The sequence below is a fragment of the Aotus nancymaae genome, unplaced genomic scaffold (assembly GCF_030222135.1).
Source record: "Aotus nancymaae isolate 86718 unplaced genomic scaffold, 86718_ANA_hifiasm-v0.15.2.pri h1tg000036l, whole genome shotgun sequence".
Taxonomy (NCBI): Eukaryota; Metazoa; Chordata; class Mammalia; order Primates; family Aotidae; genus Aotus; species Aotus nancymaae.
The window spans coordinates 53,350,245-53,494,423 of record NW_026988450.1 but is presented as its reverse complement, the minus strand read 5'-3'; the positions used below and the strand labels follow the sequence as shown (position 1 = coordinate 53,494,423).

Below are 144,179 nucleotides of genomic sequence, written 5' to 3'. Positions count from 1 at the left end.
AGCTAAGCTATCCTGAGGTTGTATATTTTCCTTGAAACTGGAAAGAAAATAATCTACCTAATATAGAATCCATGTATGACTTCAATTTTCCAGAAGTAGCCCAGAGTTGGAGCATCTAGGACACATTGCTGTATTGGTTTTATAATTATCTTTGTGTTAAATAAAAGTCACTTCTAGAAATGCCACATTTTAAGTATTTTGAAATAAAAGGTTTTCCCCGTCTTCATTCCAAAGGACTGTACGAGGCTTGTATTTCTCTCTTCCCTTGAAGACCTCTGCTCTACTCCAGCTCATTGATTCCCAAACATGGGTCAAATTCTGTTCAAGTCTGAACCAATGCATATACTTACCACCCTATCCCTACTTAGAGGAATGGCAAGGAAGGAGCTCACAAGCTCAACTAAGGTTGGCTTGTGTGAAATACTGGGTGAAGACAGTTTGGGGTCCCTCAAGACCAGGTCTGGGTGTTGGAATGGAAACTAGAACTTCCCCCTAAAGATAAACCAGTTGGGAATCAAGACAATAGTCAAGTCCAAGTCCACTGGTAAATGCCAAGTTTTAAGACTGAAGAGACTAGGTCCAAAGACTAATGCAAAGCTGGAGGCAGGAATCAAGGCAGACGTCTCAGAGCTAGAAGGATAGAGCAGGCAGAAAAGGTAACAGGTCATTTCCATCATGTCCCCAAATAACACAAAAAGTCCACATAAAGTCCCTGGTCACACCAGGCCAAGTGGAACCAATACCCCACTGAGTGGTTGCAGCTGAAATTCATGGCCTGGTAAGTACATGGAGATGTACAACATCTTAAAGGCCCTTGAGAATCAACCCGTTTTCTAACAACTCCTGTTCAATTCTCAGGACTGAAAGTTGGCCAAGACAGCCTTTGCCCAGATGCTGGTACCATTTGTGGACAGAACTTTCTTATGCTGTTTGACTGGTTAGTACCATCTATTTGTGGATTGATGTCTCAATATCCATATCTATAAAATGAGAATTACAATAGTACCTAATCTATAAATTAGTGATGGTTAGAAGAATTAATATATGAAATAAGATAATGTACAAATGCCTGGCACTTAGAAAACACTAAAAAATTGTTGACTGGTGATGAAGGGGGACAAAAGAATATACGTGTTTTTATTGCCACTGAACTGTACACTTAAAAATGGTAAAGATGCTAAATTTTTAAAAACATTTGTTGCTGCTGCCACCAGTGTTGCTGTTTGTCAGTGCTGCTATAGGTAATAATTTCTTACGAACAATCAATTATTTTGACACCTTTTCCCTTTATGCCGGATTTTATTTTTTTGAGATAGGGTCTTATTCTCTCACCTAGGCTGGAGTGCAGTGGCATTATCATGGCTCACTGCAGCCTTGACCTCCCAGGCTCAAGCAATCCTCCTACCTCAGCCTCCTGAATAGCTGAGACCACAGGCATATGCTACCATGCTCAACAAATTTGTTTGTAGAGATGGGATCTCACTATGTTGCCTGGGCTGGTCTCAAACATGGGCTCAAGCAGTCCTCCTGCTTCAGCCTCCCAAATTGCTGGGATTATAGGAATGAGCCACCATGTAGCATGCTGTATGCTGAATCTCTTGATATTGACTTCTTGCCTAGATCATGACACATGTTGTTGGCTGTTTGTTTCCCTCTAGGTGCTATGTTCCAGGCAGAATTCCCCTCTGAAAATTAGTCTGTCTGATACCACCACCTACCACTTACTGATAGTGTTACATATCCCACCAGGTAACAGGTCATTTCCATCATGTCCCAAATAACACAAATTTTTTTTCTCCCTTACCAGATATTCTTGAAGACTTAACTCAAATTCTTTCTTCTTCAAAAAGCTTTACATAACCGGAAGGGTTCTCCCAGCTCTCTGGAGTGCCTACTATATGTAATCTGAACAATTAATCTACCAATTAATCATTTACTGCTTCATAAAATCTTTTCTTTAAGTCCCTCAAATTGTTATTTAAATCATGTATTATTATTTAACTTATCATACATCCGTCTTGTGTACCCAGTAAGATAGTACCCACCTTAATGATAGCAACTGTTTTATTCATCTTTGTATGCCCCATGGCTAAGCACCATGCTTTTCACAGAGCTCAACAAATATATGTGATTTGATTTGAAATGCTTAGTTAGAATACCATAAAAGACTACGCATTTCACATTCAGAGGAAGTCATTAAGATTTAAAGAGGCCATTAAGGACTAATCCAATAACCTAGAAGAGAGTAAATTGCTTACTTTCAGGCAGATGTGCTAACATTCTAGAACACTAAGGTTCTATTAAAGCAATTTACTAAGAGTAGATTATCAAATGGATCCAGGTAGCTCAAAAAGGTTAATACCTGCTACTTCCTACTAAGAGGTAAGCTATGTCTCCTTTGCCTGCTCTGAGCAATACCAACCAAAACCACCTATTGTTTATAATATACAGAGAATATATTTAAACAGAGTAATTGTTTGGACTGAACTTATGTAGCTGAAGAAAGCAGTTCCATAAACTGTTAAGATTACAGTGCACTGTTGGTACTCAGATGCTACTGATTTGCTCTAATATTGACACCACTCTTCTCTTCTTCCTACCCCATATTCTAAAATGCTCATCTGTAACATGAAAAGAAAATGGAAGAAGAATTAATTCGGTTGCATTCACTGTTTTTTGTTTGTTTGTTTTTGGAGACGGAGTCTCACTCTGTCACCCAGGCTGGAGTGTAGTGGCACAATCTCAGCTCACTGCAACCTCTACCTCCCGAGTTCAAGCAATTCTCATGCCTCAGCCTCTCAAGTAGCTGGGATTATGGGCATGTGCCACCATGCCTGGCTAATTTTTGTATTTTTAGTAGAGACAGCATTTCGCCATGTTGGCCAGGCTGGTTTCAAACTCCTGACCTCAGGTGATCCAGCCACCTTGGCTTCCCAAGTTCTGGGATTACAGGCATGAGCCACCAGGCCCCGGCATATTCACTGTTAATCGTTGCAGGAACTGCACTCAATAGTAGGGATACAAAGGGATTTAAAACTTGAAAACATGATACCAGTTTCATGGAACTGCCATTCTAGTTAGCAGTAAAGTGGTGGAAACAGGAGTGAGATAGGAAACACATAAACAATCATGAAACAACGTGGTGCATACTATAATAGTAATATCTGGAAAGTGTTCTCCTGAGGAGTGGGGAGTCCTAACAGCTTTGGGGGAGGAGTAAGAGAAGCAGATGTTGAGCTGTGCCCTAAGGGGGCATCAGAGGTTCTCCAAGGGAGACAAGAGGAGAAAAGACAAACACAGGGAGATACATGAACAAAAAAATGGTTTGGCAAAAACTGATCTTAGAGGTATTTTGTTCAAGCCCTGAATGTTATAGACCAAAGAAAACCAAAAATAAGATGAAGGGATGATAGGTGACACATAGGCACAACTGGAAATGAGAAAACAAACGTTGAGCCTGCATCTGTCTGACCAATGTCAAATATGGTGCTTAATCTGCTTTGATAAATTGCATATTTAATGTAAGTTCAATGAAAAAGGAGGCTTGGTAAGTAAATCCTGCTCAATTAGAAGTTCATTTTTACATTCATTCATTCACACATTCAACAGTACTTATTGGCATCAACTAGGTGCCAGATATTCTATTAAGAGTTAGGAAACTAAGAAGGATGAGTAACCAAGACAGACGTAAGCCATAATCTCATGGAACTAACAACTTAGTAGAGGATGTGAATAAATAAGCCGGCAGTTAGAGATGAGTGTAAGGATTGTGGCAGGGAAGTACAGAGTGCCATGGGAGCATACTTGGGAGAAGCTTTACTGGGTAAAGAAGCATCACTCTGTAGGCTAAAACCTGAGGAATAAGAAGGATTTAGCAAAGTGTTCCATGAAGGGATAACAGCACGTGTAAAGGCACAAAGGAAGAAAGATCCAAAAATAAGAGAGTGCATTATGCATAAGAACTCAAATTTCAGTGTGAGTGGTGGTCTTCCCCCCCATGTTATCCCTTAGCCAGCTCCTACTTATCATTTAAATTGCAAAGGGCATGTATGTAATTGCCTCCCTTTCCTAACACTCTAAAAATCTGGTTCCTTTCATGTTCTTGCAGTGAAATGCAATTACTGATTTATTATCTGGCTTCCCCACCAAACTGTAAGCTCTTTGAGGGCAAGTATGTATGATGTCCTTGATCCTAATCTCTTGAACCTGTAAATGTTACCTTGTCAGGGAAAAGGGTTCTTTGTAGATGTGATTCAATTAAGGATCATGAGATGCAGATTATCCTGGATTATCCAGATGGGCCCTAAATACAATTACAAGCATCCTTCTAAGAGAGAAGCAGGTGGAGACCTGACTGCAGGCAGAAGAAAAGAAAGCCACAAGACCACAGAGGTAGACATTGGAATGATGCAGCCGCAAGCCAGAGAATACCAGGAACCACCAGGAGGTGAAAGAGGCAAGGAACAGATTTTCCCCTAGAGACTCCAGAGGGAGCAAAGCCCTGCCAAACCTTGATTTCAGCCCAGCAATACTGATTTCTTTTTTTTTGAATTGGAGTCTTGCTCTGTCACCCAGGCTGAAGTGCAGTGATGTGATCTTGATTTGCTGCAAACTCTGCCTCCCAGGTTCAAGAGATTTTTGTGCCTCAGCCTCCTGAATAGCTAGGATTACAGGCACGTGTCACCACACCCTGATAATTTTTGTATTTTTAGTAGAGACAGGGTTTTGCCATGTTGCCCAGGCTGGTCTCAAATTCCTTACCTCAAATGATTCACCCACCTCGGCCTCCCAAAGTACTGAGATTAGAAGGTGTGAGCCACCATGCCTGGCCCCAGTGATACTGATTTTGGATTTTTGAACCCTAAAACTTCTGTTGTTTTAGGCCACCAAGTTTAAGATAATTTATTACAGCAGCCACAGAAAACCAGCACAAACACTGATATACATCTTTTCCCATAACAATTGTTTTGGTGTTTTAGTGTTCCTTTAGACAGATTCCTAAAAGTGGAATTGTGAATCAAAATCCAAGACCCTTATTTTAGGTATAATGAAGATTACTAAATAAGCTTCATAAAACAATTTCTATAAACACCAATAATGTAAGAGTGTATCTGTTCACCACACCCTCTTCATCACTAAATATTTTCATTAATTTGAATGTATGCTATGTTGATATGCAAAAATAGTTTTTCAATATTGTTTTAATTTACATTTCTTTGGTTGCTAATGAAAATAAATATTTTCCCACGCTTGCTTATCAGTTTTATTTCTTTTGTACATGTGCAAAGTTTATTTTTTTAAGAGAGATTTATATGTATTTCTCCTAGAGCAAAGATATCACATTTTTGTTTCTTAAATTTGCTTAAAACACTTTATCTTACTCTATTGTTTGCCAGTTTATTTAGGTTGGATTTAGGTTTCTGTCTTTAAAGGGGATATGCAAAACTTTCATCTACACAAATAAGACAAAGAGCTGATCTTTTCCTTGGTGCTTCTTTTGTTTCTAAACTTAGAAAGCCCCCTACTCCTCGTCTAGAAGAAAGCTATAAAGAGTAAATTCTATTTTCTTTTAGATTATTTATGGCTTGACTTTATATTTAACCCCTTTTCTATCTGAAATGTACTTTTGTTGTGCACAGTGCGAGTTGAAGAACTAAATTGATTGTTTTCCTAATGCAACAATGCCAATTGTTGCACCATTTATTGAATAATCAATTTTTTCTCCACTGCTTTATAACACTTGTTGTATTATGTATGAAATTCTCATATAAAATGGTATCTGTTTCTATATATCATGTTTCTCTAATCCAATTGCCTATGATAATGTAAGTATTATATAGTTTTCAATACTGCATTTTAAAATTTGTTTCAAATGTGGTAGGCTTGCCTCATCACCATTTATATTATTTTTTTGAAGTGTCTCTTTGTGTTTTTAATATTTCGGTAAGTTTGCAAAAGTTGTTTAAAAACTTTATATTCTTTTATAACAAATTTATCTACAGTTTTCTCCACAACAGAAGGTACAGTGACTGATCCATGATAAGCACTTATAAATTGTAGTGATTACTGGCAAATAATAATGTTTAAAAACATATTTTTTGTCTACTCAATTTCTGAGCTACATAATTTTTCATTTTACCAATTATGAAACAATCAAGTCCAGGAATTTTAGCCAATCTTCTTTTTTGTTGTTGTTTTTCACCTTTCACTGTAGGTTCAAAGGGTACATATGCAGGTTTGTTACAAAGGTATATTCCATAATATCAAGGTTTGGAGTATGAATGAATCTGTCTCCCAGGTAGTGAGGACAGTACATAATAGTTCGTTTTTGAACCCTTCTCCCACTGCTTCCTAACTGAGACTACAGGTGCAAGCCACCGCACCTGGCTAATTTTTGTATTTTTAGCAGAGACAGGGTTTCACTATGTTGGCCAGGCTGTTCTCAAACTCCTGACCTCAGGTGATCTGCACACCTGAGCCTCCCAAGTTTCTGAAATCACAGGCATGAGCCACTGCACCCAGTTAGCTTCCATTTATAAGTGAGAACATGCAATATTTGGTTTTCTGTTTCCGCGTTGGTGTGCTTAGGATAATGGCCTCCGGCTGCATCCATGTTGCTGCAAAGGACAAGATTTTATTCTTTTTTATGCTGCATAGTATAACCCCATTAAAAGATGGGCAACAGACATGAACAGACACTTCTCAAAAGAAGACATACAAGCAGCCAACTGTAAAATGATTCTAGGTTTCTTACTATCCTCCCCTCATTATAAATAACAGATTTCTCTCCTTTATATGTTGTAAATAATTTTATAAAGCAATGTAACATTGCCAGTTTATTCTTTCATACCCTCATCATTTCTTGCTTTTATCGTGGCCAATACTATTAGTCAATTCATGTAGTTCCTGGTTCTGTCAACATTTTTCACATGTTTATATGAAAAGATGCTCATTATCACTAATCATCAGAGAAATGCAAATCAAAACCACAATGAGATACCATCTCACAACAGTCATGATGGCCTTTGTTTAAAAAAGCCCAAAATGACCAGGCGCGGTGGCTCACGCCTGTAATCCTAGCACTTTGGGAGGCCAAGGCAGGTGGATCATGAGGTCAAGAGATCGAGACCATCCTGGCCAACACGATGAAACCCCGTCTCTACTAAAAACACACAAAAAAAAATTAGCCAAGTGTGGTGGCACGCGCCTGTGGTCCCAGCTACTGGGGAGGCTGAGGCAGAAGAATTGCTTGAACCTAGAAGGCGGAGGTTGCAGTGAGCCAAGATTGCGCCGCTGCACTCCAGCCTGGCGACAGAGCAAGACACCGTCTCAAAAAAAAAAAAAAAAAAAAAAAAGTCCAAAACATCTAAAAGCAACAGATGTTGGTGAAGCTGTAGATAAAGGGAAACACTTATACAGTGGTCATGAAAATGTAAATTAGACCAGCCACTGTACATTGCAGTTTGGAGAGTTCCCAAAGAGCTAAGAGTTGAACTACCATTCAATCTAGCAATCCCATTACTGGATATGTACCCAAAGAAAAATAAGTCATTCTACCAAAAGACAGACGAACCCATTTGTTTATCACAGCACTATTCACAGTAGCAGAGACACGGAATCAAACCAGGTGCCCATCAGTTCTGAAATGGATAAAGAAAACATGGTGCATATACACCAGGAATGGTACACAGCCAGTCTTCTTTTGGTGAATAAAAGCTTTGCTAAAATTCCACCCCACAAACACACATGCACACACACACACACACACACACACACACACATTTCTGAGTGGTATCTGTTTTAAAAGTCTTTAAATATATGATTAAGAGATGATTATTCTCATAGAAAGCTGAATAGACGTAGTCTTTTACAGGACTCTTCTTCAAGTCTTTAAAACCACTGAGCTATACTTGACTCATGAACCCTAAAACCACATGTGCACTTCAGTAAAAACTAGGTCAATAGTGAAATTTGACTAGTGTGAGAAACATCACTTCCTCATATTATTAGACATCTTGCTGTAGCTTTCAAAATACAACTGCACAACAATGCTTATTAGAATTCATTGATCTACTTGCCTCCTTTTTATCCCTTGCCACTCATGAACAAAGCTAATACTTAGGAATCACCTGTTTATTCTGTTAAATGTTATTTATTCTACATCTATTTGTCTTCTATGAGCTAAGCACTGGGAACACAAAAATTAATGATACTGACTCTGCCATTAAGCAGCTTATATATTGCAAGGAAAGTAGACAAATAAACAACAGCAATGGAACCCTGAGATAATGACTCACTTCCTTCAAATGGGGTTAGCAAAGTTTTTATCTTCAGAGTAAGGCAGAGTAGAAACCACAGGAATTCCTCCCCCCAACCCTGTTTTACCTACTTTAAAATAGCAACTGGTATCTCTTATAATGACGATGCAATGAAATGAAAATTGCAACAATATACTACGAGATGTTAACAGAGATGATATTTAAACTGCACCCTAAGAATAAGTAGGAGTTTTTTTAATATGGAAAAAAGATGGAGGGCATTTTAGGAAAAGGAAACATGAGGATGTGATAAAACATAAAATGTCTGGGACAAAAAACTACCTCAGCATAACAAAAGTGTAAAATTTCAGTTGTACACAAATGTAGAAAAGGTAAGATACAGAGCAGAGAATCAAGTCTTGAAAAATAAATTGGAGATAGAGGATAACACTTAAATGCATTTGGTCTCTGTGTTATTGTCAATGAGAGTCCTATCAGGTTCTAAAGAAATGGAGTAAGACAATTCATCAACTGAGTCCTTTGTGGCTCTCTTTGCTACCACTTAGCTAAAACTATACTTGTCAAGGTCAAACACAGTCTCCATGTTGCAAATTAATGTTTTTAAAACAAAGTTAATGGCTACATAGAAAGCTGATTGAAGAGGATTAAGACTTGTGGCAGTAGTACAAGTTGGAAGATTGCTGCCACCACTAAAGCGAGAAATGATGAGGGTATAAAAGAAGAAATTGGCAATGTTATATTGCTTTACTGAATTATTTACAACATAGACAGGGAGAACTCTGATTTGTAATAAGTGGAGCATAGTGAGAAATCAAGGATCATTTTCTAGTTCCTATTTTGGTCAATTGCATGAAAAAGATGAGCAATTTGAGGAATCACATAATAATTTCCATGGTAGACTGTGCTGAATTTGAGTTGATTCTGGGTCATTCAGGCAGGGGGTTCAAGGTAGAAGTGTGTGTCTGATACTCACATGTAAGAGTAAAGGCTAGAGATATGTATTTCAATATCCTCTGAATTTACTCATATTAGTCTTTCATTCTTCTTCTGTTTTCATGGACATTTATATTTTAATCTGTATGTTCAAAGGGATAATCACTCTACTTGATTTGTTATCGCCATCCAATATTATTAGTCACTTTACTTAAGTCATTCATAAAATGTTAACTAGTACTGAATCTGAATTTAGTGAAAAAGTTGAGACCTGGCTGTCGTCAGAGAAGAGATCTATGTGAAAACCACAAGGTCATTATAAGCTCCTAGGAATATTGCTACAATGGTAAAATCATGTGTTTATATATTTGTGAGTTAGCTGTCATAGTGATCTGTGAAAACACAAATGAATTCTAAAATAAGTGTTACAGTGTTTATCAACCTACTCCAATATGGCTTCCATATTCCATGGAAACTGTTTTTGTTAAGTTCATCAACAATCTTTGTGTTGAAAATTCAGTGGGTACTTTTCTGCCCTCATCTTAAGCAACATCTTTCCACATAGAAAGGGACTTCTTTTTCTTGACATACTCTTCTAACATGGCTTTAGCTTGGTTTCCTCCTGTCTCACTGACTATTTCTTTTCAGTCACCATTACTATCTCCTTCCCCAATACTTGACCTCTAAATATCTCAGAGCTTCTTTTCTCTTTTTTTGTTTACTTTTCCCCAAGCCATTCCTGTGCCTTCAAATACTTTCTAATTTTTATAACATCCATATTTATATTTAAAAGATTTAGGAGCCAGACATATATATATCCAACTGCTTATTTGATATCTCCATTTGGATGTTTCATAGATATCTCAGATTTAACAAATCCAACACAGATCTTTTGCTTCTTCTTCATCTGCACCTCCCAAAATTGTTCTTTTTCTGGTGTTCCCAATCATGGTAAGAGACATTCAGTTTCACAAGCCAGAACATACAAGTCAACCCTGATTCTTTCCTTACCCACATTCACACTCCTTCTGCCTTCAGTCCATCACTCAGCTCTACCTCCAAAATCTACTTAGAATACCCTCCACTGTCTCTGTCTCCTCTGCCACTACCCCAGTTTGAGCCACCATCATCTCTCACCTGGACTATTCCATTCAATATCTGATGATCTCTCTGCTTCTTATATGTCCCTCTCCAAGCTATTCTTCATCCAGCAGTCAAGTACTCTTTTAAAAGTATATGTAGATTTATATAACTTCCTATGTAAGAGAAAAAAAACATTTACTTCCCAGAGCATTTGGAATATAACCCAAACTCTGCAAGGCCCCACAAAACCTGACTCCAAACTTTTCTCTTAGCCTATTCAACCCCGTGCTCCCTGGGCTGCAGCCACACTGGCCTTTCTATAGTGTGTCTTCCTAGACCCACTATAGGGTCTTCCTAGACCCTGCCAGACTTCCTTGTTCCCTTTTCTAAGAAAACTCTTTCCTTATTTTTTGCATAGTTGCTTCCTCATCTTCTCTTTGGATAGTAAATATTCCTTAGAGAAATATCTCCTGGTCACCTTATCCAAAGAAGCCTGACCCCTTACACATACCTCATTCTCTACCACAGAACCATCTTTATTTGTTTTATAGCAGTTTACAACACAAATTGTAATCATTGTGTTTATATTTTAGGATACTTATTCATTCTCTATCACCTCCACTGGCATGCAAGCTCCACAAGGACACAGCCACGTCTGGTGGTCCATTGCTATGTTTCCAGGGCCTGACGCGTGGTGGCACTAAATAAAATGCTGGGAGGAAGGAAGAAAAGAACGCAATGCAGGTAGGAAGGGAGAGAAAGAGGGAGAGAGGCAGGAAAGAAAGGAGAGACAGGCTGTAGTAAACAGAAACTAAAGGTTTGATTTTCAGGGAAATTTCAGAGGATATTACATAAGGAGAGTAGCTTCAGTTTTTGTAGTTCTTAAACACCGTGTCAGAAGAACTTCTGTAAGCAGATATTTGGGATTTGCCTTGTGACATCAACATTCACACAATCGAGAGAATTAAAGCTGATAATTAAGGCTGGCAATCAGGGTTTTTCAGCTCTTATGGATTTAATAACTCTTAATTTGCAAATGCTTGTACCAGAAAGACTGCATCTTCAAAAAATTCAAAAACATGAAAACACAACTAGTAAACAAGCACCCATGTTTCATTAAATATCAGAGGAAGAATGAAAACCTGAAGTAAACATTTAAATGATTCCATCTATGTTAATAAAACATAAGGAATAGTGTTTGAAGGATGCTTTGGCGCATGCTTGGCAGAACCGCAGTTATGCCAAATGTCACCTTCTTCCACCAAGTTTCAAAGGAAGAAGTATCTTTCTTCTTCTAAGCTAACCTCTCCATCTGGGTTCCTGAATCCACTTCCTCCCATATCCTCAAGTACTTTGCTTCAAATTTTATTTCCTCTTTCTCCTGTGTTTCAACATCTTACCCTCTCCATAGGTCCCTTCTCAAAAGCCTAAACAAGCTCAGCTTCCCATTTCAAAATACACGCTCATTGGCTTTTAACTCTCCACTAGCTATCTCCATCTCTTCTCAGCAAGCTCCTCCAAAGACTAGTCTTTCTTCCATTATTCCTCTTCAGCGAACTACCATCAAGATTCTGCTCTTACTACTCTTGTGATACTGCTTTTACAAATGTTAAATTTGACATCCTAATCCACCAGTCTTTTTAAATTCAAAATCTTGGTTTCTCTGCATCAACTGACCATACTGTTATCTCTCTGCTTGGAATAATTCTTCCTTAGGTTAACAGAGAATGACTCTCTTCAGTCCTATGCTACTAATATTGCCACTCTTTCTATTTGCCAGATCCGTCCTTCCCTGGTCCTTTAATGTTGGTAATTGCCAGGGATATTGTCTTTATTTATTTACAATATTAACATTCTCCTATGTGATCTTATCCATTCCTATATCTTCAATTCACACCTACATATCAGTATCACTCAAATTCGTGCTTCTAGGTCAGACCTCTCCTGTAATCTAGAAGTACCTATCTTACTGCCTGGATTAATCACAGACGTGTCAAACCCATCTCCAATATCTACTCTATATTTGCTCCTCTTGTGAACTTTCCTCATCTGAGTGAATGGCCTGTTAATAGTCTACCCAGTTATCCCAGCTGAGAATCTGGGTATCATTTTAGACTCCTCTCTGTTCTTCATTCCAACTCACAATCAAGTCCTATTAACTCTGCCTTTTCAAAATCATTTTTCCAATTGATATCCTTGTTTTCAACCTTGTGGCTATTGCCTCGTTCAATTTCATAGAAATCATACTCTCAAGCTCTCTCTGTCTCCAGTCTAACATTCTTTTTATCTATCCACCATATTGTCAGAATTTTTTTTTTCAAGTTGCAGTTTTTTTCTCTACGCCCCATTTCTTATACTTTTCTATCTGTTTATCCACAATCTTTGGCCTGGAGTGTCTTAATCCTTGTTTACTCACAGAGCATTTACCCACTTTACAGATACATTTCAAGAATAACTTCCTCTGTGGAGATTTCTTAACCCTCCCAATCCCATAAAATCGATGAGTCATCCTTTTATTCCATGGCATTCAGTACTGACATATGCCATGCCACCCTAAACAGTGTATTGCACCTACAGATAATTCTCCTATATTCTAAGTTCCCTTTGCTCTATTTTAGGGTTTCTTGATGTCAGGAACTGAAACTTACTTATCTTTCTCCTCCCAGCACAAACATAGTGTGCAACACATAATTGACGATAACGTCAGCTTGCTGAATGAGTGAATAGCCCTTCCATTGTCAAAAGAATAAAAACACTATCATGAAAGACAGTCCTCTTGTCTAAAAATGATAATAGAGCACATTAAAAATTCACTACATCAACATTCATCTCCACCTCAAAATCTGGTCTGCCTTCAAACTGAAATCCTAACTACAACAATAATGAAATATTAAATGTTCATTGAATGACATTTTCCAACACATACAGAAAGCATGAGTTTTCATGATTGCCTGGAGATTTCTTACAATATAGTAAGACCTTTCCATTACCCTCAACTCCTCTGCTCCTGCACCCCATTGAAGCAGTGTGCCTCTGCAGACTTCTGAATGTTCCTTCAAGCTACAGTTACACACCTGTGGATCCTGAGCCCTCTCTATGCTGCTGATGCACAAGACTGCAGAGGTCAAAGAATAGGAGCTGCATTATTTTACATCAACACTTTGTACTTCAAATGATGTCCTTGGTCTGGAGCGAAGCCCATGCTGGGCTTCTACTGAAGATATTATCAAACACTCCTGACCTTGCCTTACTTAACTTTCTCTTCCTTCCTGAATTATCTGACTACCTGGATCTGACCCATTTTTTTAATCCAACCTTTAGTTCTTTCTCATCATTTGTTCCTGGAGGACATGAACCACATCCTAGAAGCAATGGACATAATCCCTAGTAAGAGGAAATTCACTAAAATTTGGTGGTAATAATAACAGAGCCGGAACTGGGGTCCTCAGTATCAGAGGTCAGAGATCAAGATTTATAAGGAGTTATTTGTTGATGTAGTCCAGTCTCAGATCTGGTTCCTTGAAATAAAAGATTATCTGATCCAAAAAGGTATATGCTGGGTAGAGTTTCAGAAGTAGAGATGGGAGAGTAGATCTATCAGAATCAGAGGCAAAATATACCAAGATTTGGCCTAGCCCCCAAGAACAGGCAGTGGTGGAGTCACAACAGTAACCCAGCTGTTAGACTCCAAAACCCTGTGCTTATGGCCCAAGTACCCTGAACCTTCAAGAGTGTCAGTAAACCCTGTCTCTACTAAAAGTACAAAAATTAGCTGGGTGTACAGATGTGTGGCACACATCTGTAGTCCCAGTTACTCAGGAGGCTGAGGCAGGAGAACCGCTTGAACCCTGGAGGTAGAGGTTGTAGTGAGCTGAGATCATGTCACTGCATTCCAGCCTGGCAACAGAGCAAGACGCCATCAAAAAAAAAAAAAAAGAGTGTCAGTAATGATTAGAGTTAAGGTGCGTTAAACACCTGGCTGAGTGCCTGACACATAGGATGTGGTTACTGTTCATGCTACTATTATTATCTTACACTTCACCCTGCAAAGTCATCAGCTTCTTTTTTCTTTCCTGATATAGTTTCATTGGTTCAACATTTCACCATTTGAAGAAGCTTTGTGTACTCTTCAAACCCAACAACTCCATTATGCTCACCTTCCTCAAGAATTTTTTTAAAGATATTGGTTGATTACTGTTATGACTTTCCTAGGGAATTTCTTCCACTGTGAGTATTTCTCTGTGCAGATAATTACTTGGTGTACTTACCCTTTCTCTAATATGCTTAAATAATAGGACTGTGATTTCAAAATATGGCCCTTTTTCTACAGTGACTCAATTTCGATTTGTTTCGATGACAAGCTCCTACAGTCTCTTTAGGTATACCGCCTCAGTTTCCTTATGCAGCTTGTTTTCCTCCACTTGACCTTTAACTCTGAGAATTTCAATACACTCTGAAGAGTTGGGGTATAATTATATCTCATTGGAGGTCTTAAATGTTATTATTTCTTCAATCACTAAATATCCAGAACGGACCGATTCCAACCTTTCCTACTAACATGTGGATGCAGTAGTAGCTAAGCTTTGTTTCCTGTACATGTACAACAAAAATCCTATCACTCATAAAGTATATGTTATTAGTGTATGCAAAAAAGAGGTGCATTTATAGGAGGAATAATCTTACTAAAAATTAATGTCCTGGAGTAAGAAGCACATAAGGTAACAAAACATCTTTTGTGTAAGGATAACATTATTTAGTTTTGTTTTTGAGACAGGGTGTCACTCTGTCGCTCAGGCTGGAAAACAGTGATGCTGTCATGGCTCACTGTAGCCTCAATCTCCTGGGCTCAGGCAATCCTCCTGCCTCAGTTTCCCAAGTAGCTACAACTACAGATATGTGCCACCATGCCCAGCTAATTTCTTAATTTTTTATATAGACAGTCTCTCTCTATGGTGCCCAGGATGGTCTCAAACTCCTTGCCTCAAGTGATCCTCCTTCCTGAGCCCCCAAGGTGTTGGAATTACAAGTGTGACCCACCTTGCCTGGCTGACAGAACTTTAAAAGATATTTTTAAACTTACCTGGCTGACAGAACTTTAAAAGATATTTTTAAACACATCACTTAAAAGATATATTTAAAGACACCAATTTTGGGAAAGATCAACAGGAGAAATTTTGTTCATTTTTGTAGTGTTTGTTTTTGAGTTCTAAATAGTTGACTCCATGTAGAAATTGAAGGATCAGAGATTTTTCAATATACTCCAGGCGGGGCCAAGATGGCAGACTTGAAGCAGCTAATGTGCACCACTCTCATGGAGAGGAAAGGAAAGGGCTGGTGATCACTGACCCTGCAGGTCAATCATTTAAAAAACCACATGTATCCATCAAGGCAGCTGGAGAACATGGGGAGCCGAGAGGAATGAAGCTGGGCAATAGTCAGTCTGGGCTCAGTATGGAGCCAGGAGAACTTCTCCAACAAGGGAAAGAATGAGTGAGTGATAGCACCTGGGGAGATTCATTCTTTCTACAGGAACCTGTGCAAGACTGGGAATCGAAGAATTTTTGGTCCCCCATGCACTATCCTACTATGCTTCTAGACTGAGGTAGAGAGCCACCCGAACATTCTGCAGGAAAAACTCTCAAGTCAAAGGGAACCTCTATAAGCCTTGGGTCCCTTAGCAGACCAGCACTGCCACCATAGCCCCAATAGAGGTTTTAGTTACAGTATCTGGGAACAGTAAGGTGCTCCACACCCCCTTGCTGGATGGGGCTTGGTGCCAGTTCTGGCCCAGGAGTCCCACCTCGGCCCAAATTCAGCCGGCCCCTCCACTCACTCCTACAACTGGTACAGACAAGGCCTGCTAGAGCTTCTGGCCCAGAGGTATTGCTTCTGTGGCAATTCAGCCAGTGGGCGTAGCCTCCTGTTATCCCAAGAAGCATCTGGATGTCAGGGCAGGCATCCCCACCAACCCTTACCACTGGTAGCCAGGAAAGTCATGCCTGCTAGAGCAGGGGTCCCCACCCTTGGGCCACTGACCAGTACCAGTTCATGGCCTGTTAGGAACCAGGCCATGCAGCAGGAGGTGAGCAGTGAGCAAGTGAGCAAAGCTTCATCTGTATTTACAGCCACTCCCCATTACTCACATTATTGCCTGAGCTCTACCTCCTGTCAGATCAGTAGCAGCATTAGATTCTCATGGGAGCACAAATCCCATTGTGAACTGCACATGTGAGGGATCTAGGCTGTGCACTCCATATAAGAATCAAATGTCTGATGATCTGTCACTGTCTCCCATCATCCCCAGATCGGAGCATCTAGTTGCAGGAAAACAAGCTTGGGGCACCCCCTGGTTCTAAATTATGGTGATTTTTATAATTATTATATATTATAATGTAATAATAATAGAAATAAAGTGCACAATAAATGTAATGTGCTTTAATCATCCTGTAACCATCCCCTGCCCTCCCCACTCCAATCCATGGAAAACTCACCTTCCTTGAAACTGGTCCCTGGTGCCAAAAAGGCTGGGGACTGCTATGCTAGAGCTTCCAGATCACTGGTCCTACTTTTGCCTGAATTTGCTGAGGGGCATATCCTCCTGTAACCCTGGAAACGCCCAGGTGGCAGGGTGGGCAATTGCACCTTCCTGCCTTTCATACCAGATGGGCCACACCCAGAGAGCCTCCATCCAGTGGTCCTGCTTCCACCTGAATTCTGCAGACAGGTGCAATCCCAAGTTTCCCCAGGAAGCACAAGAACAGCAGAATAGGGCCAACCTAGCAAGAATACAGCTTGTCTGCCAACTACAGCCCTGCCTAAAGAAGCCCCATGGACCCAACACCCAACAAAAGAAATGCAGGCATGGAGATAGTAATCAGGGGAGACTCCTCCAAGACCCAAGAACAGACTAGAATCAAAGTCAATCAACTGAATTCACCCTATACAATAATCAGCCAAAGGCATCAAAGAAGAAAAAAGCAAAAAAAAAAAAAATCCAAAGAACAGAAATTTCAAAGATTGAAGGAACCCCACATAAATAAGACAGAGCTAGCACAAGAACTCTGGCAACTCAAAAAGCCAGAATGCCTTCTCTCCTTCAAATGACTGTACTAGCTCTTCTGAAAAGTTCTTAACCAGGCTGAAATAGCTGAAATGACAGAAATAGAATTCAGAATATGGACAGAAACAAAGATCATTGAGATTCAGGAGACTATTGAAACTCCATCCAAGGAAGCCAAGAATCACAATGAAACAATACAAGAGTTAATAGATGAAATAGCCATTATAAAAAACCAAACTGATCTGATAGAGCTGAAATACACACTACAAAAATTGTGTAATGTAAATACAAGTATTAACAGTAGAATAGACCAAACTGAGGAAAAAATATCAGAGCTCAAAGATCAGCTCTCTGAAATAAGTCACACAAAAATAAAGAAAAAAGAATTAACAAAACCTCCAAGAAATATGGGATTATGTAAAGAGACAAAATCTATGACTCTTTGGCATCCATAGAAGAAACAGGGAGAAAGCAAGCAACTTGGAAAATGCATATCAGGATATTGTCCATGAGAACTTCCCCAACTTCACTAGAGAGGCCAACATTCAAATCCAGGAAATGCAGAGAATCCCTGTGAGATATTACACAAAAAGACCATCCCCAAGATACATAATCATCAGACTATCAAAGGTTAAAATGAAAGACAAAAATGTTAAAGACAGCTAGAGAGAAGGGGCAGGTCACCTACAAAGAGAACCCTGTCAGGCTAACAGCAGTTTTTCAATAGAAACCCTACAAGCCAGAATAGATTTAGAGTCTGTATTCAGCATTCTTAAAGAAAAAGTTTTTAAACAAGAATTTAACATCCAGCCAAACTAAGATTTATAAGTGAAGGAGAAATAAGATCCTTTTCAGACAAACAAATACGGAGGGAATTTATTGCCACCAGACCTGCCTTACAAGAAGTCCTGACAAGAGTGATAAATATGAAAGGAAAGACCATTATCAGCCACTACAAAAAACACACGTAAGTATACAGATAAGTGACACTATAAGGAACCACATAAACAAGCCTGCATGATAACCAGCTAGCAACATGATGAAAGGATCAAATCTGAACATATCAATACTAACCTTGAATGCAAACAGGCTAAATATCCAATTGAAAGACACAGAGTGGTGAGCTGGATAAAGAACCAAGACCCAATGGTATGCTATCTTCATGAGGTTCATCTCACATGCAGTGACATCCATAGGCTCGAAATAAAGGGATGGAGAAAAATCTACCAAGCAAATAGAAAACAGAAAAAAGCAGGCATTGCAATCCTAATTCCAGACAAAATGAACTTTAAACCAATAAAGATCGTAAAGGACAAGAAAGAGCATGGTAAAGGGTTCAATTCAACAAGAAGATCTAACTGTCCTAACCATATACACACCCAACACAGGAGCACCTAGATTCATATAGCAAGTTCTTAGAGACCTACAAAGACACTTAGGTTGCCACATAATAATAGTGGGAGATTTCAATATCCCACTGACAGTATTAGACAGATTATTGAGACAGAAAATTAACAAAGATATTCAGGACCTGAACTCAGCACTTGATCAAATGGACTTAATAGATATCTACAGAAACTCCTCACCCCAAAACAACAGAATATATATTCTTTTCATCACTACATTGCAATACTCCAAAATTGACCATATAATTCAACATTTAAAAAATACTCAGAAAATCCCCCCAAAAAACCAAAACCATACCAACCACACTCTTGGACCACAGCACAATAAAAATAGAAATCAAGACTAAGAAAATCACTCAAAACCATACAATTGCATGAAAAATAAGTGGCCTGCTCCTGAATGACTTTTGGATAACAATAAAATTAAGGCAGAAATAAAGAAATTATTTGAACAAAGATACAACATACCAGGATCTCTGGGATTCATCTAAGGCAATAATAGGGAAGTTTATAGCACCAAATGTCCATATCCAAAAGTTAGACCTCAAATTAACAACCTAACATCACAACTAAAGTAACTAGAGAACTGAGAGCAAACCAATCCCAAAACCAGCAGAAGACAAGAGATAACCAAAATCGGAGTCGAACTAAATGAAATTGAGGCATGAAAAGCAATTCAAAAAAATCAATAAATCCAAGAGTTGGTTCTTTGAAAATATTAATAAGATAGATGGACTGCTAACTAGGAGTTAGCAGGAGAAAAAAGAGAAGATGCAAATAAACAGAATTAGAAATTATAAAGGGGACATTACCACTGATCTCACAGAAATTTAAAAAAGAACCCATCAGAGACTATTTATGAACACCTCTATGCACACAAACTAGAAAATTTAGAAGAAATAGATAAATTTCTGGATGCATACACCCTCCCAAGACTGAACTAGGAAGAAATTGAATCCCTGAACAGACCAATAGTGAGTTCCAAAAGTGAGTCCATATTAAAAAGCCTACCAATGAAAAAAGGGCTCAGGCAGACAACTTCAAAGCCTAATTCTACCAGATAGATAAGGAAGAGCTGGTGTCATTTCTACTAAAACTACTCCAAAAAATTGAGGTGGAATGACTCCTCCCCAACTCAACTCTTTGAAGCCAGTATCATCTTGATACCAAAACCTGGCAGAGACACAACAACAACAACAAAATTTCAGGCCAATATCTTTGATGAACATAGATGCGAAAATCCTCAACAAAATACTAGCAAACCAAATCCAGCAGTACATCAAAAAGCTAATCCACCATAATCAAGTAGGCTTTATCCCTGGGATGCAAAGTTGGTTCAACATACACAAATCAATAAATGTAATTCATCACATAAATGAAACTAAAAAACCACATGACAATCTCAATAGATGTGAAAAGGCTTTCAATAAAATTCAACATTCCTTCATGTAAAACATCTTCAGTAAACTAGGTACTAAAGAAACATATTTCAAAATAATAAGACCCATCTATGACAAACCCAGAGCCAACATCATAATCAATGGGCAAAAGCTGGAAGCATTCCCCTTTAAAACTAGCACAAGACAAGGATGTCCTTTCTCAACACTCCTATTCAACACAGTATTGGACATCCTGGCCAGAGCAATCAGGCAAGAAGAAGAAAAAAAAAAAAAAAGAAAAGAAAAGAATCCCATTCACAATTGCCACAAAAGGAATAAAATACCCAGGAATACAGCTAACCAGGAAGGTGAAAGATCTCTACAGCAAGAACTACAAAACACTACTCAAAGAAATCAGAAATGGTACTTGTAACAAATGATAAAACATTTCATTTTCATGGATAGGAAGAATCAATATTGTTAAAATGGCCATACTGCATGTCCAAAGCAATTTACAAATTCAATACTTTTCCTATCAAACTACCAATGACATTATTCACAGAATTAGAAAAAAAAACTATTTTAAAATTTATATGGAACCAAAAAATTACCCAAATAGCCAAGGCAATCCTAAGCAAAAAGAACAAAGCTGGAGGCATCATGTTACCCAACTTCAAACTATAGTATAGGGCCACAGTAATCAAAATCGCATGATACAGGTACAAAAACAGACATATAGACCAACTGAACATAATAAAGAGCCCATAAATAAGCCCACACACCCACAACCATCTGATCTTTGACAAAAAAAATTAATGAAAACAAGCAATGGAGAAAGGATTCCCCATTCAATAAATGGTACTGGGATAACTGGGTAACTATATGCGGAAGATTGACACTGGTCTCCTACCTTATACCACATACAAAAATCAAAATAGACTAAATACCTAAATGTAAAACCTAAAACTATAAAAACCCTGAAAGATAACCTAGGAAATGCCATTCTGAACATAAGCCTTGGCAAAAATTCCATAATGAATATACCAATCAAATGCAACAAAAGTAAAAACCGATAAATGCAGTCTAATTAAACTAAAGAGCTTCCGCACAGCAAAGGTTACTATCAACAGAGTAAACAGACAATATACAGAGTGAGAAAATATTTGCAATATATACATCTGATGGATTAGACTTAAACATAAGACCTAACACTGTAAAAACTCCAGAAGAAAACCTAGGCAAAACCATTCAGGACATAAGCATAGGCAAGGACTTCATGACTAAAACACCAAAAGTATTGGCAACAAGCCAAAATAGACAAATGGGACCTAATTAAACTCCAGAGCTTCTGTACAGCAAAAGAACAATCATTAGAGTGAACCAGCAACCAACAGAATGGGAAAAACTTTTGCAATCTACCCATCTGACAAAGGGCTAATATCCAGAATCTACAAAGAACTAAAACAGATTTACAAGAAAAAAAAAATCCAAAAGTGGGTGAAGAATATGAACAGACACTTTTCAAAAGAAGACATCTATGAGGACAACAAACATATGAAAAAATGCTTATCATCACTGATTATTAGAGAAATGCAAATCAAAACCACATTGAGATACCATCTCACACCAGTTAGAATGGTGATCATTAAAAAATCTGGAGACAGCAGATGCTGGAGAGGATGTGGAGAAATAGGAACACTTTTACACTGTTGGTGGGAGTGTAAACTAGTTCAACCATTGTGGAAGACAGTATGGCATTTCCTCAAGGACCTAGAAACAGAAATTCCATTTGACATGCAATCCCATTACTGGGAATATATCCAAAGGATTATAAATCACTCTCTTATAAAGACATGCGCACGTATGTTCACAGCAGCACTGTTTACAACAGCAAAGACCTGGAACCAACCCAAATGCCCATCGACGATAGACTGGACAAGGAAAATGTGGCACATATACACCATGCAATACTATGCAGCCATTAAAAAAATGATGAGTTTGTGTCCTTTGTAGGGACATGGATGAATCTGGAAACCATCATTCTCAGCAAACTGACACAAGAACAGAAAATCAAATACCGTATGTTCTCACTCATAGGCGAGTGATGAACAATGAGAACACATGGACACAGGGAGGGGAGCATCACACACTGGGGTCTCTTGGGGAGGGCCAAGGGAGGGACAGTGGGGGGTGGGGAGGTCGGGGAGGGATAACATGGGGAGAAATGCCAGATGTAGGCGATGGGGGAATGGAGGCAGCAAACCACATTGCCATGTGTGTACCTATGCAACAATCCTGCATGATCTGCACATGTACCCCAAAACCTAAAGTACAATTTAAAAATATATATATATATATACACAAACACACACATCTGACAAAGATCTAATATCCAATCTATATAAGGAACTTAAACAAATTTACATGATAAAAAACAAAAAAACATCATTAAAGAGTAGTCAAAGGGCCAAGTGCAGTGGCTCATGACTAATTCCAGCACTTTAGGAGGCTGGAGGCTGAGGCAGACAGATCACCTGAGATCAGGAGTTCAAGACTAGCCTGGGCAACATGGTGAAACCCCAACTCTACAAAAAATACAAAAATTAGCTAGGCACAATGGCATGAACCTGTAGTCTCAGCTACTTGGGAGGCTGAGGCAGAAGAATCTCTTGAGCCAGGGAGGCAGAGGTTACAGCGAGCCTTGATTATACCACTGCGCTCCAGCCTGTATGATAGAACCAGACTCTGTCTTAAAAAAAATAATGAGCAAGGAGTGTGAACAGACATATTTAGAGAAAGATATATAAGCAGCCAACAAGCATATTTAAAAATGCTCAACATCACTAATCATTAAAGAAATGCAAATAAAAACCACAATGAAATATCATCTCATACCAGTCAGATGGCTATTACTAAAGTCAAAAAATAATAGATGATGGTGAAGTTGCAAAGAAAAGGGAATGCTTATACACTGCTGGTGGGAGTGTAAATTAGTTCAGCTATGTGGAAAGCAATATGGCAATTCCTCAAATAACTTAAAACAGAAATACCATTCAACCCAGCAATCCCATTATTGGGTATATACTTAAAGGAATATAAATTATTCTACCATAAAGACACATACATGTTTATGTTCATTATGGCACTATTCACAATAGCAAAGACATAGAATCAATCTAAAGCCCATCAACGGTAGACTGGATAAAGAAAATGTGGTACATATATACCACAAATACTATGCAGCCGTAAAGAAAGAACAAGATCATGTCCTTTGCAGCAACATGGATGGAGATGGAGGCCATTATCCTAAGCAAACTAACACAGGAACAGAAAATCAAATGCCACATATATTTATTGATAGGTCAGAACATATGGATGTTAGGAGGGGGATAACAGGCACTGGAGCCTACTTGAGGGTGGAAGGTGGGAGGAGGCAGAGGATCAGAAAAAATACTTACTGAGTACCATGCTTATTACTCATTTCACAAAATTGTCTGTACACCAGACCTCCATGACATACAGTTACCAAGGCCGGGTAATTTAAAAAGGAATGAGGTTTAATGGACTCACAGTTCCACATGGCTGGGGTGGCATCAAAATCATGGAGGAAGGCAAAGGAAGAGCAAAGACATGTCTTACATGGCAGCAGGCAAGAGACTGTGTGCAGAGGAACTGCCCTTTATAAAATTATCAGATCTCATGAGGCTTATTCACTATCCTGTGGACAGCATGGGAAAAAACCACCCCCATGATTCAATTACCTACCATCAGGCCCCTTACACAACCTGTGGGAATTATGGGAGCTACAATTCAATATAAAATTAAGGTGAGGACACAGCCAAAACACATCATTCTGCCCCTGGCTCCTCTCAAATCTCATGTCCTTACATTTCAAAACCATGCCTTCCCAACAGTCCCCAAAATTCTTACCTCATTTCGGCATTAACTCAAAAGTTCACAGTCCAAAGTCTCATCTGAGACAAGGCAAGTCCCTTCTGCCTATAAGCCTGTAAAATTAAAAGCAAGTTGGTTACTTCCTAGATACAATGGGGGTACAGGCATTGGGTAAATAAACCCATTCCAAATGGGAGAAATTGGCCAAAATGAAGGGGCTACAGGCCCCATGCAAGTTCAAAATCCAGTGGGCCAATCAAATCTTAAAGCTCTAAAATGATCTCCTTTGACTCCATGTCTCATATCCAGGTCATGCTGATGCAGCAAGTGGGTTCCCATGGTCTTGGGCAGCCCTGCCCCTGTGACTTTGCAGGGCATAGCCCCCATTCAGGCTGCTTTCACAGGCTGGCACTGAGCGTCTATGGCTTTTCTAGGCACATGGTACAAGCTGTTGATGGATCTACCATTCTGGGATCTGGAGGACAGTGGCCATCTCCTCATAGCTCCGCTAAGTGGTGCCCCAATGGGAACTCTGTGTGGGGCTCTAATCTCTGATTTCCCTTCTGCCCTAGCATAGGTTCTCCATGAGGGCTCTACACCTGCAGCAAACCTGGAAAATCCAGGCATTTCTATACATCCTCTTAAATCTAGGGAAAGCTTCCCATACCTCAATTCTTGTCTTCTGTGCATCTGCAGGACTAACACCATGTGGAAGCTGCCAAGGCTTGGGGCTTACACCCTCTGAAGACATGGCCTGAACTGTCCCTTGGCCCTTTTTGCCACAGCTGGAGGCTGTGCCCAACACAGGGCACCAAGTCCTAAGACTGCACACGTGGGTGGGGGGCCTGGACCTAGCACAGGAAACCACTGCCTCTCCTAGGCCTCTGAGCCTGTGATGAGAGGGGCTGCCGTGAAGGTCCCTGACATGCCCTGGAGACATTTTCCCCATTGTCTTGGTGATTAACTTTCTGCTCCTCATTATTTATACAAATTTCTGCAGCTGGCTTGAATTTCTCCCCAGCAGATGGGGTTTTCTTTTCTATCACATCATCAGACTGCAAATTTTGCAAACTTTTATGCTCTGCTTCCTCTTGAACACTTTGCTACTTAGAGATTCCTTTTGCCAGATACCCCAAATCATCTCTCTCTAGTTCAAGACTCCACAGATCTCTAGGACAGGGGCAAAATGCTGCCAGTCTCTTTGCATAGCAAGAGTGTCCTTTACTCCAGTTCCCAACAAGTTCCTCATCTCTATCTGAGAACACCTCAGCCTGGACTTTATTGTCCGTATCACCATCAGCATTTTGGTCAGTCATTCAACAAGTCTCTAGGAAGTCTCAAACTTTCCCACATCTTCCAATCATCTTTTGAGCCCTCCAAACTGTTCCAACCTCTGCTGTTACCCAGTTCCAAAGTCACTTCCATATTTTGGGGTATATCTTTACAGTAGTGCCCCATTCTCTGCAGTACCAATTTATTGAATTAGTCCATTTTCATACAGCTATGAACAAATATCTGAGACTGGGTAATTTATAAAGAAAAAGAGGTTTAATTGACTCACAGTTCCCATGACTGGGGAGGCCTTACAATCATGGTGAAAGGTGAAGGAAGAGTAAACAAACATCTTACATGGCAGCAGGCAAGAGGCCATGGGCAGTGAAACTGCCCTTTATAAAACCATTAGATCTCATGAGAGTTATTCACTCTCACAAGAACAGCATGGGAAACACCTGCCCTCATTATTCAATTACCTCTGACCAGGTCCCTCCCATAACATGTGGGGATTATAGGAGCTATAATTCAAGACGAGATTTGGGTGAAGACAGAGCCAAACCGTATCACCCTAAAAATGTATTTTTTTAAGCTTTTATTTGAGGTCCAGAAGCACATATGACAAAACCTGCACATGTGCTTCTGGACCTCAAATAAAAGTTAAAAAAATACACTCCATGTCACATAGAGTGATTCAGCAATGATATAAATTTAGTAACACAGATTCCTTCAGATGGGTAATTGCATTATTTCACATTTTACTGTTTATAATAAAGTGTTTTAAAATTAAAATCTGACTTTCTACACAAGTATAAATTTCTGTGTTATTATTGTTCCTTTGTCTCAAATTTTGTTGTCCCATAGGACATGTGATTGAATGAGTGCAGAGTTTGCTAGTCTGGAAAGTTTGGCAAGTTTGCTATGGCTACTAGTGATCATAGCAAATTACTCAGATAATCAGAACTGAGAACAAGTTCTGCCTTATATGAAAATTCATTTACTGCTGATACTAACTGTTGGTAATAAATAATTACATTCACTCCTAAAAAAAAAAAAAAAGGAGTGAGGAGGAACTTGAAGTTTAAAATTGATTCTTTCAGGGTCTTAAGTTTGTGTTACAAACTTCACAGCACTATACTGATGAAGCCATGATTGCTTGCATTTCAAATGTTGAAAGAAGTGACCAAAGTGATTTGTCTATTAAAAATGGTGAAAAGGAAAAGAAAGATGTAGAGTTAAATGGCTCCCCTTAATGCAGAGAGTTAAAAATATCTTTACAATTGCTAGTTACATCTCTTTCCAAAGAGTAATCTAATTTCTGATTTCTGCATGCTTGGTTGGGCTGTCTTTTATTGCTTTTTCTCAATGGCCCACAGTTATTCTTCATGGTGTGAAAGGGTTATTTAGTGTTTTTAATGTGTTTCCTCTGCATCTCTTACTTCCATTCATTTAATTTAAGTTTTACATACAGGAAATGCTTAGAGTTCTCATTATACAGCTCTTTTATCTTTCAATAGCCACTAAAAACTCTACTTTTTAAAAAATAATTTTATACTACTCTTGTTAAGCCACTAAATTTGGAACCAGAAGAGCAATGAGACTCAATTTTGCCACTTACCAGCTTTGTAAATATGAGCCAATCATTGATCTCTCTGAATCTGTCTCTTCTTCTGTAAAATGGGAATCATAATGACATCTCCTTTATTTACTCAACTCCACCAGAAACTAGTTATCTGATTTGCACATTATCTTTTTTCTTTTTTCTTTTTTTTTTTTTTTGAGCTTCATGAACTGTTTTATTGACTTTTATGGTTTTTTTTTTTAAATTATACTTTAAGTTCTGGAGTACATGTGCAGAATGTACAGGTTTGTTACATAGATATACACGTTGGTATGTTACTTATTCTTCCTGTGCTTCCATTTCTTCTTTTACAAAGGAAAGAAAACAATAGTCCCTATCTTGTAAGGCTATTTAAGGATTAAAAGAGATAATATATGTCAAATGTGTAAAACAGGTACATATTAAGTGTTCAAAAAATGTCAGCACTTGTTATTGCTTAAAAGATAAAATGAGCTAGTGTATGCAGCATGACATAGTGGAAAGAACAAAGGCTTCAGAGTCTAACAGATGGGTTCAAATCATTCCCTGCCATTTATTAGTTGTGACATCTTACATAAGTTACTCCACCTCTCAAGCTTTGGTTACCTCAATTGTCATAATTATGAATATTAACAATATTCATATGCATAAAGAGAAGAGTGAGTATTTAAGAAATGGTGGTTATTATGAGTATTATGCAAAAGTAACTTTTGTTAAAAAAAAAATCACTGCTCAAATAATAATTATAAGAGAGTAATAATCAAAGAAGCTCCTATCTCCAGCCTGAACAGGAGAAGCAAGAAGAAAGCATACTCTAAAGAAACAGGAAACAACAAAAACAACAGTGAAATAGAACAAATACATGACCATAGCAAAATCCTTTACTGATGAATTTGTCAGAAATTTCACAAAATGAAGAGAGAAGGTCATTGGATTCATAGCTATACACTTCTGCTTGGAAGGTTTGCCAAATAGCAACTTCTGCTTGGTAGGTTTGTCAAATAGCAACTGTGTAATAGGAAATACACATATTTCTTTCTAAGAAAACCAGACTTAGTCCATGGGTGGTCTTCACCATAATCATAACAAAAATATTCACATATCTGGAGCTAAAAATGGATAATGTATAGGTAGCATAATGTAACACTAAAAATCGGGATGGTAACTTCTTGTTGGACTAATTTGATATGCTAGGCTAGCATATCATAGATTATATAATGACATAGTTAGTCCTATTTGCTGTAGTGAAGTTGGTAGAATATTAACATTTCTAGGGTCTTGTGCCTAGAAATGGCACATGAATCAGTCCATGAATGATATTCATGGTGATACGGGAAGACAGTTCACAATTATTATCAATGTTGCTATTATTAAGCCAAATGCCCAGTACTCATTATCACATGATATTCTTATAATTTAAAAACAGAGAGTAGGAAAAATACACAAATATATGTTGAATAAAAAGCATAGAGAATACCAATGTTCTAACACATGTGATAAATATATCATGTAGTGTTTTATATGTGTTATGAGGAAAAACGAGGCAAAGCATTATAACAATTAAGCAAGTATATTCAACATATATGGCTAGAATGTCAATGATCTGAGCTATCGTGCCCTAACTTGCTCTAACAACTGAAGACCGTGTTACACCTATCTGGTTACTTTGGTTCCTGATTCAGAAGCCAATCTAATTCTTATGTAACAGGACAATAAAACTCTCTAGTTAAGTAGCAAATTGATAAAACATTAAGTCAGACTATATATGGAATACAATAACCCTTTGTTCCCCATTACTGCTTCTATACCATTCTTCTTCTCTCCTCCTTTCCATTTCCCCTTAAGTTCTATTCTTCTTTCTTCACTTAATAACACTGTGATGGTTAATTTTATGTATCAACTTGGCTGGGCCATGGTACCTAGATATTTTGTCAAATACTAGTCTAGATGTTGCTGTGAAAGCATTTTTTAGATGAGATTAACATTTAAATCAGTAGACTTTGAGTAAAGCGAATCAGCCTCCATAATGTAGGTGAGCCTAATACAATCAGTGGAAGGCATTAAGAGCAAAAACTGAAGTTCCCCCAGGTAGAGAGAATTTTGCCTCTAGACTACGTTTGGATTTGAGCTTCAATACCAATTCTTCCCTAAGTCTCCAGCCTGCCAGCTTGGCCTGCAGATTTCAGACTCGTTGGCCCCCACAATTGCATGAGACAATTCATTAAAAATATTTTTTTCTCTCTCTCTCCTATCTTTTTCTTACTAGGAAGACAATGCTAGGAGATGAAGTTAAAGTGGTAACTGGAGTCATAGAAGGAAGGTGCACCTCAAGGGGTGGTTTGTACAACTTGAAAGGACTTTAGTTTCTCTCAGAGAGAGTTAGGAAGTCCTTGGACATTTTTGAATAGGCTGACATGACTTGACATGTTTACAAAAATTCAGTCTGGCTGTTGGTTGAGAATAAATCACTACTCACAATCATTTAATTTTTCTGTACCCAATTTATAAAACCAGTAAGTGAGAATTGGAGATCCTTTTAGGTTACAATCAACTTTTAAGAAGTCATAAAAATACAAATGGAAAGGGTATTTTTTAAATCCATGGTTTACTTAAATGCTTTTTTTTTTTTTTTTTTTTTTGAGACGGAGTTTCGCTCTTGTTACCCAGGCTGAAGTGCAATAGCGCGATCTCGGCTCACCCTCCTGAGTAGCTGGGATTACAGGCACGCACCACCATGCCCAGCTAATTTTTTGTATTTTTAGTAGAGACAGGGTTTCACCATATTGACCAGGATGGTCTCAATCTCTTGACCTCGTGATCCACCCGCCTCGGCCTCCCAAAGTGCTGGGATTACAGGCGTGAGCCACCGCGCCCAGCCTCAAATGCTTTTTAATTGATGGCAAACAACAAATCAGTTGCTTAACTTGATACCATTTTAAAAATAAATGCTTGGTATAATTAATGATGATCTAAGCTACTGATCAAAGTGCCCTTCAAATTATCAAATGTTCCTATTTGCCATGGCCTCACTGTTATTTTCACGTTCTTACTAAAACTTGGCTTAAATAACTCCTGAAAGGAAAAATGACAGAGATTCAGTAGATGCAAGATTTATTGTGACTCAAATTTAGATGAAACTAATCAAGTCTTGGCATGGGAAACTGAAGTACAATGTATTGAGATGTGTTGTTTTCCTGGTAACACTTAAAAAAGAAATCCAAATGCTTCTGACCTAACCAGACCAAGCTATTATACTTGAGGTGTTGAAGATTTTTCTGCATTTGACTGACTTTCAGTGTGAAAATGGGCCATATGCATGAGCCAGGGTTTTCCAGAGAAACAGAACCAAAAGGATAGATAAATAGATGATAAATATATAGCTAGATAGAGATTGATTTTAAGAAATTGCCTCATGTGATTGTAAAGATTGTCAAGTCTGAAATCTGTAGGACAGAGCAGCAGGCTGAAATTTCAGGCAAGAGTTGAAGTTGCAGTCTTAAGTCCAAATTCCACAAGGTAGCAGGATGGAGACTCATGGAGAGTTTCTATGTTGCCGTATTGAGAAGAATTCCTTTTTCAGGAAATCTCCATCTTTGTTCTTAAGCCCTTTACCCGATTGGAAGAGGCCCATTCATATCATGGAGGGTAATCTGCTTTACTTAGTCTACTGATTTAAATGCTAATTATGTATTTTTAACAAAATCCTTACAGTAACATCTAAACCAGTCTCTGACCAAACAACTGGGTACCACATATAACATTAACTATCTCACCATGTTAACCTTCAGTCCAAAGCTCCTTCACAGGGTAGGGTCTAAGCAAATGCTGAATTGAATAACATTAATTTTCAAAGAACACAAATTATTCCACTTATCTGAAATCTTGTATAGTATTCTAATTACATTTTCATTTTTCTTCACTTTTCTCTTTTTGCTGGAAATAAAAGCAAGATGCACTATTCAAATTTCTGTTATTAAATTCATGCATGAGAACAAATAATATTATTACTGAGTAATTAAAGAACAAGTTTTCTTCTATTTCTTTATTCCTATGTGGCTAATACAAGTTATATTTGAGAATTGCTACAGTAAAATCCCTAGATTAGGTTTATCTATTGAGTTAGACTGAATGTTTGTATCATCTCCCCACCCATGATTAATATGTTAAATCCCAATGCCCAGGTAATGGTATTCGGAGGTGGGGCCTGTGGGAGGTAATTAGGTCTTGAGAGAAGAGCCCTCATAGATGGGATTACTGTCCTTATAAAAGAGACCCCAGAGACCTCCTTCACTTTCTCCCACCATGTGAAGTTACAGCAAAAAGACTGCTGTCTGTGAACAAAGAAGCAATCCCTCACCAGATACTGAATCTGCCAGCATCTTAATCTTGGGCTTCACAGCCTTCGAAATACATTGTTTACTATCTACTTAGTCTACAGTCTTTTTATAGCAAATTGAATTGACTAAGACATCTATTAAATGTGAAAAGTAACCTGATAATGCACAGAAATTGCTTTAAACTGAGTCTGGGATGTTCTAAGTGTCTAAATGTATTTTCATGGGATTTGAAACCCTATTCTCACAGCTGGAACCACTGAATTTCCACATCCTAGAGTTTCTTAGAAAAATCCTTCTCTTAAGAAGAATGTAGGGGCTTCTACCCTAGCACTTGGAACACACCATTTTTCTACTTTGTTTCTATGAGCTCTGACCCTGTGCCCCAGTATTAGAAATATCTCTTGCTCTAAGGCTGTAATACTCACCTTGAACATCCAGTCTAATGATGCTGATTATCTATTTTTAACCTAACTGGCATCCCAGTCTTTCTGGGATTGAAGCCTCGTCTTGCTCTTGTTAGACTTCCCTTCTTTCTAGGGGCAGGGCATCTGCCTCTAGATTGAAGATGAATAACTAAGGTCCCAGCTATCTGCTCAGGGTTCATACCTACCTAGATGTACATGTGCTAACAGACTGCCTCCTAGTAACAGCTATGTGCTATCTATTTGTTGGAATACTCCTGCCATCTCAGCCCTTCATATGCCATGCTCTTTCCTTTTTTTTTGGAGACAGAATATTGCTCTGTCGCCCAACCTCTGCCTCTCGGGTCTAAGTGATTCTCCTGAATCAGCCTCCCAAGTAGCTAGGACTACAGGCACCTGCCACCATGCCTGGCTAACATTTGGTATTTTTAGTAGAGACAGAGTTTGGCCACGTTGCCCAGGCTCGTCTTGAACTCCTGGGCTCAGGCAATTCACCTGCCTTGGCATCTCAAAGTATTAGGATTGCAGGCATGAGCCACTGTGCCCGTCTTTGTGCCATGCTTTTTCCAGGAGTTTGGGATTCCTTTCTGAAAACCAGAATGTCTTTCCTCCCCCACCTCTACCCAAGGTCTACTTCTAGGTCCCCATTTCCCCAAGAATGCCTGTCCCTCAACAGAATTCACAGGGTATTATTACCCTTTTAAAAATGGGCCTGGGTTTTCTCACTTGTAAAATTAGAAGATTGGACTAAAAATGACCCTTTCAGTTCTGACAGTCTTAGGATTCTATAAATGCCTCTTCTGCTTAATGGTCCTTGACAACACCTCAGAGAAAATACAATCACACCCAGGTCCTGAGTAGATTATATCTATTCCTACATTTCTGTGGCTAGCTCTCTTTTCTGATAATAAATTTCTCATCATTCGTTTGGAGTAATGCTTCTATTTCTTAGAGAGTACTTTTCCTTAAATACCATAGTCATTATCAGTTCACCCTATCTATTCTAGTGAGACTATTAAGGGACATACTAAAGATTTTCCTTTGCATTTCTTACACGACACAAATTTAATTTAAACAGAAAGCATTGCTAATCCACTGCTTCCTGCCGGTGAGGAGCATGAGACTGAGCATTCTGGCCAGGATAAGCTCGCTGGTCCACACATGCCTCTGATAATGGGGCTTTGATGGTTGGGATATCTTTGAGTTTGTACACTTCCTCCTCTCTTTTGGCAAAAGAATATTTTTACACAGTGCATTTGTTAGAAACCTTGTTCCCCAAGGCTTAAATGTAAATTAAGGATTAAGAGCATAAATAATTTACATGCGATACAAACATATCCATGAAACCATAAGAGATTTTAAAGGATACACTGAACAAAAGTTAATATAATTTTACATTGCATATCAGAATAGGCAAATCCTTGTCATTTACCTTTACAAGTGAAGTTCGTGACAATGAAAGTTTTCACTTGCTGAGCTATTATTTTTTTCCAATCAGAGCACTTCAGCAGAGACTGTTTTAGGAAACATGGTGTCTATACTTACTGCACACATAAAATGAATCTTGAAAATGATTAACGAGATTGTTTTTCCTTTCTAAACAACTGAATTAAATTAGAAGCATGATCAAACTACTTGGCTGTACAGAAGTCAGTTATTAATACTGTTTAAAAAAGGTAATAGGGAACAGCTGATTTAGTAGACACAGATATATTTGGCCTCTGTAGAGCTGAACTTGTCCGTCCCATACCACATTTGAAGTTATTCCAACAGTGCCAAGCAAAATAGTGACAGAGTAATTGACATTAAACAAGATAAAGGATACATGTTCTTTGGCTATTATGTTAGCAACTGAGTACATTGAAATACTATCAGCCAAAAATATAATTTCCAAAAAGAACATTACTGATATAATAAATGTTTGTGACCTTTAAGTCTTCTAAAGGTTTAGTATGGCTCTAGGAGAAATAATTAGGCATTTTTGCACTGACTTGTCTTCTATCTCAGGGAAGGATTGCTGTGCAGTAAGGGGTCACCTTAGAAGGGAATTGAGGAAACATCCCTGACCACGAATCTCTCCCCAACCTACTGAAATTACACTCTGACACTTCCATTAACGACCCGTTAAATTATAAATACTCTAGAAGAGTAGCCATATGTAGCTTCAAGGTGGATTTGTTTATAAAGTTTTTGTTTGTTTGTTTTATGTTTTTTGCCAGGAATCATTTCGGATGGAAGGAGAGAGTGAGAAAGCTTCAATATATTGGGAGCCTGAAGTTGAAGGAAAAGAATGTAAGCAAGGCTGGGGAGAATAGAGGGGAAATGAAAAAGGAAACATTGGGTGGTGAAGACAAACTTTACATACTTCAATGTTGTATTCAGGGTCCATGCCGAATTTAGAAATCCTCAAGTTTAACTTCAAAATGGATAATGCTGTAATCTAACAGGCTGAGGGGGGGAAAAAAAAAAGACAAAATTCTTGATGAAATCAGAAAAAAAAAATAAAGATCACCAAGAATTCAGCTGTAATCTATATCAAAGGCCAAAGAGATTTCTGTGGAGGCCTCCAATAAGAATATTAGACTTTCTTGTAGACAATTTTGTTAGTTCCTCTTCACATCTTGACCTTTTATTACTTAAGTTCTCTTTGGCACAGACACACTTTACCTTTCCTCTTTTAGTAAACTTTTCTTTGCTTGGTGTCTGTGATACCAGACTTTTCTTCATATCTTTCCACCCACTGGCCATACCTTCTCTCTCTCCTCTTATTGTCAGTTCCTTTTCCTGTACCACCTCTGCCCTCTGCAATACTGATGTTTTCCATATTCTCTAAGGGAAACTTCGTCCTCTCCAGAAGCAATCTTACCAATGCCAGTCATTTTCTGCCTTCAGCCCATTTTTCTCCTCTAAAATACACAGTATACCCAACAGCCTATTGAATTTCCTTACCTGAATGTGATGGTTCTAAGTTACACTCATTATTTTCCCTGTCCTCTTCTCCCCACTTCACTCCATCTAGTTGCTCAAACTAGAAATGTGGGAGTCTTAAATTCTATCTGCTACACAACCATTGACTGTGTTCTCTACTCCCCATAGTACTGCTCCTGGGCACTCCTCAGTTCATCTCATCTCCTCGGTGCTGTCTGTAGCCTCCTCCTGACTGCTCTCCACCTTTCCTTTTCCTCCCATGCTGGTCTCCGTCAAAATGGAGCCTGACTCCTCTGCTCAAAATTCTTTCAAGGCTCTCCACAGCCTGCATCATACAAAATAAAACTACACTTATCTGCATGTCACTTATAATCCTTAGTGATGTAATTCCTGATTATAGTTTGATTTCTTCACCTTCCCCCACCCCTACTGAATCAGCAATACCAAACTACTTTATATTCCTAGAACACACCCTGTTCTCCTCACCTATCTCTATTTGATGTCCCTCTGCCTTCAATGCTTTTCCATTACCCCTCGCAAATCTCCTTCTTTACTGGCAGTCTTCTACTCATTCTTCCTTTCTGAAATCAGGTGTTTTTCCTCTGTGAAAACTTCTCTAATTCTCCCCTATGGCTCTGATGTATGTTATATGTTTGTATCTCTACTGCTGCCATGTTTGTTCACTGAACAGTCCCAGTACCTGGAACAATGACTGGCACATAGTAGGTGCTCAATAAATACTTATTGAATGAATTTTGTTTATATTTACTGATATATCTGTCTCCCCCACTAGATTATAAGCTCTGTTGTATCTACAAAGAGTAGCCTGACAGAGTAGAACCTCCACAGTTTGGTGATTGAGTCAGGTAATGTGAACATCTACATTGTCTACAATCTTGAGCATATTTCAAGTATTCAAAAATATAGAGTGGATTATGAATAAAATCTCGGTAACATTCTAGCTAATTTTTAGAGAATTGGTTTTATTTTGCTGAACTCTCAACTTTAGCAAATACATACTGACAGATAGAAGACAATGTTGATAATAGCAAATGATGAATAATAAAGATAATTTACTTTGGAGTTTCAAAGTTGGAAAGTGCTCTTTACAGTTATCATTTTCATATGTTTGTGACTGATGGCCAGAAATTCATAATGCATTGAACACATTTTGAATTCACATTGCAAAGGTCTGGCATCTGGGTTCCCTTCTCTGCTCCCTGATCCTGACTTCACGCTGGGCATTAATTTCATCACCTCTTAGACTAATTCTAAGGAACAGTTTAACTTGATAGACAACAGAATTGGAATCTGTTTGCACATCTGAAGCAAAGTGTTAGCTCACATCTTTCTGAAGAATGTTTTGAAAATACTTTTTTCTAAGGGTTTCTGCTGAGTTACAGAAAAAAATCCTGTTTATTTTAATAGTCAATAAAATAAGTAGAATCCAACTCACAGGTCATATAAGGCCAGCTGAGGCTATAAAAAGCCTACAACCTAGTATAGAGGAAATATTAAACATTGACAATAAAATAATAGAAAACTATGGCTTCAATACCAGATTCATGTTTTGAAAAAACCTCATTAAGCAATATCTTGAATATCAGCACATGAAAATATGTGAGTTTCATCCTGCAGTGTATTCATTGGCTATTCCTAAGACTAGGCATCAAAGATTCACTCCCTTTGTGCCTAGGCTCCAAACCTAGCAGTTTTCACTGCAGGCCACTTTGACACTAATGTCTAGACAAGTATCTGTTCTCCCTCTCTCTGTTTCTGTCTCTCTCTCTCTCCCTCTTCAATGCATTACCCCTGCCTAATAGCTTTGTTTCTCATTTTCCCCAATAATCTATTTAATTCCTGAGATTCTTTATTCATTCACTGAATAAATGTTTACTGAACATCTATTTGGTGACAGGCCCTCTTCCAGGTGCTTCCAGTGAACAAAACACAAAAGTCCCTGTCTATCTGGAGCTTTCTCTCCTTCTCACATTCCTTATTTCTCTTCCTCAATGAAGACAGGAGAATCTGAATATTCTGATTCTACTGCCCACATCTGCAAATGCACCAGTCAAAAAGATATAGATGGGATAAGTGAATTCAGAGTACTTCTCTCATCTTCAGAGAGAGGTCCATGTCTCAATTCTTAACACTATTTTTTCAGTTATAAGGAATGCCCACAACGTGCCTTGCCAGCAGGAGGAGCCTGTACCAGGAGGAGGCTGTAGGGAAATTGGTTAACTATTCTAATGAGTGTGGCCAATTTTGTAAGAACAGACTTCTTGAAAGACATCATCCACTAAACAGGAAGATGGGATGGGAGTGGGGAAGAGTAAGTGTGCATGGTAGGCAGTCTGGGTGACTGCTTCTGACTGCCTGAGGCAATGAAAAAGAGCAAAATGTCCAAAGGAGCCTGGTGCCTATATATCCTGGTCTCTGGAGTGCTGAAGATTAGAACTGCTGAGAATCTATCCCAGAAGGAACATAGGTGGCACAGCTACTCTGGGGCTTGCCCTTTCTTCCCCACTCACAGGCCAGCTAAAGTAACCTCCAAATAACAGGTTCATTGCCATTAATTGCTTTAAGTTAAGCAATTTAAAAACTGTTCATTGCCACTAATTGCCTTTAAGTTATGCATTTAAAAACTGAAAGTATTTTATGAAGTTATGTATATATGAGTGTTTATAAATTGGAGTTACCATCTGATGCGTGTCTGTACCTAAACAGAGCTACTAATTACATAGAAAAAAACATTGTAGTGGCTGGAGTTAAGTGCATTGGTGACCAGCCAATATAATGTTCTAAAGTACTTAACTTTTTTCACTTAATTCACTTCATTGAGTACAGGAATAAAATTTTTATATTGAAATGCTTTTGACACAATTTCTTTCATGTCTTGTGCTGTGCGAGTGAGGCAGTGGACTCTGAGGCTTAGACTATTCTTTTCCATCACAGCTGGTATGTATTCAAAATGCAAACCTGCCTGGGTATTTCCAAGGAGAATATTCTTTTCATGATGAAGCTGGAGTAATCTATTCTTTGGTAGAAATGACCTGTGTTTTCATGGCTTGATAACTGAGCAGTTTCATATGATTTGATGTATTCTTTGAGATCAGAAAAAATCTGTCATAGATCTTTTCTGAAGATTAAGGCAATAAGCAACCTAGGGTTCTCTGATCTTCAAAGGAAACTATAAATACTGACTCCAAGGTCAACGAAAAAAATTACTACAAGTAGCAAAAAGTCAGACTTCTGGTTCATCTAATTTATAATCACTTGCTACTTTCAAAAATTCAAGGAAATAAAACTTTAAAATATAAATCTAAAAGAGGCTTATGTCTATTTAGCTTAAACAGAATTCAAGTTAATATGGTTGTTTCTGGGAAACAGGAGAATAACTATACAGATTTTATTTTAAATTGTATGATATGAGAGAATAGGATCATTTTGCTTATGTCATTTATATGTTGAATAACAGTAGCTGCTATTTACTGAGTACCTCCTAGGTGCCTGGAAGTGTATTAAGTGCTTTACATACAACTTGGTAAAATGATTAAGAGAGCATGCTCTAGAGTAGAACTGCCTGAATCTAAATGCTATCCATTTACTATGATCTTGAGAAAATTACTGAATATCTCTGTGCCTGTTTGTTCTTTTGAAAAATGGGGATAATCATACTATCAAAATCATAGGAGTGTTTGAGGACTGAATGCATAGCATACCATAGGAATTCAATATATTTTAGCAATTATTATCTCAAGGTATGTAGATGATCAAAGAAGATCCCATTTTTTCCCCATTTTATAGGAGGGAATATGAGGTACAAGAAGTTAGGCTCTTTACTAAGGTTGAACATGTAGATCAAACCCAGCATGGTTAAACTCTTGAGGTTTATATCTTGTATTAGTCCATTTTTGCATTGCTATAAGATTGGGTAATTTATAAAGGAAAGAGGTTTAATTGACCTACAGTCCCACAGGCTGTACAGGAAGCATGGCAGGGGAGGCCTCAGGAAACTAACAATCATGGCAGAAGGCAAAGGGGAAGCAGACACATCCTATATGACTGGAGCAGGAAGAAGAGAGTGAAAGGGGAGACACTACACACTTTTAAACAACCAGATCTCATGAGAACGCACTTACTATACTGCAATGAAAGCAAGGGGAAAATTCACCCTAATGATCCAATAATCTCCCTCCAGGCCTCTCCTCCAATACTGGGGATTACAAGTGGACATGAGGTTTGGGTGGGGTCATGAATCCAAACCATATAAGCCTTTATCCACTACAGGATACTATGCAGTTGACCCTTGAATAACACAGATTTGAAGTGCTTGCATCCTCCACTTATTATGTGACTTTGTTTTCAACCAAACATGGATCAAATATAGATGGTGCAAAACCCACATATAGGAGGGCTGCTGTTATATGGAGGGGTTCTGGTTCCATAGAGTCCACTGGACTTAAGTATACATAGATTTTGGTATATGGAAGAGAGAGGTGTCCTGGAACCAATCTCTCACATATACCAAAGGAGAACTATATTTGCCAAATATACTGGGGAACTTCAAATCTTTTCTGGATTTAAGAAGAATACAAACAAATAAGTTATATATGCCTGAAATTAGCAATATTTCCCCATAAAGAGCCATTGAGTTGCCATTACAGCTGCCAAATTTATTTCTGATGGGCTCATGGGGAGATATGGAATGAGATTTCATCCTACCTACACTTCTAGCTCATGTCCTCCATCAATCATGAGAACTTAAATACAAAGTTATGTGCATTTTGAAACTTAGCACTTAAATGACAACAAAAAAGCTCAGAGTATCTCTTTATATATTCCAATATCTGTAGTTAATGCTCCCTTTACTTCTTTTTTCTTTGTGGGTGCAATTGTTTTATATGTCTACAAGAGATAGATGTTATTGCCACTATAAGTTATTGCATGCTCTGTGGTCTGGTTTTACAATTAAGTTGAGTTTATGAGGGTAAAACTAAATCTATTTGAATTGGGGTTAATTTAGAGCCAGGATTACATCTTTGACTACTTGGTACAATGCTGGGTATGCTGTCACAGCCCAGAATATTTAACCACAATAAATGTGCTAGTGAACTGATATAGAAGTTACCTAGATTGATGGATCTCATTTGCTAGCCTGTATTATTCAGCTCCAATGGAAATTACAATTCACTTGTAAAGGGATCTCATTTATTTAACTTCAATCTTAAAAAACTGTCTTTCTTTTAGTTACTTATATGGTTTTTTTCAAGTTTATTTTTCTTTTAAAAACACAATATTCCTTTGAGGGGAAGTTAAAAGATTTAACTTTCTCTGGCAGCATGCCAAATAGAAAACCCACTATCATCAATTTTCTTTCCAATAAAAGATGATTCTTGGAGTGGGAGTGATAATGCTCCCCAGTCTAACCTCAGTGTTGATGAGATTCTCAAATGCTACTAAATGAAGCAGCATCTACACTGAGATGGAACAAATTTTAATTGGTGACAAGTAAACATTAGACCATTATATGTGATGATAACCAAACAAGGAAAAAAGAGAAGTTTAAAATCAAACAAAAGGATTGATTATTTAAGGGGATGTTTCATATAGTGGAAAATTGTAGCCCTCTTCAAAATATGTCAAGGGAAAAAGAAGCAGTCCCTGTACTACTCCACTCCCAACTGCAAGTACGTGAGGAGCTCCAAAACGACTTGGAAAAGGATTAAGCGGCAGCTCAAATGGTTGCCTCATTCAGTTTTTCTCAAACTTTAAAGAAAATGATTGAGACAATCCTTTAAGCATCTGCTGAAAACGATGTCTTCTCTCTATAACAGTACATGAAGACAAAATCTTCATATAATTTCAGAAGGCTTAAGAGATTCTTTGAAGCCTATCTGTGGATCCAGAGGACTCAGAGTAAGAATGATATTGGTCTCAGGGGCATGATTTATGCTTTAAATCATGTAGATCAGAACACTGGCCAAGCAAAACTGCAATGCAATTGTTACCAATATTAACCATTGCTAGCTATAGTTTTCTGGATTTCAAAGTGCTTTCTCACAGATAAACAATTTGGTGTTATCAGTCCAGATGGCCAGCTAGGTAGATTAAGTGACAAAAAGAGAAGTAACATTGAGTACCTATTCTGTGCTTTGATACTTATCAATATCTGATATCTAACTAGAATTTTTTTCAATAAACAAAAATGTTCCCTCATAAAATTTAAATACTCTTCATTGGTGAACATTGAATACTTATTAGATCCCTTCTAATAAAAAACAGAATACTTAGGTTTTGAAGGCCTTAAGACAGACACCTAGATCTACATACAGTTCTCAAAGTTTTTCTGGTAGTAGGGGGGTTATTGGGGGTGTCACTGACTATTTCAGGAAAGTACATGAAGTCCTCCCTTTGCCAATTTATATATTTGTGTGAGTCTAGATTTTCTTCATATACTTCAACCAAAACAACATATTGCAACAGATTGGATGCAGAAGCAGATATAAGAATCCAGCTGTCTTCTATTAAACCAGTCATTAGGGAGATTTATAAAAGTGGAAAACAATGCCACTCTTACTAATTTTTTTGTGTTTGTTTTAGAAAGCAGAATTACGTAAATTTGTAATGCATTTTTTAATTTTAAATGGATTTACTTTTTTTCTAATTTCTAAATGGTAAATATCAACAGATATGACCCACATAAACAAAAGTTCTTTGGTGTCCTCACCAAATTTTAAGTGTTATAGGGGTCCAGATACCCAAAAGTTTGATAACCTGGCAAGTATGAGAAGACATATTTGGGTGGATGAGCAAGTATAGGGGTGGGAGGGGTGTAACAGGGACTGATGAGGGCACTGTGTGTTTTCATGCTGGGGATAGAGTTCCTTGAATGGTACTAAAAGTGGACAGGGGAGGACGTAGTCCAGTCTAATTCTTCACTTTGCTTGTGGCCTGTTCTTAACACAGCTGTCATGGCAGCGCAATTTATAGAAAGAGATCTTAAGAAACAAGAAAGTGGAGTTTATAATCCTAAAACTAGGATTTGTTTAGTGAAAAACACTGAAGTTGCTTTTTTTCAACGAGAATGGAAAACATTTTTGGAGTGCTGGTCGCTTTTTTTTTTTTTTTTGCCAGATAATATAAGATTTGTTAATTATTAAATTTCTGTAATATTTATTAATACATTTTTTCTCGTATCTGTTGGAATACCATTTCCTGACTTTAAAAAAACAATTAAAAGGGGGTAAATCGGTAGGAGATAGAGGGAAAGCCTAAAAGTATTCCCCAGAAAGTATATCTTAAATTTTAACATTTACTTACTGGGCACTAAGCACTGTGCTAGCGTTTGCTGTGGTATAGGGGAAACACTCTTGACTTTGGAATAAGAAAAACTGTTTCAGACAACTCACCTGCCATGAGTAATTTAAGCTCTCCGACTTTTTTCTATGAAACGTGGGTAATATTTATCTCACAAAGATGTTTGGGATTAAAAAGGGATAAGCTATGTCAACAGGACAGCATAGTGTATTGTAGGTCTTCAATGAATAGCATGGAGAGTGCTTGCAAAGGGCAACCATAAATCCAATAGAAATAAGACGTTGTAGACAAACACTTTAAAAACACACGACGGAAGGTCTGAGGTGCCAGCGTCACTACAGACGTATTTAGAAAAGTGTTCTGGGGATCTAAGTAAAGGAGGAGTCGAATTTGTCGGGAGTGGGGGAAGAGCTTTAGGGAAACTGGAGAGTGATGGGCAAACTCTCCTGTCATTAATCTACCCGCAAAGTCGGCTCCAGCCCTGCGGAGCATCCTGGCCCTGCTGCACCCTTGACCCCGCGAGAGATGTCAAACGGCCTCCCAGAGCTTCCACGCCAGACTGCAGGGACTCTGCACACGCTCTGCCCGACTCATCCCGGGGACCTTGAGCGTGCGAATCCACACGGCCCCTGGACCGACCAGCTGCCGGGTCGGCCGCACTAACTTGCGCCCACCTCCACTCGGAACTCCGCGCCGACCGCAAGTGCAGACATTGGGGTACGCGATTGAGGAAGGAACTCTCAAGTTCTCAGCTTCCGACCATCCACGCCTCCCCCAACACGGAGCCACTTTCAACTTCCCAACTCGTACCCACCCCACTCGCTGGGCCGGCGCCCAGGCCCGGAACTGCTACCGAGCTCCTCCATAGGCCCCCGCGCTCCAGCCCCGGGGCATCCAGCGGCCGGCGTTCGCGCGCTCGCTCATCGATTGGCGCTGCCTTGCTCCTTGGGCTCCAGTCGCGGGGAAATCGGCCCGAGACTTGGAAAGTCCAGCCAAGCGCGGGGCGGGAACCGAGGCAGGCGGACCAGGGGATTGCCGATCGCACGGATGAGCGCGCGCTCCGTCTGGCGAGTGGCGGCGCCAGCTACCCCGAGCAGTGCGAGGCCGGAGTCCCGCGTCCGCCAACCCCTCGCCTGGCGCCGGCGCGGGAGCTCCTTGCTCTTGTCCCCAGGAGAGCCGCCCCGCGTGGGGTTCTCACACAGCCCGGGGTGGGAGCGGGCGAGCGTGCGGCTGAGGGAGGGCCGGAGGGAGGAGGGAGGAGGGAGGGAGCGCGCGCAAGCGGCTGCGGCGGCAGCGGCAGCGGCAGCGGCAGCGGCAGCGGCAGCAGCGGCGGCCCCTCCCCTCCCCCTCCCGCCGCCGCGGAGAGCGCAGGGAGCAGACGGGGGCTCGGCGGCAGCGGCGGCGGCGGCGGCAGCGGCGTCTAGCCCCAGCTCCTCCTTCCTCCTCCTCCATCTCCTCTCTCCCTCCATCTGCCGTGGTTATGGCCCGTCGCTGGAGCACAAAAGAGTCTCCGCGGTGGAGGTCTGCGTTGCTCTTGCTTTTCCTCGCTGGGGTGTACGGTAAGTGTCCGCGTCCCTGCACCCGGCTGACCGAACAAAGCTGGGGCGACCCGGGCCCCGAGGCCTCCAGGACTGGGGTTCCCTTGGGGAATCCGGCGGAGACCCTGGCTACCGGCGGGACAAAGACCGGCGAGGAGGTGTAGGTGGCAGAACGGTTGTCCCCACACGGAGATGCTTTCCTCCACTCGCCCACCTCCAGACCCTCGGGTGGTGGAGAGGGGCTGGGGGTCCCGGCCAGGAGGGCCCCGCGGAGCCAGTGGGTGGCGGGTGGACTTCCCGACCTGGGCTCGAGGCCCCCCGCGGCCAGCTGCTCAAGGACCAGTAGCCCGGCACAATCCACACAAAGATGTAAGACTGTGAGAAAGCGGAGGAGGTCGCCCCCGCCGCTGCCGGGACGGTCTTGCCACCCCCACTCCCCTTCTGGGGTTAGGAAGTTCTCTCACGAGTGAGATTCCCCCCCGCACCAGCCCTGCCCTACCTGACTCCCTGAAAAGGCTCCCCGCTGCCTTTTCCCCACCCCTCCACCTCGGGGGCCAGGGCTCTGCTGTATCCGAGCGTGCTCGATCCTGTTGGTTTCCCGGGAGCAGCACGCGGGAGAAGGCCAGAAAATAGTTTCCAGCCCCACCTCAGTCTCTCCCTCTTAGGGCGTACACAAGTGCCCTGACTTCCAGTTCAATTGTCATTTCATCCATCATCGTCCGCCGCTGTGGTTACTGTTACTTTATACCAGTCGAGGGATCCGGTTAGAGGTAACTCCTTTCGGGTTAAGAGAAGGCTGAAGACTCTGTGTGAGGACAGCTTTATATTTCGTTGGGATCAAAGCAAGAGCTGAATGGAATTAATTGCGAAGAACATTTATCTCTTAAGATAATTGAGTTCCACTTCTGACTTCACCATTCTTAGTTCATCAGTTAAATACATCGAATAGGTGTTTCAGAGAGCTCAGTTTTTACCTTTCCTTTTTGGAGTGTTGCTTTGATTTCTTCAGAAAAAGAGAATTAGAAGTTATCATTGCTTTGGTAAATTTTACGTATAAAAAGTCTAAATCATTTGCCACAAACACTGATTTAACTAGTAGAATGGTGGTGGTGGTGAGGTTTGGTCAACAGGCAATTTGTCGGCAAATATTATCTCTTTTGAACGCATTTATCTACGGAATTGAATGTGATGGTGGCTTTCAAAACCTGGCAAGTGACACTAAATGAAGAATTAATGAGCATAATAGGGCATTTACCAACAGCCAAGAAATAGTGGTCTTTTTGGTACAATTCAGGATGTATTTCTCCCGTACCTGGTTAGTATTATTTTTGTTTGTTTTGGGGAAGAGAGTGGTTTGGTCCATTTTTGATGGGGCAATTGCCAAAGGTGTGCTTGTGTGGGACCAAAAACCCAGGGCATTACTTTTGATTGTTAGCCTCATCAACTGCCTGTGATCCCTGCTTGCCTGATCACTTGTGGGTTTGGGTCTACACCAGAGATCAATAAGCTTTTATGTTGTTTCTTCTGGCCTGAAGGTGGGTATAGTTCTGCTCTAGGTTTGGTGTAATGGCTCAGGAGAGAGAAGAAATTGAGAGGTATCTTTAATTTAGGGTGATTAGGATTGTCCAGCTTTGTCCTCTACTACAATAAGAATTGAATTTCTGTGATGTTTGATCAGAATAGATAAATAAATGGTCTCTTCTTTCACTAAAACCTGTGTCATCAGTGTTTGAACCACAAGTCTTTTGCCTTGAGGGATAAGAGTCTGTGAACCCCTTAATTTGTCTTGGTGCATTCTTCAGTACTTGTACACAAAGTGACTTTCTGGTAGGTGCTTATCAAAGTTTTATCTTTTTGGAATTTGTGTTCAGTGAAGAATTGTTAGTAAGCTTGAAGAATTGTTAGTAAGCAAAGACTGAAACTCGTTTTTCCAACAGTGTGTGCTCAGATTATAAAACCAGCAGGTGATTATGCCAAAGGTTGATGTCTCAAGCCACAGCAAGTTTCAAAGCGTAAGAAAAAAGGAGGTTGTGAACCAGGCAAAACATTAAACTATATCACAAGAGATTAAAGGGAACCCTTCACCTTGCAACTGGGAAATCCTCTTTACAGCTGCATGTTTTTTGTCCTCTTTTGTCTCTAACCGTATGTGGGTTTATAATAGTGAAAAAGGGCTATAACAATAGTATGGGGGGATGTGGTTCTGTAATAATAGTGGGATTTGGGTAACTTAGAGTATATAGTAGTTGTAATGGGTAGTGGATGCATCCTGAGAAATAGTCATCGCCTTGAGCCTCTTAGAACAGATACTAGCTGTAATTTATGAAACTGTCCCCTATACAGTAAAAAGTGTGTGTGTTTTAAATGACTTCAAAAATAATTAGCTATATTAATGACACTGAATATTCAGAATCACTGTTAACAAAGAAAAGCAGATTGATTGGCCAAGATTTAGAGAATTCCAATGTTAGTTCTTCAGAGTGACTTTTCAAAACAAGATGACGCTAAGGTATGCTTCGAATTTTTGAAACATTTCATATACTTAAAAAAATTTTTTTGTTGTTTGTTTTGGTACTACTCACCAGATGATTTAGTGGGCTCTGATGTGTGACTGTTATACTTCCAGATTAACTTTTCTGAATGCCAGAGTGTTACCTGAAACTCTAAATTGTAATCTAGAATACAGTTAATGTTTTTTAGAAGTAGTTGTTCAAGGACCAGTAATTATCTTTCAAGGGGCTACTGTGTCTTAACTGCATTAAATGTGCCTAAGAGTTAGGAGAAGAGAGTAAAGGTTGACCTCTTCCACCCTGGGAAGTTTGAAGGAATAAAAACATCAGTGGTGGCAACCACAGGCTTTGCTGCTCGTTGTCCTAGGCTTACTATAAGAAAACAAAGTGCTTTGTCATTTTTCACATAGGGATGTCTGGCTTCTACAAATTTATGGGAGTTTCCAAAACCTCTGTCTCCTAGTCAATAGAAGCTGTCAGTCTTGCTCACCTCCTAAACCACGATTTGGTAACTCTGATGGTTACATTGCTTTATCCTTTCTATTTGTTTGTCTCCCAGATTAGTGTTTCCTAACTTTTACTCAAACCCACCTTTAAAATACACATTGCTCAGGGTACTATGTACATAGAGAAAAAATTTAATGAAATACGTACGTAACCTCATTACCTGTGCACTAAGATGTTTTCTATTCCTCCTCTTTCTCACCCTTCCCTTCATCGTTTGCTGGTCTGGACTCATTAATTTTGGATAATAAATTGCAGTCCCTAGCTTGAAAAACACTACCCAAGATGAAGCCTTAAAATGTAATATAGAATCCGGGTGTAGTGGCTCACGCCTGTAATCCCAGCACTTGGGGAGGCTGAGGCGGGTGGATCACCTGAGGTCAGGAGTTTGAGACCAGCCTGGCCAACATGGTGAAACCCTGTCTCTACTAAAAATATGAAAATTAGCTGAGCGTGGTGGCGCATGCCTGTAATCCTAGCTACTTGGGAGGCTGAGGCGGGAGAATTGCTTGAACATGGGACGCGGAGGTTGCAGTGAGCTGAGATTACACCATTGCACTCCAGCCTGGGCAATAAGAGCAAAACTCTGTCTCAAAAAAAAAGTAATTTAGAATGTTTGTTGTTGTGTTTGTATATTATTTTACAATAACCTTGAAGAGTTGCAAATGGTTGTTTTTGTTTGCTTGCTGCCAGAGCATTTGGTAGCAGTAAGAACTGTTCCTGGCATGTACTGATTGACTTGTGATAAAATTCATTCTTAAACTGGTTTTCAGCTTATTAGTCAAGAGTCCTACTGTGCACAGTACTATTCTAGATGTTGTGGTAGCATAAAATGGTCTTTTTACTCTTGCATACATCTAATGGATGAAGCGTTTCCCATGAATTTTATGGAAATAGCGCTTAATAACTAGTTTAAGGGTAGACAAGAAATAGCGCTTAATAACTAGTTTAAGGGTAGACAAGAAATTCCAATTTTAGAAAGGTTATAGGAGTAACTCGAACATGAGGGAAAAATCTAAACCAGATACCAATTACTTCTTAAAAAGTCAAGCTTGATTACATAAAATATGTTGAATAAAATTGAACTAATTGCTTAACATAAACCCTTCCTTGAGTTCAGAATCTAAATTACATCCATATCCTTGGGAGAATATGAAGGTAGGCAGCACATTCCACAAATTCTAGGTGGTTATCAGGCAGAAAGTATTAAACAAGCACTGTTAGCTGTATTCCACATAGAATATGGAGGAGATTTGAAGGATGTGTGGTAAATGATTTATAAGGTTCCTGGAAAGTAAAATTTCTTTTGAAGAACATAAAAGGGATGTTAGCCTGAAAAGTGAGCAGCAGTTAAAACGTTAAGATTTACTTTTGTAGTTAGAAAATTTAAAGCTTATTAAAATATTAAGGGATCAAGAGGGCCTTTTGTGTTTCTGATATGAGATGTTAGTTTTGTTTTTTTTTTTCACATTTTACCAGTGATACTAGAATTTAAGGGGTGAAAGATAAGTAAAAATATACATGAAATATAAGTGAGAATTATATAGATTTAGGTAAATAGAGAATATTTTTATTTCAAAAGTTTAGAATAGATATTAATCCTGTTCTTGCTGCAAGTTTTTATAAGTAAAGGAAGGTTGTTCTAAATTTAGGAATTGAAGTTGATGATCTCTAATTTCTAAGGTTACCTTTTCTGTTTTTCTTCTGTTCTCCTTATCATCACTCCTTCTCCCTTTTTAAGAGAGTTAAATAATAGATGTACGTTATTTATTGCCATTTTCTAAAATTTAGGATTAGATCCTGTAAATACAAATTATCTATGTATCTATTTAAATACATGTCATCAGAGTCCTTCTTTTTAAGTATATATAAATATATAGTTTTAATACTGTATTAGCTTAGGGAATTCTCACTAAGTTACAGAAGGGAAGGAAGGAAACTAACATTTATTAAATCATGTTTAATAGCATTTATTTAGTTACAAGTACTTAATACTTACATTGAAAAATTCGTGATTAGTCTTTATTTATTGCCAGTTAATCTTTAGTAGGTCTTATTGACAGTCCTATCAGATATATACTCTTTCTTTTGTTTTATGGAAGAGAAAATCGAAGCTCGGAGATATTGTGGCTTAACTGAAGTCAAACAACTATGAAGTAGTAGAGTCAGGATTGCAGCCTAACCCTGGCTGTCTCTTCACTCAGTTCATTTAGCAAATATTTATTGAGCCCTTGCTTATGTCTGGCATTGTATTAGATACAGCCTGATGCGCATGGTTTCTGCTCTCATGGAGCTTATAGTCTAATGAATAAATTGTAATAAGTGCTCTCACAGAAACAAACAGCAGAGATAATAGTGAGTAACAGGCACAGAGTAATTAGGGGAAGACTTTTTGATGAAGGGACATTCGTGAGACCTAGAGGATAGCTAACTATGTTATGGTTGGATAAGAGAGCTTTGCATATGGAAACAATGCATGAAAAGCCCAGGATCAAGTAAGAGTTGGTATGTACAGGTAAATTAATAAAATCACTGTAACTGGAACATAATGGTTATAAGGGAGAGCAACAGGGTAAGATTAGAGTGATACTTAGAAACTCTGGGCTTTAGAATCCGTGATAAAGTATTTGGGTTTTATTTTAAGTACAACTGTTCAAGGGGTTTAAGTGACATAATGTGATTTATATTTTGAAGCAGTCACTTTTGTTACTGTGTTGAGTATTGTTGTGAAGTGGGAAACCATAGAGATGGGATGATCAGTTAAGAGATTTTGGCTGTAAACCAGGTGAGAGATAACAGGAGCTTGGACCAAGGGAGTAGTAGTGGAAATAAAGGAGTGTGAATTGCCCTTTTGATAGAGAAAAAGGGATTTTTCCTCTCTTGAACTAAGAGGGAAAGAAGAAAATATTGATGCAAGTGTATTTAGGTCTGTAGGTTTTGGGTTGGGAAGGTGGACATTACATCTGATTGTTCTTGTTTTCTCAAAGTAATATGACAAGAGATCATCAATGAAGAGTAGGAATGAGAAGTTGAGGGTGATTTTTGTTCCCTCAATTCAATAGAACAGTTTGGACCTTTAGCAAGTTAGATTTCTGTTATTTAATGTAGACTAGAGAAGACTACAAACACTATGCAAGAAGACATACTGTGAATAGTTATACAACAGATGACAGGAAGAGATGGGCTTAAATTACAAGGGGAGGAACTTTAAGAAGGGCTCTGTGGAGAACTCAGTTCTGAGGGCAGTCATTTTGTCAGTGAAATAAGTATAGAACATAACTTTTTACAGTGTTTTAAGTGTATTTTAGGCAAGAAGCAAAGGGTGGGGCAAAAGCTGGATTTCCATTACTTTTTTGCTCAAGTTAAATGCTTTTTACTAAGTTATCGATAGAGTTTGCTTTAGAAATCAGATTGTCTATAAAAGAATCAAGAATGTATTGAAAGATTGGTGAATTTCAGAAGAGATTTGGAAAAATCAAGCTTTTATCTTTTTTGGGTGGGGGGGTGATTGTATAGCTTTTTTACAAAAAATGTAACTTTAGTAGGTCCCAAAACTTCAAAGTAAATAAAACTGACAGAACAGTTTTCTAATTTTCCTCTTAAATATTTAATAACTCATTGACCTGCTGGTATGTTTGGTGAAGATGTGAAATTGTTTTTTGCTCATGTTTTGTCATTGAATGAGACTAACTTGATCTCTACCTTTAATTCACTTATATTTCAGTTTTTATTTATTTATTTATTTATTTATTTATTTATTTATTTATTTAGGCAGAGTTTCGCTCTTATTACCCAGGCTGGAGTGCAATGGCGCGATCTCGGCTCACCGCAACCTCCGCCTCCTGGGTTCAGGCAATTCTCCTGCCTCAGCCTCCTGAGTAGCTGGGATTACAGGCACGCGCCATCATGCCCAGCTAATTTTTTGTATTTTTAGTAGAGACGGGGTTTCACCCTGTTGACCAGGATGGTCTCGATCTTTTGACCTCGTGATCCACCCGCCTTGGCCTCCCAAAGTGCTGAGATTACAGGCGTGAGCCACCGCGCCCGGCATTTCAGTTTTTAAAGAAATTAAAATGGTACTAATCTTTTAATATTAGGATTAAATGGAGCACAATAGGATATTTAGTAGTTGGAATTTACCTTTTCAAATATAAGGAAGAGAGTAAACCTTTCATAATCTGACTTAATTTCATTAATAGTTAAGGCATCTTTTATGTATATTGGAGAAAACATAAGAATAATCTTTGTATCTGATATATTTTGAAGTAGAATTGTTTCTTGAAATTATTGCCTGTAAAAGTTTTGCTAAGAGAATACAGAATACTTATACAAAAAATGCCACAATTAATCCTCAAAATTACTATTTGAGGTAGGTATTATTAGAAGAAACTGAAGCTTTGAGAATAGTAGTTTTGCCTAAGGTTCATGTCTCTCTACTGCTGTGCTCTTTGTGTAGAGGCCCCTTTCTTTTTTTTTTGATCTATATTATTGTAACAGCCCCCAACTAGTCTTGGCTCTAGTCTTGTCCTGATTCAGTCATACCACACCTAGCATTAGCCAGAGTGAGTACACATCTGATCATGATGTAACTTTCTTGGTTAAAACCCAACAGTAGTTCCCTATTTTTAAAATATAAATTTAACTCACTAGAACTTTGATGATCTGGCTAGTTTCTTTTTTTTTAAGTTCAGAGGTACATGTGCAGGTTTGTTATATTAGTAAACTTGTGTCATGGGGGTTTGTTGTATAGATTATTTCATCACCTAGGTATTCAGCCTAGTACCCAGTAGTTATTTTTTCTGATCCTCTTCTTCATCTCATCCTCCACCTTCTGATAGGCCCCAGTTTGTGTTGTTCCCCTCCCTCTCTCATTCCCCTCTCATCATTTAGCTCCCACTTACAAGTGAGAACATGCAGTATTTGGTTTTCTGTTCCTGCATTTGTTTGCTAAGGATAATGGCCTCCAGCTCCATCCATGTTCCTATAAAGGACATGATCTTGTTCTTTTTTATGGCTACATAGTATTCCATGATACATATGCACCACATTTTCTTTATCCAGACTGTCATTGATGGGCATTTAGGTTGATTCCATGTCTTTGCTATTGTGACTAGTGCTGCAGTATACATAATGTGCATCTTTATAATAGAGCAATTTATATTCCTTTGGGTATATTCCCACTAATGGGTTTGCTGGGTCAATGATATATCTGTTTTTAGGTCTTTGAGGAATCGCCACATTGTCTGCCACAATGGTTGAACTAATTTACACTTCTGCCAACAGTGTACAAGCCTTCCTTTTTCACCACAGCATTGTCAGCATCTGTTTTTTTTTTTTTTTTTTTTTTTTGACTTTTTAATAATTAGCTATTCTGACTGGTGTGAGATGGTATCTCATTGTGATTTTGATTTGCATTTCTCTAATGATTGGTGATGTTGAGCTGTTTTTCATATGATTGTTGGCTGTATGTATGTCTTTTTTTAAAAGCATTCATGTCCTTTGCCCACTTTTTATTGTTTTTTTTTTTTTTTCTTGTAAATTTAAGTCCTTTATAGATGCTGGGTGTGAGATTAGTTCTTTATAGATGCTGGATAGTTTGCAAATTATACATAATTGTCAGATGCATAGTTTGCAAAAATTTTCTCCCTTCTGTAAGTTGCCTATTCACTCTGTTGACAGTTTCTTTTGCTGGAGAGAAGCTCTTCAGTTTAATTAGATTTCATTTGTCAGTTTTTGCATTTGTTGCAATTGCTTTTGGCATCTTTGTCCTGAGATCTTTGCCTCTTTCTGTGTCTAGAATGGTATTGCCTAGCTTGTCTTCCAGGATTTTTATAGTTTTGGGTTTTACATTTAAGTTTTCAATCCATCTTGAGTTAATTTTTGCCTATGGTGTAATGAAGGGGTCCAGTTTCAATTCTCTGAATATGGCTAGCCAGTTACCCAGCACCGTTTATTGAATAGGGAATCCTTTTCCCATGGCTCGTTTTTGTCGTTTGTTGAAGATCAGATAGTTGTAGGTGTGCCACCTTATTTCTAGGTTCTCAATTGTGTTCCATTGGTCTATGTGTCTGTTTTTGTATTACTACCATGCAGTTTTGGTTACTATAGACCTGTAATATAGCATGATGCCTCCAGCTTTGTTCTGTTCATTTAGGATTATCTTGGCTATTTGGGCTCTTTTTTGGTTCCATGTGAATTTTAAAATAGTTTCTTCTAGTTCTGTGAAGAATGTCAGTGGTAGTTTAATAGGAATAGCATTGAATCTGTAAATTGCTTTGGGCAGTATGGCCAATCTAACAATATTGATTCTTCCTGTCCATGAACATGGAATGTTTTTCTATTTGTTTGTGTCATCTCTTGATTTTTTTGAAGCATGACTTTGTAGTTCTCCTTCTAGAGATCTTTCACCTCCCTGGTTAGCTATATTTCTGGGTATTTTATTCTTTTTGTGGCAGTTGTGAATGGAATTGCATTCTTGATTTGGCTTTCAGCTTGACTCTTTTTGGTGTATAGGAATGTTAGTGATATTTGCACATTGATTTTGTATCCTGTGACTTTGCTGAAGTTGCTTATCAGCTTAAGGAGCTTTTGGCTGAGACTATAGGGTTTTCTAGATATAGGATCATGTCATTTACAAACAGGAATAATTTGATATCCTGTCGTCTTATTTGGATGCCCTGTATTTCTTTCTTTTGCTTGATTGTCCTAACTGGGACTTCCAATGCTATGTTGAATATCAGCGGTGAGAAGGCATCCTTGTCTTATGTTGGTTTTCAAGGGGAATACTTCCAGCTTTTCCCCATTCATTATGATGTTGGTTGTGGGTTTGTCATAGATAGCTCTTACTATCTTCAGGTATATTTCTTAATACCTAGTTTACTGAGAGTTTTTAATATGAAGGGGTGTTGACTTTTATCAAAAGCCCTTTCTGCATCTGTCGAGATAATCATGTGGTTTTTGTCTTTAGCTCTCTTTATGCGGTGAATCACATTTATTGATTTGCATATGTTGAATCAGTACATCCCAGGGATGATAAAGCCTACTTGATCACGGTGGGTAAGCTTTTTGATGTGCTTTTGGATTCAGTTTGCCAGTATTTCGTTGAGGGTTTTTCCATCAGTGTTCATCAAGAATATTGGCCTGAAGTTTTCTTTTGTTGCCAAGAAGTTTTTTTGTTTTTTTGTTTTTGTTGTTTGATGATGCTGCCTCATAGAATGAGTTAGGAGGGAGCTTCTTCTCAATTTTTGTACAGTTACAGCAGGAACAGTACCAACCCTTCTTTGTACATCTGGTAGAATTCAGCTGTGAATCCATCTGGACTTTTTTTGGTTGGTAGGCTATTTATTACTGACTTAATTTCAGAGTTTGTTATTGGCCTGTTCAGGGATTCAGTTTTTTTCCTGGTTTAGTCTTGGGGGGGTATATGTGTCTAGCAATTTATCCATTTATTCTAGTTTTTCTAGTTTATGTGCATACAGGTGTTTGTAAAATTCTCTGATGATTGTATTTCTGTGGGGTCAGTGGTGGTATCCCCTTTGTTGTTTCTGATTGTGCTTATTTGAATTTTCTCTCTTTTCTTCTTCATTAGTCTAGCTAGTGGTCTATTTTATTTTTTTTTTCAGAAAACCAGCTCCTGGATTTGTTGATCTTTTGAATGATTTTTGCATCTCAGTCTCCTTCAGTTCATCTCTGATTTTGGTTATTTCTTGTCTTTACTATCTTTGGGATTTGTTTGCTCTTGGTTCTCTAGTTCTTTTAGTTATGATGTTAAGTTGTTCATTTGAGAACTTTCTAACTTTCTGATGTGGATATTTAGTGCTATAAATTTCCCTTTTAATACCGCCTTAGCTGTATCTCAGAGATTCTGGTACGTTATATCTTTGTTCTCATTGGTTTCCAAGAACATCTTGATTTCTTCCTGAATTTTATTATTTACTCAGAAGTCATTCAGGAGCAGATTATTCCATTTTCATGTAACTGTATGGTTTTGAGTGAGTTTCTTAGTCTTGATTCCTAATTTGATTGTGCTGTGGTTCAAGAGATGGTTTTTTATGATTTCAATTCTTTTATATTTGCTGAGGAGTGTTTTGCTTCTGATTATGTAATCAACTTTAGAGTACGTGCCATCTGGCAATGAGAAGAATGTATATTCTGTTCTTTTGAGGTGGAGCGTTCTGTAGATATCTGTCAGGTCTATTTGATCTAGTCTGAATTCAGGTCTTGAATATCTATGTTAATTTTCTGTCTCAATCTGATACTGTCAGTGAGGTGTTAAAGTCTCCCTCTATTATTATGTGGGAGTCTAAGTCTCTTTGAATGTCTCTAAGAACTTGCTTTATGAATCTGGGTGCTCCTGTGTTGAGTGCCTATATATTTAAAATAAATCTTGTTGTATTGAACCCTTTACCATTATGTAATGTTCTTCTTTGTCTTTTTTTATCTGACTTGATTTAAAGTTGGTTTGTCTGAAACTAGGATTGCAACCCCTGCTTTTTTCTCTTTTCCATTTTCTTGGTAGATTTTTCTATATCTCTTTGTTTTAAACCTATGGGTGTCATTGGATGCGAGATGAGTCTTTTGAAGATAGCATACCAATGGGTCTTGTGTCCTTATCCAGCTTTCCATTCTGTGTCCTTTACTTTGGGCGTTTATCCCATTTCCATTGAAGCTTAGTATTGATATGTATGGATTTGATCCTTCCATCATGATGTTTCCTGGTTATTTTGCAGACTTGTTTATGCTGTTGCTTTATAGTGTCGTTGGTCTTTGTACTCCAGTGTGTTTTTGTAGTGGCTGCTAATGGTCTTTGCTTCCCATGTTTAGTGCTTCATTCAGGAGCTTTTACACAGCAGGTCCGGTGGTAATGAATTCCTTCAGCATTTGCTTGTTTGAAAACGATCTTTTTTCTCTTTTGCTTATGAAACATTGGCAAGATAGGAAATTCTTGGTTGGAATTTCTTTAAGAATTTTGAAGACTGGCCCCCAATCTCTTCTGGCTTATAGAATTCCTACTGAGAGGTGTGCTGTTAATCTGATGTGCTTCCCTTTGTAGGTGACCTGCCTTTTCTCTCTAGCTACCTTTAACACTTTTTCTTTCATTTTGACCTTGGAGAATCTGATGATTATGTGTCTTGGGGATGATCTTGTGAAATGTATTACTTGGGTTCTCTGCATTTTCTGAATTTGAATGTTGGTCTCTCCAGCTAGGTTGGGGAAGTTCTCATGGACGATATCCTGAAATATGTTTTCCAAGTTGGTTCTATTTTCCCCATCTCTTTCAGAGACACCAATGAGTTGTAGATTTGATCGCTTTATATAATCCCTTATTTCTCAGCGGTTTTGTTTGTTCCTCTTCATTCTTTTCTGACTGTTTTGTTTCAGAAAGCCAGTCTTCAAGCTCTGAGATTCTTTCCTCTGCTTGGTCTGTTCTACTATTAATGTAATTGCATTATGAAATTCTTAAACTGTGTTTTTCAGCTCTTTCAGTTGGTTACATTCTTTTCGGTAGTGGCTGTTTTGTCTGTCAGCTCCTGAATTGTTTTGTCATGATTTTTAGCTTCTTTGAGTTGGGTTTCAACGTACTCCTATAGTCCAGTTGATCTTTGTTACTATTCATATTCTGCTTTCTATTTCTGTCATTCAGGCATCTTAGCTCAGTTCAGAACCCTTGCTGGAGAGGTAATGCAGTAATTTGGAGGGAAAATGGCACTCTGGCTTTTTGAGTTTTCAGGGTTCTTGTATTGATTCTTACTCATCTTGTGGGCCTATCTACCCTTAATCTTTGAGGTTGCTGATCTCTGGATTTTTCCCCCCTTTTATCCTATTTGATAACTTTGTTGGTGATGTAAGGTGGATTCAGCTGACTGGCTTCATTTCTGGAAGATTTTAGGGGGCCAGTGCTCAGCTTCCAACTCCTGGACTGCATGCTCTAACTCTGGGGGGCTTGAATAGGGCCCCAACTTTGTTCTCTGGCTCTTCAAGATTAGAAATCCATTGCGCGGGATTGGGGGGACCAACTTGCAGCAGTTACGGCAGTGTGTTAGTGGAGCCAGGGTGCCTGCCTCCCTGTGGGTGTTCACCACAGTGGTGGAGGCAACACAGCTAGACAGGGTGTCAGGGGCTCCCTACTGGTGACTGTGCGCTAATCACACTGGAGGTACTGTTGGCTTGTGGGCAGGGCACTGGCAGATCTGGATTCCTTCTCTGTGCTCTGCAAGCAGGAATGATCACTAAGGGCAGGGGATCTGGCTATTTTTTATCTTTCTGCCTCATCTTGGTCACTCCCCTTCACCCCTGCTCTTCTCCCTCTCCCACACCATGTTCCTGCAATACTTGTGACTTCCAGTCTTTATTTACGTTAATTTTTTTTTTTTTTTGAGATGGTGTTTCACTCTTGTTGCCCAGACTGGAGTGCAATGGTGCAATCTCAGCTCACTGCGACCTCTGCCTCCTGTGTTCAAGCAATTCTCCTGCCTCAGCCTCCCAAGTAACTGGGATTACAGGCATGTGCCACCATCCCTGGCTGATTTTGTATTTTTTAATAGAAACAGGGTTTCTCCATGTTGGTCAGGTTGGTCTTGAACTTCCAACTTCAGGTGATCCACCTGCTTTGGCCTCCCAAAATGCTAGGATTACAGGTGAGCCACCATGCCTGGCCGACTCCCAGCCTTTATATACACTGTTCCTTCTTCCTGCCTTATTTCTTCCTCCACTACTTTGTTCACTAGGCTAACTCCTGCTGTCCTTCAACTTTCCTCCCACTGCTACCTCCTTTGGGGAATCTTCCTAGTTCCTCAAAACTAAGTGTCCTTCTTAGAAGCATCTCAGATATATAATGTCAGCCTCAAGTGTAAATTATATATGTAGTTTTGAATTTTCTATTAACCACATTTTTAAAAAAGTAACAGGTGAAATTAATGTTAATATTCTAAAATGAATATATCTAAAATACTATCATTTCAACATGTAATCATTAGAAAGTAATTATTAATGAGAAACTCTGCGTTATGTTTTTTATGCTCAGTCTTCGAAATCTAGTGTAAATTTTATACTTAGAGCCCATCTCAATTCGACTAACCACATTTCCACATTGGAAAACAGTGTCTATTAAAGCTGTATGTAAACATGTCCTGTGGCCCAGCAATTCTGCCCTTAGATATGAACCCAACAGGCACATAATGTCTGCCAAAAGACGTGTACAAGAATATTCATAATGTCCTTATTTGTTATAGTCCCAGACTAAAAACAACCCCTGTCTCTATCAGCAATAGAACAGGTGAATAAATTATGGTATATTAGCATAAGGAAATTCTGTTTTGCAGCAGTTTCCAAACTTTCGGATCTCAGGACTCCACAATTATTGAGGACTTGAAAAAATGGTTTTAATGTAGGAGCTATATATGCTTTTAAGAATATTAGGAATTAAAATTGAGAAATTATTAAAATATTAATCCATTTAAAATGACAATAAGAAACCTATTACATATTACCATAAATAACATAGTAAATAAAAATATGTAAAATGACAATTATATTTTCCAACACAAAAAAAAATTTTGTGAGAATAGTGACATTGTTTTCCATTTTTGCAATTACCATAGGGTTAAAGTTACATGTAAAACATATTTAGTATAATGCCAGACAATACTTGTTGAATAAATGAATTTATTTATCTATATGTGGAATAAATTACATTTATGTGATTCCTAATGTTGAATCATTTTTGCATTCATTTATAGGCCATATCAACTTACTAATGATATATTTTAATCTGCTAGAATACATTTACTGATATTTTTACACTTTGCATTTATAACATCAGTATAGAGAGAGATCCAAGATGGCTGATGACTAGCAGCTCGGGCACGTACCTCCCAGTGAAAGCGCAGAGAACGAGAGGACGCCACACTTTCAGACGAATATTTGTTGCTCACGGACGAGGAGATTCCCAGTGGAGGAGCCCCATGGGTCGCCAGGGTGACTCTTGTGGCCTGCGTGGCGGTTTTGCTGGCGCCTTAGCGCTCCAGTTCTTGGTGCAGAGTCCGGAGATTCCCGGGCAGAAAAGCACCATCAATCTTAACACCGCTATTTTGGCCGGCGCAGTGGATTGCTCAGATTTCGGCGCTGGGAATCAACAAGTTGGACGTCAGCTCAGAGACCTAGTTAGAAAGTCGGTAATTACAAAGACAACAGACGGATAAATATATAATGAAGGGAAGAAACCAGCGTAAAAAGGCAGAGAATACTCAAAATCAGAATGCCTCTCGCTCTACAGGGGATCGCAATTCCTCATCAGTAACGGAACAAGGCTTAATAGATTACGAGTGTGTTCCAGTAACAGAAGCAGGTTTCAAAATGTGGGTGATAAGAAACTTCTGTGAATTAAAAGAACTTATTCTAACCCAATGCAAAGAAACTAAGAACCTTGAAAAAAGGTTTGACGAAATGTTAACGAGAATGGACAATTTAGAGAAGAATATAAGTGATTGATGGAGCTGAAAAACACAACACGAGAACTTTGCGAAGCATGCACAAGTTTAAACAGTCGAATTGATCAAGCAGAAGAGAAAGGATATCAGAAGTTGAGGACCAGCTCAGTGAAATGAAACAAGAAGACAAGAATGGAGAAAAAATGATGAAAAGGAATGAGCAAAGTCTCCAGGAAATATGGGACTATGTGAAAAGAGCTAATTTACGTTTGATAGGTGTACCTGAATGTGACGAAGAGAATGAATCCAAGTTGGAAAATACTCTTCAGGATATCATTCAGGAAAACTTTCCCAACCTGGCAAGGCAGGGTAATATTCAACTCCAGGTAATACAGAGAACACCGCAAAGATATTCTTCAAGAAGACCAACCCCAAGGCACATAATTGCTAGATTTACTAGGGTTGAAATGAAGGAGAAAATACTAAGGGCAGCCAGAGAGAAAGGTCAGGTTACCCATAAAGGGAAACCTATCAGACTTACAACAGATCTCTCAGCAGAAACCCTACAAGCCAGAAAAGAGTGGGGACCAATATTTAACATCCTTAAAGAAAAGAACTTTCAACCCAGAATTTCCTATCCAGCCAAACTAAGCTTTATAATGGAAGGAAAAATTAAATTTTTGCGAACAAACAAGTACTTAGAGACTTCACCACCACCAGGCCTGCTTTACAAGAGCTTCTGAAAGAAGCACTATACATATAAATGAACACCCAATATCAGCCTTTCCAAAAATATATCAATAAGCAAAGAGCATTAACACAATGAAAAATTTACACTAACTAATGGGCAAAACAGCCAGCTAGCATCAAATGCCAATATTAAACCTATATATATATATTCTAATTGGATAAAAAGCCAAAACCCATCGGTATGCTGCATCCAGACCCATCTCACATGCAATGATACACAAAGACTCAAAACAAAGAGAAGGAGGAAGATTTATCAACCATTCAGAGAGTAAAAATAAACAAATAAACAAAAAGCAGGAGATGCAATTCTCGCCTCTGATAAAGTAGACTTTAAAGCAACAAAGAGCAAAAGAGGCAAAGAAGGACATTATATAATGGCAAAAGGATCAATGTAACAAGAAGAGCTAACGATTTTATAGATCAACGAGACAGAAAATTAACAAGGACATTCAGGACTTGAACTCACACCCGGAACAAGTAAACTTAATAAACATTTACAGAACTCTCCACTTCAAATACACAAAACATACATTACCACCTCACACCTATTCCAAAAGTGACTACATAATTGGAAGTAAATCACTCCTCAGTAATCGCATAGCATTTCATAGGTTTAAATGAAATATTGGTTGGCTGCTTGTTTGTTATTTTCTTCCCTTATTCCTTCCTGTCTACATCAAGTATAATTATTGGTGTTAAAGAGGTTTTCAATACCCATTACTAAACTGCATTCTAGCCTGGGCAAGAAAGCAATACTCCCATTCTCTCTCTCTCTCTCTCTTCCTTTTTCTTACTCTTCATTTTTTTTCTTTCTTTCTTTCTTTCAAAAAAAAAAAAAAAATAACATCAGTATATTGTCAGTCTCAGCTTTCTTCTACCCTCTACCCCTTTTATTTTTTTCCCTTGTGTAACCTAACCTCCCCCTCCTTCTGCTTGATTTTCATATCTGCTAATCTTTATTTTAGATGAACTTATAATCTTTTTTTGTTAATTTTAGTGTTTAGGAGCAATATAAGAGATTTTAGTGTTCCAGTTATTATTTTGCCTTTTAAGATTAGAAAAGGAGAAGTAAGTGATTGTTTATGGACTGTATAGGTACTGTAATAAGAAAGCAAAAATTAGCATTTTGTACTAATAAATGCTGAGGGGAGAAATGTTTTCATTCCTAGTGTGTTTAAACTTTATTTCACTAAGCAAGATAATACAGATGAGCCTATAAGAAGTAGATCCCTTCTTATGCATGGGCCTTGGGATTTAATAAGCCAGTAAGAGACCTCAGTGGAGATGGACCAGTTCCCTGAGAAGTGAAACTCACATCTGAAGGCAGGAGCTGTGTGGGAGGTAAAATGGAGATGCTAAATGAGAATTGAGCTCAAGTCAGGGGATAGGACTCCTGTATTCTGTCAGTTGATTACATCCAGTTTGTGTGGATGACACTTTTAAGACCAAACTAATTTGCTCAGAAAATAGCAGACATGAAGTTAACTGAAATATAGCTCCAGTGCTATCTAAACTATGACCTAGTAGTGTTACTAACTTGATTACTTGTATATAAAAGTATTTGCCCAGGTACAAAGGGTGAGAGATTAAGGAGAACCTACAACTATCGGTGCTGCTGGCATAGATCACTACACCAAGGTTAGGAGCCATACGAAAAATACAAAGGGGTATTAAGAAATTGCATAAATTACATTTGTGTACGATTCAACTTCACATTATTTTTTTCTGTCATGTAAGAATAAGAGTCTGAGTGTTTGATTTGATTGTTTGTATGTGGGTGGGTTAAAGAGAATTAGAATACATGATTTATCTCTGCTTTTTATTTATTTTATTTTATTTATTCATTTATTCCCTAATTTGATTGCTTGTATGTGGGTGGGAGAGAATTAGAATCAGAATACATGATTTATCTCTGCTTTTTATGTGTTTTGTTATTTTATTTATTCGTTTATTCCTTGATCTAAATAGGGGGCTAGCTACAAAAAATAGAAATTATGTTTTTTAAAGGTTTATTAGAACTCTACTCTCAAAGCATATGTGCATAATGCCTTTGGGGAAATAACTCTTTAATTTTCAATTCTGTCATCCTTGAGTCAGTTTTGCTAATTTATATTAACTTATATTTTCCTAGAACATTATTGTACCTGTATTTCCATATTTGCTTTAAAGTTCTAAATAATATTATTTTAAAAATATTTTCTACTCTGTGATTATATCATCATAGTCATTCCTAATACCCGTCTGTCTCTCTTGTCTGTCATTCTTTTTATGAGCAGACTTATCAAAGGTTTCTTTATTTTAGGTGTTCTTCTCAAAGAACCAGCTCTTGGTTTTATGCTATACTGCTTTCCTTGTTTTCTATTTTATTAATTTCCTTTCACTATTTATTTTCTTGATTTTTTTGTTAGCTGACTGTTTATTTTTAAATTCCATTTTAAACGTTATGCCGTAAAATGAACTCTCTTTTCTTCTGATGCAAAGTTATATGACTATTAACACATGTCCACATTCATGTAGCTGCCACTAAAATCAGGATGTAGAACAGTCCATCACCTCAGAAAACTCCCACCTGCTCTTCCTTTATAGTCCTCACCCATAATCAATGATAGCCACTAAGATGTTCCTAACCATAGTTTTGTCTTTTTAAGAATGTCATATAAATGGAATTGTCAAACACATAATCATTTGAGACTGACTGCTTTTACTCAGCATAATATCTTGGAGATTCATCCACATTGTTACAACAATCAATAGTTTATTCTTGGCATTGTATGGATATACCATGGTTTATCAGTTCACCTATTGAAGGACATTTCCATTGTTTTCCATTTTTGGTTATTATAAATAAAGCTTCTACAAATAGCCAGTACAGCTTTTTGTGTGGACATAGTTTTTTTATTTCTCCAGGGCAACAGTCCCCAACCTTTTTGACTCCAGGGACCAGTTTTGTGGAAGACAGTTTTTCTGCAGACCTGGTGGGGAGGGAGGATGGTTTTGGATGAAATTGTTCCACTTCAGATCATCAGGCATTAGATTCTCATAAGGAACACCCAACCTAGATCCCTTGCATGTACAGTTTACAGTAGAGTTTGCGGTCTGCCACTGATCTGACAGGAGGTGGACCTCAGGTGGTTCATTAGTCTGTTTTCACACTGCTGTAAAGAACTGCCTGAGACCAGCTCATTTATAAATGAAAGAAGTTTAGTTGACTCACAGTTCAGCATGGCTGGGAAGGCCTCAGGAAACTTAGAATCATGGTGGAAGGTAAAAGGGAAGCAAGGCACCTTCTTCACAAGGTGACAGGAGGAAGAATGAACACAGGAGGAACTACTAAACAATTATAAACCATCGGATTTTATGAGAACTCACTATCATGAGAACAGCATGGGGGAAACCATGCCCATGATTCAGTTACCTCCACCTGATCTCTCCCTTGACACATGGGGCTTATAAAGATTATGGGGATTATAATTCAAGATGAGATTTTGGGTGGGAGACATGGCCAGACCTTATCAGGTGGTAATGCTTGTTCACCCACCACTTACCTCCTGCTGTGCTTGCCCAGTTCCTAACAGGCCATGGACCATTACTGGTGTGCAGCCCATGGGTTGGGGACCCCTGCTTTAGGGTAAATACTTACGAGAAGAATTGCTGGGTCTTAAGTTAGACATACACGCTTAACTTTATAATAAACTACCAAACTGTTTTCCAAAGTGACTATATCAGTTTCCATTCTGACTAGCAGTGTGAGAGCGTTTCATTTGCTCTGCATCTTTGTCAGTACTTGGTATTGTTAATATTTTTATTTTTGTTATTCTAGAAGGGAAATAGTGGTAGTTTGTCTGGTTTGCATTTGTATTTTTTTAATGGCTAATGATATTGAACATCTTGTCATATACTTTTTTGCCATCTTGTGTTAAATGTTCAAGTTTGTTACTCATTTTTAATTGGGTTGGTGGTTTTTTTGCTGTTGAGTTTTGGGAGTTCTTGTATATATATTTTTTCATATATGACCTAGTAGTGTTACTAACTTGATTACTTGTATATAAAAGTATTTGCCCAGGTACAAAGGGTGAGAGATTAAGGAGAACCTTAGTCTGTAGCTTGTCTTTTTTATTCTCTAGACAGTGGCATTGGCAAAGGAAAAGTTTATAAATTTGATGTTCAATTTGTCAGTTTTTTTATTTTACAGTTGTTTTTTGTGTCATTTCTTTTTTTTTTTTTTTTTGAGGCGGAGTTTCGCTCGTTACCCAGGCTGGAGTGCAATGGCGCGATCATGGCTCACCGCAACCTCCGCCTCCTGGGTTCAGGCAATTCTCCTGCCTCAGCCTCCTGAGTAGCTGGGATTACAGGCACGCGCCACCATGCCCAGCTAATTTTTTGTATTAGTAGAGACGGGGTTTCACCATGTTGACCAGGACGGTCTCGATCTCTTGACCTCGTGATCCACCCGTCTCGGCCTCCCAAAGTGTTTTGTGTCATTTCTAAAAGCTCTTTACCTAATCCCAGATCACAAAGGTTTTCTTCTGTTTTTTTTTCTCCTAAAATTTTAGAGTTTTATGTTACAATTTAGATCTAAAATTCATTATAATTTATCTTCTAAAAGGTATGAGGTTTAAAAAAGAGGGTCAGTTTTTGCATATGGATAACCACCAGTTGTTCCAATACCATTTGTTGAAAAGAGTATTCTTTTCTGTTGAACTGCCTTTGCAGGTTTATCAAAGATCAAGTGGTCATAATTTGCATGAGTCTATTTCTGGATTATAATCTGTTCCATTGTTCTGTGTATCATTTTGTTATTGTCACACTGTTTTAATTACTATAGCTTTATCATCAGTCTTAAAATTGGGTAGTGCATGCAGTCCTTTCAGTTTTATTTTTTGTAAAAATTATTCTAATTTCTCTTCCATATACATTTTAGAATCAGCTTGTCTTTATGTACAAAATATCCTGCAGGGATTTTGATTGATATTGTTAAATTTATAGATCACTTTAGGAAGAATTGACATCTTTGCTATGAGTTTTCTAATCCATGAATGCAGAGTTGCTCTGTAATTTAGGTTTTGTAAATTTGATTTTTTCTATTAGTGTTTTGTAGTTGTCAACACATAGATCCTTTGTGTGTTTTGTTATAGTCATACATATTTCATTTGAGGGGAGCTATAGAAAATAATACTGCTTTTAAATTTTGATTTTTAATTTTTTTTAATGTATATGAAATATGATTGATTTTTGTGTTGACCTTGTATCTAAACTCATTTATTAGTTCTAGGAGTATTTGTGTAGATTTCTGTCAAATTTTCTACATAATTATGTCATCTGTGAATATGGACTGTATTATTTTTGTCTTTCCCAACTATGCATCTTTTGTTTATTTTCTTGCCTTATTGTATTGGCTAAGACTTTCAGTTGTAGAGTAGGAGTGGTGAAAGTGCTTGCCTTGTTTTCCATCATGGGGGGAAAGTATTTCAGATTCCACCATTAAGTATATTAGCTGTAAGATTTTTGTAGATGCCTTTTTACCAAGTTGCAGATGTTCTTTTGTATTCCTAGTTTGCTAAGAGTTTTAATAAGAATGGATGTTGTATTTTGAAAAATCCCTTTTCTGTATCTACTCATGTCATTATGTGATATTTCTTTTTTGACTGTTAGTATAATGGATTACACTGATTGATTTTTTTCAAATATATAACTAGCCTTTCATTCTGAGGATAAACCACTTGTTTGTAGTAGATATATATATTTTTTTTAAAAAAAAACAATTTTATATGATGAACTTCAACCTTTTAAAGTGTACAATTCAGTTTTTAGCATGTTCACAGAGCTACGCAACTGTCACCACTATCTAATTCCAAAATATTTGCGTTGGCCCAAAAGGAAACTGTACCTATTAACAATTACTACCCCTTCTTTCTACCCTCTAGCCCCTGGAAACAACAAATCAACTTTCTATCACTGTGGACTCACCTTTTCTGGGCATTCGTATAAATGAAATCATATGCTATTTGGTCTTTTTGTGTTTGACTTCTTTCACCTAGCATAATATTTTCATGGTTTATTCATGTCCTAGCATGACTTTGTAACATGGCTCAGTACTTTATTCCTTTTTCTGGCTAAATAATATTCCGTTGTATGGATATTCCACTTTGTGTATCTGTTCATTAGTTGACATTTGGATAATTTGCACTTTGAGACTATTATGAACAATGCTCTGATTATTTGTGTGCAAATTTTTGTGTGAACACATAGTTTCAGTTCTCTTGGGTATATACAGGGGTGTAGAATTACTAACTCATAAAGTAATTCTATGTTTACCTTTTTGAGGAACTCCAAACTCTTTTCCAAAGGGCAGCACTATTTTATATTCCCACTAGCAGTGTGTGAGAGTTCCAGTCTGTCCACATGATTGCCAACACTTTATTGTCTGTCTTTTTTATTACAGCTGTTTTAATCAGTGTAAAGTGGTATGTCAGAATTGTTTTTATTTTTATTTCCCTGATAAGTAATGATGTTGAGGTTCTTCTCATATGTTTATTGGCCTTTTGTGTTTATACTCTGAAGAAATATCTATTCAAATCCTTTGCCATTTCTTAACTGGTTAGAGTATCTGTATTTGTTGTTGAGTTGTAAGAGTTCTTTAAACATTGTGGTTATTAACCCCGTTATCTGATATATGATTTTCAGGTATTTTATCCTGTTTTGTAGTTTGTCCTTTTACTTTCTTAATGGTATTCTTGGAGGCACAAGTGTTTTAAATTTTGAGAGAGTCCAGTTTACCTAGTTTTTGTTACTTACGCTTTTGATATTATGTCTAAGAAGCCATTTGCTATCCCAAGGTCATAGGGGTTTACTTTGGTGTGTTTTTTTCCCTCTAGGAGTTTTATAATTTAGCTCTTATATTTAGGTTTCTGATCTGTATTTTGACCTGTTTTTTGTATATGATATGAGGTAGGGGTCAAATTCTTTCTTTTGCACATGGCTTCCTTTGTTCCAGCATTATTTGTTGAAAAGACTAGTCTTTCTCCCATTTAATCTTCTTGGCACCCTTGTTGAAAACCAACTGGCTGAAATTATGAGAGTTTACCTCTCAGATCTATATTTTATTGACCTATGTTGTCTATCCTTTGCCAGTAACACACTGCCTTCGTTAGTGTTGCTCTGTAGTAAGTTTTGAAGTCAGAAAGTATGAGCATTCTAATTTGTTTTCATTTTTCAAGATTGTTTCAGCTATTCTCTTGAATTTTCATATGAATTTTAAAATTAGTTTATCAATTTCTAGCTCAAGGGAAGGCAGCTGGGATTTTGATAGAGATTGCATGGAATCCTTAAAACATAGTTTTAAAGAATTTCTGTTTTACCAATCTTAGTCCTTCTGATTGATGAACATGGGATATGTCTTCATGTAGATTTTAATCTCTTTCAGAATAATGTTTTGTAGTTTCAGAGTGTACATTTTGCACTTCTTTAACAAAAGAAGTGCAAAATGTTTATTAGCCTTTTGTGTTTATACTTTGAAGAAATATTTATTCAAATCCTTTGCCCATTTCTTAATTGGTTAGAGTATCTGTCTTTATTGTTGAGTTGTAATAGTTCTTTAAACATTGTGGTTATTAACCCCGTTATCTGATATATGATTTTCAAGTATTTTATCCTGTTTTGTAGTTTGTCCTTTTACTTTCTTAATGGTATTCTTTGAGGCACAATTGTTCTTTAGAAAAAGAAGTACAAAACTTACACTCTGAAACTGTTATTCCTTTTCATGCTATTGTAAGTGGAATTTTTTTTTTTCAGTTTTCAGATTGTCATTGTTATGCATAGGAATGTACATTTTCTTGTATCCTGTGACCTTCTTGAACTTACTGGCTGTAATAAGTTTTTGTTTCTGTGAATACCTTATGGTTTTTCAGAGACAAAATTGTATCATATGCAAATAGAGGTGGTTTTACTTCTTCCCTTCTGATTTGGTTTGGCTGTGTCTCCACTAAATCTCAACTTGAATCTCCCAGAATTCCTCTGTGTTTTGGGAGGGACCTGGGGGATGTAATTGAATCATGGGGGCCGGTCTTTCCTGTGCTGTTCTCATGATAGTGAATAAGTCTCCCTACACCTGAGAATATGATAAACTTCTGATGTGTTTATCAGGGGTTTCCGCTTTTGCTTCTTCCTCATTTTTTCTTGCCACCACCATATAAGAAGTGCCTTTCACCTCCCGCCATGATTATGAGGTCTCCCCAGCCTTGTGGAACTAAGTCCAATTAAGCCTCTTTTTCTTCCCAGTCTCAGGTATGTCTTTATCAAAATCATGAAAATAGACTAATATACCTTCCAATCTAAATGGCTTTTTTTTCCTTGCCTAATTGTTCTGAGCAAAACCACTAGTACAGTGTTGAATAGAAGTCACAAGAGTGGATAGAACTCCTTGTTTTTATTTGTAATTGCCTTTAATTTTCCTGCTCTCATACTGCTGTTTTTTTGTCCTGTCATTTTTCCTTTCTTTTTTTTTTAAATAAAATGACATTTATTATGGATTTTGTAATCAGCATATAATTATATATTTAAATATTACTTTACATACATAAGATCACAGCCAAGGAGGTTAACCATAATTTTACATTTTGTCACCAGCCACTTGTGCTATTTTATATTTGAAAATACTTCAAACAGTGATCTATAACTTTGTTTAGACAATAATAATTAAGGGCCTTTTCTTCTTTGGGACAATAAAAAAATTAAGTGATGTATTGAAGATAGTACTAAAGAAACTCCACTTTTTGATTATGGCCTCTGTATTGAAGATCTGTAGGAATTTTTCTAATTGTCAAATCTTCCCACATCTTCTTTGTTCAAAGAAACAATATCTTTGAAATAATATGTATGAATGCTTTACAAATCAAAAATTGATTCACAAGACTATATTACTATAATCATTGATTTTAGCAAATCTCCTAAATATTTTGTATATCACTTTTCTTGATTATAATATGTCAGTAATATGGATACACTCTTAGTATAAAACAGAATATTTAATGAAATCAGTTTCCCATCAACCCACCAAAGTCATTTAGTAATTATATTGGCCATTTCCACTGATTGGTGGGACACTCTTCCCTTAATGGCTCCCAGGGTTTTCACTGCATTTTTCTCACCAGACTTAGTTAATTTTTAGTCTGAGGAATCACCTCTTCTACTTGACCACCTTGAGGTTGGTATTCTCATTTTTTAACATCTGATTCTGCTTTAACCATAGCCAGCTTCTCATTTACAGTCTGTTCTGTATACTTTCTGTGTTCTGCATTTTCAGGGATTTGGTCAAGACCATCAAGAATCTTTGTGTACAATATTCTCACCCTCTCTTACGGACTCTTGAGTACAGCCAATCCCACGAGGCCCGTGGTCTTCAGCAGACGCACCATGACAGTGCCAACGAGTCAGTGACCTGCCATTTTTCTTAAAGTCTTTAATCAGGCTGAATTTTATTTCGCTGTGTTTCTCTCTCTCTCTCTCTCTCTCTCTCTCTCTCTCTCTCTCTCTGCCTCTCTCTCCCTCTCTCTCTCTCTGCCTCTCTCTCCCTCTGTCTTTCCCTTCTTCCCCCCACAACCAAGTATGGGCTGTATATATTCTTACGGGTACACAGCTAAAACTGTTTTTTTATTTTGCCCTCACACTTTAGTAGTGGTTTGGCTGGATGTGGAATTCCAGGCTCCAATATTTAGTTCCAGAATTCTGTGTATGTTATTTTATCATCTTGTAACTTTTAGGTTACCGTTTTGGTTCTCATACCAGAGTTGTCCTTTTAGAAGCTTGTAATTTCCTTTTTCTATTTGGAGTTTACAGTTTTCACAAGTATGTATTTGTTGTGTATCGTCAGTCCTTGTTAATGTTTGCTATCTGGCAGACCATTTTATCTGAACATACTGATACTCTTCTAAAATACTTCTATGTGTGTATGTCTAGTTGTGTGAATATATGCACATATGTGTATTTATTATGGGTATGTGTGCACATATATATGTCGACACCTGTATATGTGTTTTAAATTCCTTTTGTCCTATAAGTTTCCTTCATTTAGAACTTCTATTAAGTGAATATTATATTATACTTAATAGAAGCACCTAGCTCTTTTTTATCTCTTAGGTTTTTATATTCTTATCTTTTTATTCTATATTTTAAAGACTCTTCAGTTTAGTCTTCTAAATTATAATTTGTCTGTAATACGTCTATGAATAATTGTGTTTGTTTTGTTTTTGTTTTTGTTTTTTAACGGAGTCTTGCTCTGTCACCTAGACTGGAGTGCAGTAGCACGATCTCAGCTCACTGAAACCTCTGCCTCCCAGGTTCAAGTGATTCTTCTGTCTCAGCCTCCAGAGTAGTTGGGACTACAGGCCTGCGCCACCATGCTCCTTAATTTTTGGATTTTTTTGGTAGAGACAGAGTTTCACCATGTTGGCAAGGCTAGTCTCAAACTCTTGTCTTCAAGTGATCTGCCCACCTTGGCTTCCCAGAGTACTGGGATTGAAGGTGTGAGCTACCGCCCCCAGCCTGATTTTTCTTTTTTTTAATAACGATAGTTTCATTTTTTTTTTTTTCAGTTAGCTATGCAGAGCTGATTTGTGTCTTTCTCGTCTCCTCTGAGAATTCTCTCCCTGTCTTGTCCCCTACTCTCATCCCTATACCTGAGAATATAAGAACTGTAGGTGCTTTCCTCAGAAAATAATCCCCCTATACACATTCAGAGAAGATTTTTTCCATAATGTTGTGTGATTCTAGATGTCTAAAAGCTCATATATGACCTCTAGATCCTTGCTATTCAAAGTGCTGTTGTAGAACCAGCTACATTGGTCCTGTCTGGTATCTGGTTAGAAATTCAGAATCTCAGGCCCTATGCCAGATACCAAATTGGAATCTTCATTTTAACAAGATCCCCTGTGATTTATTTTACATTTAAGTTTGAGAAGCTCTGCTGTAAGAGGTTAGAAACCTCTGTGGTGTATGAGATATATATTGATTCTTTTCCTGTTGTGTTACCTTTTACATATCTGTAGTGTCGTCTGTAGCGCTTTTTTAAAAATCATGACTTAATTACCAAAATTGTAAAGTAGAAATATTTTGAAGTAGTTACAATACAGTATAGTATTTGAATAGCAAGCTATGCTATATGAAGTAGCAGGAGGCAAGCAGGGACTGATATATACACTCATTCTTATAACAACAGCAAACACTTACATAGTAGTTACTATGAGCCAGGCAGCATTCTAATCACTGTCTTTTTGTTTATGTGTATGTGTTTGTATCTATGTGTCTTAGCCCATTTGGAGTGCTGTGACAAAATAACGTAGACTGTGTGGCTTATAAAGAACTGAAATTTCTCACAGTTCTGGTGGTTGGGAAGTCCAGCATCAAGGCACTGGCAGATTTGGTGTCTGGTGAGGGCTCATTTTCTGATTCATAGACAGTGTCTTCTTGCTGTGGGATTCTCACATGGTGAAAGAGGCTAGATAGTTCTCTGGGGTCTCTTTTATAAGGACACTAATCCTATTCTTGAGGGCAGAGCTCTTATGACCTAATCACCTCATGAGGTACAAAGACTCCACCTCCTAATATGGTAACCTTAGGGGTTAGGATTTCAACCATGTGAATTTGGGGAGGGATACAAATATTCAGACTCTGTGAATGTATGTATGTATATGTATTTATTTACACAAATTCATTTGCTTATCATTTGTTATGATAAAGTCAGAGAAATACAAATAAATACCACCTGTTAATTTAGTAAATACATAAAAATCTATTTTATCAAATGTTCAATAAAGGCATAAAATAAAAATGTGATTAGTGTTTAATGAAATAAGCAAATCATTTGTTATGACAAGCAAATGAATCTGTGTAAATAAATACATATACATGCATCCGCTTAGATACTGTTTCCATTTTACAAATAAGGAAGTTGAGGAACAGAAAGGTTAAGTATCTTAGCCAAGGCCACGTAATTAGTAGATGGAAGAGCTAGGATTTGAACCAAGATAGCATAGCTTAGAATCTGTGCTCTTAACCATTGCACTATACTGCTCTTTTGTAGTTGTACTTAGAGATCTCCCTAAACAAAATGCAGCTCAAAAGCAAGCTGATTAATTCCTGATACATTTACCTTTTAAAATTCATTACTAGAACTCATCTGCTTGTGATGCTGATAGATGAGCCAGACATGCCAGATCATTATAATTCTTTCTGAATTAATTTTGGTTTGCTATTAATTGAGATTTCTAAATGGCAAGAAGCTAGCTTATTGGATTTTACACTACCTACCCTCAAGGTTTGATGCAAGGTTATTAAATAAATTATGCAAATACTTTCTATATTAAATGTTAATTTTCTTCTCCAGTAGATGGACAAAAGATAATTTATAGAAACAGTAATTGAATGGCTAATAAAATTAAAAGAAAGACTAACTTCAAAAGCTAGTCACAGAAATACAAATAAATACCACTTATTAATTTAGCAAATATATAAAAATCCAAGTATTTTATCAAATGTTCAATAAAGGCATAAAATAAAAATGTGATTAGTGTTTAATGAAATGAGCATTCATACTTGATAAGTAGAAATGTTCATCTTTGCTGATGGGGTTTATTGGTATTATTTGACATATCATGGCCTTCTTTTCCTTATCATTTTTTTCATAATTTTCTAATGTTGAACATTAAATTGTTTGCAGTTTTGTTCACATAATGTTGTAATTAATGTGTTTTTATCTTTGAATTTTTATTATTTATTATTTATAAAAGTAGAATTACTAAGTCCAAGGTTGGAGTGTTTTCCAAGCTCTCATGAAAAATGATACCTAATTTGTACAGAATGCTTACCATATGCAATCATTAATCTAAATGCTTTACATAATATATGAACTTATTTAATCTTTACATTAAAATATAAGATGGACCCTGTTTTGACTCTTGTTTTACAGGAAATTAAGCCACAGTGGAATTAAAATAATTTTCTTAAAGTCACACAGTTCAAGCCAGGATTTGTTTTCCAGAAAGATCATACTATGTTAAGCTTCTGCCAGTAGAATTTGAGATTGTATACCCTCTTATGCCCTCCCCAATAAAATGTTGTGGTAATAGTGCAATAGCAGTGAACACAATTAGAACCTCTGAATTATGGCTTCTAAATACCATTCCTCACTGAAAGGGTCAAAGGGTCATTGGATGACTGGCTGATTTCCATTCTAGGGCAGAAAATACGAGAGAAACCAGGGATGTTCTGTTGTATCAGGAAGCAAGGAAGCTACCAAAGACTAGTACTTCCAGCCAAAAGGACACAGTGGCCAATTAAAAGGGGGCTCCCAGTGACCAAATACGAGAGAACTTGAGCATCATAAAAGAATATAATGAAAGCAGTTGATTGAAATGCACAGAATTTATAAAAACTCCTTGGTTCATAACAATGGATGTGTAATAAGGAATACACACACACACACACACACACACACACACACACACTACAACAACAGTGAATTACTGGATACAGTAAAAACATAGGCACTAACTCCATACTCTGATAACGAGCAATTATGAAGAAAGAATTAAACCTTTATCCTTTTTCTGTATGAACACTGTTATAGGGTAAGCAAATAACATTATTTGTTGAGGTTAAGTTCTTTGCAGAATTTTAGTTAATGAATGTGGAAGTAATGAAGGATTAGAATATCATTTTGCCAATCCTAATGAAATAATTTATTCAAGCTATGATCATCAGTGGATGAAAGCATTAGACATAAGATCACGCAAGAACTTCTCAGTGGAACAATAAGTCAGCCCTGCCTGGACCTATGCTTAATCTCAGTCTTATGAAAAGTAGGGTAAGCAGATAGTGTATGTCTTCTGCTGTCATACATATGAAACATACAGCATAAGCTCTGAAGTTTTCCAGCCAAAAATGTTGAGCCTGTGTCAAATTAAGATCAAGTCTCTGTAGCAGAGTTTGGCAAAATACAGTCTTTAAGTCAAATCCAACCTAGTGGCTGTTTTTAAATATCATTGTTTTCTTTTGTTTTTTAAACACAGCCACTCTGATTCATTTACATATTGTCTGTAGCTGCTTTTATGCTGCAGTGACAGAGTTGGGTAGTTGCAACAGAAACTGTATGACCCACAAAGCCTGAAATATTTACCTTTTTACAGAAAAGGCCTGTTGATCCTTGAGCTAGGTGAGCCAAGTTAAGTTACACCAAAAAGAAGCAACACCACAGAATATGGGCCTTTTACAGGACAGCTGATCTGGCGTCTTTAACAAGTCAGTGCTATGAAAAATGAGGGAGTATCACTAAGCTAAGAGAGACTTATGCACACTAACCAGATGAAATCTTGAGACACGGTTTGGATCCTGCTTCAAATAAGCAAACAAAAAACAGGAGACAATAAGAAAATCTGCCTCCTAGGTTGCTTTATACAACAGCTCCCAACCTCTCTTTTAAATACTCTAATTCCTTGGTTTCTTTGTCAATGTAAGCACACTTTTGTGTGCTATTTCCACTATATATAATACGCATGATTGACAGAGGGACATCCATCAAAGCTGGGTCTATATCTTCTGGTCTTGGTGGTAGAAGAGCCTCGTATTTAATACTTGATTCTGTTCTTCAGTAAGTATGAGATTTAGTCCTGAAAGTTAATTGTTGAGTCTGAACTTCCAGGACCTTAAAAGGGAAATATCAGTTACTTCTGGAATTGTTGCAAAATTAAAGGATACATATGTTCTGTAAATAATGAAATTATTAACCCAAATGAGACCCATATATATTTTGGAAGGTATAGTGAGAGAATTGATGCATAATCTTTATAATAAGACAGACCTAAGTTTGGATATTAGTTCTATGTCTTAGTCATGTCATTGAGCAAGTTATTTACTATTTCTGAAGTTTAGTTTCTTCATTTCTAAACTGGAGACAGTATCTATCTCAAATATTTGTTCTAATAGCTAAGTAAATTAAAATTTGGGTGCTAGTTAAATATTTTTTCTTTTTTTATTTGGGGAAATATACCTGTATAGTATAGGTAGATATATTTACATTGGATAACTTGAAAAAAGTTTTTTGAATATCAAATGGTATAATTAATAAGAATTATGCAGAACTTGGTTGGGCGCAGTGGCTCATGCCTATAATCCCAGCACTTTAGACCAAGGCAGGCAGATCACGAGGTCAAGAGATCCTGGCCAACATGGTGAAACCCCATCTCTACTAAAAATACAAAAATTAGCTGGGCATGGTGGTGCGCTTCTGTAGTCTCAGCTACTTGAGAGGTTGAGGCAGGAGAATTGCTTGAACTCAGGGGGCAGAGGTTGCAATGAGCCAAGATTGCACCACTGCACTCCAGCCTGGCAACAGTAAGACTCCATCTCAAAAAAAAAAAAGAATTATGCAGAACTTACATGAAGAAAATTCCTCTAACATAAAGAGGATACTAAATGAAGACATATCCTCTGTTTTTTGGATAGACACATGCAATATTGTTAAGAGGTCCTTTCTCTCTATTTTTATTTTTTTAGTTAAGTTTTATTTCAGTGGGTTTTTGGGAGCAGGTAGTGTTTGGTTACATGAATAAGTTATTTAGTGGTGATTTCTGAGATTTTGGTGCACCCGTCCCAAGCAGTATATGCTGTTCCCAGTTACCCAATGTGCAGTCTTTTATCGCTCACACCCCTCACCCTTTTCCATGAGTCCCCAAAGTCTGTTGTATCATAATTATGCCTTTGAGTCCTCATAGTTTAACTCCCACTTACGAATGAGAACATAAAATGTTTTATTTTCCATTCCTGAGTTACCTCACATAGAATAATGGTCTCCAGTTCCATCTAGGAATGCCATTATTTTGTTCTTTTTTATGGATGAGTAGTATTCCATGGTATATGTATACTGCATTTTCTTTATCCACTTGTTGATTGATGGGCCTTTGGGCTAGATACCCAGTAGTGGGATTGTTGGATCAAATGATAGATCTACTTTTAGTTCTTTAAAAGTACTGTTTTCCATAGTGGTTGTACTAGTTTACATTCCCATTAGCAGTTAAAAGTGTTCTCTTTTAAACATATTCCATGCCAATATCTGTTATTTTTTTATTTCTTGATTATGGCCATTCTTGGCAGGAGTAAGGTGGTATTGCATTGTGATTTTGAATTGCATTTCCTGATCATTAGTGATGTTGAACGTTTTTTTCATGTTTGTTGGCCATTTGTATATCTTTTGAGAATTATCTATTCATGTCCTTAGCACACTTTTTGATAGGATTTTTTTTTTTTTTTTTTCTTGCTGATTTGAGTTCCTTGTAGATTCTGGATATTTGTCCTTTGTTGTATGCATAGTTTGGGAAGATTTTGTCCCACTCTGTGGGTTGTCTGTTTACTCTGCTGATTATTTCTTTTGCTGTGCAGAAGCTTTTTAGTTTAATTAAGTCCCATCTATTTATCTTTGTTTTAGTGGCATTTGCTTTTGGGTTCTTTGCTATGAAGTCTTTGCCTAAGCCAGTGTCTAGAAGGGTTTTTCGAATGTTATCTTCTAGAATTTTTATGGTTTCAGGTTTAAGTCTTTGATCCATCTTGAGTTGATTTTTGCATAAAGTAAAAGATGAGGATCTAGTTTCATTCTTCTACATGTGACCTGGCAATTATCCCAGCACCATTTGTTGAATAGGGTGTCCTTTCCCAACTTTATGTTTTTGTTTGCTTTATCAAAGATCAGTTGACTGTAAGTATTGGGCTTTATTTCTGGGTTCTCTATTGTGTTCCATTGGTCAATGTGCCTTTTTTTTTTTTTTTTGAGATGGAGTCTTGCTCTGTCATACAGGCTGGAACGCAGTGGCACCATCTCAACTCACTGCAACTTCTTCCTCTCGGGTTCAAGCAGTTTTCCTGCCTCAGCCCTGAGTAGCTGGAACTACAGGTGCACACCGCCATGCCTGGCTAATTTTTGTATATTTAGTTGAGACAGGGTTTCACCACGTCATCCAGGCTTGTCTTGGAACTCCTCACCTCAAGTAATTCTCCTGCCTTGGCCTCCCAAAGTGCTGGGATTACAGGTGTGAACCTGTGCTAGGCCTACATGCCTATTTTTATACTGTTACCATGCTGTTTGGTGACTGTATCCTTATAGTGTAGTTTGAAGTCAGGTCATGTGATTTGTTTTTTTTTAGTCTTGCTTTGGCTATGTGGTCTCTTTTTTGGTTTCATATGAATTTTAGTATTGTTTTTTTCTAGTTCTGTGAAAAATGATGGTGGTATTTTGACGGGAATTGCATTGAATTTATAGACTGCTTTTGGCAGTATGGTCATTATCACAGTGTTGATTCTACCTATCCATGAGCATGGGATGTATTTCCCTTTGTTTGTGTGATCTGTGATTTCTTTCAGCAGCGTTTTGTAGTTTTCCTTGTAGAGGTCTTTCACCTCCTTGGTTAGGTGTATTCCTAAGTTGTTTTTGTTGTTGTTTCTTTGTTTTTTTTTTTCAGCTATTGCAAAAGGATTGGGTTATTGATTTAATGATCAGCTTGATAACTGTTGGTGTATAGCAGTGCTACTGATTCGTGTAGATTAATTTTGTATCCTGAAACATTCCTAAATTCATTTATCAGTTCTAGGAACTTTTGGGATGAATTTTTAGGGTTTTCTGGGTTTAGGATCATGCCATTGGCAAACATTGACAGTTTGACTTCCTCTTTACAACTTGGATGCCTGTTATTTCTCTCTTGTCTGATTGCTCTGGCTAGGACTTCCAGTACTATGTTGAATAGAAGTGGTGAACCTGGGCATTATTGAATAGAAGTAGTGAAAGTGGACAGTCTTGTTCCTGTTCTCAGGGGGAATGCTTTCAACTGTCCCCGTTCAGTGTAATGTTGGCTATGGGTTTGTCATAGATGGCTTTTATTGCCTTAATGTATGTACCTTCTCTGCTGATTTCACTGAGGGTTTTAATCATAAAGGGATGCTGGATTTTGTCAAATGCTTTTTTCTGTGTCTATTGAGATGATTATGGGATTTTTGTTTTTAAATTTTGTTTATGTGGTGTATCACATTTATTGACTTGTGTATTTTAAACCATTTCTGCATTACTGATAGCAAACCCACTTGATCATGGTGGTTTATCTTTTTGATATGCTATCAGATTTGGTTAGCTAGTATTTTGTTGAGGGTTTTTGCTATGGTGATCAGGGATATTGGTCTGTAGTTTTCTTTGTTATGTCCTTCCCTGCTTTTGTTGTTAGGGTACTGCTGGCTTCATAGAACGATGTAGGGAAGATTCTTTTTTTCTGTATCTTTGGAATAGTGTCAATAGGATTGGTACCAATTCTTTGAATGTGTGATAGAATTCAGCCACGAATCCATCTGGTACTGGACTTTTTTTTGTTGACAGTTTTTTAATTATTTCAACCTCACTGCTGTTGGTCTGTTCAGAGTTTCTGTTTCCTCCTATTTTTCAGGAATTTATTCATCTCCTCTAGGTTTTCTAGTTTGTGTGCGTAAAGGTGTTCATAATAGCCTTGAATGATCTTTTGTATTGCTGTGGTATTAGTTGTAATGTCTCCCATTTAATTTCTAATTAAGCTTATTTGGATCTTCTCTCTTCTTTTCTTGCTTAATCTCGCTATTGGTCTGTCAATTTTATTTATCTTTTTAAAGAACCAGCTTTTTGTTTTATTTATCTTTTGTATTGTTTTTGTTTGCTTCAAATTCATTTAGTCCTGCTCTGATCTTTGTTATTTCTTCTACTGGGTTTGGTTTGTTCTTGTTTCTCTAGTTTCTTGAGGTGTGACCTTAAATTGTCTACTTGTCCTCTTTCAGACTTTTTTATTTCATTTAATGCTGTGAATTTTCCTCTTAGCAGTGTGTTTGCTGTATCCCAGAGGTTTTGATAGGTTGTATCACTATTATTGTTCAGTTCAAATAATTTTTTAATTTCCATCTTGATTTCATTGTTGACTCAATCATTCAGGAGCAGGTCATTTAATTCCATCTATTTGCATGGTTTTGAGCATTCCTTTTAGAGTTGATTTCCAATTTTATTCCACTGTGATCTGAAGGAGTACTTGATATAATTTCTGTTTTCTTAAATTTATTGAGACTTGTTTTGTGGTTTGTCATTTGGTCTGTCTTGGAGAATGTTTTATGTGCTAATGAATAGAATGTATATTCTACAATTGTTGGGTGGAATGTTCTGTAAATATGTATTAAGTCCATTTGTTTTAGGTATAGTTGAAGTCCATTGTTTCTTTGTTGACTTTTTTTTTTATTTTGTTCTCAAAAACTTTTATTTTGAGATAAATATAATTTCACATGCAGTTTTAAGAAATAATACAGAGAGATCCTGTATGCCTGTTACCTGGTTTCTCCCAATGATAGACTCTTGTAAAATGCAATACATTATCACATCTAGGATATTGACATTAATAAAGTCAAGATACAGAACATTTCCATCACCAGAAGAATCCCTTATGTTTTGATTTTATAACCACACCTGCTATCCTCCACTTTCACCCATTTACAATCCCTGAAAGCCACTAATCTGTTCTCCATTTCTGCATTTTTGTTTTTTCAATAATGATATATAAATAGAATCACACATTATGTAGCTTTTGGGGATTTTTTTTTTCTCAGCATAATTCTCTCAAGATTCATCTAAGCTATTGGATGAATCAGTAGTTGAGGCCAGGCACGGTGGCTCTCACCTGTAATCCCGGCACTTTGGGAGGCTGAGGTGGACAGATCACCTGAGGTCAGGAGTTCGAGACCAGCCTGGCCAACATGGTGAAACCCAATCTCTACTAAAAATACGAAAATTAGCAGGGCATGGTGATAAGCACCTGTAATCCCAGCAAGTTGGGAGGCTGAGGCAGGAGAGTTACTTGAACCCGGGGGGGAAGAGATTGCAGTGAGCCGAGATCGTGCCACTGCACTCCAGCCTGGGCAACAAGAGTTAAACTCTGTCTTAAAAAAAAGAAAAAAGTTGGTTTCTTTTTATTGCTGAGTGGTATTCCATGGTCTGTATGTACTACAGTTTGTTTAACCTTCAGCAATTGAAGGACATCTAGGTTAACCCTGTTTTTGGCTGTTACAAATAAAGCTGTTATATATATTCACATACAGGTTTTCGTGTGAATATAAGTCTTAATCTCTCTGGAATAAATGTTCACGAGATTTATTAGTGGGTTGTATGGTAGTCAGATACTTAGTTTTTAAGAAACTGCCAAACTGATTCCCAGAGTGGCTGTACCACTTTACATTCCTACTGGCAATATGTGAGCAATATGCAGTTTCTCTGCATTCTTGTCAGCAATTGATGTTGTCACTATTTCTTATTTTAGCCATTCTGACAGGTGAATAGTGATATCTCACTGTGGTTTTATTTTTTTTATTTTTATTTATTTATTTTTTTTATTGTATTTTAGGTTTTGGGGTACATGTGAAGAACATGCAAGATTGTTGCATAGGTACACTTGTGGCAGTGTGATTTGCTGCCTTCCTCCCCTTCACCTATATCTGGCATTTCTCCCCATGCTATCTCTCCCCAACTCCCCACCCCCTGCTGTCCCTCCTCTGTTTCTCCCCAACAGACCCCAGTGTGTAGTGCTCCCCTCCCTGTGTCCATGTGTTCTCATTGTTCAACACCCGCCTATGAGTGAGAACATGCGGTGTTTGATTTTGTGTTCTTGTGTCAGTTTGCTGAGAATGATGGTTTCCAGGTTCATCCATGTCCCTACAAAGGATGCGAACTCATCGTTTTTGATGGCTGCATAATATTCCATGGTGTATATGTGCCACATTTTCCATGTCCAGTCTATCATCGATGGGCATTTGGGTTGGTTCCAGGTCTTTGCTATTGTAAACTGTGCTGCAATGAACATTCATGTGCATGTGTCCTTATAGTAGAACGATTTATAATCCTTTGGATATATACCCAGTAATGGGATTGCTGGGTCAAATGGAATTTCTATTTCTAGGTCCTTGAGGAATCACCACACTGTCTTCCACAATGGTTGAACTAATTTACACTCCCACCAACAGTGTAGAAGTGTTCCTCTTTCTCCACATTCTCTCCAGCATCTGTTGTCTCCAGATTTTTTAATGATCACTATTCTAACTGGCGTGAGATGGTATCTCAATGTAGTTTTGATTTGCATTTCTCTAATGACCAGTGATAATGAGCAATTTTTCATGTTTGTTGGCCTCATGTATGTCTTCTTTTGTAAAGTGTCTGTTCATATCCTTCGCCCACTTTTGAATGGGCTTGTTTGTTTTTTTCTTGTAAATCTGTTTTAGTTCTTTGTAAATTCTGGATATCAGCTCTTTGTCAGATGGGTAAAGTGCAAAAATTTTTTCCCATTGTGTTGGTTGCCGATTCACTCTAATGACTGTTTCTTTTGCCGTGCAGAAGCTGTGGAGTTTGATTAGGTCCCATTTGTCTATTTTGGCTTTTGTTACCAATGCTTTTGGTGTTTTGGTCATGAAGTCCTTGCCTACGCCTGTGTCCTGAATGGTTTTGCCTAGATTTTCTTCTAGAGTTTTTATGGTGTTAGGTCTTATATTTAAGTCTTTAATCCATCTGGAGTTAATTTTAGTGTAAGGTGTCAGGAAGGGGTCCAGTTTCTGCTTTCTGCACATGGCTAGCCAGTTTTCCCAACACCACTTATTAAACAGGGAATCCTTTCCCCATTGCTTGTTTTTGTCAGGTTTGTCAAAGATCGGATGGTTGTAGATATGTTGTGTTGCCTCCTCTTGTTGACTTTCTTGACCCTATCTAGTGCTGTCAGTAGAGTGTTGAAGTCCCCCACCAATATTGCATTGCTATCTATCTCATTTCTTAGGTCTAGTAGTAATTGTTTTATAAGTTTGAGAACTCCAGTGTTAGGTGCATATGTATTAAAGATTGTGATCTTTTCCTTTGGACTAGTTCTTTTATCATTATATTAAGTCCCTCTTTGTCTTTTTTTTTTATTCTATGTCTTTGATATTTCTTTCCTTTCTTACTGCATTAAATATAAGCTTCAAAAAGACAGAGCACAGAGTAGTGCCTGGTTCATATTAGATAGACAATGAATATTTGCTGAACGTATAAATAAATGAATTGACTTGTAAACTGGTTTTCCTACTTTTGGTCTCACAACTCTTTGATCCTTTTTGGACTACTCTCATGAATCCTCTATCATTCTTTGCAATGCTACCAGAGATCTTTTTTAAAGGCACATCTGACATTAATCTTCAGCTTATAAAATGTAACTAGTTCAAGTCCTTTTATGAGTCTAAGGCTCACCATAATTGGGCTCTTCTATCTCTCCATCCCTTCAATTTTGCTATTCCTTTCCTGCCTTTACCTTGTACTTATATATTCTGGATTCAGCATTACTAAAATATATATAGTTTGTAAAATTTTGCCATTGTTGAACATGATGTCCCCTTTGCATGGAAAAGTCTAGTGCACTGCCACTGGTTACTCCCTAATTCCTTCAACTCAGTTCAGGAAATACATTTCTGTCTACCTCAGGATAAGTTAGGGGTCCTCCTTGATGCTTCCATAGTACATTGTATTAGTACATATTGTATTACAAGCATATTACTACCACAATCCTTATCATATTTTGAGGTTAATTAATTTTTAAAAATAATTTCAACTTTTAGATACTTGAGGGTGTATATGCAGGTTTATTACATGTGTAGACTGTGTGATGCTGAGATTCGGGGTATGGATCCTATCACCCAGATAGTGAGCATAGCACCCAATAGGTAGTTTTTAAACCTATATCCCTCTCCCTTCTACCTCTAATAGTCCCCAGTGTCTACTGTTCCCATCTTTATATCCATGAGTACCAATGTTTGTCTCCCACTCGGATGTGAGAATATGCAGTATTTGGTTTTCTGTTCCTGTGCTAATTCACTTAGGATTATGGCCTCCAGATGCACTCTCTTTGCCGCGAAAGACATGATTTTGTTCTTTTTTATGACTGTGTAGTATTCCATATACATATGTAGTACATTCCAACCAGGAGAGTTGGAAAGAACTGAGAACTTAATATATAAGGAAGAGACTGAAATGAATTCCAGGTTTCTACTTGGACAACTGGGAAATGCTGGTGTCCTTCACCAAGGTAAGGAATATAAGAGGAAGAGGATACTGAGGGTAATAAGAGTTTAGTGACACACTTAACTGAGTTTGAGATACCTAGGATATTAAGGCTAAACTGTACAATAGAAAGTTAAAAAACGATATTTAGTGTAGAAATTGAACTAACAGCTCCTTCATAAGGTGATTGTGGACATCAAATGTACAGAAACATGGAAATTCCTTAGACCATCATTTGGTACACAGTACATACTTAGGTTAGCTGCCATTATTATTATTTCAAGATTGTGGGCTTTGAGCTAGACAAATCTGCCTAAATAGTGGCAGCACCACTTGCCAGTTGTGTGACCTTGAACAAGTCTCTTAGCTTCTTTGAGTCTGTTTTTGTGCATGTAAAACTAGAATAATATCTGTTTCAGAGGGGTGCTATAAAAATTAGCAATGATGTATGAAAAGTACTGACTACAGTGACTGGCACAATGTAAGTGCCCAGTGACTACTGGGAGTCAAATAAAAAGTTGCAGCTTAGGAGAAAGTTCAGATTAGGTGTTAAAATTTGGGACCTATCAACATGGAGTACTTGAACCTTTAAACGTGTATGCTGAGAAGAGATTTTCTAGAAAGGGAGAGGATAATATGCCAAAAGATCCCTGAATAGTTGGAAAGAAAGGTGATTTCGTAAGAATAGCGGTTGAGGAAGTTGGTTGGAAGCTTGAAGCGAATAATGAAGGGCTTGATAGAGCTTTCAATGGCATTAGAGGTAGAGCTAAGTAATTATTTAAAGGTTATATAACAGCATTGATTATCCAGATGAATTGAAACCATGAATTTACAGTGATACTGTTCTTCATAGTTAAATGATTTTCTCCAACTAAAAAAAAGGTAGATTCAGAGTTGATGTTTTTGAGGATAAAGTGTTTTCTAAGTAGGTCATTGATATCCTTTTCCACATGAGCTTCAGAAATGTGCTAGGGATAAAAGCTAGATTGAGGAGGGCTCTGGAGCAAATGATAGGAAATGAAGCTTCATTAATCAGTATAGATTCTTCTTTCAAAAACTTTGACTGAGAAAGACCAAAATAGGAAAATGTAAGGAGGGAGGTGAACTGGCAAGAAAGTGGTGGTTTTGCTTTTGTTTTTTAACGGGCAGGAATTACTTGAATATGTATTTAAGAGGAAACAAAGGAACCAAAAGAGAGGAAAGGTCTGAAGGTGAAGCAAAGAGATGGGCTAATGAATGACTCCAGGATCCAGAGAGATCTTAGACCTAGTATGTCCTTGGTACCCATTATAAAGCCTCTGATAAACGTGAGAACCACCTTTATTATGTTTTTAATTTTTAATTTTTGAGACAGAGTTTTGCTCTTCTTGCCTAGGCTGGAATGGCATGATCTTGGCTCACCACAACCTCCACCTTCCGGGTTCAAGTGATTCTCCTGCCTCAGCCTCCCAAGTAGGTGGGATTACAGGCATGCATTTTTAGTAGAGACGGGGTTTCTCCATGTTGGTCAGGCTGGTCTTGAACTCCCGACCTCAGGTGATCCATCCACCTCTGCCTCCCAAAGTGCTGGGATTACAGGCAGGAGGCACCAGGCCTGGCTGAGAACCACCTTCATTATCAGGGAAATACCATGCATAACTTCATGTTCTCTGATCATAAATAGTGCTAGAAGTAGAAACAAACTACTTGCTTTCTCATCGTTTATACATAATAAAGATAGAGAAAAAGACAATACTAGGGTGTTTGATGTAAAAAAAGAAAACAGAGTTAAGGTCAAGAAAAATTTAGATCTACAAATACTATTGACTGATTTTAACAATTTAGTAATTTCTTTTAATGTTGTTACAAGTATACTTTAAAAACAAACTGTTAGATTTTGCTTTCTTTATAATTCTACTTTTAAAGGCTTTTCTTTCTTCAGTATAATACATTAAAATTATTTGTTTTTATTACAAAAATCAACACCATTTTTATTTGTTTGCATTAGTCTTTGCGTAGACTACATAGTGCTATTAGTGATGTCACCAAGAATAGAAACATTGTGTCTACATATTCATCTTCTCATCATTGAGTCTTATATATATAAGAACATTTTTTAAAGTTACCTGTTGCTGTAGAAGAGGGAAGTTTATATTAAATGATAGTTCTTGTACTGTTTTGTCAATAATATTAAGAAAAAAGACATCACCTGTAATCATGTTTTTGTTATAATGTTATAAGGAAAAGTTTGAACTTTATTATGTTGTCTTTTTTCAGAAGTTAGCATTCCAGTGCATATTCAGTACACATTAATTACAGAAGTAATATATGCTTTTAAAATCCAAACATTATAGAAATGTATCAGCAACAAGAGTTAATTATCTCTGCTCTTCCTTCTCCCTATCTTGGGAGTGGGTAAACAGTGCTAGCAGTTAAAAACATATATATGTACACATATATATATATGTGTTTATGTAAATGCTTTTAAATATGCTACATGTTAAGCTTTACAGCTTGTTACTAAACAGTGAGCAATTAGCTTGTAGATTATGTTATAACATTTCTGCAAAGTAAATAAGTGGCCTGCTTTACTCATATTATGATTTAAGCGCAGTACCCAAATTGTTAAATCCAGTACATGGTTAGCACAGTATAGGAGAAGAGTATATTGGACTAATAAAGGTAGTTTTTTCTTTCTTTCTTGTTTCTCAATGAGCAAAATCTTTTTTGCCCATTGGGAAGAAGCATTTTTACCATTAGAAGGTAGAAAAAAACTACCTTTATTAGTCCAATTTACTCTTCTCCTGTACTGTACTAACCATGTACTGGATTTATCAGTTTGGGTACTGTGCTTGAATCATAATATGAGTAAAGCAGGCCACTTAGTTACTTTGCAGAAATGTTATAATCTACAAGCTAATTACCCACTGTTTAGTAATAAGCTATAAAACTTAATAAATATGCGGCATATTTATTAGCATAAATATGCTTAAAATAGCATAAATGCTATTTTTTATTTATATAAAAAATGCTAATGATAATCTGATCATATATAAATATATGTAATATATAAATACGTATGTTTATGTATACACATACTTATTTATCTGCCACATATTTTTCTACATGTGTAACTTGGCTGTTTTGTGTACTTTCTGTTTTTTAATTTTAAAAAATTGGTCTCACAGAGTAACAACAGGGGTCACAAGTTTAAGTGCTGACAAAGACCAGGAAGGTAACAAGTGAATGAAGAGGGTCTGTGATCAGTCTCAGAATGACAAGGGAAGGTAGTGGGCATTGGGCACCTGAAAATGGCATGTTTCTTCTACAAGAAGTCAGCCACAGATTCAGCTCAGTAGGTGTGTATGCAGAAATATATGTACACAGAATTAAAATTTTTTCAAAAGAAGCCCCAAAATTCAGTATTTTCAAGGTAAAAACTCTCCATTTTTAATGTTGGAATTGGGTAAATCTCAATTTGAGTCTTTCTCTATCACATACTAGCTATAGAATTATATGAGTTAATTATATGAAAAAACCTGAGTCAGTTTTCTCATCGATAACATGGGGATGATGGAATCTATTCTTACAACTTTAGAAGGAAGATTTAATAATACATCATAAATTCATACAATTTGTAATGCTTATTAAATGTTGACTGTGATTAGTGGTTGTCCAGGTTTAAAGGTGTGGGAAGGGGATTTATTACAAGGGAACATCAGAGAGCTTTTCTGGGTGATGGAAATGCTCTGTATCTTGATTCTAGTATTGGTTGCATGACTGGACATATTTGTTAGCATTTAACAAAACGCTTGAAGTTGATGGATTTTTGCATATATGTTATACCTCAACAAAGCTGTTTTTATAAAGATAACTGCCTTCTTTTTTCTATGTACTCCACTTATATCAACTATTAATAAAAAAGAGTTGATACCAAAGGTTTCTAACATTTTTATCACTAGTCTCTTACTGTCCCCTCTGAGCCCCAATCACAAGCCCCACAGTGTGAAAGATTTTGCCTGCTGGGAAACAAGAAAGAAAGAAAAAACTACCTTTATTAGTCCAGTATGCTCTTCTCCTATACTGTGCTAACCATGTACTGCATTTATCAATTTGGGTACTGTGCTTGATACATAATATGATTAAAGCAGGCCACTTAGTTACTTTGTAGAAATGTTATAATGTAATCTACAAGCTAATTACCCACTGTTTAGTAATAAGCTATAAAGCTTAATAAACCAAGAAGAAAAATTTGAAGCAGAAGTAATACACAGGCATATCTCAGAGATATGATTTGGTTCCAGACCTCCACAATAAAGTGAGACACGTGAATTTTTAGGTTTCCCAGTGCATATAAAAGTTATGTTTATACTATACTGTAGTCTGTTAAGTATGCAATGACATATCTAAAAAAACATATATACCTTAATTTAAAAATATTTTATTGCTTAAAAAATGCTAATGATCATCTGAACCTTTAGCAAGTCATAATCCTGCTGGCGAAAGGTCTTGCATATCAGTATTGATGGCTGCTGACTCTCAGGGTAGTGGTTGTTGAAGGTTGCAGTAGCTGTAGCAATTTCTTAAAATAAGACAGGAATGAAGTTTTCCACATCAATGGACTCTTCCTTTCATGAAAGCTTTCTCTGTAGCGTGTGATGCTGTTTGATAGCCTTTTGCCCACAGTAGAACATCTTTCAAATATAGGGGTCAGTGCTTTCAAACCCTGCAGCTGCTTTATCAACTAAGTTTATGTAATATTCTAAATCTTTTGTTGTCATTTCAACAGTGTTCACAGCTTTTTCCCTAGGAATAAACTATCTGAAGAAACTACTTTCTTTGCTGATCCCTAAAAAGCAACTCCTCATCCATTAGAGGTTTCTCATGAGATTGCACCAATTCAGTCACATATTCAGGCTCTACTTCTAATTCTAGTTCTGTTGCAACTTCCATCATGTCTGCAGTTTCTTCCTCCACTAAAGCCTTGAACACCTCAAAGGTCATACATCAGGATTGGAATCAACTCCATCCAGGCTCTTGTTTGGTCACAGTTCATTGACCTCCAATGAATCATGAATGTTCTTAATGACATCTAGAATGGTGAATCCTTTCCAGAGGTTTCAATTTACTTTGCCTGATCCATCAGAGGACTTACCATGGCAGCTTTAGGCTTGTGAGTCCTTTGGGCTTGAAAGTCGAAATTACTCCTGATTCATGAGCAACAGAGTGGATGTTGTGTTAACAGTCATGGAAATATGTGGATTTCTTGTACATCTCCATCAGCGCTATTGGGTGACCAGGTGAATTGTCAATGAGCAGTAATTTGAAAGGAGTCTTTTTTTTTTCCTGAGCAGTGAGTCTCAAGAGATGGCTTAAAATATTCAGTAAACAATAATGTAAACAGATGTGCTGTCACCCAGGCTTTGCTCAAGCAGAGTAGATTTAGCTTAATTCCTAAGGGCCCTAGGATTTTTGGAATGGTAAATAATCATTAGCTTCAATTTAAAGTCACAAGCTGGATTAGCCTATAACAGGAGAGTCATTTTGTCCTTTGAAGCTTTGAAGCCAGACATTGACATCTTCTGTTTAGCTATAAAAGTCCTAGATAACATCTTCTTCCAATGGAAGTCTGTTTCGTCTACATCGACAATCTATTGCCACTTGTAGCCACCTTCATTAGTGATCTTAGCTAGATCTTCTAGATAACTTGCAGCAGCATCTCCATCAGTACTTGCTGCTTCACCTTGCACTTTTATGTTACATAGAGTACTTCTGTCCTTAAACCTCATGAACCAACCTCTGGTAGATTTCAATTTTTCTTTTGAAGCTTCCTCACCTCTCTCAGCCTTCATAGAATTAGAGTGTTCGTGGTGCCTTGCTCTGCGTTTGGCTTTCACTTAAGGGAATATTGTGGCTGGTTTGATCTTTCCGGACCATCAAAATATTCTCCATATCAGCAGTAAGGTTGTTTTGCTTTCTTATCATTTGTGTTTTCACTGGAGTAGCACTTTAAGTTTCCTTGAGAAACTTTTTCTTTTGCATACACAACTTGATTAACTGTTTGATGCAAGAGGCCTAGCTAAAAGCTAGGCCTTCCTTACTAAGCTTAATCATTTGTAGCTTTTTTTTCTTTTCTTTTCTTTTTTTTTTTTTTCTGAGATAGAGTGTCAGTTTGTCACCCAGACTTGAGTGCAATGACGAGATCTCGGGTCACTGCAACCTCTGCCTCCCAGGTTCAGGTGATTCTATAGCCTCAGCCTCCTGGTAGCTGGGATTACAGGCATGCACCACCATGCCCAGCTGATTTTTGTATTTTTAGTAGAGATGAGGTTTCACTATGTTGGCCAGGCTGATCTTGAACTCCTGCCCACCTTGGCCTCCCAAAGTGCTGGGATTACAGGTGTGAGCCACCGGATGTGGTCCATTTATAGCTTTTGATTTAAAGTGAGACGTGTGTGAGTGCTCCGTTCACTTGAACACTTCGAGATCATTATAAGGTTATTAATTGGTCTAATTTCAATATTGTGTGTCGGGGAAGAGGGAGGCCCGAGAAGAGGGAGAGAGATGGAGAAACAGCTTGTTGATAGAACAATCAGAACACATACAACATTCATTAGTTTACCCTCTTTTATAGGCATGGTTCATAGCACCTCAAAGCAATTATAATTGTAACATCAGAGATCTCTGATCATAGATCACCATGACAAATATTTTAATAAGAAGTTTTAAATATTGTAAGAATTGCCAAACTGTGACACGGAGACCTAAAATGAGCACATTATCTTGGAAAAATGGTACTGACAGACTTGCTCCATATAGTGATGCCACAAACCTCCAATTTGTAAACAAAACAAACAACGCTGTATCTGCAAGGTATCATAAAGCAAAGAGCAATAAAAAGAGGTATGCTTGTAGTTAAGTATATAAGTATATAAAAGTTCACTTCCTTAAATGAGAATAAAATACCTGAGTAACCGCACTCAGTATGTTTGTGCATGCTTTAGGGTGTGTGTGTGTGTGTGTGTGTGTGTGTATATTTGTGTGTATTCTTTGAACACACTCATATATGTATCTTTCACAAACTTTTCCTAACTTCAGTGTACTTCTGCCACTCTTGAGATTGCAAGATAAACTCTTCTACCACTTCCTCCTCCTCCTTCTCCTCCTCCTCTGCCTACTCACCATGAAAACAGTAATTCACTTCCACTTAATGAATAGCAAATACATTTTCTATTCCTTGTGATTTTCTTAATGACATGTTCTTTTCTCTAGCTAACTTTATTATAAGAATACAGTCTGTAATACGTATAACATAAAATATGTGTTAATCAACTGTTTATGTTATTGGTAAGGCCTTCAGTCAGCAGTAGGCTACTAGAAATTACGTTTTGGGGGAATCAAAAGTTATATGCAGATTTATGACTGTGCAGAGGGGTTAGCACCCCCAACCCCTGTGTTGTTCAGGGGTCAACTGTATAATTATAAACTATGACCAAAGCACAAGCATCGAAAGAAGAAATAGGTAAATTAACTGTCCTGAAAATTAAAAACTTGTGCTTCAAAGGACACCATCAAGAAAGTGAAAAGTCAGCTTATAGAATGGGAGAAAATATTTGCAAATTATGTATCTAACCAAGGGGTCAATATTTACAATGTGTAAAGAACTCTTACAACTCAGCAATAACAAAAAGACAATCCAGCCAGTTAAGAAATGAGCAAAGGATTTGAATGGACATTTCTCCAAAGAATATGCGTAAATGGCCAATAAGCATATGAAAAGAGCCACATTATTACTCATTAGGGAAGTACAGATCAAAACCATGATGTGTCACTTCACACCCATAGGATGGCTAAAATGAAAAAGATAGACAATAACAAATGTTGGCAAGGATGTGGAGAAATGGACCTTACATGTTGCTGATGGGAATGTAAAATGGTATTGCCATTTGGAATACAGTTTGTCAGTTCCTTAGAAAAGAAAATATAGGGATACCATATGACCCACCTGTTCTACTTTCTATATATACTAAAGAGAAATGTCTGTATAAAAACTTGTATACAAATATTCATAGCAATGCTAGTCACAAAAAAATAGAAACTACCTAAATGTCACCTAATGAATATGTAAACAAAATGTGATATATTCAGATAATGGAATATTATTCAGTCAAAAAAAGGAATGAAGTACTGAGTCATGCTACAACAAGGATGAATCATGAAAACATAAGGCTAGGTGAAGGAAGCCAGACATGAAAGACCACTTATTGTATGATTCCATTTATTTGAAATGACCAGAATAGGCAAATCCATAGAGACAGAAAAACCAGATTACCTATTGCTAGGGGATGGGTGAGGGACACTAAAGGGGGAATAACTGCTGATACAAGCTTTTTGAGGGGGTGGTTAAAATGTTAGGCATTAGATGGTGGTGGTGATGGTTGTACAACTTCCTGAACATACTAAAAACCACCAGTTGTGCACTTTAAAAAAGATGAATTTTGTGATATAAAATATCTTTCAATAAAGCTGTTACTGTAAGAAGTACAGGTGTGTAAATTTTTTTTCCTGGAGTTCTGAATTATTTCAAACTTTTATATTCATTCTTGTGAGCCACAGTGATAGGTAGGAACCTTTGAACTTGGTAGTCCTAAAACTGCTTTTTCCAATTTATATTGTGAGCTCTTTTATCAGTAGCTTAAGCTAGTTTTAGAGTAGAGAAGATGATTTTCATCTGTATGAACACTCACTGAGATGCTCAGCAGTAGGAGGCATAAAGATCTCTGCGTGTTCTTTAAGAGATCTGATTTATTCTCTGAATACTAGGAGCTTGTGTTTGTTTAGCATTTGTACTTTAAACAGTATAGTAGTTCATTGTCATTATATCCTTATTTTTAAGACATTTCAAACATAAAATCTTACTAACATAATACTACAGGAAGTCTAAAGATATAAAAATACTGAACTCCCAAATGTCCATTGAGAATGTGGTTTAAAAATTATAATGTATCTTTTCATTAAAAGTAATGTTATAAATAATCATTACTATTATTTTATTAAGTGGCAAATAGGTTCAAGGCTAGTTCATATAAATATATAATGGATGGCGTCACAATTTAAAAAGTTATAGAAATAATACTTTGAAGATACCAGTAATTAAATCAATCAGGAAAATATCTTATTTCTCAGTGATTTCTTAACCTTTTTTACAAAATTAAACATCTCATTATAGGTATTTGTTATACATTATGGAACCTTTCTTTAGAAGAATATACTGACTTCTTCATACACTTGAAAGGGATTTCCCATGTAGCCCTACATGGGGAAAGTGGGTATATAAGTCTTTTTGGAGTACTGTAACAAAATACCACAGACAGGGTGGCTTAAACAGCAGAAATTTATTTTCTCACGGTTCTGGATGCTAGAAGTCTGAGATTTACGTGTTAACAGGGTTGGTTTCTGGTATGGCCTCTTTTCCTGGCATGCAATGTCCTCCTTACTGTGTCCTCACATGGCCTCTTCTCTTACCATGTCCTCACATAATATGTGTAGACAGAGAGATCTCTGGTGGCTCTTCTTTTTATAAGAGGAACCAGCCTTCTTGAATTAGGGCCCCCACCCTTACCTATTCTCAAAATTTACTGAGAATGTTCTCATTCAATGAGAAAGTTCTAGATGTTAGGCCTGCCGATATGTAACACAGGCAAAATGAGGCCTCCACTATTAAGCCTGCCTTTTTGGTAAACTATATCACAGTTTCACCTTACAGGTAGTAAAAGACAAATATGTATTTGTGTGGCTTTAATTTTTGTATATATATCTTCACAAGTAAAAAGTGATGATCAGGCTGCAGCATATCAGATTTGAGGATTCTAGGACCTGGGCTTTGAGACCTCCACCCTCATTTTTTTCTTATCTTCTCACATAACTTGACATGAATTATCTATAAGATTCCTTACAATGCTGTCTTACCATGAAACTAAATAAGAAATTTAAAACTATAATTGGAAATATTTATTTTGCATAATTTGCACATGTGATACTAAATTAAGATACTGAGGGGAGTAAAACAATGCTTATAATGCTAACCCTGATCTGAAGACACCTACATGTTTTAAAATTTATAAGTCATTTGCACAAATCTCAGATCCAGAATATTTTGTGTTGTATAGTATGCTATCAAAGGGTTTTTTTGTTTTTAAAAATTTCATATGGATAATTTCAGTTATTTGTGAAGATAGATACAGTAATGAACCCTTATGTACCCAGTACGTAGGCCCCGACAACAGTTATTAACCCAGAGCCAATCTGCCTCCTTACTAGCCTATTAAATTCTTCTACATATTTTGAAGAAATCCCAGACATCATTTCATCCACTAATATTTTAGAATGTGTCTCCAAAAGAACAAGTATGCTTTCTTTTTAAATCAATATAAGTGCCATGCCATTGTTTCAGGAATGATTATTAATTTTTCCCCAATTTTATAAAACCAGTTTGGTTCATGTTTACAGTTGTCTCATGAATGTCTTAAGTGTTTGTTTATAAATCAGAATCTAAATGAGGTCCACACTTTGTAATTATTCAATACTTCCTTTAAGCCTTTTTCAGTCTATAGACTTCCTTTACAACTTTCTTTTTTTTAAAAAAAATTTGCAATTTATTTTTTGAAACAATTTAGAGTTTTTTATGCTGGAGTTTGTTGAGTGTTCCTCTATAATATGATTTAAAATGGTCCTCTGTCCTTTGCCTTTTCATAAACTTGTAAATGGATTTAGAGCTATAAAGCCTAATACAGTAGCGATCAGCCACAGGAGCTATTTTAAATTTAAGGTTAAATTAAATTTAAACCTTTAAAACAAAATAAAAATTTAGTAGCTAAGGTACACAAGGCTCATTTTAAATGATTAATAGTTACATGTGGCTAATGGCTACCATATTGGGCAGTGCCTTGATAGAACAGTTCCATCGTGTGGGAAGTTCTGTTAGACCGTGCTGCTTTAGATAGAGGCTTGCTCAAATTCAGTTTTCTCCATTAAGAGGCCCATGATGTCTGATGCCTCATCGTCCTTTTTTTTTGTTTTTTTTTCTGATGTTAGCAGTTATTGATAGTTAATGCCTGAATCCATTCATTCGTTAAGTTACTTCTGGTTGGGGTGATCTCCAGAAGCTTTATGGCTGAGTTAACATTTAATTGAGCTTTGAAATTTCTCTAAAAATTTGATCAGTGAAGATATAGAGAGAAGAGGATTTTTGTGGTTGTGGGTTGTGGTGGTTGTGTTTGTGTTTGTTTTTTAAACAGGGCAGAAGACTAATATGTTTGGTACACAAGGAGTATGGGAAATTAAAATTGAGATGTATGTTTGGAGCCTATATTATGTAGATCCTGAGTGCAAGGATAAGGCACTGGATTTTATTTGAAGGGAAAAATGCTATAGTAGTTATTTGTTGGTTGCCTACCACCCAGTTATCCTTTTTCTCTTTTTAACAATGCCCTTATAGGCTTCAGAAAATAATTCAGCACCTCACTCCTTGGCCTATGCTAGTCATCATATTCCATTTTGTTTTCCTTGACAGGGGTGGGTATGTGACCCAGGCTGTTCTAAATAGAATGAATATCAAGGCTTTTGGTAGCAAGTGATGGGATACAAATACTCTCTCTTCCCCTGGGAGTGGTTCCTTGAGGTGCTGCAGTTATTTTGTCAGGCTGATGAAGAAGCCAGCACACAGACTGAAGAAATAACACACAGTTAGATCAGGCAACCACTGATCTCTCTGTCACTGTAGATTAGTGTTTCCTGTTTTAGAACTTTATGTAATAGAATCATACAGAATGAATTCTTTTGTGTTTCTTTTTACTCCGTATGCTTTTGGAATATCCTTTTGTCTTTTTGATATGCTTTCATTAACCTTACCTAGGTGTGGAATTGTTAGGTCATATAAGTATACATTCATCTTGAAGAACTGTTTTCCAAAGTGGTTGTACTATTTTATATTCCCACTGGCAATTTTTGAGAGTTCCAGTTGAAGCTTGTTTTAAAGCTTTCCTAGGACAATTACAGAGTAGCTTTTACTTGGCAGTTACATTAGCCCTACTCTTAAGGTGTGGGTGGACTTCCTGGTCTTGTAATACCCTTGTGTTTATCAAGGTCTCTCCACTTTGGAGTTCTCTCTTGCTGGTCAGACTTTAGCATCTTGCAGATTTGTGGGATGGTAGTGTTTATTTAAGCTTTCATTAGTAGTTCTTTGCCTATTCTTCATATGGTGTCACCTTACACATGTGCAGCTTAATATTCAGCCTAAGACTAGGACTGTGATGAAAATTTTGAAGTGTGTGTGTGTGTGTGTGTGTGTGTGTGTGTGTGTGTATGTTTCATTGTTGTGGTTGTTTTAAAAAACATACTGGTTCTCTTAATGTTTCTGTTGCCTGAGCCCCTCTAAGCTCTCATCTCTGTCTCCTTGACTTAGCAAGATCTCCCTGCTTTGCTTGGGTTCTCCCTCAATATGCCAGAGTCCAGGAAGTCTCCAGGCAGAAAGGGCAGTAATAGGGCTCACCTCTATTTGTTTCACTTTTTTCAGGGATCACAGTCTTACACTGCCTGTTGTCCAGTGTCTGAATTTTTTTAAACATATTTTTCTCCGTTTTTTTAATTGTTCACAGCAGAATTGCTGATCTGTTACTAGTTCCTCTTTTGTGACCAGCAGCAGTTTTATAAGTTTTTTTTCTTTTAATCTTTTTTTGTTGCAGCTGAAAATGGGGTTTTCTGCTGTGATTCCAAATGGCTATCGTTTGTATTTATGAAGAAGGCTTTTGATTTCTGTATGCTTATTTCATATCCTACGCCTTTACTAAATTTTCCTGTTCTGATTATTTTTCTATTGACTGTCTTGGGTTTTCCAAGTAGATCTAAAATCCTATCTGCACATAGACACAGTTTTACTTTTTTTTTTTTTTTTTTAAAAAGCAATTCTTGTCTAATTGGACTAATATTAGTAACTATAGTGGCCACTCCTATCCACATCCCTATTTTTTAGTAGAAAAGCCTCTTAGCTTTCCGCATGAATAGGAAGCTTGCTAATTATATTTTGTTTTATGTTGTTTGCTTCTGTTCTGTTTGTTTTCATTTATTTTATCAACAGATTATCAACTCTTTGGGAACAGGAACTCTGCATGCCTCTTACTTATATGGAATAAGTATTCCCTGCTATTTTTTATGTTCTATGCTAGTCACTGGGGTTGCAAAACAAAACCCTGCTGTGTTGCATCAGAATACACCCCCCCTCCACCCCAAGATTATAATCTAATAAGGAATATAGGCATTACACAGATAAAACATATATGATAAATTTTCAAAAAGTGACAGTGTTGGATACTAAAGGAATCTATAACAGAATGACCTAACCTAGTATGGGAGAATCAAGAGATACCTCCCTAAAGAAATAATGTTTAGTGAAAATCCAAGGGCAAGAAAGACAGTTGATAGTTTTCAAAAAGGCATCCATTATTACTGCAAAGAAGAGATAGAATGGGAAAGTGGATCATAACAGCTAAAGCTTTAGAAGTAGTTAGGAAGAATCAGACTGTGGAGAGCTTGGCAAGCCCTATTAGGATTATGAACTTTTTCCTTAAGTACAATAAAATAGGAACCATCTTTGCTTTTTTGGTTTATGTCTGTATATATGTGTTTATGTTTGATAACTACTCTCACTGAGCAGTAGAAAACAAATTGTAGTATGCTGAGCATTTTCGTTTCTTGTAGCTGCCAGTCATTTAACTTTTAAACCAATGTTTTTCTTACAAATTGGAATGCTGTAGCAGGTAGATTTTAATTCTGAGAGCTAAGCACTATTTTTTTTATAAGAAATATATTCATGTCTGAATCCTTAAAAAAAAAAAGTAAGGAACACAGACTTTAATGTCATGGGAATTAGTATTGAACCTAAATTATTTTTAAGAAGTGAGGAATACAGACTTTTTAATGACTGTATTTGAATGTTCAATCCATCCAATTACAAGCTCTTTGAAAAAAAATTACCAAACTGCTAGAAGCTTTGGTTTTTCTCATTTGTAAAATGAGCTGTTGTTTTAAGGATTAGCTGGGTGAACACTTGTAAGGCACTTAGGATTTGGCTGGTACATATATATCAAATCTTAGGTGTATTTATTAGCTATTCTTTAAGAACTTTAGTTCTTAAATTAAAAAGACAGCAATATATAAAAGAAGACAGAAAGATGATAAAGCAACAGGGATTCAGAGACAATAAATTTAGACATTCTCTTATGATAATATCCCCATTATATAAGTGAGCAAACTGAATCTTAGACGTCATTTAAAGTTCATGACTATATAAATATTAGAACTGGGTTTTATTACCTAAGTCTGAATCTAGAACTCAAACTCCCTATCACTGTTGTATAGTTTCTTTCCTAAAACAGCATCTATTTTAGTTTGATTCTCTCTCGTATTGCAGTCAAAACTACAGGAAGCAATAAGTGGGGATGATTGATTACTTATTGGTATTTAATTAGTGAGACCAAAATATTGTCATAACAAACTATTTTCTGATTTAGATGATAATGAAGCTTTTTCTTACTTGAAAAATCTTTGTTAGGGGTTATCTACTTAACTGGTTTATTAAATAATTAATTGCTAATGTGTAGTTAAGTAATGTTTTATCAGACTATTTTTTTTTCAGCATTTGCTACCTTTAAATGGTGACTTCTGAAAAAATATCTGAAATGGCTACATTTGAACACTGTAGTCATAGTAAGGTTGATGGTGGGTGTTCATATTCATACATACGAAATTTTCTTTTCTTGGGGATTGGGAGAGGGACATTAGGGAGAATATAATTTGCTTTGTTATTGGTAAAGCAATTTTCTTTGGGCTATCTGCTGGTAACCTAGAAATAATTGAAGGTGACATCTTCGTAAAAATATTTTTTAGAATGGCAGTACACATAAATTAAGTAACCCACTTCTTCAAGTGATGTTCAGAAGCAGAAACATTACTTTGATATTAACAGAAATTATCAATTTTTTTTTTACCTTCTAAATAGGATTGTTTTTAAGTTAGAGTAAATGTATGGGAAATTAATTAGCAGTATCATGTTTTCTGTTTTAAAGTGTTACCAGTTTTTAAAATCATTGATACTTTAATGAAATTTTAATACTTCATAATTAGCATGGTATTTATCAGATTTCTGTTTATCCAGAATGACGGGAATGAGCTATATTATGTTCACCTGTTTCTCTTCTTTTTGTAATATAAATAACATTTTTAAAGAAATCTGTGCCTGTTTGTAACATATTTGGTCAATGCTCAAGTATACAATACAAATCTTCCTCTCTAATTCCAGTTCCAGAGATTTTCCTCCACAGTTTGTGTATACCCTTAGGCTCATCAGTGTTTATATAAATGCATAGACATATGTAGGACATGTTTAACATCTACATATTATAAACTATACAGACATAATTTTAAAGTTAAAATTAAATCATACTTTACTGTTCATCTGAAACATTTTTAATTTGTGTATCTATCCAAGTTAGTACATATAAAATTATTTCAGTTTATTGAATATTTTATGATAAGGCTATATCAGTTTATCCATGTGCATATTGATAATAGTTTTAGATTTTTTTTTTTTTACTATTATAAAGAATTTCACTAAGCCCTGTAAGGTAGGTATTATCTCCATTTTAAAAGATGAAATTGAGAGACAGAGACATTAGGTAACTTGCCCTAAATTGCACACCAAGTAAGTAATGGAGCTGGTTTTAGGATCCTGGCAATCTAGCTCAGAATTCACAGTCTTCAGTATTACATTATGCTGCTTTTTTGCCTTCTCACTATTTTTCCTCTGTTACCAAACTGGAAAAAAGATTTCATGTTTAAAATATATCTAAACTGGGTGTGGTAGTACACTCCTGTAGTCCCAGCTGCCCAGGAGGCTAAGATGGGAGGATTGCTTGAGCCCAGGAGTTCTAGTCCAGCCTGGGCAACATAGTCAGACCCTGTCTCTTTTTAAAAAAAATAAAATCTGATATTAAAACTCTCCTGAGCATAATATGCAGTCTTACAGATATTGGAAACTTTAGTATCACAGATTACATAGCTATAATTTGTAGCTGTATATAATATAGAAGTAGAAGATTTAAGCCAAAACCTTGCCAGTGCTTCTCAAACTTTAATTTTCATATAGATCACTGAGTGTGCAGAAGGATCTTGTTAAAATGCAAATTCAGATTCCGATATCTGGAATGAGCCTGAGTCTGCATTTCTAACACACTCCCACAGTGGCCAGTACTGCTAGTCTACTTGTGAGTGGCAAGGATTTAGGTAGCTTATAATGACCTTTGGCAAACCTTGTTAGGTGTTTTATTGAATCGGTTTCATGTTTTGTTTCTGCTGCCTGTTTTTATAAGTTGTGTTTGTTAAAGAAATGGGTACAGTATTTCTAGTCATTTCAATTTTATATGTATGGCCTTTAACAATAAATAAGAAAAAGAAGTCCCTTTTGTGGTATCAGTGCACAGTACTTAGAATAAATGTAATCATTTATTTGTTACTTAATATGGCCTTCCCACCTATCTCATCATTTCCACTGTTTCTTAATTGAGGGAAACATAACGTATCTTTTCATTTTGAAGAGTATAGTTTTAGTGGAACCAAAAATATTGTTTTATCACTATTATTTTTTCTTACAGTAATAATATACTTTACACAGTTACAAAAAGCAACACTTGTTCAATGCTACATGCTAGGCACTGTGTCAAGTGCTTAATGGGCATGATTTCATTTTAATCATCGGGTCATCCCTCATTTATTCATCTCTCAGCTATTTGTGCGCCTCCTCTGTACCAGGAACTGTGCCTACAAGGGGGAGCCAAATAAACACAGATTCTGTTCTCCTACAGCCTAGTGCATTGGGATGGGGGATGCTATACAATATTCAAGCAATCATACAAGTGTGATAGTTGTAAACAAAAAGTTATTAATTACAGTATTTGCTGTTTTCTCCATTCTCAATCATGAAAGAAAATTCTGCTTTTGCCTTCTATGCTTTTTCCAACTAGCTTCCTTCCCCACCTGACTCCAAGGAGAACTCTTTCTCTCTCTGCTCAGTTTCTGAGCTGTTGTGATGCCAGATCCAACTAATGGGTAGATAGAGAAACCTTTAGAACTAATGATGTATAAAATACAAAATTTTAAGACAAATACCTGAAGAGACATTGTTTACACCAATTTGAGGGAATAAAGGTTTTTTGAAGATTTAGAAGACCATGCAAGACTTTTTTCTTTTTTAAGTACCAACATGTATGGCCCTGACAGGAATTACACCGGCCTGTGGCTGATTTGGACATGCTTTTAGGGGAATGCTATTTTTAACAAGCTGTGTTCTCTTTTTTCTTGTAGTAGTACTGACTTCCCTTTGGATTATTAATTGATAAAATATTCTTACTGGTGTTGATCAGATCTATCTATTTGACCTTGATATATAACACTACATTGTTGAGATTTCCAAAATATTTGTTTTCCTTATTATTATGATTTTGAGATTCTTAATATTGTTTTGAAGATTATTATAAGAAACTTTAACTTCAGTTTCTCAATATTAAACATAGCTCCCTGTAGTTGTTTCTCTTAAAGGGAGGATCTGAAAAAATTTTATAAATTTTATCTTGGATATTAGTTTATTCATTATGTTTAATTTTAGGAAATGGTGCTCTTGCAGAACATTCTGAAAATGTGCATATTTCAGGAGTGTCAACTGGTAAGTCATTTTTTGTAATGTTTAAATTTCACGCATGACTTATATGGTAAATATTGAAAGCCACCTGGTATCTTACGAAGTGATATTTGGCTATAAAAATTATTACCGCTTTTTGCAGCATGTAATAAGGAATGAAGTAACTGGAACATGGAGAAATTCTCATAAGATAAAACTGATACTTGCATGCCCATGGATTGATTATACTTTTCCAAACGGACTGCATAATTATTTTTTCATACAAACATTGAACCTAGAGAAAAGTTAGCTCAAGTTGAATTAGTATTTTCTTTCCATACAAAGTTATGTGAAATGAAATTTATTGAAATGTGATTTTGAATGCTCTCCCTAGGATTAGAGCCTTAGAAATTAAGCTTTTTGCTTGATTTTTAGATTATAGTACTATTCTACATGAAACTATTGTATTTAAGTGTACAGTTTATTTGCTATTAAAAGCACCTCAATATACTGGTGTTCATAAAGTTCAGAAATTCATCGTTGAGGCAAATTTATTTTTTCCACTCATCTAGGCTTATGTAACTTATAATTACTTTATAACTTTATAATTACTTAAAGACTTATAACTACTAAAATTTTTATTCTTAGGTGAGTTCCACAGCTCTGTTACCGTTTTTGCTATGTCAACCACAGTTACTAGGAGAACTAAAATAATTATTTTTGCATATATTGAAATAGATTTTCTTACTGTTCATTTATTATTTCCCTATATTGATAAGTTTTGTGTGGTTAAAAACTGTACTTAATGTATTTATCAACCCGTTGATTGACTTCTTTGTGTCATTTTGTAATTCGATTGGTTCTTTTTCCTCACATGAAGCAAAACCAAAGGTTTGCTCTTTTGTTTTATATCTGACTTTGTATTCAGAAGATTAATAGATTTAACAAATACTCTAAAGGTTAGTATGCACTAGTCAAACACATAAACAAGCCTAGTTTCTTGAAAATGTAAAGCAAATGTTTCAGTGCCTGAATTAGTTTTTTTCACAGTTTATTTCATTTTTTAAAAATATGTTCTCAATGGTATATAATTATATATATCAAATAGCAATAAGGTTATTTTAAAGATGACCTTCTCCCTTTTTCTTTGCATTTCAAATATTGAGAATTATAATTACTTTTCCAAGTTGTAACTATAAAGTATGTTTGTTTGCAATCATTTTAATTTATACAAGCAAATGGTTACTGTTTAATTCAGTAGTTTTCAAAAGTTTTGGTCTCAGGACACGTTATAAACTTTTAAAAGCTACTGAGGCCTGTTTTAGTCTAATTTGTGCTGCTACAACAAAATACCACTGTGGATGGCTTAAATAACAGACATCAATTTTCTCACAGTTTCGGAAGTCCAAGATCAAAGTGCTGGCAGGGTTGGTCCCTGGTGAGACCTCTTTCCTGGCCTATAGATGTCCACCTTCTCACTGTGTCTTCACATGGCCGTTTTTCTATGAGTGCTCAGAGAAAGCAAGAAGAGGCTTCTTGTACCTCTTCTTACAAGAACATCAGTCCTATTGTATTAGGGCTCCATCCTTATGACCTCATTTAACCTCATTTACCTCCTTAAAGGCTGTATCTCCAAATACAGTCACATTGGGAGTTGAGACTTCCACATACAGGCTTTGAGGGGGCACACAATTCAGTCTATAACAAGGACTTCAAAGAGTTTTTGTTTATATGGACTACAGCAACCTATATTTACTATATTTGAAATTAACACTGAGAATTTGTTTTAAAACTCATTAGTTCAATTAAAAATAACAGTAACCTATTGAATGTTATCATCAATATGTAATATAGTTTTATGAAAAATATATTTTTTATAAAACATCAATAAGAACAGCATCGTTTTATAATTTTGTAAAGTAATGATTGGCTTAAAAGAAGATAGATTCTCATATCTGTTTCTGCATTCGGTCTTTTGCAACATCATGCTCCGTTTGACATACTTGAAGACAGACCAGCCTCACAGTGATGTGTAATTGGAAAAGAGAGGAATATTTTAATAGCCTTTTTCAGATAATTGTGAATATTCTTCTGTGATACTATACCAAAATTCAAAAAGAGGTAGTTTTTTTAAGGTTAGTTGCATTGTGGAGTCTGAAACCATATCATTGAGCTTTTTGTGCTCTGTTACATTAAAATCTAAGTGGGTCTTTCGTACCCTTTGAATCCATTTTCTTACCATGTGTGATTTTATAATGTACATTGATCACTTGCAAATGCAGATTTGCTGAGTTACGCCGATTAATACAGAATATTGAGAAGTTATGAAAATTTGGAAATTTGGACAGATCCAGTACTATGTTCTGAACTTTGTGTCAACTCATCAAGAGTTAGATAATACTTATTTTTAGATGTAGCTTGTGATTAGACTACTATGGTCTTCTTGAGCATTAATAATACCTATAAGTAAATTCCTGTTTGAAAAAAGAAAGCAATAAAGATGTTTTACATTTTTAAATCTTTTTTTTCCTTCTAAATTTCAGATACATATTTAGAAATATGTATTAGTTTGCTGGGGCTACCATAACAAAATGTCCCAGACTGGGTAATTTAAACGACATAAATTTATTTTCTCACCATTTTGCAGGCTAGAATTCTGATATCCAGGTGTCAGCAGGGTTGGTTTCTTCTGAGTTCTTTCTCTTTGGCTTATAGATGGGTGTCTTCTTACTGTCTTTACATAGTCTTCCCTTTGTGTGTGTTGTCCTGATCTCCTCTTCTTATAAGGTCACCAGTCATAGTGGATTAGGTCCACATGCACTACCTCATTTTAACTTAATTACCTCTTTAAAGTCTCTCTCTCCAAACTCAGTTACATTCTGATGTACTAGGGTTAGACTAAAATACAAGCTTTGGGGGCAACACAGTTCAGCCCATAACAAAATGTATGTTTTAATTACATATATTTATACCTCAATAAAATACTCTATTTCAGAAATGAGTAAAACCATATTCATGGCTTATTTTTTCTGAAGTCTCATCTTACGAAATCTTTCTAACATAGAATGAATAATAATACATGAAATCTATTCCACTTATATCATTTAAAAAATAAATGGATGCTATCTCCAAAGATATGTCTGGGTACAGTGCTGTGATCTCAGTTCACTACAACCTCTGCCTCCCAGGTTCAAGCAATTCTTCTGCCCCAGCCTCCCAAATAGCTGGGACTACAGGTGTGCACCACCACGCCTGGCTAATTTTTGTATTTTTAATAGAGACATGGTTTTACCATGTTGGCCAGGCTGGTCTTGAACTCCTGACCTCAAGTAATCCTCCCACCTTGGCCTCCCAACGTGCTGCAGTTACAGGCATGAGCCACCATGCCCACCCTCATTGCATTTTTTCTGTGGCCAGTATGGAGCTATAGATGTAATGTTTAATACAGTATAAGCTTTCTGAAATCCTTGCATCCCCAGTAGAAACGAGGGCTCCCTTCAGTGCTGGCCTAAATGGAGAACCAGCCTTTGGAAGAATCTCAAAATGTAGAAGTCCTACTTCTCTTGAGATCAGTAAGCAACAGAAATGGTGAGACGCTTCAGTATTCTGTGCTGCCACCTATTTCTGCTCTTCTGCTCATTTAACCTCTGCTACTCCATTTGCCGGTGCTCAGTGCCCTGCTTGATTGTTGTTTGCACTTTGGAAAGTATATTGACGATTTTAGGAAGAATTTTAATTGTCTACATCTGGTGTTACCAGGTAATTTATTTTCCAAATCAGGCCACTTTGAAAGTGAAAGAATACACTATTTTTAATTATGCTGCACCAGTGACAAAACCAGGACTGCCCTGGACAAATCAGTCTTTATAGTCACCCTGTCAGCAGTGAATTCAATTCATTTAACACGTATCAAGCACTTGTTAGGACATTGTGCCAAGAAGGGTGGAAGTAAGCGATGAGTAAAACATTCTTATCTCAAGGAACTTATCACTTAATAGCAGAAGTAAATGTGCAAACTGTACCTATAATGTGGTCTTAATGTACTAATTTTTGTACTTTTTTCTTTAATTTTGAACTTTTCTTGCTCCAGAATTTTAAATCTCTCTTTATATATACAATTGAAAAAGGAGAAAAGACAAATGGCATTTTCATAAATCTAATAATATATGAAAATCATTATGAATTAACACAGAAACTGGCAAGTAATTTAATTGTATACATGAGAGAGTAGAAAGGCCATTTTAATGACTTTTAAAAAAAATGTCTAAATTATGTGTTTCTTTTGGAAATGTTTAAAAATACCAAATTGCTGCTCATCTGCTACATAGAATGAAATATATCTTAGGTCAAGTTGATTTTTAACAAGACATTGGTACACTTTAAACAAACATATTTAATTTTTTAATATATATCTACTTTAAACTGAATTTTGCTCTGTAATCTATGATATTGACTTTAATCAGGATATTCAGAAATAATTTATGTTCTCCTTATTCATGATTACTTCTAAACCAAGTTTTTTATTTGTTTACACAAATTCTATTTATTATACAAATTTCATTAAGCATTTAGGAAAATTAAAGAAAGCAAAAAGATTAAGAAAATCACTCATTAACCCTACCTTCGTAGAATAATTAATAATAGTATATTCAATTTTTTATTTGTCCTTTTTGTGTACATACCTTAAAAATAATTGTATATGCATTTAAATTATCCCCAGTTTTATCTCCTGCTCTTTCTATTTAACACTTTATAGAGTACATTTTGCTCTTAGTCTTCATATTCATTATTTTAATGCCTGCATAAAATTTCCATCATGTGACTTTATTACAGTGGTTTGTTTCCAGTGGATTTTGCCTGATTTGGATCATGCTTAAGAGACATGTTCATATACAGTTGATGCTTGAACAACATGGCAGTTAGGGGCATCAATTCCCTGCATAGTCGAAAATCCATATATAACTTTTGATTCCCCAAAAGTTTAAGTACTTAATAGCATACTGTTGACTGGAAATCTTAACAATAACATAAACATTCAATTAAGTTTATGTACAGTTTATGTATTAAATGCTGTATTCTTTTTCTTTTCTTTTTTTTTTTTTTGAGACAACATCAGGCTTTGTCACCCAGGCTGGAGTGCAGTGGCATGATCTCAGCTCACTGCAATGTCCACCTCCTGGGCTCAAGCCATCCTTTCACCTCAGCCTCCCAAGTAACTGGGACTACAGGTGCACACCACCATGCCCGGCCAATTTTTGTTTTTGTAGAGACAGGGTTTTCCATGTTGCCCAGGCTGGTCTCGAACTTGTGAGTGGAAGTGATTTGCCTGTCTCAGCCTCCCAAAGTCCTGGTATTACAGGTGTAAGCCACCTTGCCCAGCCTTAAATGTAGTATTCTTAAAAGTAAGCTAGAGAAAAGAAAATGTTATGAAGAAAATCATAAGGGAAAATCCATTTACAGTATGCTACTGTATTTATTGATACCATAAGTTTATGTTATCTATTTACAGATGAGTCATCTGTCTGATGAGGTGGGCAACTGCAGTTGCAGACCTCAGTCTACAGTACATATCAAGCAATTCAGCTTTTTCTCGTACTTTTGTTTGCTTTTAGGGAGCACTTGCAACATCACCAGTGGCACTTCGTATGGATCCCATGGTGTTATTTGGGTTTTATGGTATTGCACTAAACACAATGAAAAATACTCGAGAACCACCAGAGATGACATTATACTGTGACACACAATTTACTGGAGAGACCACTGTTCACATGGAGATGATTAGCATCACACAGTGATTTAAGCAGATACTTGCAAATTGAGCTCACCAAAATAGCAATAGGAAGTGGCTACAGAATTATTAATGCCTATACTTAATTTTATTCAGTTGTGACTTAGTACTCATCTTTACACTTCTTGAATGTAAATGGTGCTGTGTGTGGTCTGCAGGTGTTTTTGTAAATTTTGATAAATTGTAACTCTTTATAATAGGGTAGTGTATTTTTTATGGTAGTAAATGATAAAATAGACTAGTATTTTACATATACATGCATTCATAATATACCTAATTGTTTTTCAAAATTTCTAGGCTATGTGATTTGTCTGCAAGTTTTTCAAATTGTCACAAATCTCCAAAAAAATTTCCAATGTATTTATTGAAAAAAATCCATATACAAGTAGACTCACACAATTCAAACCCATTGTTCAAGGATCGACTGTATATCTAGCCTTTTTTATTTCTAAGAATATTTCCTTAGCATACATTTCCGAAAGTGAAATTACTGTATCACAAGTCAAAAATAATTTATTGACTCTAGAAACTTTTTGACAGATTGCCTTCCAAAAAGGATATACTAATTTACACAGCTGTCTACATTTATTTTCAATATAATCATGTTTTTTCTTGCTTAACTTTTTTTCTTACTATGTTTCCATTAAAGTCTCAACCTTTTATTTTTCCTGGAAATTTTTTTTTTTTTTTTTTTTTTAAAGTAACCATTTTCTTTTCTTTTTGATTCATGGCCTGGAGTTATAACATGGCAAAGAATAAGAGAATGGGATTTGCTTTTCTTTATAGTTAGGCAAAAACTAGCCTCAAGTTTATAAGAGATTTTCTGGTTGCTAATAGAAATAGATGCTGGGGCTTGCTGCTTTCTCAGGCAGAAGCTTTTTTTACATATGAAGATTAACATGGTATTTCCAATTACCAGTGATACGACTTCCAAATATTCGTACTTTTTAATGATAGCTGAAGTTTCTATCTGAGGTTAGCTTGATTTTGAGTCTGCTTTGCCTTTGACTTGGAATCTTTTGTCAGGCAAAGCTGACATTTCTGAGAGCTGAGAGAGAATATTTGCTTAGGAAGTTCGTTTCTTAATCCTTATTCATATTAACTGAATTAGCAGAGTATATAAAATAGACTTCAGATAGTTTTTAAGTATTGTTTATGCTGTCAGAATTTTATTCTATCAAAATCATCATCCTTTCTTGCTTTTATGTATTTGTATTTTATAGTTTCCACTCTAATATTTGAAGGCCTAGCACATTGCTAATCCTGTATGCCTTTATAACTAATAATTTGGTTGTGGCCTTATAATAGGGACACATTTTCTAAATTGCAATACATTTGCTTTCAGATTCGTTAACAGCATTTGTAATAATGTAGAGCACTAAATTAAAATGGCTTTTGTTTTTAACCACAGCTTTAGGCTTAAATATTATAACATGGTATATTGAAATTATCCTTTGAAAGAACATCTGGTCTGATACAACTTTTGTTATTATAGAATGTTTAAGATCTGCCAAATAAAGAATCTGAAAGGAAATCAAGCTTAAATTGTAATTATCTCTGATAGAAGTTTACGATTATTTTTTAAATATAGAAAAGTTACATGAATAAGTAGCAGATCAAGTGGTCCTTTGCACCTTTCTTATGTAATTTTAATACTGTTTTACAATTATTCAGTCAGGTACCTGGACCTCTTGTTAAAGTTACTAAGAAGAATTTCACTAGTTCTTTTGACCAGTGTTATAAAAATGTTTTTCACCCATGTTTCAAATGAAGAAAAGAAGGCTTATTACATTTTAGCTGATTTTTAATACATTAGGGTTTTTAGGATTTCAGAATATAAAAATAGAACATAGTGTGAACTCAAGAAGCTATCCTTCATGTGAAGAAAGTGAGTGGGGAATACGAGACAGAGTACATTCTTTTTTTTAAAAAAAAGACACAACATTACTATAGGACACTAATAATTTTTAAAGTCATTGTCTACCTTTGGAGAGTTTACTGCTAAGACACTTAAAAGTTTTGAAATACAGAACTCCCCTTAAGTTTTGGAAAGGAAACTAATGGTGGTATTTTTCCATATTATATACTCTGTAATTTAATCTTATGGCCAATATCTTATATGAAGCATCTTTATCTTATATATTTGTAACCTATTTTATGTATCAAATATTTATTGAATAATTATGTATTTATAGCAAAATAGTTATACATTATTTATGTTACATTACAGGTTGACTATTCCAAATCTGCAAATCCAAAAATTGAAATGCTCCAAAATCCAAAACTTTTTGAGCAATGACATAACATTCAAAAGAAATGCTCATTGGAGCATTTCAGACTTCAGATTTTTGGTTTGGGATGCTCAACTAGTAAGTATGTATCTGTACATATTCCAGAATTTGAAAAAAAGTCAAAATACTTCTGGTCCCAAGGATTGCAGATAAGGAATATTTGTCGTGTGTTATAATAAACAATAACCTCAGCATTAGAACAGCATGTGTGAGTACCAGAACTATAGCAGAACAGTTTGTATTGTGACAGAGTCTACAGTGCTTACATGGTAGAAGTGAAGTTCATCTGGATGGATGTATCCATTCCATTGAGTGAGCCAAACCTAGTGAAGGTAAAAAGGCAAGTACTGTTCAAACATTTGACATTTTCTTTTCTGATCTGTAACTTTGGGAATAATTCTTAAAAGTGTGATACCATGTTAGCTATCTGTAATTTTGCCAAGGCATGAATTTGAATTGGATATACTGTGAGACTATTGTGCAAAAGGCAGTCAGTTGGTGGGTGAGCAAACTGTACTTGGGTGTTAGTTAACTAATAGCCTTATGTAAGTAAAGGGGTGATTTGATCTTAAACTGCAGTAATAGAAATACAGTATACAGAACCAAGCAGATGATTCTTTACTTCTCACGCTAACATACTGTGGTATTGTTTATTTCTGGGTACCACCCTTGACAAAGGACACAACAACTGAAACATTCCCAGAAGATGTGAATATACTAAAAACTATGTCAAAGCTGATAGAGATGGGTTACAAAATCATGAACTCCAAGGCCAGTTTGTTAGCTTAAGTGATGATTTCTGCATTACCTCTTTATGCTTCCAGCCAGAGTCACAGTAACCTTCAAAAATTATTAATTTTTCCCATTCGGGAAATAGAGTAGCTTGCTTTAGCATTTTAGTCTTCTGTAGTGCTTAAAATTGGAAAATGTAGGTACCATATCAGTAATTTTTATACCCTTATAGGAAAAAAAAAATTGCCCTCATAAGCCCTTTTAAAAAGACATAAAAGGATGAATCTTCTCTATTCATCTTTTATGCATTGTTAGCAAAATCCTAAATTACTCTTACTAAGAAATTTCAGGGTGAAGCCGGCTAGATAGTTCCATTTTGGGTGGGTATATTCAGTTTCTTTGCTCTCCTCATCTTTATTCATACTCTGCTATGACCCTGTTTTTTAATTATTACTATTTTTCCTTCTCTCTTTATCTGTATTTTGTGCCTCTTCTGACTTTATGTTTTATTTTACTGACATGTAACCCTTGATTATCGTTTGTTTGTTCTGAACATTAGTGATCTTCAAGATGCCAAAGAATTACTTGCCTCGATTACAGCTGATAGCCAAGTAAAATGTTTTGATTTTTAAAGAATGTCACTTAGAATAATACGAATAAATATATCGTTGCATTCAGTCTTAAATATCAGTACTAATCCAGAAGAATATTCATTTAAATTATAAACAGCTGGACATAAGATTTCCTACTTGCCAGAGGCACTTGTGGTTTCTAATAATAGGTCTGAGAGTAATGAGAGTCCTAAATGGGAGTGATGGGTTAATATAATTTTTTCTGCTTGCCTGATTCTTGCCTTTTAAATCATAATTAAAACCTTTCCCATCTTAGACTAGTAAATATTGCTATAAGTTGAGCATCCGTAATCTAAAAGTCTGAAATTTGAAATGCTCCAGAATCTGAAACTTTTAAAGTGCTGACATGATGCTCACAGGAAGTACTCATTGAAGCATTTCAGATTTTGGATGAGGGATGCTCAACCAATATATATATTCAAATATTCCAAATTTTGAAATCCAAAACACTGTTCTCACTCATAGATGGGTGTTGAACAATGGGAACACATGGACACAGGGAGGGGAGCACTATACACTGGGGTCTGTTGGGGGGGAGTAGGGGGGGACAGCGGCGAGTGGGGAGTTGGGAGAGATAGCATGGGGAGAAATGCCACATATAGGTGAAGGGGAGGAAGGCAGCAAATCACACTGCCACATATGCACCTATGCAACAATCTTGCATGTTTTTCACATGTACCCCCAAACCTAAAATGCAATAAAAAAAATGAAATTTGGAGTAATTCTAAGAAAATCTTACTCATGTCCAGTCTCTGTCCCCTTCCAACTCTGTCCATCCTCAGAATGTTGACTGTTCTGACATTCCCATTATGATGCAGCTTGGCTCAGGTGCCAGGGAGTCAGAAAACCCCATTTAAGGAGTCTAGAGGGTCAGAGAAATCAAGACGCTATATAGGCAATAAACACAGTCAAGATACAGGAAGTGGACTTTGGAATCAACATCATTTCTTCCTAGCCGTGGGCTTATGTTTCCTGTTCAAGTTACAGGACTCAGTTATGTTACACATGACAGTCCAACAGAGGGAAGCTGTAGTACTTTAAGTTATTCTTCTTGCAGATTCTAACAGTTAGTCACTTGCCCTGCATTCTCAGTGGCCCATAGACTATGCTGAACATGCATGCTTTATAGACTGTCCAATATTAAGTATTTGTCCATTGTTATTTCCTTTGAAATGTCTCCCCTAGACTCCACTTCTTCCCCTTATTGCTACTATTCTACTCCTTGCCCCAAGCATCTTACCCATAATTAACTATATGTATATATGTTCTCTTACCACTAAAAGTAGGTTTTAGAATGCTGTTTATGAAATATTTTTTAATTCCAAAGATACTAAGAAGCTGGTCAATCCTCCCTATAGTTCCTAGATAATATGTAGCAAATAAGAATCAATCTTTAGAAGCTTTAAAACTAACTGTACTTAGTTTTTCTGTGTTATTATAGATCCTATATCCTTTCTATCCATGTTAATGTAGGACCAACAGTTCATTTTTCCAGAATAGACCACTTTTGTCATTTAAATGCTATTGAAGCGACTCCCTTTCACTTCCCTGGAAATTTTTCCAGATGTCATAGGGAGTTCATTAGTGGGCAGTAGTTTGCCTTAGTGGTTAAGAATACGACTTTTATGAAGCCTCTTGCCTGGGTTCCATCCCAGCTCTGACATAGCTTTTTTGTGACCTTAGGAAAATTACCGAATTTCTCTGTGCCTCCATTTTTTTCCTGTTAAATGGGGATAATAATAATAAGTATTAAATGGGAAAAGAAAGTACCTGACAGGTAGTAAGAGTTCAGTAAGTGTTAGGTAATTTTATAACTATCATCAGCCATGGATCCACCAGCCTGCATACATGCCTCACTTTGATGATACTTACAGTCCTCAGGCTTAGAAACCATAAATTTCTGACTTGAAACAGAAATCTTATCCTCAGCACTATGTGTCATACATACTTAGCCTTTAAGTTTTCAAACTGTTATTATTTTCCTAAATTAATAATAGGCCAGGAGGTATCTTATTTTCATGCTAATCTTCTAACTGTATCCTCTAAATTTTCCATGTTTTGGTGCCTTTTGTTGTTTGCAGAAGCATAATATTTTCCATGTATTGAATGATTCACTTGTTAACTTCCAGAATAATTCCTACTTTCATTTCATATAGCCATTCAACAGATACCATTTGCTTACCAAATTTTTATCTTGGAGATGATGGGGTTTTTTAAGTACATTTATTTCCGTTGGAATCAAATCCTTCTTACTAGTTTTCAACACTTGAAATTGCTTTTGTACTCATCAGCCGTAATAGAATTAGTATTATTTATAAGACACTCCATACAGTACTCTGAAAAATGAGATGGCCAAATGACAGTGACCACCGTTACCTATATATGCTATTATCCTTTGCTTATGAACAGTGAGCATGCTCTATCTTGAAACTTTCATAAAGTAAAATGGTACAAAAAGATGAGCTTTTATAATTGTCTTTTAGGTAATCTCTGCCTCACTGGTTTCTCTTCCTTCAATAACCTTTACAAAATACTTGGATCACATCACTTCCTTTTGTAGTAGGTCTACTGTGGCTTAACTAGTGTCTATAGAATTGAATCATTAAATTCTTTTAACTAGTTTAGAGTATGTTTTTTACTGTGGGTCTACCATCTTCTCTTCTATGAAGGAAATGCTTTGTTCATAGTCAATATCCTTCCCTGTTTTATATTTGTATAATGTAGGTTTTTGGTGGGCTTTTGTTTCTATTTAATAACACCACATGTTTAACTGAACATGTGATACTTTGCCTAAAATTACTTGTTATGCATTATATCATGTAGTACTTTATTATCTGATATGCTGTCATATTAACTGTTATATGCTTCTTGGATTCAGTTAAAAAGCATTTATCATTGTTATAAAATTATAATTTCCATGAGGGCATGAGTTCTCTTTATTTCTTATGTGTCCTTCTTATGAAGTTAGGTGGTCAGAAAACATAACTGACACTTACTTACATTTCAGTTTTGTGATTTATTAAAATCAAAGTCAAAAAGACTTCACATAACTTTTAGTCTCAACTACTTTTTGTCATAAAGTATCAACTCTTGTCAGTTTTGAAAAACCCAGTTCTTCGTCTCTGGAACAGGAAATTGTGCTTTTTCTTTGACAGTAGTTCAGCTCTAATTATGAATATGTTTACTTAAGTATTTTTTCTGTAACTTTTTGCGTATTTTGAAACTGAAATCTCAAATTGCAAGACAGTTTATATGACATTATTTTGAAGTGATCCTCCCTCTTTTCATGTGTCCTCTTAATAAAGGTTGTTTGACCACTTCCAAGTTTTTAAATAATTGATTTTAAGATAATAAGTATGGTGCGTTAATCTAGTTTTGAAACCATAGTTTTGTGCTTTTCTGTGGAATTGTTAACATAGCATCAGTATAAACATGAAGAGGTCTTCAGTGTTTTTTTTATTTTATTTTATTTTTTATTTTTTTTAAGACGGGGTTTCACCATGTTGGTCAGGCTGGTCTTGAACTCCCAACTTCAGGTGATCCGCCCGCCTTGGCCTCCAAAGTGCTTGGATTACAGGCATGAGCCACCACACCTGGCTGATCAGTGTTTCTTTATCAGTTAATTTAGCCCTATTTTCTAAACTACACAAGGAGATCTTTATATTTTAAACCAGAAAACTAATACCAAAATCTTAAGAACTCCATCAGCGAATATCTGCCTATTGATTCTTTAGTTAATTCTCCCTTTCTCAATTGACAGCATACTTGATAGATTTTAAAAGTATGTATTCAGTTTATCTTTTCATATGGCTTAACCATTAGCATTGTAATAATGTTGTTGTCTTTTTTTTTTTTTTTTTTTTCATTTCAGATGTCCTATACACTAGATCCAGTGTAAATTAAATAGGCTTTTGTGGGGGCTAGTCAGATAACCTATAGGTTCCTACTAAGAAGATACTATCCGTGTTTGAAAGTTGCTATCTTTTGAATAAACATTTAGGACCTCTTTAATTTGGGGATTTCTATTTCTGAGGTTATGGGAAATTTATAAAAGGTAGAGATGTAGATCATTATTATCCAAAATACTTGAATATTTTTGTTTATATCTAAAGATAACTGACCAAAGTAAATTAGATAGATGATTTTTGCAAAACAAAAAGTTGATACTGTCTGGGTGTGGTAGCTCCCACCTGTAATCCTAGTACTTTGGGAGGCCAAGGAGAGTGGATCATTTGAGCCCAGGAGTTCAAGACCAGCCTTGGCAACATAGGGAAACCCCATCTCTTAAAAAAAAAAATTTTTAAGTAAATTTGAAAAGTTGATACTAGTAATTAAAAGATATATTAAAGAAGCAAAATGAACAAAGGCAGAGTTTCTGAGAAAAGTAGTGTTGGCATAGATCACTTATGACTACATACCTTTTAAGTATAACCCTAGCAAATAAAATATCAGTCCAAATACTAGCACAGTCAAATACCTGTGGACATTTACAATTAGAATCAATCTATATTCTGCAGCCATATATGCATAGGTTTATGCTTCCCCCCTTAACAATATTTGTTTCTAATAGAGACCAATTTAATCAATAATAAAAATATACTTCAGGCATATTCCTCATCAATTAAGGTGTTTTGTTTTCATAGCAGTGTGATGTCTTCACATTTCTATCTGCATTTTGCAATTTCCCAAGATAGCTTAATATAGAAAAAAGCCAAGCAGTTATTTAAGCCAAAAAAAAACCCACATTTTGCAGTAAAGAAAGGCAGCTTCTATAGGGTTTTTCATATTTTTTCTTAAACTCTGAAAACTTCTACATCTGGTTATTTCAAATCATTGGCATGCCGGAAATAAGATCTTACACAATTTTGCATTGTACTGAGAAGATTCCTTTATTTGCCAATTACGTATAAACTAATTCTTAAGGAAGAATTAGCCATACCATAGTTGAAATAACTATGTTTAAGCATTAGAAAAGGTATGAATATAATGAATATAAGCAAAAGGTCAAGTTTGATGTATTTTAAACAGAGTATAGTCAAAATGTAGAAAGATGGAAGTTCAAACCACCTAAACTATGTAAAGATTTTGATCTCAAACAAAAAGAGATTTAGTTCCTAAAGTTTTGTGAGTTTGTGTCCAAACCCTATCCTTCCCATGGCTTTTATCTGTGTCAGGTAAGCAGTTAATCATGACAGAATTTCTCATTCTTTCCAGTACGTAATGGTACCCAGCAGTTACTAAGTAAACAGTCACACGTCCTCTTTCAGTCACTGTCCTCTTTCTCACTTAGCCTGAATGCAGCCTTAATTGCCATCTCAGTACAGCATTCCAGACATTATTAGCAACTAATCTGACTTATCACATAATACTGTTTACTGATAATTTACTATAATGCAAGCAGTGTGCTATGTCTTTTACCAAAATAATTGTATGTAATCCTTGGAACACCCTGTGTACTAGTATTTTAATCCCCATTTACAAGTGAAGAAATAGAGTAAGGTTTTTGTTTTGTTTTGTTTTGTTTTTGTTTTTTGAGACGGAGTCTCGCTCTGTCGCCCAGGCTGGAGTCAGTAGTGCGATCTCGGCTTACTGCAACCTCTGCTTGCTAGGTTCAAGTAATCCTCCTTTCACAGCCTCCTGAGTAGCTGGGACTACAGGTATGCACCACCACACCCAGCTAATTATTTATTTATTTACTTTTTAGTAGAGACGGGATTTCGCCATATTGGCTAGGCTGATCTCAAGCTCCTGACCTTGTGATCCACCTGCCTCAGCCTCCCGAAGTGCTGGGATTACAGGCGTGAGACACTGAGCCTGACCCGAGACTCAGGTTTTATCAAATTTATCAATATTATAATAATAAGTCACCTCAAATCTATAATATAAAATGAGTAACAGTAGTATAAATATAATAAACTAAGAAAAATGAAATTACAGGTGATAGTAGGTACTGGAGCTGAAGTATTAATGATAAGTTGGGACTGGGAAGTCATTTATAAAGCATTGAAATAATGAAAAATGGAAGACCCAGAGGAGGTCCATTGGAAGGTCAGGGCAGATGTGTAAGAGATAAAACAGGCCTTGGTTCCCTAAGAAGTGGTGAAGGGGCAGGCTCAATTTCTGACTGAAATTTGCAGTTTTAATCTCTGTGAGGCCTAACTTATTTCCTGAAAATTCTTCAAATTACCTGTGGTATTCTTCAGTTCCTTTTTACTTAAGTACCTATTCCATCAACCAAATGCTAAGACAATATAGATTCAGAATATAGGATATTCTGAAATCGGATTTGGGAAATACACAGGTCTGATCATGTTGAATTTGAGGTTAGAATGTCCAGTGGGCATTTGACTATGCAAAGCCTCTGGGTTAAAAATTTTAAACTCATGACCATAGTTGAAATTGTAAAAGTGGATGAAAACTTCCATTGAGAGTAAGAAGAGCACAGGGCTTTGGAATGAACCATGAAACCAGTATCAGGGGCTGGCTGGCTGGCCAAGGACAGAGGATCTAGTGCTAGAAAGTTAACACAGAATAGAGTTAGAAAGAGAATCAGAAGAGGTGATATCCACAAAATCTGGATAGTATAGTTCCAAGTCTGGATAGTCAGTGCCAAGTGCTCCAGAAAGATCAGGTACGTTGGGGTTGAGTGTCCATTGTATTTAGCAGTGAGGTCACTGATGGCCTTTGCCTGCCAGCATAGTTTCTGTGGAAATAAGGTCAGAATTGAAAGTCTATTTCAGTGGGTCAGAGGGAAAATGCAAAGAAAGAAAATGAAAAATTTATCAATGTATCCCGATGAGCTCTCAGAAATACAGTGGGAAGAGGTGCGTGATTGAGGGCTGAAATAGACTAGAGGTATTCAAATAGCAACTCCTTATATTAACACATGAGGAAATGACTAATAGTACCCCAAAAAGTTTAGTAGTTTACATCATGCAAAGCCAGTAAGTGGCAGATAGAACAGATAGCATGTAGGTCTTCGGATTCCAAATCTGCCAGTATACATAGGCAAACTCTTAACCCAAAAGGGAGTTAAAAATTGCTTTAATGGTTTCTTTTGGCTTTTGAAATGTATTCTTTCTTAGATATAGAAAGGAATACATTATGGCTGTGCTGGAGTACATTTGTCTGCATACTCAATATATTGTACATGCAAAAATATGTTGATAAAAAGCCACTGGCTAGATCTGGAGCCAAATTCCAAATTCAGTCATGTTAGAAATGTGCATAACTAAATCAATATATGTATTTATAACCAATTCAGGAAGAAACTTTATGATATTATAGGTCTGTTTTTGATTAGGAAGAATCATTAATATTTAAAAATAATGTTATTAAAGTACATATTGAATTAGAAATATAAATATTGAATCTTAAAACAACCATTCTTATTTATAGGTGGTATGTCTTATCCTTGGGCAGTTTTATGGAAATCAAATATTCACAAAATGTATTTTTGAGTACCATACTAGAATCTTCCGTTTTTGGTATAAGAGCACCACCTATGGGTTTCTCATGTACTTGAAATGTTTTTCCTGAAACAAAACTTCATAAAATTCCTTCTAGATTTTCCCTATAATTAGTCTATCCATTTAGTCAAAGGTTAGGAAGGTTCTGCTTTGTCATAGATTACTCCCACCTTGTTTTTGGCTGTATCTCACTGCTGTTAAACCATTTAATAAATAGTTGAATACTTGTATGCTAGTACAGTATTACAATTGTGAGTTAAATGTAATTTAACTCAAAATTGCATTATTCTCTTTAATATAGGTGACTCTTTTTAATAAAAATGAGTAATTTTCCATATTCTTGGGAAAGGGTAATGATTGCTTTTGGCTGTTTGTTTATATGTTTTGTTTATATTTTCATGAACTTAAGATTTCCTTTAGCGTACTACTCCGGAATGTTTTGGTGGGAGATAATGAAAAAGAAGGTGTTTTTTTGTTTTGTTTTGTTTTTCTCTTTTTTGTCGCCAGGCTGGAGTGCAGTGGTGTACTTTCGGCTCACTGCAACCGCCATCTCCTGGGTTCAAGCAGTTCTCCTGCCTCGGCCTCCTGAGTAGCTGGAACTGCAGGCACACACCACCATGCCCAGCTAATTTTTGTATTTTTCATAGAGACGGGGCTTCACCATGTTGGCCAGGAGAAAAAGGAGGTCTTATAAATAACTTAGTTATCTTTTTATTAAATTATTGTAATGATAACTCAGAGAAAAATGGAAACAAACTCTGGTAGTTTATTATTAATAAACTCTTAAAAAGAATTACATTTGCATACATTTAGTCTTCTTCTAAAACATTCATTAAAAATAAAAATTTTTGGTAAGGGAGATTACTAATGAAACAGCAGCAGCAGCAAAAAAAAAAAAAAAAAGGAGACTTTGACTATGCCTTGGCAATGAGATGAATGCTAAGCCCTTGATGTATCTCTGTGCTGTATGCCATGAATCTGTTCTGAAAGTGACTTGAAACAGGATCTCTTTGGCAGTGCACCCTAATTCTAGGGCAGATCCATTTTAGGTATGAACTTTTTTTCTGCAGTATAATATACTTTTAAAGCTTTGATTCCATGTTTTCTTTAGGGAATAGGTTATTCTATAGAAATAAGAATTTAAGTAATATAGCTTATTTTATTTTGATCATCTGGCTAAAATCCTTTAAATTACCTAGTATACTTCCTAGCATTCTTACTAAATTGAACAGCCTATAACCTCTGTTACCAAAAAGAAAAAAAAAATTGCCAGGCATGGTGGCATGTTCCTTTCAGTCCCAGCTACTCAGGAAGCTGGGGCAAGAGAATCTCCTGAGCCCAAGATTTCAAGGCTATAGTGTTCTATGCTAGTGCCTGTGAGTAGCCACTGCACTCTGGCCTGGGCAACATAGTGAGACCTTTTTTAAAAGGTCGGGGCTGGGCGTGGTGGCTCACGCCTATAATCCCAGCACTTTGGGAGGCCCAAGCAGGTGGATCACTAGGTCAATAGATTGAGACCATCCTGGTAAACAAGGTGAAACCACGTCTCTACTAAAAATACAAAAATTAGCTGGGCATGGTGGCACGCGCCTGTAGTCCCAGCTACTCAGGAGGCTGAGGCAGGAGAATTGCTTGAATCCAGGAGGCAGAGGTTGCAGTGAGCCGAGATTGCGCCATTGCACTCCAGCTTGGGTAACAAGAGTGAAACTCTGTCTCAAAAAAAAAAAAAAAAAAAAGAAGGCCAGATGCGGTGGCTCACGCCCATAATCCCAACACTGGGAGGCCAAGGCAAGCAGATCACAAGGTCAAGAAATCGAGACCATCCTAGTCAACATGGTGAAACCTCATCTCTACTAAAAGTACAAAAACTAGCTGGGCGTGGTGGCACACACCAGTAGTCCCAGCTGTTCGGGAGGCTGAGGCAGGAGAATCGCTTATGCTCAGGAGGCAGAGGTTGCAGTGAGCCAAGATCACGCCACTGCACTCCAGCCTGGTGACAGAGCAAGACTTGGTCTCCAAAAAAAAAAAAAGTTCTTTTTCCAAATTACAATTGTAACAGCAATATTTGGCCATCTCTTGGGTTACCTGGTTTTTAAACTACAGCAGAACTTAAAAAGCATGGGAGTTCAGGCCATGTATTATACCAGTCATTTTGTCTGTACTGATTCATCTTTCACTCAACAACTCTGAGATCAGTATGAATATTAATTTATTATGATGATATAATATGACAGTCTTACCTTTTGAGAGATGGGCAATAATGTGTAAATTATGAGCTCATGGTTATTGAGTTTAGTATGTAGTGTTTATTGTATTTCTGAAAATTTACTCATCACTTCTGATAACTGTCTGTGTACCCCTGGCAGCTAGTCTCCCCACTTCTAATTTTCTGCTTCTAATCTACTGTTAGTTTAAAAATCAAGTAATCTAATTTGTTGAAGTTGTATTAAATAGGAGATTCTAGGATGTTAAATTCCACTGAAGGCTTAAACATCACATATTTAATTGAGAAAGAATAAATTGTCACATTATCAACTGAATTCTGAATAATGTTAACTATATTACAACAAGAGTTCCGGATAATGCAAGAACAATCCAGGAAAGTGTTGGTATTAGTTTTAATTTATTCTATATGCATGAAGATCTTCCTCTGTGATATGCAGATATTTAATCACATAATGATATTTAAAGCACTATTTCAATACTTTATTTTTAAATAACTTAGGAATCATTCATAACCCTGTAATAAATAGCTTGGAAGTATTAATGGACTAAATTGAAGAACTGCTTTATAGTAATTTTGAATGTTTTACTGTCTTTATTCAGTCACCCACTAACTTCTTAACAGAAATTACAATCCAGCATCTTGATGTTAGGTTTATTTAGAGTACCCTAAAAGCAGCATGATGCTCCTAAGCATCTAAACAAAGTAGGTTAGTAAATATTGGAAAGGTTGTTTATAATAAAGAAAATAAATTTGAAAGATGAGTTTCGAAAAAATGTGGATGGGTGGATAGATCAGTCTCCATGGCCAAAGCTAGCAATGCGGAACTCTTATTTAGTCATCCTATTTCCTTGCCTGCCCAAAACATGTACAATAGTCCCTCCTTATCTATGTGGGATACCTTCAAGACCCTCAGTGAATGCCTGAAACTGCAGAGTACCAAACCTGATTGCTATCCAATTTAATGCCTTTTCCGTCTTAACTAAACATGTAGGCGCTATGGCCATTAACTTTTGTAGTTTGAGGTATGACAGCAAAACTAGCATGAATTTCTTTTTCCTTCTTCATAATTTCTTGGATAGAAATTACCTCTAAGGTAAGAATTCATTCTTACCTTAGAGGTCAGCCACCTCAGCATATGATTTTTTTTTTCCTATTGTTAAGTTGAGAACTTTCACCTTTTCACTTAATGGAAGCATTTTACAGCTTCTCTTTGACATACCCACATTACTGGCATCAGTGCTTTTGTGATTTGAGGCCATCATAATGGCAAAATAAGGGTGACTTGAACACAAGCACTTCAATACTGTGACAGTTGATCTGATAACGAGATGGCTACTAAGTAACTAACGGGTGGGTAGCATACACAGTGTGGATACACTGGACAAAGGGAAGATTCATGTCCCAGGAGGGACAGAGAAGCATAGCAAGAGATGTCATCACTACTCAGAACAGCACACAATTTAAAACTTATGAATTGTTTATTTCTGGAATTTTTTATGCAATATTTTTATAAAATATTGCACTGTTGACTGAGAGTAACTGAACAATGGAAATCAAAACGTCCAATAAGTGGGACTACTATATTTAATTAGAATAAGGGACTTTATCTAGAAGGGAAGAAATTGAAATCTCTCATTAGAATAAGTTTTTAAAGTTGATACTCCCACATCTTATTGGATATTATTTGATGTGTAAAGTTTTTTGGTTTTTAAAAAATAAACACTGATTTACCTACTACTATTTTAAAAGTATAATAATAAGCAAAGATTGCTTTGGCTATCTTCTAGCTTGTGGAGAGACTCCAGAGCAAATTCGAGCACCAAGTGGCATAATCACAAGCCCAGGCTGGCCTTCTGAATATCCTGCAAAAATCAACTGTAGCTGGTTCATAAGGGCAAACCCAGGCGAAATCATTACTATAAGGTAATTCTACCTTTCTGTATTATTATATCATTTATTACAAAACATAAACTCCATTTTCATTTATTATCACTTAACATGCAGTAATATAAAAAGGTTTTTAAGGAGATGTAATAAAGAACAGCTATTGGTGTCATCTTAAGAGTAAGAATAACAGCCCATCTGGTATGTGTTTTGAGTATTTCTAAGGGTGGTAATGTATTTGCATTGAATCATCTATGTTCTTCTAAGCTACTTTTTAACAAAAGATACACATTTGCAAAATACCCTATTAGGATCAAGAATAATCTTTGGCAGTAGAACAGATAAACAAAACTCATTAATTCACTTGGATATCTATCCTTTAACCTTGGTCTCATTAGTAGAGCCTTCTACCTAAATGAGTTAAAACCCGATTGTCATGCATGTGTGTATATGTGTATGTATGTATAAAACTTGAAACAAGCTGATAATGGAAAAATACATCTAGAAAAATCTTATTTTTATAACTCAAAACAAAAGAACATTTGTTAAGAATACAAAGTGAAAGGCATTCTTAGGGGAAATAACCGTAAATTTAAGATTCTAGGAATAAATGTGACATAAATAAGGAAGATTGAGATTAAATTTTAAAACATTTAGCAAATACTTGCAGAGAAAAGCGATACGAGAATAAGACAGTAAAGAATATATTTAGTAGAACTAGATATTGCTTGCTTAGGAAAATTGTATCACGGCCGTTAGGAAAAACATGCTTACCTGCTGGGGGAAAAATATAGTGTGCCTGAACAAAGAACTGCAGTTGGAATGAAAACACAAATAAGAATGTCATTTCCATCACAGAAAGAGTGTAGCACAAAGGCACCTTCAGCATGCTTTCATGTGTAACATTGTATGGATAGGAGGCATAGAATTTTAGATTTAGAAGAGACTTTGGAGATCATAAACTCACTCTTTCATTTTAGATTTTCAAAATAAAGCTTACACATTTAGTCTACTTTCTCATCTTTTTCATCTTCCTTTTTTTGTATTTATTAACTAATGAGGAAACCCCAGTCTCTTCTGAGGAGCATAACAGTCATCTGTCCCCTTTTTTAGTGGAAGCCATAAACAGGGGCCATAGTTTGTTTTCCTTTTATTTTTCTCTACCCTACATTACCTCTTTTGGAACCCTGGAGCTTGGCACATACAGAAGCTGTTCTTCTCCTCCATGCAAAGTGTTATTCTTTTGCCTGATTGAGTGGTAGAATGAACCATTAAGGTTATCTTTCTGCAACAGTGTCAGTGTTGGAATGTAAATAAGGTATCTATTTTCTGTTACTTGTAGTATGACTAAGTATAAATGTGTTTACAAAATAACATTTTTACCACATATTAGAGTTTTTAGCATAAAACTAGAATTTATAGACAACTTTATCTTTTAACTTAAAAATTAAACTTGCTGCTTATGGCTTAGGTTTGTAAAACTTGAAAATCTTACCAGCACAGAAGAAATTGCATGAAATACTGCCATCTGGTTTTGATCATGTATTGATTGGATCCTTGAGATTTCAAAGATACACTGAAAACCAAGCACAATACTGAAATGCAGAATAAAATTGAAGTGAACCCTTCAGCTAAAGGAAAATTTCTTGAATTCTAGAAAGGAGCAGTGAATTTGGATGAATCTGTATTTATATAGGTTTTAATGATTGTTCAAATTCTTTACTAAAGTCATTATCATGGTAATACCGTAACTTGAAAAAGATGACATACATGCATATACACAAAGACAAGTTTTCTATATGATTATTGATACATAATCTTAAATGATTCAAAACAATCATATGCCATAATTAAATAGCTCTTTTAGACATACAAACGCATCAGTATTAGGAATTATTAATTTGCCATGTTAACAAGTGAAAACAAAAAGTATATGATTGTCTAGTGTACATAGATGCTTTAAAGCATTTTGATAAAAAAGAAAATCAGCATTCATTCCTGAATTTAAAATAAAAATTTCAAATTCTTAGTAAAATAGAAGTAGAGATTTTTTAAAATTTGGATAGAAGAGGGAAACTAAAGTTATGGAGTACAAACAATACTGAGAGCTATCTGTATAAAACTTGCTGAAGATGGTGAAATATATTTTTACTTCACTCCTCTCCCTCAGAACTCACTATAATCAGCAAAGGCCACCTTATCCATGGGGAAGAGAGGATTGAATCCTAGCACTCTGCTTGAAGCTAAGGACTAGGGACAGGCAATTTTGCTCGACAAGAGACTGAAAAGTCTTTCACAAACCACAGCCTGAATTTTATATGGGGCTGAGAGCTGAGAGGGCATAACCTAACGAATATGAATAACTGTGTCGTCTACTGACTCCATGACAGGATCTGTAATTTTCTGAACCATCATTTAAGACCTGTTCTGGAATGTAGACCCAAGTAGGGGAATATAGAGGAAGAGAGGGTTAAAAAAGAAAGAAAACTGAAAAAAACTTCCATAAAATAAACCTGTAAACCAAAATTCTAGAATGTGTGAAAAAATTGAATGCTGAGAAAAACAGTCAAACAAAATTAAGTTGAAACTCAAATTTACTCCAGATATTTTAAAATATATTCTGTCAGGGAGTCTTAACTTTCTTTATGCCACGAACACCTACTAGTCTGGTAAACCCTATCTATTGTTTCCTAGAATAATATGTTTAAATTCATAAAATATATAGAATTATAGCTATCAGATTTTAAAAATATTTGTAATATAGTAATATATGCTTATTTATTAGCACATTAACAAAATCAAGTGACGGTTAATTTCAAAATAAAATTTTTAAATGTAAATAGTATTTTTAAATATCTGTAAAAACTGAAATGTAACAAAAGTATCTGATTTTGAGTAGTGGTAGAATGGCAGGTACTGTAAATACTGTCATGGTTTGTTGTTTCTAAGTGAAGGAAATGTTAAATTTTAGTAAGAGGTTAGTGAAAATAAAGCTGTAAATTGTTTCCATCTTATTTGTGATTTTGAGGGAACAGGAGAAACTCTGAATACTCTTACTTGGCCTTTGTTAGAAAAAAAGTGTGTTTTAGCTTTTTAATTAAAATATCAAAAGTTAGCCACTGATTAAAAATAGAAATAATATTGAACATTTAAGACAGGAAATGGAACTTTAAAAATATATTCAAAAAAAGACAGAAGGCCGGGCACAGTGGCTCATGCCTACAATCCCAGCACTTTGGGAGGCCGAGGCGGCCAGATCACTTGAGGTCAGGGGTTTGAGACCAGCACGGCCAACTTAGCAAAACCTCGTCTCTACTAAAAATACAAAAATTAGCTGGGCGTGATGGCGTGTGCCTGTAATCCCAGCTACTTAGGAGGCAGAGGCATAAGAATTGCTTGAACTTGGGAGGTGGAGGTTACAGTGAGTGGAGATAAAGTGCCACTACATCTCAGCCTAGGCAACAGAGTGAGACCCTGTCTCAAAGAAAAAAAAAAGAAAGTAAAGAAGGAAAATGAGAACTCTCTCCCAATTAGAAAGGTTGTAACACACCTAAAACCAAACTAATACAAAATGTCTAAAAACAAGGAGATGCACCAGGCACCGTGGCTCACACCTATAATCATAGCACTTTGGGAGGCTGAGGCAGGCTCAGGAATTCAGGACTGGCCTGGGCAACGTGGCAAAACCCTGTCTTTACAAAAAATACAAAAAATTAGCTAGGTGTAATGGCATGTTGCCTGTAGTCCCAGCTACTCAGGAGGGGGATCACCTGAGCCCACAAGGTTGAGGCTGCAGTGAGCCATGAATGTACCACTGCACTCGAGCCTGGGTGGCAGAGTGAGACTTTGTCTCAAAACAAAAACAAAACAAGGAGATAGGAAAGGTTAGCTTTGGAGCTGCTTATTAAGAGAAAGCTAGTGTAGGAAGATTAACATCAGTTATAATTGAGCTTAAGGTACAAAATTATTAGCAAGAATTGTGGTAATCTAGCAGGAAGATAAAACAGCAGTAAATTTCATGTACCTACATAGCCTAAAATACATGCAAAACAAAATGTGGAGAATTGCCCAGCAAATTTGACCAATCCACAATTGCAGTGGGAGATTTTTAACACACCTTTGATACTTATTTCAACAAAGAATACACATTCTTTTCAAAGACATGTGGAACATTTATAAAAATTGATTATGTTTTAAATCACAAAGGTACTCAATACATTTCAAAGACTCTACGTCATTCAGACTGTTTTCTTACCACAGTGCAATTAAAATAAAGGAAAAAAAACAAAACCTGTATGTTTAGAAATACATTCCTAAATAACTCCTGAATTAAAGAGGAAATTACAGTGCGACTACATATTTTTTAAAAAACCACAGTGAAAGTAATACATATTAAAACTGTTAGAATACATTGAAAGAATACTTAGAAAAGTTTACAACTTTAATGCATTGATTTAAAAATTAGAAAATAGGCCGGGCGCGGTGGCTCACGCCTGTAATCCCAGCACTTTGGGAGGCCAAGGCGGGTGGATCACGAGGTCAAGAGATCGAGACCATCCTGGTCAACATGGTGAAACCCCGTCTCTACTAAAAAATACAAAAATTACTTGGGCATGGTGGCGCGCGCCTGTAGTCCCAGCTACTTGGGAGGCTGAGGCAGGAGATTGCTTGAACCCAGGAGGCAGAGATTGCAGTGAGCCGAGTTCGCGCCATTGCAGTCCAGCCTGGGTAACAAGAGCGAAACTCCATCTCAAAAATAAATAAATAAATAGAAATAAAATAAAAATAAAAATTAGAAAATAAATAAGCTCAGCATTTAACTCAAGAGTTAAGGAAAAGAATTACAGGGTGAATTTTGAAGTAGAAGTAAAGACTAGAAAAATAAGCAATAAAATTCAATAAAACAAAAAGCTGACTTTCTGAAAAACTCAGGAAAATAGACAAAACTCAAAGCAAAACTGAAGAAAGAAGATAAAAAGAGCAAAAGTGTGTATAATTATAAACATAAAATTTTTTAAAGTCATAAAATTTTAAGCAGTTTTATGTTAGTACTTTTGTGCAAGTAGATTAATTGGATTATTTTCTAGAAAATGTATGTTACCAAAATTGATTCAAGAAGAATTAAAAAACTGATAAAATCAATAGCTATTGAAGAAATTGAATCAGCATTCAAAATAAAACTCTAGAACTAGTTTTATAGGCAAGTTTGGCCAAATGAATAGAAAAGGAATTTCTTTAACCTGGTAAAGGATGTCTGTTTAAAAATTTTAAAAAGCAAATTTAATGTCAAAGTTAATTTTAGCACCAAGGACCAACATGAGAATGTGTGTTTTTACTGGGTATGCTAGAATTTCAAGTCAGTGCCACAGGTAGAAAATAGCCATATACAAAAATGGGAAGGAAGGGATAACTTTTATTTGCCAGTTATATGTTTGTTTTAAGCAGTTTAAAGCAAACTTAAGAGCACAGATAGGAAAAAATGTCTTTAAATTGTATGAAATGTCTTTAAATTGTATGAAAGTACTGTGTACAGAGCTTTGTAGTAATAAATTTTATTATCAATGTAAAATTAATTTCTAAGAAAATTTAAATTATCAAAAGTTTAGGAAACACTGATTAAACCAAAAACATTAAGAAATTGAAACTCTCTCCCTGACTCAATATATTCTAAATAGGCACAGAGCACAAATATGTCAACAGTGCTTTTATTATGAAAATTATTATGGGCCAGGCGAGGTGTCTCACTCCTATAATCCCAGCACTTTGGGAGGCTGAGGCAGGTGGATCACAAGGTCAAGAGATCAAAACCATCCTGGTCAACATGGTAAAACCCTGTCTCTACTAAAAATACAAAAATTAGCTGGGCATGGTGGCACACACCTGTGTGTAGTAGTCCCAGCTACTCTGGAGGCTGAGGCAGGAGAATTGCTTGAAACCAGGAGGTGGAGGTTGCAGTGAGCCAAGATCACACCCTTGCACTCCAGCCTGGATAACAAGAGTGAAACTCCATCTCAAAAAAAAAAGAAAAAATTATTATGAAACATTTAAAAAACTAAAAAGTAGTCTTACTTACTCATTTAAAAACCTTAAATGAATTAGCAAACTAAATCAAATAGGGTATACATGAACAGATTTTTGTTATTCTAGACAAGTTCCCTGCCTTAATGGATTTTTTTTTTTTTTTGAGACCTGTGTCTTGCTTTGTCACCCAGGCTGGAGTGCAGTGGCACCATCTTGGCTCACTACAGCCTCCGCCTCCCGGGTTCAAGCAGTTCTCCTGCCTCAGCCTCCTGAGTATCTGGGATTACAGGTGGATAAAAACTAAAACTCTGAAATAACTTGAAAAATAGTTGAACATCTTTGGGATTTTTGGAAATACCAAGATATTTTAGAGAGAACACTAAACGCACTAACATAAAGCAAAAATAACAAATTAGACTTCAAGACTAAAATTAAAAACCATGTCCAGCTAATTTTTGTATTTTTAGTAGAGATGGGGTTTCACCATATTAGCCAGACTGGTTTCAAATTCCTGACCTCAGGTGATCCACACGCCTCTGCCTCCCAAAGTTCTGGGATTGTAGGTGTGAGCCACTGCTCCCAGCCTTTGCCTTCATGAATCTTAAATGTTTAGTGGACTAAAAGTTTATTGAGAGATTCCCTAGTTTGAATGGGACTAGGCCTCCCATAAACAAGAGTTATCAAGTTTTGGATAAAATATTCTAAAACCAACTATTTGAAGGTACTGGAGAGTAATAAGAAACTGGCAAAAATTGGAGAGAATTCCACCCCTGAAAGAAGGAACCACACTTGGTGAGATTCTTGCCAGTCTGTGTAGTGTGGAGTAACTGGAACTTAAGCAGATCACCATGGTCTTGTCAATTTTAGGTGTCAGGATTCAGTTGAGGCTGCAATAGTAACTGGAACTTAATTAATAAGGTAACTCCTGGAGAGAGCCACAAGCTGGAAAGTAACTGCATTTAAATTATTCTCGACTTTGGGAGGCCGAGGCGGGTGGATCATATGGCGACCATCCTGGTCAACATGGTGAAACCTCATCTCTACTAAAAATACAAAAATTAGCTGGGCACGGTGGCGCGTGCCTGTAATCCCAGCTACTCAGGAGGCTGAGGCAGGAGTATTGCCTGAACCCAGGAGGCGAAGGTTGCAGTGAGCTGAGATCGCACCATTGTACTCCAGCCTGGGTAACAAGAGCGAAACTCTGTCTCAAAAAATAAAAAATAAATAAATAAATAAATAAATAAATAATTCTCAAATCCTTAGCTGACGCTTGAATTGTGTGTGCTTAAAGAAGTCTCCAAGGAACCCTCTGGAAAGTAACAGCGGGAAGGCTGAAAAGACTGTCCAAGGATTTCAGCTGCTGTGCCCCACAGCCGAGGCAGCATGTAGAGTTTGAATCCTTTCTATCACAGGGGAGACTGAGTATAGGGCTTTACAAATGCCTTGAGATTTTTGTTGAAACTGTGTCATACTTTACAAGTAAAGACAGTGTCCTTAAACTAAGAATTCCCCCTAAGACTAAGGGCAAAGCAGAAACAAACTCACTCTAAACAAAATGTAAAACCAAACCTCCATAAGTTCAGAGTCATTAGACTAATTTAACTGTGTGATAGAACAAAAATTAGTATCTTCTGTGTTCTAGATAAATGTAAGGAAAAAAAGAAAATCTCATTTTCTAATTGAAAACATAAAAAAATTATTTCATATAAATCTCAGGCATAAATGTAAAAACTAAAACTCTAAAATACTTAAAAAATAGTTGAACATCTTGGACATCTTTGGAAACACCAAGATATCTTAGAGAGGACACTAAATGCACTAAACATAAAGCACAAATAGTAAATTAGACTTCATCAAGACTAAAACACTTCTCATTAAAAGCTTCCATTAAGACAATGAATAGACAAACTATAAACTGGAAGAAAATATTAGAAATACACACATCTAACAAAGTACTTGAATCCAGTATATAAAAAGGATTTTATTTTTGTTTTTGAGACAGAGTCTTGCTCTGCCACCCAAGCTGGAGTGCAGTGGTGCGATCTCAGCTCACTGCAGCCTCCATCTCCCAGGTTCAAGCAATTCTCCTGTCTAAGCCTCCGGAGTAGCTGGGTTTACAAATGCGCACCACCACACCCAGCTAATTTTTGTATTTTCAGTAGAGATGGGGTTGCACCATGTTGGCCATGCTGATCTCGAACTCCTGACCTCAAGTGACCCACACACCTCAGCCTCCCAAACTGTTGGGATTACAGGCGTGAGCCATCATACCCGGTCAAGAATATAAAAAGGATTTTTATAACTAAGTTTTTTTTAAATGAGCAAAAGACATGAACAGATACTTCATAGAAGATATAAAAATGGCCAGTAATCACAGAAAAGATGTTCAACAAATTTGTCTTCAGGGAAGTGCACATAAACCACAATGAGAGATGCCATTCCACACCCACCAATGACTAAAATGAAAAAGACTACCCACACTGACTCTTGGAGAGAAAGAATGTGGATGTAGGTGGATATGCACATGTCTTACATAACAGACATGCCCCCAAATAAGTTCATGTTTATAATATGTAGAGTTCTTACATAAGAGAAATTAATGGATAAAGGATATAACAAGGCAATTTATAGTAAAAGAAATAGAAATCACCAGTAAATTGGAAAATTGGAGAAGTATTTCAAGCTCAGTAAATAAAGACATGCAAAATAGAGCAGTGATAAATCTCCTTTGTCTACCTAATTGGCAAAACATTTTTTAAAATACAATGTCATTTTGCTAAACGTGTGGTGTACAGTACTTTGGTACATACTCTGTAGAATTGTAAATTTGTATAAACATGTTTTGCCAGTATCTGTCAGATTTAAAGAGGAATTATATCTTTTAACCTAGGAATACTAGTTCTAGAACAGTTTGTCCTAGAGAAATACTTGTTCTTGTGTGTAAAAGAAATATGTATATGTATAAGGAGGTGTTTTTCTTGTTTGTTTGTTTTTAAGAGACTGAGTCTTCCTGTGTTGCCCAGGCTGGAGTGTAGTGGTGCAATCTTGGCTTACTGCAACCTCCGCCTCCCAAATTCAAGTGATTCTCCTGCCTCAGCCTACTGAGTAGCTGGAACTACAGGCACTCACCACCATGTCCAGCTAATTTTTATATTTTTAGTAGAGATGGGGTTTCACCATACTGCCCAGGCTGGTCTCAAACTCCTGACCTCGTGATCCACCCGCCTCGGCCTCCCAAAGTGCTGGGATTACAAGCGTGAGCCACTGCACCCAGCCAGGAGTTTTTAAAGCATTGTTCATAATAATGCAAAACTGGAAACAATCAAATTGTCTATCAGTGTTTTGTTATTCAGAACACTTAAAGAAGAAACATTCTGCTTTAATAATCCTTGGGTAATAAACTTTATTATTGCTTAGTGTAAGGCATAATCAGGAAGATAAAATCAGATCTTCACTTTTTGTTGAGACATGTTCAGATATTGTAAAACTGTATTTTGGTTTCTGTTTTTTCATAACCAGTGACTAATTTTCTATATGCTTTTATTTGATGTTTTTGGCTTAAACTTATGCCCATAATTTATTAACTACAAGATAGTATTTGACTATAAATTGATTTATGTAAAAATATATTCCCAAACTCAGGGACTTTTCACCGATAACATTTTTTGTGTGTTCATTTTTTAAATCTTTTACCTTGCTCAGATTTGTGCTAATTACTCTCCTAAAAATGTCAGCTGCAAACTTTTCATTAAGCAAATATTAATCCAAGAGAAGGCTGAGTTTCTCTATGTTTACTTCAGTTCATCACATTGGGGAGACGTGATTCTGGTTGGAACACAGAACAGTTTAGGATGTTCTGAGTTAGAAGTGATCTTTCCCAACCACACACACACACACACAGAAGAAAAAGAAAAGGTGCCAGTGTCACTTGTTTTTTAACATTATTTTGGAAACTGGCATTACTTGTGAAGAAGTAGTTTTCTACATTGTGGGGAAGAAATACAAATATTAGGAGCATAGAAGTAATATTATTATTTCCTAACGATATGGTTGTATGCCTGGAAGACCCAAATATTATTATTTGCTAATGATATGGTTGTATGCCTGAGAATCAGTCAGTATATGGAGACTTATAATAATATCCTCAGTTACATTATAATAGGAATTTTTTTTCAAAATTGCCTTTTTAATAGATATTTCCGTTTTTTTTTTTTTTTTTTTTTTCAGTTTTCAGGATTTTGATATTCAAGGGTCCAGAAGGTGCAGTTTGGACTGGTTGACAATAGAAACATACAAGAATATTGAAAGTTACAGAGCTTGTGGTTCCACAATTCCACCTCCATATATCTCTTCACAAGACCACATCTGGATCAGGTTTCATTCGGATGATAGCATCTCTAGAAAGGGTTTCAGACTGGCATATTTTTCAGGTGTGTTTTTACAAAAGAAAGATATTGAACTGAATTTTATGATAGTAACTGCTCTGTCACTTTGGAGTTAGTCTTCTAAAAAATGTTTATTTAATTAGGAGTAGGCCATCAAGGCAGCTGAGATTGAGGATTAGAAGCTAAAGTCAGACAACCTAAAGCTGTCTCCAAAAGGTGTTTTGTATAATTCTAACAAAATGATTAACTTCATATATACTAAGGTTGATTTTCTTTTTAAACAACTTAAATATATTTATTCTAAAAATAGCCTTTTCTCCCTCAAGTGCTTACTCATGTACAGAAAGTTACTTCGGAATATATTTTTGTGATAATTGTCATTGTTTTTACACCTCCAAAGAAAAGACATAACACATTTCACCTTCATAGTTTATAGTCTCAGAAGAAGAGACATATTTCTTTTCTTAAGCTGTGGCTAAAAAGCATGACCAGATGATACAAATGTGAATAATTCAGAATTAGTCCTTTCTTTTAGATCAAAATGCAGAGATCTTCATGGAATAATAATAAGCATTTAACAAATTGAATTGTTGAGTAAGTGTGCCAGTTGAGTAAGTGTGCCAGTACTAATTTGTCCTTAGAACCCAACCTGTTAAATCATTCTGTTTATAAAGATACATACACACATATGTTCATTGCAGCACTATTCACAATAGCAAAGACATGGAATCAACCCAAATGCCCATCAGTGATAGGCTGGATAAAGAAAATGTTGCTACATATACACCATGGAATACTATACAGCTCTAAGAAGAAACGAGATCATGTCCTTTGCAGGGACATGGAAGCCGGGCCATTATCCTCAGCAAACTAACTTAGAAACAGAAAACCAAACACCACGTGTTGTCACTTATAAGTGGGAGCTAAACAACAAGAACACATGGAAACAGGCCCCACATTTACTGTGGCCTATCAGGGGAGGGCAGGGTGGAAGGGAGAACATTAGGAAAAAGAGCTAATACATACTGGGCTTAATACCTAGGTGATGGGTTGATAGGTGCAGCAAACTACCATGGCACATGTTTACCTATGTGACAAACCTGCACATCCTGCACATGAGCCCTGGAACTTAAAAACAATAAACAATAAAATAATTATATATATGTATAAAAAAGAACCCAACCTATTGTTTAAAACTATCACTTGGGCTTTATCAACATTTATTATAAAAATATCACTTGCTGTTTTATATCTTTTAAAGATTATGTTTTTGTCTTCTCTTTCTATCTCCCTTCCACTCACATTTTCACAGGGAAATCTGAGGAACCAAACTGTGCTTGTGATCAGTTTCGTTGTGGTAATGGAAAGTGTATACCAGAAGCCTGGAAATGTAATAACATGGATGAATGTGGAGATAGCTCCGATGAAGAGATCTGTGCCAAAGAAGCGAATCCTCCAACTGTTGCTGCTTTTCAACCCTGTGCTTACAACCAGTTCCAGTGTTTATCTCGTTTTACCAAAGTTTATACTTGCCTCCCTGAATCTTTAAAATGTGATGGGAACATTGACTGCCTTGACCTAGGAGATGAGATAGACTGTGATGTGCCAACATGTGGGCAATGGCTAAAATATTTTTATGGTACTTTTAACTCTCCCAATTACCCAGACTTTTATCCTCCTGGAAGCAATTGCACCTGGTTAATAGACACTGGTGATCATCGTAAAGTTATTTTACGCTTCACTGACTTTAAACTTGATGGTACTGGTTATGGTGATTATGTCAAAATATATGATGGATTAGAGGAGAATCCACACAAACTTTTGCGTGTGTTGACAGCTTTTGATTCTCACGCACCTCTTACAGTTGTTTCTTCTTCTGGACAGATAAGGGTACATTTTTGTGCTGATAAAGTGAACGCTGCGAGGGGATTTAATGCTACTTACCAAGTAGATGGGTTCTGTTTGCCATGGGAAATACCCTGTGGAGGTAACTGGGGGTGTTATACTGAGCAGCAGCGTTGTGATGGGTATTGGCATTGCCCAAATGGAAGGGATGAAATCAACTGTACCATGTGCCAGAAGGAAGAATTTCCATGTTCCCGAAACGGTGTCTGTTATCCTCGTTCTGATCGCTGCAACTACCAGAATCATTGCCCAAATGGCTCAGATGAAAAAAACTGCTTTTTTTGCCAGCCAGGAAATTTCCATTGTAAAAACAATCGTTGCGTGTTTGAAAGTTGGGTGTGTGATTCTCAAGATGACTGTGGTGATGGCAGCGATGAAGAGAATTGCCCAGTAATTGTACCTACAAGAGTCATCACTGCTGCCGTCATAGGGAGCCTCATCTGTGGCCTGTTACTTGTCATTGCATTGGGATGTACTTGTAAGCTTTATTCTCTGAGAATGTTTGAACGAAGGTCAGTATCAAGACAGAACTATAGAGGTTATGCTCCCCACAGTAAAAGCAGGCCCAAATATTTGAAACAAATACTTTAATGATTAGCAGTATATTTTTGTTTTATATTAGTTTAGAAATGGATAAAGATTGTTGATGATATCTAAAATTATGTGAAAAGCCCAAGACTCAAAAGGCCAAACACATTACAAACTAAATATTTAGAGTTATGAGAAAAAGCCCATCTGTTTACCAGCTCCTGTTTTCAGATTAATCTGTTTTATAGGAATATTGTAAGCTGCAGCTCTCAGTTTTAGTGTTTTAACCTGTATTTTTATAAATACTAATTCAAAAATTCCAGATATGTAAGAACCTAGTATGTTTAAAGCATACAGGTAAATAGAGAAATGAATAAGGCATAGTATTATAAGAAGTTTGCAGTTTAGGGGGAAGGAGTTGGTGCATAGAGTAAGATGACAAAAGTTAATGCTGTAAAGAGGTATAGAACAAAATTGTATAAAGTCAAAAATACTTCATCCGATGAGGGAGGGATGTGGAAAGGCTTTAATTGGAGGGGTGCCACTTGCAATGTATGAGTAGAATATGATAGGAGAAAAGGTGTTGTTAAAGTAATAGCCTGGGAAAATATATAGAAATAAGAATGCCAGCATTGCTCAAAAAGTAAGCACATGGTTCAGTTTATCTGGAGCCCAGAATGCTTATGAAATGCAGATACGAAATAGGAGATACAGTTGGGACACAAGACTAATGTTCTGCTGTAGAGTTCTGTGACAGCAGCACTTTAGAGTTCTCAGTTTAGTAAGAAATGGTTAACTGTTAAAGGGTGACCTTCAGAGTGAGTAGTTCTCAGTATGATGCAGGATAAATGGGACCTGGGAGAAGTTAATGCAGAGATTAACTTCTCCCAGGTCCCATTTATCCTGCATCATACTGAAAACTGTGGAGACAATGACCTTCAGTCCCAGGAGAGTTACAAGTAATAGATTTAACAAAGAACTTTTTGTATAACAGATGGCTAAGATAATAGATGGCACACAGATGCACAGTATCGTAATAATCATTACTGCATCTTTTCTTTTTTTGTGTGTTTTGTTTGTTTGTTTTTGAGATGGTGTCTTGCTCTGTCACCCGGGCTGGAGTGCAGTGGAGTGATCTTGGCTCACTGCAACCTCTGCCTCTTGGGTTTAAGCGATTCTCCTGCCTCAGCCTCCCAAGTAGCTGGAATTACAGGCGCCCGCCACCACACCCGGCTAATTTTTTGTATTTTTTGTGGAGATGGGATTTTTCTGTGTTGGCCTGGCTAGTCTCAAACTCTTGACCTCATGATCCACCTGCCTCGGCCTCCCAAAGGGCTGGGATTACAGGCGTGAGCCACCACGCCTGGCCACTGCATCTTTTCTTTGGGCAAGTATAAATGGCCAGAAAACTTTTCACCACATTGCAGCAAAAGAGCACAATGAAGAGTCAGAGATCCCAGCTGGGCACAGTGGCTCACACCTGTAATCCCAGCACTTGAGGAAGCTGAGGTGGGCAGATCACCTGAGGTCAGGAGTTCGAGACCAGCCTGGGCAACAAGGTGAAACCCCGTATCTACCAAAAATACAGAAATTAGCTGGGCATGTTGGCACATGCCTGTAATCCCAGTTACTCAGGAGGCTGAGGCAGGAGAATCGCTTGAACCCCAGAGGTGGAGGTTGCAGTGAGCTGCCCACCGCTGTGCTCCAGCCTGAGCGACACAGCGAGACTCTGTCTCAAAAAAAAGATCTCAAGTTCAAGAACCAGCTCTTCTAGAAAGTACATTGGTGACTAATTCCATTCTCATCTACAGAATAAATGTGTTGGACTTTATAAATAAAGTTTCTTCTGAGGGCTTTCAAATCCTGTTACTTAAAGTCTAGAGCATCTCCTCCCCAGTATTCTTTGGAGTTTTAAAATGTTGTGTTGTTTCTCCCTTTACCCTTTACAGGGATTTTCATTCAGTAAAACTCAGTGATCCAGGCTTTTACTAGTGTAAAGCCCCATGAAGACAGACTGCCTGCTTCAGCTTTGTATTCCCACTGCAGGGATAATATATATATTCAGTAAATGTTGTTCAAATGACTAAGCTTTAAAATGATCAAATATGCCAAGATTCAGATTGTTTTAATTACTGATAATAGAAAATTGTTCTTTTTCTTTGCTCTCCTTTTTAATCCTTCCATCTACTCTCAAAGATCATTTGAAACACAGTTGTCAAGAGTGGAAGCAGAATTGTTAAGAAGAGAAGCTCCTCCCTCTTACGGACAATTGATTGCTCAGGGTTTAATTCCACCAGTTGAAGATTTTCCCGTTTGTTCACCTAATCAGGTATATTACAATGTGTAATTTCTGTTACATTTCCTCTTAAAATGAAATCTGTGCCTGTATATATGATAAAGCAAAGACCCTTGACTGTCAGAATTTTTGCAGTCAAGTCATGGATTTAAATGTATGGAAAATTTGAAGTCATAGTTTTCATTATATTTTAATACTACAAACTACAAAAGTATATTTTTCATTCCACTGATTTGGTTGTGCAATTCTTAAACGTTTTACTGTTTAGGATAATTTAGTGCATTATAATTCAAAAGTAGTAAGCTTGGCATATTATTTTTTACTTGACCTGAACATCTAGAAGATTTAAGAATGAACACTAAAATTAATATGTTAGTAATATAACATGCTAGATTAACCAGTTATAAGTAAAAGTAATTAAAATGAAGTTAACATTTCTCCCTCAGGAAAAACATTTTCAAGCAGGATTTTATAGTGTTCAACAATTTATAGCATTTTGTTTATATAGTAATTCTTTATATGTTTCTAAATTCTTTAAATTTCTCAGCAATTAAAAAAATTTTTTGTAGTACTTAAAAATGCTGTTGTTCATTGTAGGCATAAGGATTTATGCATTTAAATTGTAAATTCATTCAGAAACATTTATGAAAATTGTTGTTCTCAGTATTAGAATTAAAACTGGTAAACATTGTTTTCCTAGTAATATAATTCTTTTCAAAATAGAATACCATTTCCTTTTTGGTAAATGTGATTTCTGATTATAGTTTGTCACCTTATTGGAATCTTTTAGGAAATCTTCAGTGAGAATTTGTAGTTTCAAAACATTTTTTCCATATGTTATTTGCTAAGTAAATCATTCAGAAGTTCTACTGGTTGGAATTTTGTGTGCAAAGTAGGAAAAATCTAAGTTATGTCTTCTGTTTATCAGCCCTGCTATGGGGAAATTTGTTTTTATATAAGTATCAGATCATGGCTAATTTCATACACCTACTTCATTCTCTACCACCCACCACCCCTAAACCCCGTAAAGTTAGAGGGAACACAGTCCACACGAGACTGCCCTCACTCCTGACACCAATTACAGATTCAGGGAGTTCCCTAAATCCCCTTCAGTTTTGTTAATTTACTAGGAAAACTCAAAAAACTCACTGAAAGCAACTCACTTGCGATTAGTTTATTACAGGGAGAGGATACAGATTAAAATTAGCCAAGGGAAAAGATGCGTAAGACAAAGTTCAGAAGGGTACCAAACTTGGACTTTCCAGTTGTCCTTTCCCCATAGAGACAGGAGGGCATTACCTTGTCAACACAGATGTGTGACAGTATGCATGGAGTGTTACCAACCAGGAAAGTTCACCCAGGCCTCGGTGTCCAGAGTTTGTACTGGTGTACTAGCACATAGACAGGATTGATTACACATGTGGCCAATCCCAATTTCTAGCCTTATCCAGAGATTGATTGACCCAAAGCCCTCACCCTACATCACATTGTTGATGTAGTTCAGAGCTTTCACACTAAATCACTTTCACTGTTTGGCTGGTCCAAGGCCCCCAGGCAGAGACACTTCTTTCAGATAAGACAGTGGAAGGACTTAGAGATCACATACCAGAAGCCAAGGACAGAGGCTTTGGGTAAGGATAAATTCTTTATTACCTCACACTACCCCAGTTTCTCAGGTTATATTTACCCTTGTGGGAGAATTCTACTTCAACGTTTTAAAATTAAATATGTTTATGGATGGTAAGTTAGATTTTATTCATTTAAGGAGATTAAACTCTCAAGTTTGAAGCTTTTGGTAACAAATTATCAAATTTTCATAGCAGTTTTTGAAAAAATAAGTAATGATGTAATGCATCTTCTCACTCAAAATAGAAATGCCTTTTGAGGAATGTTTTCTGCTTCATAAACTGAAGAAGTATATGAAATTATTCTGAAATTATTCCTAGAACATTCATGAGAGCCCCTCATAAAATCTAATGTTAGATTGGCAATCCTAATTAAGCAGACTTTTAACTAAGTAGAGAGTTTCACCGCACTATGACAAACCAGAATGTTAAAGTCCACATTAAAGTATGTTGAAGGCATTGTTGATGTTGATGGCTAATTAGCAGCACAACAGACAAGGACCTTAGGAGAAGAGCCTTTTGTTCATTGCTGGACATAATAGCATAGTGCGCAACACAAAGCCTTACTACTTGCATGCTCACTGTTGAGGAGCAGATCTGCAGAAAAGTTCATTAGAAATGTGAACCACTTTTTCTTTTTTGTTTTTTTTTTTAATTTGTAGTTAGGTACTTCTTAATTGGTGAAAAATCTTATCTGTATAACAAATCCATGTGTGCTGATATCTAAATATCTTATTAACAATCTCTGCTTTACTAAAGCTAGACTATCAAGTGTTTCTACGATAGTAGCTTCTTAACTTTCCATAAATTAAGTTCATGACACTATGGAAAGGCCTGTATGGAAATCATAAATAAATGCAATACTAGTCACAAAGAGAGAACATCTTCCTTATTTTCTGTCTTTCTTTTGTGAGGGGAAAAGGAAGAGGTGTGAGTTTTGGGAGAAGGAGACTGTATTATTGTTTGAAGGAGAGTATATTAATTTGCCATTGTTTCCTGGAAATACATATTTTAAATACTAAATGCCAGGTTGATAAAAGCTGTTTCAAGTTTTAATACTCCTTTTTATAACCACTAGATGGAGCTTAAAGACTTATGTTATATAATGCTATATACTTTTAAAAATAAACTCTAAACTTGTTCATCTAGAAAACAGAATAGATTTTTCTTTCAGTTGGGCAACCCTTCATATACACTAATTATAGCTCACCAGTTTTCAAAGGATAATGATATGATAATTTATGCTTAATACTAAACTCTAGAAAATAAAACTTTAAAGATTGAGAAGAAATCTAAATGTCTAGATACCACTGAGTAATGATATAAACAGGTTAACTTGTTTCTTGTTGTTTTCTGTGCTATATTACAAATATAATTCCTTTATTTCTAACAGTATAATTAAATCCTCAGTATCCATTCATTCAGCAAATCCTTGAAAACCAACTCTGAAATACAGTTTTCACATGTTTTGGAAAAGTTCAGCCTTGTAAATTAAATCTAATTTGTTCTATTAAAAAAAAAATGGATAAAAGGCCTGGTTTTCACAAACTTCTTTTGGTCACTTCATCAATTATGGTAGAGATTCTTCTACGTTCCTAGTTACAGAAGTATCAATTTTATTTTCTACCTTTGGTACACTTTTAGCATTGGATTACTATGTGAGATTTTGAAACATCTGTTGTAACTGACATTAAATATCATATTAAATTGCATATATAAAGTGGAATATCAAAATTTTAAACAGCAACGAGTAGATTAGATTCTGAGTAGAGTGAACCTACATAAGTAAGAATTTAATTCTTCCACCTTAGACCCAAGCAGCAATGAGTAACAGAATTTTTAAGCACCACACATTCTTAATAGAGGTATGTTTTAATCTTAGTACCTTGTTGTTAACTATCTTAAGATCTTTTCTTATTTTTGTAGGCTTCTGTTTTGGAAAATCTGAGGCTAGCAGTTCGATCTCAGCTTGGATTTACTTCAGTCAGGCTTCCTATGGCAGGCAGATCAAGCAACATTTGGAACCGTATTTTTAATTTTGCAAGATCACGTCATTCTGGGTCATTGGCTTTGGTCTCAGCAGATGGAGATGAGGTTGTCCCTAGTCAGAGTACCAATAGAGAACCTGAGAGAAATCATTCTCACAGAAGTTTGTTTTCCGTGGAGTCTGATGATACAGACACAGAAAATGAGAGAAGAGATACAGCAGGAGCATCTGGTGGGGTTGCAGCTCCTTTGCCGCAAAAAGTCCCTCCCACAACGGCAGTAGAAGCGACAGTAGGAGCAGGTGCAAGTTCATCAACTCAGAGTACCCGAGGTGGTCATGCAGATAATGGAAGGGATGTGACAAGTGTGGAACCCCCAAGTGTGAGTCCAGCACGTCACCAGCTTACAAGTGCACTCAGTCGTGTGACTCAGGGGCTACGTTGGGTACGTTTTACATTAGGACGATCAAGTTCCGTAAGTCAGAACCAGAGTCCTTTGAGACAACTTGATAATGGAGTAAGCGGAAGAGAAGATGATGATGATGATGTTGAAATGCTAATTCCAATTTCTGATGGAGCTTCAGACTTTGATGTGAATGACTGCTCCAGACCTCTTCTTGATCTTGCCTCAGATCAAGGACAAGGGCTTAGACAACCATATAGTGCAACAAACCCTGGAGTAAGGCCAAGTAATCGAGATGGCCCCTGTGAGCGCTGTGGTATTGTCCACACTGCCCAGATACCAGACACTTGCTTAGAAGTAACACTGAAAAATGAAACAAGTGATGATGAGGCTTTGTTACTTTGTTAGGTACGAATCACGTAAGTGAGATTGTATACAAGTTGGAGCAATATCCATTTATTATTTTGTAACTTACAGTTAAACTAGTTTTAGTTTAAAAAGAAAAAAAATGCAGGGTGATTTCGTATTATTATATGTTAGCCTGCATGGTTAAAATCAACAACTTGTAACTCTATGAACTTAGAGTTTACTATTTTAGCAGCTAAAAATGTATTACATATTCATATTGTTCAGTAATGTCCTTTCATTTGTTTCTGATTGTTTTCATCCTGATACTGTAGTTCACGGTAGAAATATGGCTGCTGAAACTCATTTGATTGTCATTTTATCTATCCTATGTTAAATGGTTTTGTTTATACTAAATAATACCTTATTTTAATTGAAACATTTATGCTTTTACCAACACATCTTGTAACTTAATATACTAGATGTAAGGTTGTTAATATACAAAAGAAACCCTTATACTCACCTGCATTTTCGTTTGCTTAACATTTGTCTATTACTGGATTTCATTATTATATGAACTTGTCAAAGGGAAACAAACTTTGTCTAAAAATTTTTCTCTGATATTTAAAATACAGTGGTGTGAAATTTAGGCAGAGTTAGATAACTGAATGGCAAAAACAAAACTCTTTTATAGATTTTCTAATGTTGACTTTAATACTCTAACATGGTACAAACCAAATGGTAAAATCCCAAGTCATTTCTTTTTCATCTCTATTTAGGGACAGAATTAAGTGGATGAAGATATTCTACTATGCATTAAATCTTGAACTTTATAAAATATGTACAAAAATTGTACGAGATAAGTTCCAACTGGTAATGTCTTTCCCTAATACAGGGTTGCGCTTGTATTGGACCCTAGGGATTTGCACTAAAATTATATCAAGGTCTCAGATGAGTTTAGTGCACAAGCACTATCACTTTAAATACTATTATTTGCTACCACAGTGACTATATATTTCCATAGCTTTTGGCTGGGGTCGGAGGGGGGCATTTTTATTACAACTTGAAATTGCTTTGCTGGTTTCATATTTATTTGTTGTATTTAAAAAATACATTATTGTTGTAAGAGTGATTTTTTTTCAATATATTTTATTCCTGGGGGGCGGATCATGCTACACTCTTGAAGAAAAGAAAATTAAGAAATCATTCGGATCATCCCCCCTTTTTAAGTAGAGTGAATTGTGGAACCCAACATATTTTTGTATTGTCAGTTGCTGTTTATTTATTCTTTAGCTGTCTGTTTTAGTAGTTTAATGACTGATTATGAAAAATGTATTCGTGTGTAATTATTGCTATTTATTAAATTTTAAGTACTTTGCTGAATGTCATTTTAAAGCATGTTTGAGGTCTTGTGTATTTGTCTGTGTTATGCTGTCAGGAGGAACTGACTAAGATGTTTTAATATGTATCAAAAATTAAAATGATTTTTTTTATTGCCTTGAGGTACTTTTTAAATTAAAGTTGTTCTTTATTTGTTGAATTGTGATGCATATACAAATTCGGGCCATAAAATATGCAAAATATGCAGTATATCTAGAATAAAAATGATTAGAAGGAGACTTTTCCTTAACTACCTTATGGTAAAGTAGTAGCTTTTACCAGTACTCAAGGGTAAAATTTCCTAAGGACTTTATTATTTTGCCTTTGAGACTGCCCTTCAATTGATGTATCTCACAAGATGAGAGAGTTTAATTACCCTTTAATTAACATCTCACAAGATGCAGTAACACAATTAGTTCTCTTTTTAAATTGTTTTCACATACATTTTAGATCCCTATAGTATATTCTACTGGCAGAATTTGGGTTACCAAATAATCTTTTATGCCCTAATACTAATATACTATCAAGTATAGTGGTTTTGGTTTTGTTTTCTAGCATATGTTTTAATTTATTATTTTAATTAACTAATGTATCTTCCTAGTTCGAAGAGTAAAAAGTGAATCCCTCTCCTATCCAAACACCCATCTTTTAGTCCCTTGAAAGAGACACATACCAGTACCAGTTCCTTGTATATCACTCCAGAAATACCATATATGTACATAGGCATATAAATGCCATATGTAGTAATGCAAGTTGTAACATACTGTGCATACATTTTTTGTACCTTTTCTCAAAGAAAAAACACATCATTAGAGTTTGAATATTAAAAGTAAAGTTGAGCATTTCTGTTATTTGGTTTTTTTACATTTAAATCATGATCTATCCTGAATTTAAGACTTCACTATTTTTTTCCAGATGACTACCTAGTTTTCACAAAGCTATTTATTAAATAATGGATCCTTTCGTTACTAATTTGAAATGGAACTGATTATATAGTACATTTCTATATTACTTGAGTATGTTTCTAGACTCTTTTCTTCTGTTGATCTGCTTTTCTCTTTGTACCAATTTATTGTTAAAGTAACTGATTTTTAAATGTTTCAGTTATTCTTATATTTCCATTTGAATGTCAGAATCAGTTTGTTGAGTTCCAAAAAACATCCATGGGTACTTTTCTTTTTGGACAGTTTTAATTTCATAGATTAATTTAGGGGAATTTGAAATCATCATCATGTTAAAGCTTTTTATCTAAACCATGATGCACTATCTAAAAATTATGCCCATTTATTTGTCTTTTGTTGTCGAATTTTACACTTGACAGAGATCTCATCGATTTTGAGTTTATTTTTTTAAAATTTTTACATTTTGTTGCCTTTATTAACAAAATTCTCTTTATAATTTGGCCTAATTTTAGTGTATATAAAGGCTAATTATTTATGTTAATTTTCTACCCAGCTACCTGATTCCATTTTTTTGTTGTTTGTAATTATTTCACTTAATTATTTTGTGTTTTCCAACTACACAATCCTGTTATAAGCAAACACTGATAATGTAACCATTACTACAGTTTTCATTCCTCTTTGTATCTTAATTGCATTGTCTAGAACATCTAACATAATCTTCAATAACGCTATAATAAATTGGGTTGAGATAGATTTAATCATATTAAGGATTATCAATCCCTTTTTTTTTCAAGGCTGCATGTTGAATTTTATCACATGCCTTTTCAACATCTGTGGAGATGATCATATGATTTTTTTTCCTTTGAACCTTTAAGATGAATTTTACTAATATATTTTGTAATTTTGAGCTATCATTACATTCCTGAA

General features: G+C 36.5%; 1 protein-coding gene and 1 pseudogene across 2 annotated transcripts; one reads left to right on the top strand and one right to left on the bottom strand.

The window, feature by feature from the left end:
- The first annotated feature begins 43,347 nt into the window (after positions 1–43,347).
- LRP12 (LDL receptor related protein 12) lies at positions 43,348–142,472 on the top strand. Of its 2 annotated transcripts, XM_012474993.2 has the most exons (7): positions 43,348–43,472; positions 100,443–100,499; positions 121,381–121,516; positions 131,726–131,928; positions 133,196–134,300; positions 136,513–136,645; positions 140,164–142,472. In XM_012474993.2, the coding sequence occupies exons 1-7, from the start codon at positions 43,394–43,396 to the stop codon at positions 141,031–141,033; spliced, it is 2,583 nt and encodes an 860-aa protein (XP_012330416.1). In that variant the 5' UTR covers positions 43,348–43,393; the 3' UTR covers positions 141,034–142,472. The 2 variants fall into 2 exon arrangements, with proteins under 2 accessions (XP_012330416.1, XP_012330417.1); XM_012474994.2 differs by lacking the exon at positions 100,443–100,499 and having other exon boundaries at positions 43,349–43,472.
- On the bottom strand, positions 68,712–69,056 carry LOC105732755 (NADH dehydrogenase [ubiquinone] 1 alpha subcomplex subunit 5-like; annotated as a pseudogene).
- Positions 142,473–144,179: the final 1,707 nt, after the last annotated feature.

Bases quoted from the DNA above. Each gene is read 5' to 3' on its own strand.
- LRP12 (XM_012474993.2), top strand. From the start codon at position 43,394: ATGGCCCGTCGCTGGAGCACAAAAGAGTCTCCGCGGTGGAGGTCTGCG. The intron at 121,517-131,725 runs GTAATTCTACCT...TTTTTTTTTCAG, and splicing joins GGCGAAATCATTACTATAAG to TTTTCAGGATTTTGATATTC. The intron at 134,301-136,512 runs GTCAGTATCAAG...CTACTCTCAAAG, and splicing joins CTGAGAATGTTTGAACGAAG to ATCATTTGAAACACAGTTGT.